Genomic DNA, 141,870 nt, shown 5'->3' on the forward strand with positions numbered 1-141,870 from the left:
GCCATGTGGGTCACTTCTGGGGTCAGGATCGAACTCACACAGCCAGCTTGTAGTGCTGTGTCCTAACCCGTTCCACCACCAGGGAGGCCCACGGTCTTATTTTGACCCATGCCTTCACATCTGTTGGAAGGTGGCTCCTGTTAGCAGTCACTGTAAACATCCAGGTATTATTCCAGACACCATTCAGGTGGTTTCTCGAAAAGTTCAGGCCAACACCATCTAGTAGCCCACATGACACAGCCTCTTGGCTGTCTGGAGTGCATCATGTTTCCTTTCTGCTCCACTCATCTTGGGTGTGACAGCCCTATGTCTCCAGATGCCCAGGACCACAACTGAGCCACCTTTGTCTGTTTTATTCACTGATGTTTTCCTGGTGCCTAGACTAACTAGCAAATTAAGGAAGGAAAGAGAAGGAGGGAGAAAGGAAGGAAAGACTGCAGCGCCTGCTCTGACCGACTCCATCGCTTCCCGCCTAACCTCCTCCCCACCAGTCGTCATCTCTGCACTTATGTGTGAGCCATAGTGAATGGCTTTCACTATGGAAATCATTTGACTTCTTCTCGATCCTTGTCAGATTTTCAAAGCTATGAAGCTCCAAGCAGGGCAAAGGAGATTAGACCTAACCTAAATAGAGATTGAGATAATCTCTTTCTTGGTAACTATATGTACCTGCTGTAAGTGTCCCCTGTAACCAAAGCCTTGTTGGGTTTTTTTTGTGGATTTGTCCCCATCACAGGTGGTTTGGGAGCAACTGCTGCCTGAGGTGAGGAGGCAGATCCATGAAGGATGTGGTTAGGCTGGAGGTGATCTTCTGCAGTAGCAGTCAGTGTAGTTTGGTGTTAAGGGTGGGGAATGTGGGGTGCATGACCCCATGGATTCCATGATTCACATGATTTCCATGTGTATGCAGTTTCCAAGCGCTCTGCAGCGTCAGCTTATCCAGCTGGTACCCTCAGTAACTCACCCTTTTGGATGGAGTCCAGGCAGACTCATGCTGTGCTGGTTGTTGGCCCTGTGGATTGAATTATTTAAAGTCTTCTTTGTGGTTCCAAAAGACAAGAGCTACATTTGAGGGTGAATTTCCTGGGTGAAAGTGTTGATAGGGTCTTCAAATGTGGTCATCTCTCAGGGTGCTGAGTAGGTTCTGACCACATGTACCAATAGAGGAAAGTGAAGCTATGTTATGTGACTTCCAGCCTAGGCTATTAGATGTCTGATTACCTGCAACTACCAGACTGGAGAAGGCATGTAGGGGTGCTCCAAATGACAGTCCCAGCTCAACAAACTTTAAGATTTCCTGATCAGGCATCCCCCCTGTAAGTTGAAGAATGTGGAAGAGAACTCTCACACATTTGGGAAAATGCTCCCTAAAAACTGTGTGCATTTTCAACATGCAGAGTTTTACAAATTAGGATAATCTTGGGGATTAGGCTACATGATGGGCAATGTCAAGGTCACCTTCCATTGTCAGCAGCATCCTCTTTGTCCTTCCTGGCCATCATCCGTGCTTCGGCGTTTCCCCTCTGCTCGCTTGCAGGTGAATATATACCTTGCCAGGTGGCTCCTGGCTTATTCCTGGGCCTGACCACTCTCTGCACTTCAACTGTGATTTATTGTCCAGTGCCTCTTCAGGTCAAATGAGATGGTATCATCTGCTGTATGCCGTGCAGTGGATGTCTACTTTCCATGACCAGAAGCACCCTTCATTTTCACATTATAAGCGCACCTGTAATTTAATCTCACACTAGGAAGCTATTAAAAAATGTATTCTGGGCCCTCCCTGGTAGCGCAGCGAGTTAAAGCACAACACTAAGAAGCTTAAGCCACGTCTACATGAGTTCGATCCCTGCCTGCCCCGGAGGTGACCACATGGCGTGGCAGACCTCTCCTGACCCGCCCGCTGCTCCCCTCAGCAGTGTACTTCAACGATCTGCCTGTTCTGCTCCCCCCTCTGTCTCTGGTGAATCCTCTCACCCTCCACATCTCTGGCCTGTACTCCAGTTCTGTATGAATAAATAAATCTTTTTAAAAAATGTATTCCTTGAACACCCTGTGCCACTCTTAGTCAAAAATAACCACCGTGGCCTATATGTGCACTAGCTTTCTTAGTAATACATATCGCTTTACGTGTATTACTTTGGAGACGTTTATTCAAATGGTTTCGGCATGAAGATAATCATTACTTGTAAAATTATTGCAAGCTGACTTCTCATTAAAATTTCATTAATGCCTTTCCTGAGTGTGTTAAATTGGATACTTTGAAAAACACATCACTATATTATATTTCCATTAATATTGTCCACTATTTCCATAGCCCTGGAATGCTTAATACTTTATGCAGTTTGTACAAGAAAAAACAATGTGGAATGACATAGAGTAAGCATCTGACATAGACCTGGTCCCATTTCCATTCTTCTCTAACAATATAGAAATTAACAATAAAAGCAGGACAATTTTAGAGAAGATTCCAGGGGAATATCAGTTAGGAAGTCACTGGGTTCTGTAGCAAAGGCCTATGGGCCCTGTGTTGCCATGTGACTAATCAGGCCCACCCAGGGCTAGGAATACAGTTTCTTTGACAGCTGGGTCTTCTCTAGCTGAAACAGGGAGAATATAGACTCTCTGGATCTTACAACCAGGTTGGGGCTGAGGAAGGCAACACACACTCTTGGTTGGAGCAGCTTCAGTCTCTCCCTGCCCCATGGACTCTGCCTCACCTCCTCTGCCCAGTGTACACCCCCTAGGCCATGGGAGATGCCAGATGTGAAATGCTTTGGAACAAAAAGGGTGGAAGAAGAAACAGCCTCACCAAGGCACCTGTGTTTCTGCTGCCTCCTCCCCCTACTGTGGTTTAATTATTCAGTTTTGGGCAAAGAAAGCTGCCTGTCTTTATGGCCCCAAAGGGAGTCATTCAAATTTGCAAAGCCTCCATCCCAGCCCATAGGAGCCCCGAGGTTTTCCAAACGAAATGATCTCCCCTAATACAGATGTTTTTATTTTAATATAATGAAAAATGCAGTGACATCAAGGGCTTACAATAGCCTCCATCATTCATCCTTTCAAATCATGCAAGTGTATTTAGTAAACGGATAGAATAATCAGGGAGCACAAGACAGGCTGCTCCATTATTCAGGCTATTACAGCACTGGCAATGTTTACTTTCTTATTACAGTTTTCCAATTAGCAGGAGAGCAGTGACTATTGCCCAGCTTGGGGTCTCCAGGGAGATGCCTGAAATTTTACATGCAACTTAAAGGGGTAGAAGGAGTTATCAGGGCTGCGACTTGTGCTAATCTCCCATTTTCACTAAGGGATTAGGTATAGAGTTGTGGATTTGCAGTTTTAATCAGAGGAGCTTCTGGAACTTTCATCACAGCCTCTGAATTGGGCCTGTGGCTCCTTCCACCTTTGATAGAGTAGGTCACTGGATGCTTTGTGCACCGGATCTAAGATTATCATGACTTTCTGTAATTGACAGCATTTCTGCTCTGAGTCCAGAAAACCTTTCCTCCCTAGTTCTGTGCCCCTGTCCCTCACAATGAGCGTGGTTAAAGCTGCCATACTTAGCCAGTATCTCTGCGATAGCCATTCTCTGTGCCCCACAGCTTGTGCCTGTCACCTTCCCTGGATTGCCCTCCTCACTTCTCTCTGATCTCTTCCACCCCAGCAAACAGCATTCTGAATGCATCCCCTTCCTCCCAGGCCTCTAGTAGTTTCTAAATAGATCACTATTTCTTAAAAAAAAAAAAAAGAATATGAGAATTCCTTTTTCTCCACATCCTCGCCAACATTTATTGTTGTTTTTAAAATATGTGCCATTCTCACTAGTGTGAGGTGGTATCTCATTGTGATTTTGATTTGCATTTCCTCTATTACAAGTGATACTGAACATTTTTGCATATGCCTGTTGACCATCTGCTCTCTAACACTGCTGGTGGGAATGCAAACTGGTGCAACCACTATGGAAAGCTGTGTGAAGGTTTCTCAAACTGCTAAAAATAGAGTTTCCATATGACCAGCAGTTCCACTCCTAGGACACAAAACAATAATTCAGAAGGACACCTGTATCCCTATGTTTATTGCTGCCCTATTTACAATGGGAAGATATGGAATAAACCCAAATGCCCAAAAATAGATGACTGGATCAAGAAGATGTGGTATATATACACAATGGAACATTACTCAGTAATCAACAAAAGATAAACTCATGCTATTTGCAGCAACATGGAAACTGCATGGAACTGCATGGAACAAGCATAGAAACAATGGAACTGGAAAAGATCATGCTTAATATAAGCCATGGTTTATACTAACCATTTATACTAAAAGGTTTCACTCATAGCAGGAATGTAAGGGATCAGGAAAAAATATATATAGTAACTGTAATAAAGTAAAAACGAACATCAACTAACAACTATAAACCAGAGACATTCTATGGGGGAGGTGAGGGGAACAAGATCAATACTGGGGTGGGAAGAGCACACGGGACTGTGGTGATGACGCACAGGTGAAGTGGTGGTGGAAAGTCCACGGGGATTACAACTGAGGTGAAAAAATGTATAAAATGCAGAGTAATGTAAAAAATGTATTTCTAAAATAAAAAATTGAGTATGCTAAGATCTGATTATAAGACCAAGTCATTTCAGAAACTATTGATAGTACAGAAGATATTATGGATCACCAAGCAATCCCACTGACTCTGAAGGTAATCATTGTTACTCTTTATGGTGATTTTTACATATTTAAGACTGTCGCTATTTATGATGCTTTTCCTTAAAAATTAGCGACTTTGTGGTGGTGTGAAAGCAATAGGCAGTCAGTAGAACCATACTTTTGTAGACATGATGTGATGCGATAACACAAAACACAGTATCTTAAAAACATTGGCAACACAGTACCCTGTAAGAATCTGTTGTTTACTCTTGTGGTCGTGTGGATGTTGGGGAACCATGGCTCATTGCTGCTGCTTAGCATCAAAAAGAGGATCATTCAGCGTATTGCTAACCCAGGAAAAACTGGGCTTTTGTAAGTGTTCTAGGCATCTTTGAAGTAAGCAAAGCTAAGCTGTGAGCTTCAGCAGGTTTAAGTGTATTAAATGTATTTTTGACTTAACAGTATTGTCAAATTATGATGGGATTATCATGATCCAAGAGTGATCTGTACTTACTTACTTTCTCCATGTGACTGTGCTTTTTTTCTTGTTTTCATGTCATAAAAGTTTTCTCAGGTGTAATTTTAAATGGTAGAATCATATTTAATATGCAAAAAATGTTTTTTTTTAAAACCAATTCCTATTCTTGGCTATTTAAGTATTTAAATAGCCTTAAGTATTTAAGACTTCCAAGATTTCTCTTATAAACAGCACAGTGATGAGTATCTTGCACATATCTTTTATTCCTTTAAGATAAATTTCCAGAAGCAAAATTGCTGAATTAAAGTGCGTGCATATTTTGAAGAGTTTTAACCAATCTTGACATTTCACCCTTGATAAATATTGCTCCAGGAGCCTCTGACAAGTAGTTATTGTATTGAGATGACTGCACATGGTTTCAGCAGGATTAATTTGCAAGTTCTGGAAAGTAGGAACCATTCCTCCTTTCTTGGACTTGGCCTGCTCTCAGGGCTGGGCCAGGGAAGGAACACTTTCCCAGGGTATATGAAGTACAGGGGTAGATATGCACACACACATGCACACATATGTGTGTACATACATACACATACATATATGTGTACATACATACACATGCGTGTGTGTGTGTGTATAACCATGAACTTTTGTCCCAGTTTTAATTTTAAAGTATTCTGTTAAACTATTATTTATCTTGATTACTGATTTTTTGGCATGTCCTTAAATTTTGCACCTGAAGTGACTATCTCCCTCTGCTCACCCCATCACTGGCCCTGTGCTTGTCTGTATGGTTTCTGTAATCCACGGCCTCCCCTGTGGTCCTCTAGGAGCTGACCGACTGTTAAGTAGTCAGCTGGGTCTCTCTGGTCTCCTTTCTGCAACAGTAAATCTGTCCCATCCCTTTTAGCAGTGTGTAATGAACATGAGAGCTCTGAGGTCGATCTCAACTTTTGCTCCTCCTGATGCTTTGATAGAGGAGGAATGACCAATTTAGGGCAAGCAAACGGGAGCCTTGCTTCTTGGTCAGATCTTTCCATAAGAAAGATCTGCTCTCTAAGTCTCTCAGGCATTTGGCCTTGTGTTTTCAATAGTTTAATTGTAATGATGATGATGATGATGATGACGATAGGTACAGTTATGATGCACTTGCTGTATGTTTCAGAGAACAGAGCCAGGAGGAGATGGACTCTTCACTTAAGCTCAAGTCACGGGGCTAAGGCAAAGTGATTACCAGCTGTGTCTCTGGGTTCAAACCTGAGGTGTTCAAAATCTAATTTGGTCACTTTCATGCTGGGTGACTTTGGGCAAGTTACTTAAGTATCCCTAAGTAAGCCTCAGCTCTAAAATGGGAATGACGATTGCCCACTTGCAATAGTACTTTGCAAATTAAATACCAAGCTTGGTACCCAGCAGCTAATAGTGTTAAGCTAATGTCACTATGGTAGAGACAGTAGCAATCCTCCAAGAGCTACCCTCTCCTCATATGATAGTAGAATCTTCCAGTTTTTTCTGGGTATCTGCCATAATGCATAGAAACTCCTCTTCCCAGCGCCTGCGGAGGTCAATGTGGTCACCTAGTTCTAGCCCTTGAGAGAATGAGAGGCTCAATCCCAGCATAGAAGACACCATAGAAGTCATGTCATTATTACACAGTGTGTGTTCTGAGACACAGTAGGTCAGTGTCACCTGGGGAGCTTGCCAGGCATGTAGAATTTAACTTTTCTCAGTCCAGTGAAATAAGAACCTACATTTTTAGAAGATGCACAGGTGAATCAGGTACCTCAAAACTTGAGAAGCCCTGACCTGGTCTAAATCATTTCTGTTTCTTCCTTCCCAATTTGTCACCTCTCTCATCTCTCATTGCCTTCCTACTCCCTTAGGGTTTATGGCTGGTCCACTCTCCCCATCCATCTTTTTCTCAGTAGAATAGTGGAATGACACAGAATTGCAACAGGGTCACAACGGTTAGTCCTCAAGTCTGTCTTCCAGAAAGGCCAAGAGGTGAAAATGCAGAATTACCTTCACAGAGTTTGCAAAAGTTAAATTGTTCTTTGTTCTGTTTCCTTTTGCATACTAGCCTTCAAATTCAGCTTTATCAAAAATAATATCTATTATTTGAGCCCCTGTGCTAACCTGGGCCTTGTGTAGGGTTGAACAATTGATGGTCCCTGACTTCCTGTTCACAAATAGAGACAAGACAGATTTGCGAGTGACTGGGCTTGGGAAATGAGCTGATATACACACAGGTGGCAGGAGGGATGAGTCCAGCATAGGGCCAGTGCAGACACCATGTCTGTTGACCCAAGGTCAGTCTTGCTTCTTGTCTACCACCACCCTCCTTTTGTTCAGGCATTGGGTGATCATGGGCTTCAAGGCAATTGGTTCTTATAACTTTGGCAACCACAAGTTTACAAAGAAAGGGAGGCCTCCTGGGATGCTACAGGAAGCGTGGGTAAGTCCAGATAAGGCAGTGGGTGGCAGGAGGAGCTGTTCTGGAAGAAGTGGCAGCAGGAATGTCCTGAGGTAGAGGGTACCCTGCCCGTCCAGCATCTGAAAGACGTCAGAGAAGCAAGAGAACAGCGGGCATGGGAAGATGGTGAAACGAGGATGGTGGAGAAGGCAGGATAAAGGTAGTCCAGGGGCAGAGCTGCAGACAGCAGTGTAGGCTCGTGTACTGCAGGGACCCCCATTGGGGTTAGTGACGAGGGTGTCCCACAAATGGGACACTAGCAGTGGTGCACGTTGGACGTGGCAGGTGCTGGTGCATTATTGACTACGGGGAGCATTTTACCCATGGGTGCCCCTGGCCCAAGCCCCTGCTGAATGGATAGTGTGGATTCCACTCGTAGCTGGAAGAACATTGGCTATGGTGTCACCCTGTCTTCAGCAGTTGTGTGGACTTCCGGGGAGCAGGAAGGATGATGATTGTGGGGAGGAGGATTGCTGTGGAGCTGAGCTCTGGAAGTTGTAGGGCTGATGCTGCATTCAGCTCTCATTGTTTTATTGATGGGTACTTTTCATTTTAGTGGAAATAATAGGATAGAAATGTCCGATGCCTTTCCTGGGAGAGCTCTAAGCACTGGATTTAATTCTGTTAATAGGGCTATCGAGACATCCCAGCACTCAGTTTTGCCCAACTGATCCTCCTCCAGAGGTACTTTGAGCTGAAGCAGAACTCACTGTCTTAATTCAGCATAATAAATCCACACCTTGTGGAAGCACTAGGTACTGAGGGAGATGTAAAGATAAAGGATAGTGCCGACCCCGAGGACACACACCTTCGGAGGTGAGAGGTGTGTAAACAGCTAAACATGCAACAACTGGTGTGCTGGGGCTCCTTAAGGCCTAAGTGAGGCTTTCAGGAAAAGCTGGGGTGGTACAGACCCCAGAAAATATGGATCTAGAGATGCCCTGTAGGAGAAAGAATTCACCAGAGTATTGAGTGAACCAGGGGAAGTTTGTTGAGGACTTGTGTAGAAGCACAGGGAAGCAGGGTGGGAAGAGGAAATTTCCAGTCTCATTTCCTGAGTGGAGCTCAGAGTTTTTGAGGGATGGGCAGAGCTGTGGGGAGCAGTGTCACAGCGCATTATGGGCTGAGCTAAAGCTTGCACAGATGGGTTACATGCATGCTCCTTCATTGCATGTTTTATTAGCACCTAAAGCCTCCACCCAAGGGTGGTAGGCTAGAGTGCCAGTGAGACTTCAGTCACTCTCTATCAGGATCTTCATAACTACCCACCTGAGATCTTCAGCTGTCCCATATCCAAAAATCGCGACACAATCATTCGTGCATCTGTAGCATCTTTCAGCTAGATATAGCACCTTTGGTCACCCTGAGGGCCAAGTTGTTTGAATAGGATGTTGAGACAGAGCAGTGTGTGATTCTATCTCCCTCTTCAAACAGGATGTCAGGCAGGTCATCCTAGCAGCTTGCAGTCTAGTTTACCCAGGCTGTCTCAGGGGTCTTGGGGAGAAGGCAAGGCTTACTGAAGTGACCCTTGCACTGAAACTTGTTGGCTAATATTGTCTTGATGGGAGGGGAAGTGAGTTCAAGTAGAGGAAAACAAAGGTCTGAAGGAGTCAATGCACATCAATTACTGAAGCATGGGGTATTGGTGGGACATGTGGAGGGACACAGCTTGAAAGGTGACAGGGACCCCGTTGTTGATTGCTTTATATAACTCACACTCAAGAGTGAGAGTTGCTAGTCAAATCATCAGGGAGCCACTGAAAACTCTGAAGGAGGAGGTGACACAGCCTGACGTGTGTTTGTGGTGATCTGTTCCTTGGCATGTGAAGGGGGGGATTGACGTTAGAGAGACAGAGAATGGGTTAGGGAACAGATGGTAATGTTATTATCTAGGTAAGAATTTGGAAAGAAGTTGTGAGCCTGGAAAGGAAAAATTAAAGACAAACTCTTGAGGTGGTGTTAATTATAAAACCACACCTGCAATGAACTTCTGAAGTGATAGAACCAATCTGTTTTCCTAATTTCAGAAATTAATGTAATACAAGGGAGAACCATAAAAGAAGCCATTTACAATCAACATTTCAATACATAGTGGAGAGAAATATCAGGGTGAGGCTGGAAGCATAGGGGTGAAAGAATTCACCAGAGAGAGAATGGAGACAAGAAAGGTGTATTTACTAGAATACATTGCTAAGAGTAGGGCAGGAGAGGTGAGATAAGTCTATTCCCAAAAGGGGATTTGAAGTTCTCTTTTATACTCTATTTTCATGGACCTTCAAACTTAGGGTGCCAGTTTGCACCACTGGGACCTTCCACCCAGAAGAGGCCTCTGCTTCTGCATTCCTGGAGCTGGCAGCTTTCTCTGGTCAGGCGGTCCTCTTATGGCCTGTCCCCAGGGCAGCCTTATCAAGCCTCCCAAACCTGCCTGCTGGGTGGAGAGTAGTTTTTAACCTTATTAAATTGTACCCTGACATTTAGATGTTTCCACTTATATTAAGATTATTGTGAAGTTGATGATGTTAATACACGTTAGGATGAGAGCACTTCATATAGCATTCAGATACCATCTTGTATGAGGTGATTTTCTGAAATGTGGGATGAGTTACTGAGAATCAATGACATAAGGGAGGAAACAAGAGAATGTCAAGGTGGACTCGAAAAGCCTGGGGGTTGTATGCATGCATGTGTGTATAGGGAAATAGAGGCAGGATAGATGCAGGTGAATTACAACTTATTGGAGATGAACTCTATTTAAACCTCAAAGAATGATACCCTAGCCAATATTTTACAAAATTTGTTGTATTAATAAAAAACAGTATTAAGATATTTTTTCCCCTTTAAGAAACCTAAAGTGCACTTAGACCAGTGTCCTTGGTACACATGTTTCTACTTTATTATTATTGTCAGTCGAATTTGGGTATTGGCTGGTTAAAGGGCGTGTTGGAAACTAAAGTATGGTTTCCTAATGACCAGGCAAGGGATTTGCTGGTCTCAGCGGAAGATTCTGTTGGGCTAGGGCTCCTGGATGAGGTAATGGGCAATCACAGCTCTCACCTCTCCATTTGAACAGGGACAAAGAAATAACATGATTTTTGAAAAATATCTGCCTGTCCTCAGGGTAGAAACCAGGTAGGGTTTAGTTGTGAGATGAATAGACATAGATACTGATCTTCCAAGCTCACTCTGGCCCCCAGTCCCTTCCTCCCAGCCCGCAATAGAAAAACTCATCTAATTCCATTTTACATGTCTGACCTGCTGGGCTTATTACCTTCCCTTTCTCCCATTTACCCAATTGTTTAGAACAACTGAATCAAGCTGACATTTTGATAATAAACTCCAGGATGAGGCGAGATCTCAAATGTGGCATCCTTTTCCCTAATAGGGTTTTCATTGATTTTGAGAGTTGTTAGAAGTGGTGGTTCTTTCACAATTCCCGCCCGGAATGGAAACATTCTTCTGCGTGGGTGTGCAAGAACACTCTCACTTTGTAGAAAGGTGGCTTAGATTTCTTCACAGCTTCCTGTCCCCCAAGGATTCAGGAAGCATAAATGGTGTGTTGGGGGGGGGGAAGAAGGATGGGGTTTATGTCCAATGGAAACATTCTTTTGTAATTTCAAAGCAGCCAAACAAAATAGATCCTTCAGAATGGTTTTATTTTCTGTGGCATCATAGTAGTGGGCACAAAAATCACCTGCTCTTCCTTTACCTACTTCTGTAGCCTTTTGCATTACCTCGTCACTAGCAGAAAATAGGATTTCTCACCTACAGATGGTGAAGAGAGAAGAGGCTAGCCTGCACATTAGGTAGAAATTACTTGTCAAGTTTGATCAATTCAGAGAAAAGCCAAATCCCCCTTGAAAAGGTACAGTTGATATAGGAAGATTAGTGGGGGTGTCCTTATTGATCCATTGTTTGGCTAAATTGTTTGCATATGCAGCGTGTTTGCTAAATGAGTGATACATTTGCATCTAAATGGTCCATAAATAATTTGATTCTGCCCTAGACAGGGTAATAAACAAGCCCCTCCGCACTGTTGGACTTGTGAGATGTCTGTGAGTGTAGACTCTGCTCTCATTGCTTTGTCTGTGCTATTATTTGACAAGGCACTGGGGAAGGAGTACATGAATCTATTAACGAGAAGCAATCTCCATTATGAACTGAAATTTGAGTGAGCTGCCAGAGAAATCTTTCATAATATGCAGCTTTTGGCCTCCAGCTCTCTGGGCAAAAATTTTAAAAAAGAATAAGAAATAAGAAATCAGAAATCAGAATTGCTGCCACTGTAGCAATTCTGTTTTGCACGTTGGGGAGTCTGAGGCATTAATTACCATCTGTGTGCTGCTTTTTATGAGACCATTAATACGTATGTTTCCCATCCAGCACCTCGGTGAGTATTTATAGCACACATGTGGATGCAAGACCCGAGTTCGAATTGATACTCCAAGGACTTGAGCAGCTAAGCGCACACAGCCAGGCATCAGGATCACACAGATCTTCCCCTCCATGTCCAAGCCGATGAGTTCCAGCTCTTAATTGGCAGACAGGGAGCTTAACGACGGTGCTGACAGTTGCCAGTTTCTATTTGCAGTTATGTCATGCCTGTTATGTCAAAACTGTGACTTTATGACTTCCTTGCATCAGATTTGTGATGTTCCATTCTTTTAAAAGGCTCCAAGGGGATGGTGTACCTTGGTTTAAGAAATTTCAATCTATTAAATCTAGTTTTACATGAAAGAAATATAGAAGGATGGTTATTCACTTTGCAAAAGCATTCACAATGGGATTCTTGAAGTAATAAATATTACATGTGGCACTTAGCATTTGATTTAGTTCACTGTTTCAGAATTTGGTCTATTGGCAAAATGCAGTCAACTTTTGGGTTTTGATGCTTCTTTCTTCAGATTATTCAACCCTTGTTCCCCAGCCCACATCAGCATGGATAGAGATAATCCACAACCTGGATAATCCAGTGGTAACTGCTTTAATACCCAGTTTTGCTTCTGGAACTCTAAGTCTCTCATTCTTTACTGTAACAGATCATGTATGTTGGCTTGCTTGGTGCAGAATCTAATCGCTTTTGGTCTGCCTTCCTGAGCTGTAGAGCCTGACTGCTAAAACCTGTGTTCCCAGTTTCCCTGGCATTTAGAACTACTCTTATGATTTAGAGGTTTGATGTTATGGCAAGTTTGGTGCAGGGACATCTGATTCTTGTAGGGAAGGAAACATACTTTTCCTTCTAGCCCTTTGAGCTCTTAGCTGAGACACTAGAATGAAAAAAGATTAATAATAAGAAAATAGAAGTTTATTACATTACCTAACTCATGTATATATGGAAACACACAAGAAAAATGAGCAACCCCTAGAGATGCCTTTCGCAGTCAGGATTAAATACCATTTTAATAGGGGAAGGGAGGAGGGGCATAGGCCCCTTAGGGGAGGTTGAATGATTTTTAGAAAGGATTGCTACCTTTGCTTTCTTTAAGAAAGAATTTAACAAAGAGACCAGAAGTCAAGCATTCAGATAAAGCTTGTTAAGCTTATGTTAAAGCATGAGGGAGGCAGTACTAGAAGGGAAGATTTCCATTTTGGCTTCCTTAAGGGAAATAAGGAAAAGGTTTTTTTTTTTCTTAAGAATGTGGTTTTTCTTTTTTAGAGGTTTATTTATTTATGCATACAGAACTGGGGTACAGGCCAGAAGTGCAGGGGCGGTGAGAGGCTTCACCAGAGACAGAGTGGGGAGCAGAACAGGCAGATTGACCAAGCACACTGCTGAGGGGAGCAGTGGGCGGGTCAGGAGAGATCTGCCACGCTATGTGGGTCACCTCTGGGGCTGGGGATCGAACTCGTACTGAAGCTGTTGTGGCTGGCTTGCAGTGCGTCCTAACTCGCTGCGCCACCAGGGGAGTTTTAAGGGGTGGGTATATCCAGGAAGGGCAGAGGGGAGCAGCACACGGTGTCATAGTGTGTTTTAGGTTGGGCTACACTAAGGCAGATGGGTTGTGTGCATCTTTGTAAGTCACAAGTCTCAAGTCTTCACCCAGGGGTGCATGCTTTAGCTTGAGAACAAGCCTTTAGTTACTCACGGTCAGGATTTTCACTCACTGTGTGCCAGGGGCTTATGGCCTCTTGGAAATCATGAAAGTCATTAGCCATGCTACAACACCTTTTGTCTAAGTGTAGCACCCTTGGTGAGTCTGGAGGGATGGATTGTTTAAACAATATGCTAGGTGGCAGCCTGCAATTTAAACAGGATGTCGGGCAGCTCTTTTCTGCAAGCTTGCAATTTAATTCACCTACGCTATCTCAGGATGAATGGGCTCTCAGAAGAGTAGATAGGAGCTATCATAGTTTGTGACAAAGTTTGTTTTGACTTGGTATTGATTTCTAGTCTCCTCTCTTATGATGAGTCAATCTTTTCTAGTTGATAAAATTCCCAGGAAAGGCATCTGTAACAATTACTTTCCTTTTGGAGGATCTGTATTTAAGTAGATAAAGGGAATTCAGAGAAAGCCTCCTGCCCCCACCTGCCTTTGCTGATTTCCAAATGCTTATGGCTCAAAATAATCAATACACCAAAGCAGCAAATTTTGGGGTTACAGATTCCTAATTCCTATGGCTGTATATTCTTGGTTTGGCATATTCTGCTACCCTTTGCTCTCTACAGCAGCTGTTACAGAGATTTTGGCCCCAGCACTTGGTCCCTAACATCAAGGTGTGGAGCAGTAGAAAGTAATAGCAATGGTGTTTCTGGCTGAAGTTTTCCTATGCTGTAGCTGTTATTTTTTTCTCTGTTGTGTGTGACTCTGTGATCCTCCTGTAACTTCCTAATATATTTTCTGCTTAGGCTAGCAAGGTAGATTTTATTTTTTGCAGTCAAACATCTTGACTGAGGGCCCTCCCTGGTGGCGCAGCGGGTTAAAGCACAGCACTGAGAAACTTAAGCCACTTCCTCATGAGTTTGATTCCCGCCTGCCCCGGAGGAGATCCACATGGCATGGCAGACCTCTCCTGGCCCGCCCGCTTCTCCCCTCAGCAGTGTACTTCGTTGATCTGTCTGTTCTGCTCCCCGCTCCGTCTCTGGTGAATCCTCTCACCCTCCGCGTCTCTGGCCTGTACCCCAGTTCTATATGAATAAATAAATAAATCTTAAAAAAAAAAAATCTTGACTGATACACTCCCCCTTTCCTGTGTGTCTTGAGATGTTCACTCAAGTCTTCTGTGTACAGCTGTGCAGGTGTGCACTGCACAACTCCAGTGGCCACCATTCGCAGGCAGAACAACTTTTCTATAGGAATTGCTGTCTTCGTGAAGGGCTGTTGTCTATCTCTAAGCTCTGCTGTTCCTTCCTGCCTTAGTTGGCTTTATTCCATAGCTTGTGCAGTCACCATCCTAGTGTGAAGGGTGCCACTCAAAGGGGAATTTTCTACAAAGATTGCAATTCTTTCATCCTAAATGACCATTTCTCAGAGGTTAAAAGTCCCTTAGGCTATCATTTCATCTGCTGGACACTTGGAACAATTTTCCAGGGTGAAAAATCATGTGTTTTATTTTCAGTATTTTATGATACTCTAACATATTGAGACCTCGAACACTCAGGGTGTTCCAAGTTAGCTAATTCCTAGAAATAATAAGCAATTTGCCTCTGAGCACACCACTGATATGGAAAACAGCTGATTTTGAACTCACATCCCAACTTCCCCTTTTAATGTCTCCTGCAATCAGAATACTGCCCTAAATCACCCAAGCACACCACATGTTAGAAACAAACCATTCTTATAGCCTAGGTCTCATGGAAATGATTCACGATATGCAACCAGCTCTTGGATAGTTAGTCTTGTCCTTTTTGTTGTTTCTTCATTCAACTTTTTTCCCCTTTGCTCATCCGATTGCCGTGCCCATCCCTCCCCTGCAATTTCTTCAGTGAAAACCACAATAAAGACTTTGCCCATGCTTCCCCCCCCCCCTTCTGCCTTCTGATCTACTCTGGTGCTTGTGTGTCCCTTATTACTCTAAGTAATAAACTTTTCTTTCAAAGGCAGTTGCCTCATGTATGTTATCTTACCATGTCTGATTAAAACAAATCCCTGGTAGATATTAAAACACTGTGAAGAAGATAGTTGAGCAGCAGCACGTAGTATCAGAGTCCTAAGTCTTCTCTTATGAAGAACTTGGTTTCCCAAGACAGATCCTTTGTATTTTGACTGTCTTCCCCTCTTAGGGAAGTTCCTTGCAGAAGTTCCCATCAATGGTACTATTCCTCATTTTTATAATAAAACCTTAGTCCTGGTACTAGGTAGAGGTTATTGACCATGGGGTTCAAAGTCCCTTTCATTCCTTGTTTCAGGGGATGTTCAAGGGAAGGTAAAGCTCTCTGTATCTACTAGAATCTTGGAGGTCAACAAATAGATCAAAATTCTAAGAGGACTCTAACTTCTTCCTTTTATTTATGAGACAAAATACCTATATCTGTAGATTGTGGTTGTTCTACCAAGTCCTTAAACAGTTGTGGAATTTTTGAATCATAAAGGACTCCAGGAGTTATCTAGTCTAGTCTCTTCCTCTATTAGTCTTTTCCCTTTTTTATTGTTTTTTCATCCAACTTTCTTTCCCATAGATATATCCCTCTACAGTCTCTTACACTAATTACCCAATGAAACTACTTGAATGCTAACTGTGTGTTCCACGGCCTAGGGGACCAAGCTTGCTATCTGTTTTGTACATAAAGTTTTATTGGCACACAACCACATACACTTGTTGAAGGCTGCTATGGCAGAATAAAATGGAAGGGATCTGGTCTGAAAAATCTAAAATATTTGTAACCTGGCCCTTTACAGAAAGCCTTTGCCAATCTCTGTCCACAGATAAAATGAGTTGGTAATCTTGGATGTTAGTTGCAAGTTCTTCATGGATAGCATCAAGTTGTTCTTCTATCCAACATTCTGTTAGATGCTATCAAGTTCCTTCTCAAACTAGACCAGTTAAAAATATTAATCATTTCAGTAAGTCTTCATAATATAAGACTATGTTGCTGTTGGGCAACAATTGTCTGTAAATCTCTTGTTTCTGCATGTCTAGGCTTCAATAGCCATATGCTCCAGAATTAGCTTTTCAGGAATGTTAATATGAACTTGGGGAAGAGACAGTGACTTGAAGAACACATTTATATTCCTGGATAGTACAAATAAAAGGCAATCTCTCCTCAGGGAGATATTCCAAGGCAATAGAAATAATTTCTCTCTCTCTCTCTGTATCCCCGGTACCCCCAGAGGGAGAGAAGGCAGGTTTGATAGCAACTGCATGTAAGATCAGAGATGCCTAACCCTAGGTTCCTCTCCTATAATGCACATCTACTCTCTGCAGGCAACACCTGGGGTCCAAGGAACATGGACCAAAGTGTTCTTCTTGCTGTAAATAATAAACTATCTAAATACATTTGGGCTCATTGACTCTGTAACAGCAGAATATGTGGGTATAAGCAAATAACCCAGTTGCTGCTACAGGATGACATCTTAGAAACTATTAGAGTGCTTGATAGTGCTTGAAATGGGTTTAAGTGCTTTTATTTCACTTCCTTGAGTGTACCGCGAAGTTCCTTGAAGGCAGGAGCCAAATCTTTTATCCTCTTTGTATCTTTCAAAGGGATTCTATGTACAGTAAATATTCAGTAATGTTTCGCTGCCCAAGCTAACGTCACCCAAACACCCTGTCCTGAAATGTTCTTCTTAATGATGCACAAAGATTTGGGACTATTTCAGAATTATGGTTTTCCTCTACCTGATTACCCTCAAGATTCTGGGAACTAAATCCACCATGGTCTTACTAAGAAGCAGGGGTAAATTTTGACTCATCAGGGTCCACCCAAAACACAGGCCCACTGTAGTGGCCAGGGCCTAAGGAAAATGACCCTCTCAGCCCTGTGGCTGGAAAGAATTGGCCATACACTTGGCTTCCAGATCAGGGGCAGAGGTTGCAACAGAGGGCCCTCCTTCCTGAGTGCTTGTTACAGAAAACAACGAATACAGGCCCTCTCTGGTGGTGCAGAGGGTTAAAGCACAGCACTATGAAGCAATCCACAGCCATTGTGGAGTAAGTTCAATCCCCGGCCAGGGAGGCGACCCACATGGTACAGCAGACCTTCCTGACCCAACATTCCTCCCCTCAGCTATGTATTTCAATACATTCACCTGTTCTGTTCCACACTCTATCTCTGTATTCCAGTTCTTGTATGTATAAATAATAAATGAGTCTTTTTTAAAAGATTTGAATTTCAGGTAAACATTTATATTTTTAATATAGCTATGTCCCAAATATTACATTACAGAAAAAAATGTCTAACTAAAATTCAGATTTAACTGGGTGCCCTGTATTACCTTAAGCAGACCTGTTCTTTGTCCTTCCTCCTCTGGAGCCCAGATTCCTCCCTCTAACTCAGCCTCACTCTCAAGATGTGGCCCCTTCTCTAAATCAGTCCCAGTGATAATGACTTTTCTGCTTCTGCTTTTTCTTCTCCTTAGAGCACCTCTCCTGATGGCAGGGATGTCTGGGGAATAGATAAAGCCTTCAGGAGACCTTCCTTGAGTTTCACTTCTCTTATGTTTGCAGGAGGCAAAATCATGTGATGAGCAGTGGGCTCACCTTTTGAATGATCTGGAAGTATTTTGATGCATTGGGATGCTTGATATTCTATTTGATTGCATTTTATTATTTAAAGCTGTCATTCTTAGAATTGTATATCGAGTCAGATCTAAAAATCCAGAAATATCTACCCCTGTGTATTAATGTAAGTGGAACTGGAAGCCAAGAGGAGGCAGAGGGTATGAAAGATTCAATTACCTCCTAGACGGGTGGTAATCCAAGCCCTCAACTTTAATCCTTAATAGATGCTTTTCCCATCGGCCTCCTTGCAGATGGTGTGCCAAATATATCTTGTCTACCTCTAGGGTAATGAGAAATTAGTTCAGTGATTTCTTTCTTTCTCACCCCATAGGCATGGCTTACATGGGGCTTAGTTCTGAGCTGCGGTGGAAAGTGGCCTGATAATTCAGTCCCCACAGAGGGCCCTGAAAGAGTGAACCCGGATCAGGCATCCCAGGTAGATTTGCAGGATAAATAAATGCCTCCCCAGGGATTTGCTAGATAACTCCCTGTCAGGGCTATCTGACAGAGATTTAAATGTAAATTATTGTCCTGACCTGGCAGGGATTTACAGGATGGGAACCCTCTGTGCTCACCTGAGAGATTTACACAGTCCCTCCATTTGCACCAGACTGTGGGGTTATCACTGTGTAACCCTCAGTACTGTGGACCGTGTTGGCCTCTGTCACCAGCCCTGGTCATAGGTCATGGCTATTAGCATCCTGCTGCCTGCACAACCTTCTTCCCTGCCCTTGACTTCCAACTCTGAGTGAGGGGAGACTAGAATCCCCCCTACAGCATAGTAACAGGGAAGTCCTGCCTTATTCCCCTTCTTCCTTTTTGCACTCCGCTTAGTGTTTCCTGCTTTTCCCTCAGAATATAACAGAGGCCATTTCTGTCACCTCCTTTCCTGCTTTTTCCCTCTCACAGATAGACTGACTGTCTTCTTCGGGTGCCTTTGTCCAGCCCTTTGTTTCCTGAGGCCCCTTTCTCCATAACAGGCTCAGGTCTGAATTTGAGATTCTGAAGGGAAGCCAGACACCCTCAGCAAAATCCTGTGGAGGAGAGTGTTAAAAATCAGAGTTCTGGATTATACGCCACAACTCCTGCATCAGAATCTCTATTTCTGGGGCCCCCAAACCATGTTCTCCCAATCATCCTTAAGCACATGAAGTGAGGGAAATAATACCCAGGATTAGTTGGGAGTGAGGTGGGCCTGCCTTCCCTCCTGGATTTCAGGGGGCTCAGTTTCTCCCTTGGTTTAATGGAGTCTCTCTCTAGAACCCTCATGTCTTTGAGGGTATTTTGAGGTTAAAAGTAAGAATCTGGGCTGCAATGGGACACAGATTTATCCCAAGAAAGGACATGGCCGGAAAAGTAACCCAGCTGATGAATATTCATTCTGGCCGTGTGGTCAGTTTTGATCACTCAGATCAACTCAAGGCATTCTGTTTAAACCTTTGTGAGAGCAAGAAGCAGGTTCTGGGAATAAGGAGGTGGGAAGAAGATAGAGGTTAAAACGAATTGACAGGCAATAGGATTAGAACTCTTGCTCAATCCTGATCTTGCAAGTAACTAACAGTGGCCTGAAATTAAAGAATTAAACCATGAAGCCTCCCTTGACAACTGATCTGATAGGCCCAGGCATGAATTCCAGGGACACTGTTGTCAGGCAGAGGCAGGGGAGAGCTGAGATAAGGGCCATTAGGATGAATGGCGTGGAGGAGGTGGTGAAGGCCTGACTCTTCCTTTGCCGTCCACTAAGAGGCCACACCATATGCTAACATAGTACTGGCTGCAGATCCATTGCCAGGACTTATATTCACCTCCAGTGGCACTTTCTTCCAACATCAAATTATGACTTTAAAATGGAACCAAAAAAATGAAAAAGGGAGGAAGATAATGAAACATAAGCCAACTGTGGCAGCTGGTGAATTTCTGATGATTATACTTTCTTATAGCATTTCATTCCTATTCCCTCATGTTACACAGTAGCTGGAGGAGGAAAAGAAAACAAAAACAGCAAGAAACAACTCCAAAGGGTTCAAGGAAACAATATCAAATACAATTTAATGACATTTTTCATGGGAGACAAGGTAGAGATAAAGTAGCATTCTGAGTTTACCTCTTGTTGCCTAGAACATCATAAGAAAGCCTAGAAAAGTACAATACATCAATGCAGGTTAAATAAAGTGATTCTCAGTTTCTTTTTTTTTTTCTTAGCTCAATACACTAAAAAAGGTTTAAAAAGGTGGGAAGAGGGGAGTATTTATATTACAGTACTCGAAGGTAAAATATTTTCATACAACATTGGAAAAGACAAACTCTCATCCACATGGCTAACCCAAGTGATAATCAGATTTGGGAGGAGAAAAAAAAATCAATGCTTATCTACAACAGTTTTCTTGGATCTCTTTTCAGTGAGGTTTTTCTTAGCTGGTCATTCTCAGGCTAAAACAATGGAGAACTCACCATCTCTTTAAGGAAAATTGCAGGACAAATAATCTGAAAGTCTTAACTGTGGGAGACTCTACTCTTGATTTTATTTGTTGCTGAACTTAAAGCAGCATTCTTTGATGTCCAGCCACAATTCCTTCCCCCTCCATCAGACATTGTATTCAAATGGAAGCTTCCAGAAGCTTCAAGTGTTCAAGTGCTGGGCTCTGAGTTATGGATTCACTGCTGACCTTGGAGACTGCCCATGTCTCGGCACTCAGCCTGGAGTTTCATGAGTTTGTTCTAGAGGGAACCATTTAGAATGTTGGTCCTGGTCAGGTATGGACTGTCAACACAGTCCTTATTTTGGGGTTGTGATGAAGTCAAGTAGGAAAGTAAGGCTCCGGGTTTCATTCTTCACGACCATCTCTTGACTCATTTCCTTCTATGTCCCACAGCTTTGAGCCATGTTGGGATCCCACTTTTGCAATCCCACTTTTTATGTGATATTTGAAACCACTGCTCATTATGCCTACTTAGGTGTTGGATAAACAAAGTAAAATGTTTCCGTAGATTAGGTTTTGGCCACTCTATGGAGCTAAGAACAATAACTCATAACAACAAGTGGCAGGAGAGGCCAGTTGTGTAGCATTGGTTAGACTTTTTGAATTGGCATTGCCAATGGCCTGGTTTTGTGCAGTCACAATTAACCATGAAAGCATTAGGTGGGACTAATTAACCATGAAAGCATTAGTTAGGACTTCTTGCAGTAATGGCAATAGAGGAGAGCCTGGATGCTCTCGAAGCTCTTTAGAGGCCCAGAGCTATTCTCCAAGCAGTTTGTGTTTTCCCAGTAATTTCTGGCTGGCATGGCTGTCGTCTATGCCCTGTCATTGTGGCCTCCAGCTCCTTCCAAAGTCCTCTCTCCTACCCTGCGTACACTAGCGATGATCAGACAGGGTGTGCTAACACATGTTCAACAACTAGCACCTTGAGAGGAAAAAGCCTGACCTAAAGTGTTTGCTAATTTCCACAGTATAAATACTACCACCACAGCTTATTTCAGGCTATTACCTTGCTGTCACTAAATGTGGGGTTGGGAGACATGCTGTGTAGCACCTCGTTATATAGTATGTTCATTACATACAGATGTGATGGATGCTAATAACCTTGAGAGCACATACATTGAAAAAAGTAGTGAAACAACTCAAAAGTGATATGTTTTGAGTATTATCTTATTTTCAATATAACTTATTTGTAACCATATGTAATGTAATTTTTAATAATGGGCTGTGCTTGGCAAAAATTCTTAAAAAAGACTGACCGGTAAGGAAATCAGCTCTAGCATATATGTCTGTCTTGGGCTGGGAAAGGAGGGGAAAAAGACAAACAAAAGAGAAATTTCAGTAATTAAATACTAAACGGCTTCTGTGTCATTTGGCTTTATGACTGGGTCTTTCTGAGCCTTGAGTCCCTGAATTCACAGAAATGACATAGTTCATATTGGTCACAAACCAGGACTTTGGATATGGCCCAGATCTACCATTTGTTAGCTGTGTGATTTTAAGCAAGTGTCTTAACCTTTCTTAGCTGTTTCTCATGTTTACAACAATAGTGCCTGCTTTATAACGTTGTTATGGGATTAATGGGATGATAGAATCAAGATGTGTGGTCCACTGGGTCACATAGTAAACCCTCAATGAATGCTAGCCATGAGTGCTGTGTTCGTTAACCTGATCCATGAAGCTAGAGGTAGTGGTGGGTTCTCTTCTATTTATAAGTCCATGCAGAGACTGGTTGTTAAAGAGGATCTCTTAGTGTAGTCCTTCATTTCAGCATGAAGTGTTCAGTCTTGAGGACAGCATTGGCCTTCTCTCCACAACTCCTAAAAAAAACATACTTATGGCTGAAGTTCAAATACTGTTAACTAACTCATCTATTGCTGTTAAGCTTTGCTGTCTCCCTAGGCCTACTTTTAAAATGCAAATAGTCCTTAGAGGTTGAGCTTAATCACCACCTAGGTGTGAAGGGAGCAAGTAGATCTCAGGCCTCTAGGTAGGTCCTGAAAATGAGATTTCTTATTCTGGTGGGAGTTGAGAATGGGGCCTGAGGGCATGGATGACTAAGTGTTGGGTCCCTCTCTCCCTCTCACAGTTCCTCTACTTTCAATCAAACCCACTTAGCCTCTCTCTGTTTCCCCAAGTATCCAGACCCACAGTCCTTTAATGAGATGGAAACTTTGAAGATTATTTTGGATTTCTCTTCCTGCTGCAAGAATACAAATTAGCCATGGTCCCAGCACCTGATGTGTGACCTTGGGATGTCATTTCATGTGTCTCAGCATCTACTTTTATGGACACTGAAACACTTGATGAGGATTAACCTGAGACCCAGCCCTTTGTGAACTAGGAGGCTCAACAGAGCACACTTTCTTGTTACCATCTTCTATCCCCTATAGAGTTTTTAGTTTGTTCCTTTTTCTTCAATTCTTCACATGTGTGAAGAGGAAGCACCATAGGTTGAAGAAAAAAAAATAAATAAAACCAACACATTTCTACCCTTTATTCTAAAGGTCTAGGAACCAAAAATACCATGTTTCATCTGGGATCACTTATTCCTGTTAATCTTCTATACAGTAATAAGAGCCTGACGTTATTCCTGGTTCATTCAGCTCAGGTAACTGGCACACCAAGAAAGCAGAGGTGATGTTTGCGTGCACTTTGTGGCCAGGAAAAGTAATTGTGTTCTTATTGTTTGTTTTGTTTTGTTTATTTGTTTACCTGGGGCCCCTGTTATGCTACAGAAATGTTTTCAGAGTGGCTGAGCATCAGGAACCTGGAAAGGAGCTGTGACTTTTCCCAGAGAGATAAGTCTGACAGCCAAAGAGGTCTGACATTCTGGGGGAGCTCCTGGGTGCCAAGGAAGGAGCTAAGTGATCCAGCATCTCTCGACACTGGCCAACCAGCCACAGCTGTGTCCCGGGTGGTCCATGTGAGTGCAGAAGGTAGCTGGTGCCCTGGTGGGATGTTCTGGCACAACAAGCAGGTTACAAGGCTGTGCGGGGTCTTCAGACCTGACATTTGTCTCAGTTGCTGACACAATGTTTACTGCCCCCTTAGGCCTTTAACAGAAGGAACCTTGGTAGGAGGTCCCAGCCACCACTGTGTGGCCAGAGGGGGCTGCCTAGTAAATCTCCTATCAACTAGCACCGACCTCCCTGTGCTGGGAGTGTGAGCTGACAGGATGGCGGCTGGAAGATCACTGGGTTGTTGGGGGAAGGGTACTTTATTTCAGCATTTTTCCCCCCTTTGGGTGGAGAAAAGATGGCTGATGGCCAGCCAGGGCAATCTGCCTGAAGCTAAGTACTCACTGGGAAGCTTGCCAGGATGCAGCTGAGATGACTGAGGTGAGGGAGCAGGACATAGAGAGGAATGTCTCGGTGTTGAAAGGCCTGCTCAGTTCTTGTGAACATTCTGTGGGGGTTGGGTGCCCTACTTGCAAGGACTGGAGAGTGATCAGGGAAAAACCAAAACCAACCAACAAAATGACAAAGAGGAGGAAGAGTTACAGGCATCCAATTTTGGACAATAAAGAGACAGTAGAGACTGAACTTGCTTCCTTTCTTTAAGCATTTGAGAGACTTCTACAAGAAGACCTTGAACTTTTTGACAGTCAAGTAAGAGAATGCAGTATGTAGAGGAGTGATGGGGATTTTCCCGGTTTTTCAAACATTTACACTGCAAACAGGATGCTGAGTATGTACTTGACCAGCGATAATGTTTATGTGCAGAATGGGACCCTGGGAGCATTTTAAGAAAGGAAAGGACTCCCAGGTTGCTGAGCACCGGGTCCAGGCTCTGGGTCACAGGTCCCAGGCACAGCCCCAGAGCTCCTTGAGTTTGACGTCGTCTCTTCTGTTTAGGAGCTTGATAGAACAAAGCAGGTTCTTTGCAGGATACTGAAGTGCTCCAGCCTGGTGAGAGGATTGCCATAACGTGATAAAAAGACTGAGGAGATAATGCCCTCTCAAAGGTGGGAGATTAGTTTCCTCCTTTGTTACTTCAGTTGCCTTTTTTGTCCATACCTGGCTTTTTTTTTTTTTTTTCTGCTACATGCTCAATGGAGGATAAAAAGGGTTTTCAGGAAAGCACCAAAAACTTGAGGATTTGATTCCAGAGCAGGGAAAGATGTCACAGGCAGCCTTCCAAAGAGGCGTCAACATCTGCCCACTTCCCCCAAGCCTGGGTTCAATCCGAGGACTCAGTGTGATGCAATGCCAGCCCAGCGTCCTGCCCTTCAGAAGAGTCCATCTCCTCGTGTCCCAGTGGCTTAGCTCTGGCCCTGAGGGTCCCAGGAAGGTGTCAGGGTTGTCTCTGGCTGGTCTGAAATATATTTCCAATCTGGCCAATATTTCCAATTCTCCAAATTGCTGTCCTCAGGGTCGCCTTGCTCTGAAATAGACTGAAAAGAGAAGGAAGAAAGGGTGTGGACACTAAGTCCCCTCCCACCTGCAACTGTCTACTTGATCTCAGGGGCTTTTGTCCCTGTTGGAAGCAGTGGAGAAGGGAAGTGAGAGTGGCGGGAAATACCCATTCTGATGGACTCTGATTTTAAAAGTTCTACAAAACTATACCAACAAATCAGGACAAACATCACACTGGGATCTTGAATCACAGGATGTTTACATAATACAATGTTCATGGCTGACACATACTAAATACCACAAAGTACCTGAGACAAAAAAAGAAAGGAGGGAAGTTGGGAGAATAAAAAGGAGTTTGAATCCTGGCATTCGGAGACCCGAGCAACACAGGCAGAGTGACTTGACGGAGAGGTGGCCGCATGAGTGTCCAGCGACCACTTGCTTCACATCTCAGCCTCGGAGGAGCAGACCTCCGTCGCGGTTATAGCGATTCCGATGGCAAGGCTGCCGTTGTCAGAGAAGAGCTGGGCCAGCGAGGTGTTGAGGACGAGGCAGTCCCCGTCAGTGATCACTGAGTCCACGCACTCAAGGACAGACCGGGGGGTGGCCTCCCACTTGAGGCGACGATGGTTTCTGTTGAGCTCCAGGCGATAGGTGAAGCAGTCAGCCTGGGTGGGGGTCCCGATCAGCATCATGGTGGCAAAGAACTGAGGGTGCCCTTCATGCCTCTCCTGTTTCCTAAGCACCAGCAGAAAGTGGTGGCCGAGGCAGGAGTGCATGATGATCCAGTCGGCCGGTGCAGGGAGGTGCATGTCCGTGGCCAGGAAGACTATCTCAGCTCCCTGGAGGATGTCAACCCTGTGCATCTGGCGCAGGTGGGGCACTACCACCTCCAGGTGGCCTTCCCACTGGCATGAGAACAAGGGACATAGGCAGGGTGTCACCTGGGAGGCATGCAGCCCCGCCTCCTGGTGGTGGAGGTGGTGGGGGTGGCCGTGGTGGTGGCGGTGGTGGGCGGGGCGCTGGTGGCGGTGGTGGTGTGTGAGGTGGTGAGGGGTGAAGCCCCCTTGCTCTGGTGCATTCTGAGTGACTGCTCGGCGGCTGGACACATACTGCAGGAGAAGAGAAGAATGTTAGTAGATAGGAGGCCAGTTTGAGACCAGCTGAGACTTCCCCTGTGTCCAGAATGTTATTTCCTATCAAAGTGACAGGACCATTTTATTTTCTCATCAGTATGAGGATTCCAGTTTCTCCACATCCTTGCCAACACTTGTTATTATCTGTTTTGACAAATATTTTTGAGACAAAATTCATGGTTGTGAATGTTTCACCAAATTTAGATGCTGAAACATAGTTAAGAATTCTGTCATTCTATTTCAGTATAGAATCTATGTGATTATAAATAGAAGCTCTTTTGAAAGGTTCTTCCTATTTGAAAAGAGATTTTCCAAATCTAATTTACATTAAAAGATAAAACAAGGGACACAGTTGGTGCCTTGAATAGTTGAGATTTTGAAAACTCAGTCCAGAAAATGCAATATTCATTGCCTTTCTGGTTCTTTAATAAGAATCTCAAATAGGCAATTTTGCCCTCAAATAGCATGCATTATGATGATCATTAGTCAGAGAACACAAAAAAAAATCAATTTTTTTTTGCCTTTTTAATATTGTTGATATCTTGTGTAGATGGTAGAGGTCAACAGATTTTAACCCCTCTTTTACCATTACTATTATTTTTAAAATAACATTTCAGTAAAATGCTTATTTGTCCTCCCAGTCCTTCTAAGGATTGTGGTGTTTGGGGTGCCTTTCTCCTAGGGCCGAAGGCATCTAGAGGGATGCAGAATTGAGTGTGTACAGCCTGTGGCACAGTCTCCAGGGATGAGCCTCAATTGTGACCCCTGGGAGTTTGCCCTGCCAGGCACTTTTGCCTTGTTTCACTCTCACTGCTCAGAAGCAGCTTCACAGGGCTCATCCCAGGAATCCTACACTCTGAGAATCTCCTGATCTTTCGTCCTTTAGTTCCTCATGACACTGTGCCCACACATGTCCTCAAAAGCACCAGCCGCCATGATAGCAACTTCTGATTGAACATTTATTGAGCAGCGGCAATAGCCAGAACCTGTGTGTGCTAGGGGTATAGCCTTGAGCAAAATAAACACATTTCTTAGTGTGGGTGGCACAGACATTGGTATGCTTATAATTAATTCTGGCTTTGACAAGGATCCTCTGTGTGACATGAAGACTATGATTTATATTTTTCAGTTGAAGAAACAGGCTTCTGTAGTAACATGCCTGAGGTTACAAAGCTGGTAAATAAAAGACAAGGATTCATTTTCATGCCTCCTGACTTAACACAGAAGGTATCCCCCACCCCCAAAGTTATCCCCACTCCAGCATCCTCCTCCATTTCTTCAGTTCTTTTTTTTTCTTTTCTTTTCTTTAATTAGTCTGTAGAATCTAGGCTGTGCGATGGAGAGAGCCACAATGCAGGGCGTTCTCTGTGACAGCCATTCTCCTCCTGCCCTAGCTTTCCAAGCCATATCACGTCTTAGATGCTTTTGGGCATCCTTTCTGCCATTGGGCTCATTCCTAGTATACAGAGGGTGAGGCCCAAGGTCTTTCTGATCACCACCTACCATTGCTCCCAGAGTTTCATCTTCTTGGACTCAGAGTGTGTTTACAGCAGATACCTGGCTAGACTCCTTTTTACTTTTATTTATTTATTTATTTTTTAAAGATTTATTTATTTATTCATACAGAACTGGGGTACAGGCCAGAGATGCAGAGGGTGAGAGGCTTCACCAGAGACAGAGTGGGGAGCAGAACAGGCAGATCGACGAAGTACACTGCTGAGGGGAGCAGTGGGCGGGTCAGGAGAGGTCTGCCGTGCCATGTGGTCACCTCCGGGGAAGGCGGGAATCGAACTCATGCAGAAGTGGCTTTAGCTTCCTAGTGCAGTGCTTTAACCCGCTGTGCCACCAGGGAGGGCCTTACTTTTATTTTTTTAAAGATTTATTTATTTATTCATACAGAACTGGGGTACAGGCCAGTGGTGCAGGGGTAGTGAGAAGCTTCACCAGAGAGAGAAAGGGGAGCAGAAAAGGCAGATTGATGAAGTACACTGCTGAGGGGAGCAGCGGGCAAGACAGGAGAGGTCTGCTGCGCCATGTGGGTCAACTCCTGGGTCGGGGATCAAACTTTCACTGAAGTGGCTACGACCAGCTTGCAATGCTGTGTCCTAACCCACTGCATCACTAGGGAGGGCCCTAGACTTCCTTCCTTTACAGCATGTGGGGTACACACTTGTACCCTGCATGCCCCCACGGAGTGAGCTGGGATTGTCACCTGTGGTGGAGGGGACTTCGAGGCAAGCTCAGCTCTCTATTGCTCCAGTTTCTGTTCTCCACCCAACCCCCAAGGAGGGATCTAGCCACAGACCTGGGGTGTGGGCTACTGGGACCCTTCCAGGAGTTTCTGCCTTCATCCTGGATGATAACTACAAGGCATCCCCACCAGAGCCACCTGCCCCAAGGGGAACAGTGTCTTCAATGCTGAAGAAGCAGGCTGTGTTTCAGAGTTGTGCTAGTGATCAGCCTGATTTCACAATCCTTGCATTAACAATGGGGAGGGAACTAACTTATGTAGCATTTGCATTGCATTGGGCACTGTGGGAAGTAGATCGTTCTTCCTCCTGCATCATTATTTCATTTAGTTTTTCACAATTTCCTTATTTGAAAGATAATATTAAATCTGACTATCTCCCCCTTTTCTGCTTGTGGCTTGTACTATTTAGGCAATGGATGTGCATTGGGGGAGAGGGTCCTCTCATCCCTTGGGTGACTCACAGACTTGGAATCATGATGGAGTCTGTGACTCCTGGGCTTATTGTACAACCTGACACTCAGAGAAGTTGAGTTATTTGCCCAGTGTCACGTAGCTCTTAGTGATGCAGCTGGGTATGGAGCCCAGCTCAGTCAGAAGTGACATAGCTCATAGGCTGGGAAGATGACAGGCTCACTGTCATCCTCCTCTGGTGTGTTTCATTGTTTGCTTGTCCGGCAACCTTGATTAAGTTTCCTCTTCAGCAAAATATCTCAAATCCAATTAAAATTCTGTTGAGCTGCTTTAATACTATATCAAGTATTGTATCAAAAGTGCATTGTTATTTAGATTTGATTTTGGGGTGAAGAGTTTTGCAGCCTTCTGCTGTAGTCTACCCTCCTCTGTCCTGGGCAGCTGACCTTCACCCCTGAGAGCACGCAGGATGCAGCATAGTCACCGCAGGAACCCGGAGACCCCAACACTCACTTGGCATTCTGTCCCAATGCTGGTTCACAATGACAGAGCATCCTCACATTCCCATCCAGAGATGTGAAATGAGAGTTAGACACACCTTGACCTACCTTCTTCCCCATACCAGTCTCCTGTCTGTGCCTTCTACTGGCTAATTCCAGTTAAAGACTAAAGAGAGAAGTGCCCAGAAAGGTACTCAGCATGGCGTGACTCCCTTTGAAAATGGTGCTGAATGGGACGAATATGTGATTAGGGAGTGTCCACGGGACACAGTTATCTTAATACCTTCTTCTGTAATGTTCACTGACCTGGCTGGATCTCTGAGGCTGAGCCCTGATGAAGTTGATGGGGGGAGAGGGATAAATACACCCATATTCATTGAGCCATCTGACAAAAATGTATATACCATCTAACGTGTGCAAGGGGTTGAGAATACTGAACGAAGTAAGATCTTTTCTCCGGCCTCAGTAACATACTATGACTACATACAAACTATAAAATGCAAAATGCAGGATGCTCTGGGGTTCTGAGCACAAAGTGGGGGAGGCAGCTATTCTAGCCCCTGTGAAGTTCTGTGATGAACACTAGGCAAAGCCTGAAGGATGAAAATTTTTTTGAAGGGTGAAATTTTTAACAAAACTTGCAAGACTTGCTGATGGTGTGAATAGCAGACTTGAAGGGGCTAGGTCTGAAAATACATGGGTGTTTAAGAAATGAAACATTCAAGTGGCTGGTGGATGCAGAAGCTGGTACATTGGAGAAGAGGTTGACCTTGCTGTTGTGGAGAGCAGCTGAGCCATACAGACCAAGTCTTGAAGCCAAACTAGGGTGCCAAGGTGGTACCTAATGCTCAGTGCAAGTCAGTAAGAGGGCCCAACGGACACTGGCTCCTGTTTTAGGGAGTTCCTACAGGCATCAGTATGACCCCAAACCCACCAGCCAAGTCTAAGCTGGCTTTCAAGATGGGGTCAGCAGCAAGAGTCCCCACCAGTGTCCAGTCACTGGGCTCTAGGTCCTTCCTCCTACACACTCTCAGTGCTTCCTTTTGTCTTCACTTTCCACCAGTCTTTTCACTTTTTCATTGCAGCGGGAGTAACACTGGTCAAGGCTGTATTATAATCTGAAGAGAATAAAGCACCATGTACTCATGAGACTGGTGTTCCCTGCTGTGTCCCGCCAAGGCCCTGAAAAGCACTGACTTAAGTCTTTATTTCTCTCTGTTCCATCTTCTCATGCAAAATACGTTTCAACTTTGGCTGAGGGAGGTCACAGGGCTGTTGGCAGGGAGAAGGGATACTTTTAATTGGCAGAATGCTAATCGTGTTAGAAAATGAATTCTGATCTTCCCATCTAATACAGTGGATGTGTGAGTAATTACTTTCCTTCCCTAAACTGTTAATGCAACATTAGTGATTACACTAATTAAAACTAATGAACTCTTACAGACTGATAAACCCTTCAGTCACTCAGCGGACGCCTTTCTTTCCACTGGCTGTATTTAACTTTCCATTTGGAAGAGAGATCTTGAGTTAACCTTTAGAATAATGCACAAAATCGGGTTTAGAAATGCTAGGCTTTATGGACTGGGTATAATTCCTTCTCCCACATTAGTGAGACCATTTCCACTGAGGGTGTAATTGAATTTAAAAACCGCCTGCCTTAATTCAATCATCCACTCTGCCATGGTTGGTAACGGCCACTTCTCCAAATCCTGGGGTCCAAAGATAGAACCTATCTTGGGAAAATCATCACTTAGAAGATGGCCTTATCCTTCTGCCTGCCATGCTGACATATTTCAGCTAAAGGAAGGTTTGCACCCAGTTTTTAAGCCTGCATTGAGCTTGTTCAGGCCCTTGTTTGTGAGTTAATTGACTGAGGTATTTAGTGCTGGCTGAGGCGAGAAAGGCAGTGATGCTATCAATGCTTTTCACACACAAGTGGGGGGTCTCAGCGTTTCTGGATAAAATCAAGGCCGGCACCACATTGGAAATCAGGTCTGCTGAGAAGGGAGAGTAATTGTAACTGCTCCCAGATCTCATTCTCGCTGTTTCTGGGAAGGACGGTCAAGGCTGCAGGCTGCCGGTAACCCATGCCATTTTACTGGAGTGTTCTGGCTCCCACCTGTCTTTGCTGAAGCCTAGCACAACTGTACATAGAGCACAAACCTCAGGAGGACTCTGGGTGCTTCCAGACAGTCATGAGATATGTTAATCAGATAGAAAGTTATTACAGAGGATAACACAGCATCTTTAGAAAATGACTCAGGCATGTCTCCCCAAACCAGATAAGAGTTCTTAGTCATGCCTGGTACCCAATGGATGAGATCTTCATGTGGACAGCATGCTAATGCCCATAATTGTCCTTACAATACTTTAATAAAGACAGTGTGGTATAAATGTGTACTTTTTAAACCTACACTCAAGAGACTATCAATTCCCTCATCAGGAATTCGCACTTAGAGGTGATCACCTCACATTTTCGCTGAAAGGCTGCACTCCAGAGATAATGAGTACAAGCCCTCAATTATTATCCACATTTCTGATCCATACCAGATGCTGCTAATTAACATTTCCACAGAGGTTTTCATTGGTGAAATCAGTAGTTTATTAATCAGCATAATAGAAGCTAGAAATGGATTCTTCTTGATAAAATTCATGCTTTTCAAGGTGTGAAGATTGGTGAAAATATTTTGGAGTGTTTCTTCACCTTAGGGATGGCTTCAGGAGTTTATTCACTGTATATTGCTATGCCCATTAATGAGTCAAGAGCAGATGGTGGCTGGTACCCTCTCTTAGAGTATCAGACCCTTGCCTCTGAACTAACATTGTATGCATGGTCTACTTCCTGGTGATGGGAAAATATGTGATGTGATCGAGGAGGCAGTGGTAGCAAACCACAGGAGTCTTGACTCTGCAGCTAGGCATGTCACTAGCAATTAGAACAGAGGGAGATGAGTACTGCTGTGGGAAGAGGAGAACAAACATTTTGGTGGAGAGAATTTTGAAACCAAGATCCATGGGGGAAAGATAAGAAAGGGCCCCTACAGATTTCTATGCAGATACTGATGAAGTTGGTTCTCTTATAAATACATCCCTTGCTACAGGGCTGGCTGGGAAGGAACATGTGGAAAGCAACAACTAGGACTTAGTCTTCAAGCTCCCAGGACCCTTTGTTAGTTTCTACATACTGGATTTTGACCACGCAGCATTAACTGTTGACACTCTATCTACCCCTGCTTGTTTAGCACCTTCAAGATGGAGACTCATTGTTCCCATATCGCCACGGTTAGCACAGTGTCCAACATGCAGTAGGCGCTGGACATATATTTGGAGCATTCATCAAGGCAGCCTCACATATGAGGATCACCCTGGTTCTTGGTGGTTCTTGGCCACAGCTGGTGTTGACCACTTAAGACCGCCACCCCTTGAGACGGGGCTACTACCTCCCTCCCTGTCCAGAAGTCAAGCAGCAGATAAATCTGTCCATAACAGTTCACTATTTCAACTCCTATTGAAAATCAATGTCCGTGGTCTCTCCTTAACGAGGATAGAAGTTATTGAGGGCAGGGGCTCTGTTAGTTTGCTCAGGGTGCTGATAGGCAAATCCTGCATTTTGCAACACGTGAGCTGTAGGAGACTCTCAGTAAGTGTTGTTTGAATGAATGTCCACAGAAGGACCATCTATTTCCATGGAATGGTCTACTCTTCCTTCTCAGCTGAGTACATGTTCACGCGAGTTCATAGCTGTGGGCTTAGCAGGTAGGCCTTCCTGTTGCAATTCACCCAGAACCCAGCAATAATTGGACAGAGAATATGCATAGGGCTCTGATCAGGACCTGCCATCATGAGGAGTGAAAGCTTTCAAGAAGAAATTGCTCATGTCAGACAAGGACCTTTTCTGCTTTTGCACTTTACAGAGATTTTGCAAAGCCTAACGTATTCCTTTTCTTCATAGCAGGTTGCTTTTTACAATTTGCTGGGAATGGCAGTCTCTGGGATCCACCCAGACATGTGCAGGTCTCTGAGGTTGCTTACCCACTTTCTTTTTGGGTACCTCCACATGACCACTATGTACCAAAAGGCTGGATGCACCCACACAGACTCATTCATCTTCTGTGAAAATCGCAGGAAGTAACTTCAGCTTAACCAAAAGTTATTGGTTCCACTCCAACTAGACCCCCATCAGAGATAAGATGCCTACCTAGGGTCTCTGAACCCAGATATCTGGGACACTTGGAATGCCTGACCCAGTGGCTCTCAGTTTAGCTGAGATCCATCTACGTGGGGTATGACATATGGTCAATACTGGGGGGGCTATGAACAGAACTTGGATATGTGGGCTGTAGTGTCTACTTGCCTTTGCCCATTACCATGCAAGGTTAAATTTTATTAGGAAAACAGTGAGACAGGATGCCGGTTGGGGCTGTGGCCTCCAGACTATTATGAAGGGATACTTACTATTACTAAAGTAAGAGGGTAGAACATATTGTAAGAGTCTCTTACATCTTGTTTTTTAATTTTAAGTATTTAGACCTGCAAAATATGTGGCTCTTCACTTACCCTTTTCCCTGAGCCCTGCAAATGCTAGGGGCGGGCCTGCAGTCTAGCTACAGTCAGAGGATGCTGCTCCTGCTTCATTTATTCTTATGCTCTGCCTTTCATCTGCAGTTTTGAGCACGCTAATGAGTTTTATGCATCTTGTAGATAAAAGGCTTTTTCTTAAAAGCAACTTTTTCATGGTCAGACTTATACTTAGAGTTGGCAAGTGCAACTCAGGGCCTGTCTGGGCAGTTTAAAGGTTATAATTTAATTGACCAAAGCCACATTAATTGTAAGTATTTCCTTAGGAAGATTCCAAGACCATGGGGGTGACTCATGGGAAGTGTCTGAGTGGCTGGGAGCACAATCTCACCCAATCTGGATACTGCAGGTAGTGGGCAACATCATTGCTCAGGAAACTGGGTCCGTTTGGACAAGGGGTGAGTGCCATAAACTTCAGATTGCTGAAAATGGATACATGTGCAAATGCAAAGATCAGAAGCAGATTTGTTAGGCTATGAGTAGGCAAGGTGTGCCACGGGTGAGACATTCTGGATGCTAGGCTGCCCCTAGGCCACATGCCATCCTTACTTGGTTTATTTAAGACACCTTAACAGCAACACAGCAAATTTAGCTCTCTGTTAGAACTCTCTACCCTCCTCATAACCTACTCAGATGTTCCTACTGTGAGTAGGTCAACTCTATCTTGCTGTTTTTTTAAAAACATGTTATCTACAAACATGCCACAGGGCCTTTGCACTGTTTATTCTGCTTAGCACACTACCAGATATATTGGTGATGGGAATTTTATGGGGACGACACCTTAAAGGAGAAAGCATACATTGTACACAAATGAAGAATGATGTAAAACACGCACATGCGCACATATAAAAGAACACCTCCAGATACTGATGTAGCTAATTCTCACACTTCATTCACATGTCTTTATTACCTCCACTCTGAAGCTGTCCTTGATCTTTTTACCCCACTCTATTTCCCTTCATAGTACTTATCAGTACTGTCTATAATATATATTATACTACATCCAGCACAGTACATTACAGACACAGTATAGATCATCTATTTATCTGTATACTGTCTTTCTTTCATACTGCAACAGTATTTTAGTCAGTGCAATGCTGTAGGAAAGTTCAGACTATTGGCCCTTCTATTTTATCTTTCCCTTCCCTTCAGGCCTCTCACTCATGATGGAAGGGACTGAACAGCATCGCAAAGTGCATATACACGCCAAACTTTCATACATGGCTAATGGCTTAACTTCCCCTAAGGCCAGCTCTCCCTGCTTAGAATCACTTCCTACTCTGTATGTTGAAATATGTTTTTGAGAGAGGTTTGCCCTGTTTCTTTTTGCTTCCCCAGAGCCTCAGACCTACTCTGTCTAGCACTCACTTGGCCTATGGCTATTGCTATATAGTTGACAAATGAAAATTCAGTGAAGGCAGTATTATAATTTGAACTGTTGTTATAAATAACATTTGAGCAGCCCTGCTCTGTGGGAGAGTTCCTGAAAAAATGTAGGCATGGTCAATCCAGGATGGCTTAAATGAAACCATTTAGCAACACCACGTGTTGGTAAGGATGTGGAGCAATAAAAACTCATAGATGGCTAATGGGAGTGTAAATTGGTACTGCCACTTAGGGAAACTTTTTTGGCACATCTATTAAGCTAAATATGTGAGCCCCTTTGACTTGTACTTCCAACCCTGGACATACTACACTGGTTGAAAAACAATTCCCCATTTATCTTTCACATTTTTGCTCATCTTACAAGCAAGGTGCTGAATGTCCTTTGTTCCAGACTGTGTTTTCAAGGCTGTTTTTATAGTGAACAGCCTTAAATATACAGACAGCATCTCGCACTGGAGGGAAGGGCAGGTTTGCTTACAGCCCTCTGACACAGAGACCATATTTCTCTCTGGAGCTAAAGGCGACATACTTACTGCCTATTATGGAAGATTTGAGTTTCCCAAGCTATTTTCAGGCAACCTTCTATGTTTTTAGGCATCATTTGACCCTCAAGGCATTATCCTGTGGGAACTGGGCCTCATGGGACTGGTGCGAAAATGTGAACATTCTTTCTACTACTATTGTAAGTAAAAAATGCCCAGGAGTCTTGTGGAGCCACCAGCATCCACAAGAGTGAGGTAGGCTAAATGGCAAACCCAGAAGCAGAGTAAAATCTCAGGCCTTTTGTTGTTACATTCAACACCTGACAGAAGTCAGCTTTAAGTTTTCAAAATACAGGATGATTTTTCACAGAAGGATTAGTTCATAATAGCCCAAATCTGGAAACCAGCTCATTACCCGTTAAGGGGATGCATAGTGGTGAATTCACACAGGGGGCTACCACACGGCAGAACAGGGCAATGACCAATGGCTACACAGAGCAGTGTCGATGCATTTCAAAAGCATGTTGAATAAAGAACAAATAGACACAGAAGATACATACTGAGTGATTCTATTTGTATGAAGTTCAGAAACATGCAGAACTGATCTGTGGTGCTAGATGCTAAAATGACGGTTCGCTTTGGGCATATTGACTGGGAAAGGGTGTGAGGGAGCCCCCAAGGAGCTGGAAATATTTTAGACCTTCATCTAAGTGGTGCTTTTTTTTTAAAAATATTTTATATTATTGTTCTTTTTTTTTTTTTAAGATGTATTTATTTATGCATACAGAACTGGGGTATAAGCCAGAGGTGCAGGAGTGGTGAGAGGATTCACCAGAGACAGAGAGGGGAACAGAACAGGCAGATTGACGAAGTACACTGCTGAGGGGAGCAGCGGGCCGGTCAGGAGAGGTCTGCCATGCCATGTGGTCACCTCCGGGGCAGGGGATCAAACTCGCACTAAAGAGGCTGCGGCTTGCTTGCAGTGCTTCGTCCTAACCCTTTGTAGCACCAGGAAGGGCCTAAGTGGTGGTTTAATGGATGTTTACATATATGTAAAACCTCACTGAGATGCATGGTAAATATAGGTATTCTTCACTACATGCCACACATGAAAAAGAAGAAGAAAGTGGGAGGTAGGTATGTGCGGCCCTGTCTCCATGTGACTGTTAAGTGGGTATATTTGACAGAACCCCAGGAAGAGCCTTAGAAAGCCTCCCTTCACCCTCCCCCCCCCCCATTGTCCTGTAAGGTTGCCTATAATGCTAATAGCTAAGGGACAGGAGAATGGAGATGAGACTCAGAGCAGGGACAAGCTCTAGGATCCAGGGAGACCCAGTTCCCACAGGATAATGCCCTGAGGGCCAAATGATGCCCAAATACACAGTAGGTTGCTTGACAAAAGCTTGGGGAACCCATATCTTTCATAAGAGTCCCATGGACATAGAAGGTGGAGTGGCTGACTCTCCAAGCAGGACCTAGATACTGGGGAAAGGCATGTAGATATTCCCAGGCCTGCCTGGGGCAGTGCAGGAGATGTCCTATGATCCTGAGACTAGATCAAGATTAAGGATGGCAGCTAGTCCACAGCGTGCAGAAGGGTCGGAGGAGGCTAACGCCTGGCTGAATAAATGGCTTCTCACCTGCGGTGAGGCTGTCCGCATCCCAAACTGAGAAACAACAGTGCCATGAATAGCTGCTGACGGCTCCAAGTCAATCCCCATCAGCGAGGAGGGGCAGGTGCTTTATTGACTCTAAAGCTTTCCCAGTAGCTGGGAACATATTTAATAAAATCTTAGACTTGCAGGGCAGGCATGGGAAGGCAGAAGGGAGAATTGCTGCCCCTGGGCTTGGGAGGTGAACAGATTGACCAGTCCCTAATAACTCATTCATCCAATATTCATCATTGAGTTATTACAGTCACCCTGCATCTCTAAGGAACTCTTTTATTAGTGTCCACTAAGCTCATTAGCCCCATGCACTTCAAGGCGATTGAAATTGTTCCCATAAATGTATTTCTTTCCAGAATTCACCATGGCCACATTTGAATGACTGTTCTATTTTGCTCACGTATCCTGCTGTTGGAGGGTGTTCACTTTCTGCAAGAGTCCCTAACTCCCCTGCTGTCCCCAGGGGAGGTGATTAAAGTCCCCAGGTTCTGGCTCAGCCAACTGCAGGCTAAAATTGTTGCAGCGGGAATATTGCTTGCTTGGGTCACCCCTGAGAACACTCCAGGGACAGGACTTGTTCCCTGTCTTTCTGCTCTTCTCTGTATCTGGGGGATGTTGTAGAAGGAAGCCTTATGCAAAGCTTTGACTACATACCCCGTGCTTTTATCAGTCTCCCACAGCGTCCCTGACAGTTTCACATGCAGTGAAATTTTCACTGTGACTCCTGGGGAAGCAGGCTGGGCCAGAGATTCTCAGCAACTGCAGGGTGTCTGAGATTCTCCTGGGCAACATGGAAAACTGCAGAGAGAGTCAGCAAGTCAGACCTTGGCTGGTATTATCTCTGACCAGCCCCCATCCACGGCTGCTCAGGCTGCTGGGCCACAGACCCCACTTTGAAATGCCAGGCCAGCAATACCCTGGCTACAGACTGGTATTGTCCCTTTCGGAATCAAATAGTTGGTTCTTAATGAACTCAGGCAGTCCTCTTAAATCTGAGTTTGGTGACATCAGTAACACAGACCATCTCCGTAGGCATCGTGGGGAGGGGGTTAAGGGGGCCGGGGTACAGTGGGGAGGGAATGTTTAAGCACAGACAGAAAGTTGGTTTACCTTCTTTCTTTTCACAGTATTTAAATGCATTCTTCTAAGGAGAAAGCTTGGCTTTAATTAATAAAGTCTCAATTTTTATGTCTGCCCATAATTTCCTATTTATTTTAATTGGGTTTTGATGTTCAGAATTTAGAAGCAGCTTCCTCCTCTTAATTTTAAGTAGCCATGCATAAACAAATATCAGGGCCCATTGATTTCCATGTCCTTCTGTCACATAGTGAATTCACTCACTCATTCACTCAACAGTTATGAAGCAGTTCCCAGGTGTTGTGGGAGGTGCTGAGAAAACTTGGTAAAGCAAACCCAGCTTCTCTCTTCACAGACCTGGCTGTGCCAGTAAGGAGCAAAGCTTCAGGGCCAGGAAGAGCCGGATGGTCACTGCCTAGCCTGCTCAGTTTCTTGCAGGGTCTGAATATAAATTTCCCTGTCCTTTCTATTCTCCCCCTTTCAATATCAAATACAGTGGGAGTGGAGGAACAGTAAGAGGAAAGAGAAGGTATCTGGGATGGGAGGTAAGGATAAGCTCAAATTCGTCCTCGGGGTCTTAGAAGCAATTGATTTCTATATCAATTATCTGTAAAGGAAAGGGGGCTTGAAATGATTGCATCTTCCTCATCTCTTTCCCCATTCCATCACTGCCAAAAGATTCTTTCTGAATCTAATATTAGAGAATATTTCAAAAGGAAGATAAGCTGATAATGGCACTAAGCCTTCCTCCATAAACTACAGAACTGACAAGTCGGCGGTGTGGCCCTGCTAATGCACCAGCTTCCAGACGAGGCGTGAGAGGGAACTGGAGGCGCTTCAATTTCTCCCCTTTACTAGAACTTGGCATCTCCATAGCTTCTGATCTTGGCTAAGCGCTTAGCAACAATTCCCTGGCAAATCTTTGCCAATCTGTATGAATAGGGTTTAGGATGAAATTCAAATTTCTCTGTGTTGGCTAAGAAAGGGAACTGAGGCGTGGGGACGAACCCAGGCGTGTGTGGCGGGAAATGGCAGGGCACTTGGCCAAGGTGCCCTGCGGGCAGGAGCTGTGCCCCCCACCCCCCACCCCCGGCTTTCATCACTGTAAAATGAGAATGAGGACACCCTCCACCCCCTAGCCCAGCAACCCTCCCCCCCCTTCCAGCGAATATGAAGGATATGTTCAAATGTGTTTTAAATGGTGAAATCCAGAAAGCTGTTTGGGAGAAGACGTTGGGTGGATGTGGGCGCTGGGAGGACGCGCCCGGGACGCACGTGTCCTGACACTGCAGCGGATCTGCGCCAAGCGCAAGGCACAATCCTCTCCTTTAATCCTCCTCCTGGCCGGATTAGACCAGCAGTTTGCACGCAGCGCAAGTAGAACGCAGAAAGAAGGGACTTCCTCGGGACCTTTGGACAAGCAATAGTGGAGCTGGGTTTTGATCCTGGGAGGTGAGGTGAAAGCACAGAAACTGAGCTCCCCAGGGTTTCCTACCCCATCTCTGTAAATGCAGCCAATGCTCAATTATCTGCCTGCGGATTATTTGTAGCTCATTTTTTTTTTTTTTAATTTCATTCCAAGCTGACTTTTCCCTGCCATTCAGTTCAGTTCATTAGTTGACAAGGGAGCTCAGGGACTTAAAACTAATCCTAATACTAAGTAAAGAGCAAAGCACAATTAGGAAGATAAATCTTCTGGGAGAAAAAAATGTATATCACATATTCCAAAGTCAAGCATGAGTGATTTTTCTTATCTTCGAGTTGATCTACACCCCTGTTCTCTTTTTCTAGCACAGAAAACTATGGGTTGATGGCAAGTTTTTTAAAATATTTTTTTTTTCTGATGAGAGGAAATGTATTATTGTCCCCCAAATTTAGAAAATTTTGTACAGCATAAAGAGGAGAGGAGAAAACTCCGACTGCCACCCTGCTGGCAGCACTGCTGTGAACATTTTGCTTTATTCTTTCTTCAATGCCTTTTAGTATAAATACCTAACTATCATATGTATAGTTTTGTAAGCCTCCCCCACCACCACCATGTAATAGCTTATGGAACAATGCATGTCAAAAACTGTAGACTAACCCCATTTTTATTGGTTCCATCGGCCTTTGGGAACTCATAATTGCTTTTATTCAGACCCGGTTAAGACACAATTGCTGTCTGCATTCAATCATTTATTTATTCATTCAGCAGACCTGCCAGGTATTGGGGACAAAAAGAAAAATAAAATTCAGTTCAGATCTTCAAAGAATTTTCTTATGGCTTCTGCATTCTTTTGTGAACCAGTCTCATTGTCTTCTGCTGCCCCTTCCTCCCTTCTTGGTACACACGGTCCAAGAAGTAGCTCTATCACTGCGAGCAGTCAGGCCTTATTTCCTGGCCCTCCCCCACTTCCATTCCCTTCCCCTTTTTGCCTCTGGGTTTAACAGTAGCATAAAACTAATTTATAGCTCTTGCCAGGAAGAGGACAAATTTTCATCTCAGCCCGTCATGCGAAAAGCACTAGTACAAATGAGTAATTGTTGACCCATGCTACCTATTAGAGATTGTGCTGGGGTCACCTCGTTTGTTGTTTTAACACAAGAAATTAAGGGTCCTGGCAGAGGTTTCCACAGGGACTGAATTAGTAATGAGATAGACATTGTCTTTGTGGGTGACCTACCATGGCGCCATGTTCAAGATGGAGAGGGGGGTGGTGCCTCACTTCTATGACTGTCTCATGGGAAGGCAGACTCAGCCTGTGCCCACTCTTGATTATAAGTCAGAGCCTTTTCCTTTCAGTTCCTTATCAGCATGTGGAATAACTAGAATAGGCTGGACATGGTGATGCATTGAGGGACATGTGGCTGTAGACATGGCTGTGTTGGCCACCAGGGAGCTCACCAAGGCCTGCCATATGTGAAGCCATATGTTTTTGCAGTGGGAGAGTGCATGGAGTGACACAGGCTGTGTGCCTTTCAGTACCAAATGGCTTGACTCGTAAGAAAAGGCTTATGCAAGGGATAACCCTTGAAAGGAGCTGGAAACAATGGATGGGAGCTGGGTGGCAGGGGGAAGAGAGGAGAACACTCCTGTAGGGTGGGGAACAGCGAAGCCAGGGGAGGAGCTAGTCTTTTCCTGGCCTGGTACTCAGCAGATTAATGAGAAATCCACTGGAAAGGGGCAACAGAGTGATCAGAGCTTGAAAGCAAGACATGGGAGGGAAAGATGGGAGGAATTTCATACTTTTGATGGGATATGGGACCATGATACATAGGTTGTACTGAATATGATATTCCTGCTACTGTTAGTGACTAAAAATTAACACAGATGTATGTACAGAGTTGTTCACAGGGCAGGGACTGAGCAGGTATTTAATAACACATTCCCTTATTTATTCTTGTACCATGCCTCCAATTAAGAACTATTACTTAAACCATAACGTTAGCATTTTTAGAAGTGTTTTTATACCTAATGACTCATGTAGTCCTGAATATAGTATGGTCAAGTGTATTTGTCACCGGTAGGTAACGTCCTGACTTGCTATTACTTACTTGCCAGGGGATGGTCCTGACCAGCTGGTGAAGACACTAAGGTGCAGTGACACTGAGCTTTGATGGAGAGTCTGTCTGTCCACACTGACTCTGGAAGCCTCAGGTAGCAGGAAGGGAAAGGGCTTTTCAGAGACTGGGACATTAGATGAGAAAATCAATCAGAATATTAGCATATGGAAGACAATTCAGTAGAGTGGCAGGTTGACAGGAGTCCAGTTTTTGCAGACATCAGATCCTGACCCAGTAATGTGGGTGGTGAAAATATAAAGCAAGATGGGGTGAGGCAGGGAAGGAGACTATTGAGTTAATCCCTCTTTTGTTCTTGGAGTATGGTCCCCAGGCAGAAAGAAGAGTGGAAAAGCTTCTGGGTCACTAGAATAACTCTTAGCCAAGGAATTCATACTCTGCATGAGGAACCACATTTGCTGTCAGAGGAGCCATAGCTCGTGACTGGGATAGGTGGTGGGAAAGCTCTGGGATAATATAAGATACTGACAGACATCAGAGACCTTGCGAGTCTCTCAGCTAGCTCCAGTTTTGCATTCAGCAAGCAAGTTGCATTCACAAATTAATATGCATAGAGTGAGCTACACAGAGTTTGGGACTGAAGCAGCACAAGATCATAAAATCTGCTCAGTAGAGTGTGGGCAACAGTCACTCTCCTAAAGTAGTTTGAAAATGAGAACTGCACTTTTTACAACTCTTGTTTTATTCATGTCACTGATGGGTATATAATAGATGATCTGGTAATCTTTGTTATTGATGTGCTTAAACCTGGAGTGTATGAATTTAGCTTTATATTATTGATGAATTTGTTTATCAAACTTTATCAACCATGTCCCAAGTATCAGGAACTGTGATAGATCCTGGTGATAAAATGATAAATAAGATCTAGTGTCTTCTCCCTAAAGAATGTACCGTCTAGGTGGGGGACAAGATGGAAGACAGACATCTACAGTACATATGCGGTCAGTGCTGTGATAGAGTTATGCTTAGATTGCTTTTTGGAGAGTCAGTGAGAGAAATCTGGCTAGGAAACTCTCATGGAGCTGAACCTTGAAGGACAAATGAAGGGTACCTTTGCAAAAAAGTGGGATGTAGGGAGAAGGAAAGGACATTTAAATGGAGAAAATGCAAAGACGTGCAACAGAGTTGAATGCTACACATAGTTCAGTAATCCTGGGAGGTCAAGATGGTCAAGGTCAAGGTGGGTGGAATGATGGCAAATGACATAGAAGGGACTTCTGAATCATGTATGCCTGGCTAAGGAGCTTGGGTCTTATCATGAAGGCTTTGGTAAGAGATCTTAAGGAGGGGTGGGGAAGAGGCTGACATAAGCAAATTTCTTATTACGAAATATCACAATGTAAGTGGAGTGGGATCTGGTGAGGGATATGAGGTTAGTAGCAGTTACAAAATGCTTATGATTATTTATTTTCAGTTATATACAACCCTTTTAAGAGATGTATGTAATTGTAAACTGGAACAGACTGATTCTAAAAAAGTAAGTTGTTGCTAGATCACTTACAAATAGAATGGTTCATATATTGCATTAAAAGAAAGTATAAACATGTTCGTTATTACTATTACTACTGTTACAATAAATGCAATTAATTCAAACAAGTTTATCTCTAAAAAGCAAAGATCCCTTCTATACTGTAAATATACTTTTTTTTAAGATTTATTTATTTATAAATAGATTTATTTATTTATTTATACAGAACTTGGCTACAAGCCAGAGGAGCATGGGTGGTGAGAGGCTTCACCAGAGAGAGAGTGGGGAGCAGAACAGACAGATCAATGAAGTACACTGCCGAGGGGAGCAGCTGGTGGGTCAGGAGAGGTCTGCCATGCCATATGGGTCACCTCCGGGACAGGGATTGAACTCATGCTGAAGTGGCGTTAGCTTCTTAGTGCTGTGCTTTAACCCACTGCGCCAGCAGGGAGGGCCCTGTAAATACACTCTTAAGCTGTGAAGTTTTACTTTCAAGTTTTGTATAAACCATTAGGCATTTTTAATTATGTTTTTTGTTTTGAGCTAACTTTAGACTGAGAGAAATACTGCAAAAATACTAGAGATCTCTCATTACTGTTAATTCAGCTGCATTTAATACCAATTAACATCTTGTAATTATCAAAATCAGGAAAATAGAATTGCTACAATACTCTTACCTAACTTTATACCTTCCTCAAATTTAGAAATAAGCTACTTACAAATTTTCATTATCATGTGTTTGTTCAGGGAATCACTTACAGCAAACATGATGAGAGGAAGGGAAATAGCTATGGATGAGGTAGACACCAAGAATCCTGCATGGAAAAACTATATTTAATGAGCAGGAGCTAACTTCTTGTTTCACATTTAAATTGTCCCACTGGGGAAAATGTGCAGAGGTGGGACACACAGTGGGGTCTTCTTCCCCCCAGAGAACAGATAAGTCATTATTAAAGGACAGTGTAGTAATATGAAATGAGAATCAGCTCAGAGAGAGAAGAAATCTGTAGAATTTACAAAACACTGATTTGCTTCAGCCTGTGCAAATACATGTATATGTTCTCTAGCAAAAACACATTAACAAAAGTAATCTCAAAAGAGATAGAAAATCTAAACATATCTATCAATTGCTAAGAAGCAATAGAGAAAATTGCTTCTTCTTTTCTACAACCATCCCCCAAAACAACCAGATGGTTTTACAGAACAGTTCTACCAGATCTTTACCAAACAGATGATCTTTATCCAATTTAAGCTGTGAAGCAGACCAAAGGGGAGCTTTATTTTCAGAAAAATCATCATAATACTAATAGTAAATTTTAATGAAGGCAACACAAAAAGGAAAATAAAGACTAAACTCACATGCATATTGATGTAAAATTCTAAATAGAATTGTAGCAGAGTACAGCAACCTATTGAAAGAATAATATTCCTTGGCTAAGGTAGGTGTCCTATTAGGAATGCAAGGGTTGATTCAATGTTTAGAAAGCTATTAATATGATTCACCACATAAATAGAGTAAAAAAATTACATCATTTCTTCCTTGATAGTAAAAAGACATTTGATAAGGTGAAAAATGAGAAAAAAATATGTTAATCATCTATTGGAGAGGATACTTGCATGTAGAATAAATAAAGAATTTTTACAATGCAACAACCAAAATAACCTAACTTTATATTGGCTAAAGAATTTTAATATGCATTTCTTGAAAGAATATATATAAATGACCAATAAGCACATAAAAATATGTTCAGTGTCATTAGCTTTTAGAGAAATGCAATTCACAACCAATGAGCTATCACTTCTAGGATAGCTAAAATAGAAAAGACAGAAACAAGTGTTGGTGAGGTTGTGGAAAGACTGGAATCCCCATCCACTGCTGCTTTGAAAGATATTCTGGCAGTTCCTCAGAAGGTCAAGCAAAGAGTCATCACAAAACACATTCCCAGGCACATCCCCAAGAGAAATAAAAACTATGTTCACACAAAACTTTGACACACATGTTCAAAGCAGTATTATTCATAACACTGCAAATCAAAGACTACAAATAAGCATAATGGTCATTGACTGACAAAATGTGGTATATCCAATCAACAGAGTTTTTGTCAACAAAGAGTAAAGTACGATGCTACAACGTGCATAAACCTGGAAAACAGGTGCTTAATGAAATAATCCGGTTACAAAAGATGCTATTGTATAATCCATCTATAAGGAATGCCCAGAATAGGCAAATCCACAAAAGACAGAAAGTAAATCAGTGCTTGCCAGTGGCTGGGGGAGAGGAGGATGGGAGAGCTTGCTAATGGATTTGGGGTTTCTTTGGGGGTGATAAAAGTGTTCTAAAATTAGATAGTAGTGATGGCTTCAAAAGTATGTGAAGATATAAAAATTATCAAATTATAGACTTTAAAAGAAGTGAATTTTATCTCAATAAAATTGCTATAAAAATAGGAGTAGATAGGAAATCTCTTAAGAAGTAGACCAATTCATTTTTAATGGGAAAACTCTGGAAGCATTACTGGAACAAGTAATGTACTGGAAAAAGTAATGGGGAACAAGTCAAAGATGTTCATTGTGCTATTATTATTTAACACTATAGGTAATAACCAAAGCAGTTTGACAGGAGAAAGATATAAGATGAAAAGGAGAGGATCAACTGAAAGATTATTACAAAAATTAAAGAATTTTAAAGCACAAATTTAATAAATATAAATTAATAACACATTCAAACATGACCTAGTTATACATATTAATGATAATATCTAGGTATAAGTAGTCCATGAAACATTCAATTGGTATAAGGGAAAAGTTTAAAACACTACTGAAGAATACAAAGAATTGAATAAAAGTCTAATCTATTCATAAATAGTATGGTTCAATACTATACATATGTTGATATTCAATAGTATCAGAATAAACATGCCAATAGGTGAAAAAATACAGTTAAACAAGTTGTGTTGGAAGTTTATATGAAAAAATAGACCTACAAGTACATTCAGAATATTACTGAAGAGTGACTAATAGTGAAAGAGATTATCAGACCAAATTGTAAAATATAGAATAAAGCTACAGTATTTAGAGCAGTGTGGCTTGAAATACGATATCACCAATCACATCAGTGAGACAGTACAAAGAATCCAAAAATAGAACTGAATAATATAGATCTATTTCATTGTATTTAGTAGAGCAGAAAGTCAATGCTGCATAATCATGGAGAAAAGAAACCCAACCCTCCTAACAAGATTTAATATCTGTATCTCATATATCAAGGTGAGCAGAGAAGTTGAGGGAGAGCTTTTTTGCCTGGAGAAGACTTAGTGTATGTGAAGGCATCAGGACACCTTGACCTGCCTGGACCAAGGGCCAGAGACCAGATATCAGCAAGAACTCTTAGGCTGTCAGTATGGATAAATGACAGTAGCAGGAGAGAATGTCCACCAAATCCAGCCACTGACAACGCATAGGCCCAGTGTGGATCTGCTTATAAAAATGCATTGTTAAAGCTTTAGGAATTTGTGAGCCTGCAGTTAACACAAATAGTATCAAAATTAAATTCAATAAAATTATAACTAGGCAAATTATATTAAAAGCAAAGCACTAAGTACTCAATACTCATCACTTCCTAATTATTTTAATATTGTATGTATTGTTGAAGTTATCTTCTTTTCTATAAATATGTATTTGTCACTCTGTATGATGGAAATACTAAATAGTGGTGAGCATCATATATAAAATCACATTAATAACCTGATACTAGCCATGCTGGGAGTAGTTACACTAAGAAAATTAACAGATGCTACAAATAATGACTTGATTTCCTTCTTAGTTGATTATCTTCTATAGACTGAAGAAAGTGATGGAGAAGATATAAATAAGACAAGTTACATTTATGTATATCAAGTATATGTAACCGCTACTTATGTTAAGTGGCAAAAAAATAGAGTAAATATTTGTTTTAGTATTCTGAAGTTACCTAATTCAGCTTAGAACTCATTCACATCATTGATGAGTGATATTCTGACATTTACCCTTGCTGTTTCACATTTATCTTAACCTAAAAACAACATTCATTTCCCAATCACCCACATTCATCAAAAGTCATTGTTACTCAATTTCGTTAGAATGTGGTTAATTTGCAATCTCAATTTGTCTGAACAAGAATCCAGCAAAGCCAATGAAGGCATTCTGTGTGACTATAAAAAATGTAATGTTAATAACATTACATTAGTAATGTAATGTATTAGTTTGAAATTGTTACATATCCTTTATAAAACTTATAACAAACTGTATGCATATACGTATATGCATACTTTTCCCCTGGAGAGCTCACTGTTGAACATCTACCAGAACATCCATTCACAGGCTTTTCAAAACTTAAGACATGACTCTAGGCAAAAGCAGACAATCTCTAACTTGGCTAAGATTATGTGTCCATTCTTGATAGCATAGGAACACTTGTATATATGTGTATGTGTGTGTTTGTAAAATTCAGTTATACAGAACAGAATGTTAAGATTTAATGTTGCAAGTATGGAAATATTTCTCATATGGAAGAGCAAGGAGCCCCTGAAGCCAGAGTGCCCTCTACTTATGCCTTCATTCTTACGTTCCACGTGGTGAACAAGTGGAACTTCCAATGCTGTTGTTAACAATATTAATGATCCTTGCCTGGTCCTGGCTCATAAAAGAAGTCGATGAGCATCAATGAGTCCTGAAGTAGACATAAATCCTGAGGCTGCCCAGCATAACCTCTGACCTTTCAGTGGCTGCTGCCTTAAGGTAATTGGCTCAGCAGCTGAAAGTTATGGTGGGGGTTGGGGGGGGCTGTGAGTATGGGGGTTGGGGGGCACCATAGAAATGAGACCTTTAAATGGACTCAATAATTTCTGCTTCACACTTAAGGCTACCCTGAAAATTTATACACTATGGTTTAGAAATCATTACAAGCTCTAGACATGTTGTTGTGCCCGCAGATCTGTGGAATGAGAATCTCTGGATAAATTGTAGATGCCCCCTGGAGATTGAGAGCTGGGTGTCATGGAGAAATTGTCAGGGCTCATGATCATGATAGAACCAGTGACTTCATGGCTGCAAGGAAAGTTCTAGCAATGAGGATTGGTAATCTGACCATCTTCTTCTGGCCTGGCTATAACTCAAATCAGGGAATATTGGGCTGAAAAGTCCCCAAAGCACTTAACTAAGAAGGCCCTATCTTCCTACTGACCTTATAAAATGTTTATATTAACTTAAAAAATGAAAGCAAAGTAAGATATATATATACCTAATGCTGTTTAATACTTTTTTATATAAAAAATGTATTAAAAATTTACTGTTAGCACAAACACCACAGAATATTAATTGTGGTAACCTCCATGTAGGATTATAGGCAACTTGTTCTTATTAATTTTCTATATCTGTACAGAGCATGTACGAGTTCTGTAAATTATTTTTAAAATAATGTAGAGGAGAGAAAGAGGCAGAGAAATGGGAAAAAGCAACAACAATACAAAAAATGATTCCTTTTAGGCCTTTTCTGTCAGCACTCCTGGCCGAGGACATTCACTCAACTGTGGGCTCCTTGTCTGAGCTAGTCTCCCCCCACAGCACCCAAATCCTAACCAGTGTCTGGAGCTAAGAGCTGAATGCATGGTGCAGCAAGGCTAGCTGAGAATCCTCCAGCTTGGACCACTGTGCCCAGCAGCCATTGCTCCGAACCCTCCTGGTAAACTAAGCTGTGTTCCCCCCTAAGAAGTGCCAGGGTCCCCCACTTTCTAATGGAATGAGAGACAAGCAGGTCTAGCCTTCTTCTTTCACACCCAGCAATGTTCCATAATGCTGAGTGGATGGATGAACTTCTGCTTCACACGAGAGTCCAGCTTTCAGGCCAGGCCTGGGTGAGGAATGGTTTGCACCAGGAGCTCATATATATCTCAACTCTTGGTGTGTTTTCGGGCTGATGTAGTGCTTGCTGCAAACCACTCTGGATACTTAAATCTAGGAGGCATTTTTCAACTGTGCTACCAGCTGCTGGTGTTTGGTGGCTTAGACATGGGTATTGATATCCTGGAATCAAGCAGATCAACCCCAGGAAATAAAAAAATGCCTGGACAGGGACCAGTGTAGGACTGAAATTTTAGCTCAGTGCATTTGCCTGGAGCTGGCTGGTTCTCCACTTCTGGGACTGGAGTCAGAGGCAAATGCTTCGAGAAACAATATGCTGCTAAACTCCTGTGACTGACGAGAATAACGAGAATCTAGGATTAATACTTCACACGAATAAGAACTTAGAACAAATTCCACTGCTAAAATTTGTGCATTACTAGTGCTAGATTAAGTTACAGGCAGCTCTGGAGATAGGAAGCAATTAACAGTGTCTGAAAGTCTGTCCAGTGCCTGGACAGACTTTCCAGAAATCCAGCACAAAGTCAGAAAGAGAGCATGCAGTTTGTAGCTATATCTTTTTGGTTAGCTTCTGTGGGAATAAACCCAAGCGAGGTAAAATAAGGAAGCAGTTAAAAGCATGACTTTGAAAAGCTGGGTTTTGTGTTCCAGTTCAGCTTCTCATTTGCTGTGCAACCTCAGGAAAGTTATTGAACCTCTCTGAACTTCATCTATAAAATGAGAAAAATAATATAACTTCTGTCTGAGAGTGATTTTAAGAGTTTAAAAAGAGATTCGTGTTCCTAAGCACATTGGCTGGTACATAGAGGCCAATCAGAGTTGGCAGTGTTGAGATACAATTTAGTAAGGTTAGAAACTAAGACCCCACTCCTGGCCCAGCAGGCAGGTTCTGGAGACTTGACCAGATAAGGGAATGGATAATGTTGCCTTGAGGGTAAAGCTGTAAGACTGACCACCATGACCAGAAAAATCAGCCCAGTTCCAGTCTTTTTGCAGAGGCAGAGGCCAGGATGTGTTTCTTTGTCAAAGGTCAGAACCTCACACACACCTCCCAGTAGAGAACTCATGCAAACTGGTGATCCCAGTTAGAAAGGCCAAGAGAAGTATAAAACGGAGCCTAAGATTCTCCTGGGGGCATTCACCTCTCCTGTTTCGTCTGCTACTTTTCTTAGTGCTCTCCACTCTCTCTGGTGAATTCTTTCACCCCTGTCCCTCCAGCTCCACCCCGAGATTTCTCCCCATAACAGTGGTTGAGATGATAATGATGATGATGTTATTCATCTGAATTTAGTGAGGCAGGATTTGTGGGGGAGAATAAAGACTAGTACTCTGTATATGATGGGGCATTGCCCCAGAGACAGGAATGTTTTCAGCCTAAGTAGACTCTGTAATTAGACTTTGTTGATAATAGGACATCTATGTAAAGCTCTTCTAAGAGTTTTATTGCCAAGATGACTTTATTTTCTCTCAGGATTTTAGGACTATGAAGTTATGTGTGTGGCAAGAGAGAATGCAGAATTGTCACCCACTCTGATTTCTCTGGGACTGTCCTCACCTGGAGTTTTCTGCTGTCATTAAACTTCTGCTACTCATATGTATCCCCATCTGTTGGCCTAAGTATTAGAGGTCATTTTGGAGAAAGTATTTCAAAGGGAAGGTGATTCTGTCTTTGGGGAACCAGAACACCTTAACTTGGTCCTGTTCTGAGAAGCACTCAAGGCCCCGTGTGACTCTGCCCTGGAAGCCTGTGGGATACTCCCTCTGAAAGGTGGCAACTCCTCGGCCATTGCCTGAGGAGGGCTGGAGCACCGAGATGCTGAGCACACGCTCTGTGCAATCCTTTTCAGGACCCCAAGCTGTTCGCTCAAAGGATATCCCCCTCCCCAGCACGGTGGAGAAGGGGATATCAGGTTGGAGCAGACACAGGGACTGTGGAGGAAGGTACCAGTGGACTCCCAAGCTGTTTGGCGCAAAAATTTGTCTTGAAGGTTAAGAATGTAAGGGCCAAGGCTGGGAACATGCTCCCGAGCTTGCCAGTTTACAGAGGCATTCACTTATATGAACTCATTTCTGTCTCACCCAAACCCCAGAGGAGGGGGATGAACCAGCCCTGTGAGCCTGTTTGATGGGCAAAGATAGAATCAGAGACTGACCCCAGGTCTGCCCAGACCCTGGTCACCTAAATATTGGGAAAGGGCATGGCAGGGCTGTGGCAAGGATAAGGTCCCGTTCCAAATTTAGACTTTCCCCCTCACCTGAAGGAGAGTAAAAATAGCGCCTACTAAAGAGCTTTCCCCAAGGACTCTTGGTACTTTGTTAACAGCATCCCATTAATCTTCTAGTCATTCTGGAGCAGCGGGTGGCTAATATTATAATGATAATAATGATCATTATCATGACAGAATCACTAGGAGCCCAGGGTATGGTTTCCTTAATGGCATCTTTTTCTGTGACACATACGGATATATCCATATGGATACATCCATATGGATACATACATATATATACATATGGATACATACCTATACATACATACATACATACATACATATGCATGCCTATACATAGATACCAGAGACCAGGTGAGGCAGCTTTCACTGAATGTGAGAACAAGGCCCCTGGACTGGTGAGCAGGAATTTCCCAGCATTTCTGGTGCTCTAGTGGCACATAGCCTTTGCAGCTGTTATACATAGGGAGTTACAGCATTAGAGAAAGTTGGGCTCCAGTTCAGGCAGCAAAGAAAGGTTCTGATCCCTCCTGGGTGGCAATTGCAGAACATAGTCTGTTCTCAGGAGGAGGAGGCGAGTGTCTGCCAGTCCAGCTAGGCCTCCTGGCACCTATCAGGCTGCTGGAAAGTGGGAAGGCATTGTGATCTTGAGGTCAGCACTGTCCAGTGGGAGCATGATGAATCTGCTCTGGACCGAGACCTGGCACCTGCTGCCCTCAGCTCGGTGCTATGTGTTGCTTCTCTGCAGTTGAGAAGGGAGAGGGGGGTGAAGAGACCAAGAGGAAAAGCCCCAGTCTTGGTGCTGTGGTATGAATGTCTGTCTTCTGTCTGAAATTCAAATACCCAGTGTGATGGCATTCATATGGGGCACCTTGGGGCAGTGCTTAAGGCATGAGAGTGAAGCCATTATGGGTGGGATTCGTGCTTTTCTAAAAGAGGCACCAGTGAGCTCCCTTACCCTGCCACTATGTGAAGATGCAAGAAGACTGTGATAGTGTAAGAGGGCCTATGCCTGACCATGTCGGCTCCTTGGTGTCAGATTTCCAGGCTTCAGATTTCCAGGCTCCAGAACTGTGAAAAATCCATTCCTGATGTTCACAGGACACCCAGCCTATGATATTTTGTTATAGCATAGCCTGATGGCTAAGACAAGGGACTGTTCTTCCTGGAGTCTTACATGCAAACCCCCTTTGCTCACCTCACAATCACTCATTCTTTCATCCATTCACGGTTTAGTACAGGCAGCTGTAATAGACTACCATAGAATGGGGGTGTGATTGTATTTCTCACAGTTCTGGATGTTGGGCAAGTCCAAAAGCAAGGTACCAGCAGTGCCCAGTGAGAGCCCTTCCCCTCTTTCCCTGATTTATAGAAGCTCATCTTGTATCTTTAGATGGTAGAGGGAACTCTGGTGTCTTTTTACAAGGACACTAATTCCAGCATAGGGGTTCAAAATCTTACTTAAATCTAATTATCCCCTTTGGGGGGGTACCTGCCCCCACCAAGGTTCTTCCTCCAAATATCCCAGGGTTTCAATATATGAATCTTAGAGGGATACTTGCAGTCCATAACACTCATCCTTCCATTTTGGAGAATAGTTGCCAAAACACTGACATTTCAGTGGGAGAAAGTGACAACTATATTAAGTAATTGCATTACAAGGGATAAGAGTCCTGTCAAAGGGGAAGCACTGAGTGCCAAATGATATTTAACAGGAAAAACAATACCAGATTTGGTAAAATGCCAATCCAGATATATATGTGATGGTATGCTTTGATGAGATTTACTAACAAATGAGTAGACCTGGCCAGAGCAGATTGCCCTCTATAACATGGGTGGGCCTCTTCTAACCAATTGAAAGCCTTAAGAAAAACCAAGATGAAATCTTTTGAAGAAGAGGGGGTTCTGGCTACACAGAACCTTCTGACTAGAGTTGCAATACCAACTCTTTCTTGGGTCTCTAGCCTGCTAGCCTGCTCTACAGAATTTGGACTTGCCCAGTTCCCACAATCATGTGAGCTAGGTGCTTAAAATAAACCTCATTCTTGATAGATAGATAATAGAACCCAGGAAAGCCTGGGCTTTCTGACTTGGTCTGCTATTTACAGGTGTTCACACTATTATCTCAGGGAGCTTGATAAGAAAAAAAAATCACCCCAGATTCCGTTTTTGTTCCAGCCTATAATGAGACTCCAGAGTCCAGATAATTCAGTTAAAATTCTGGGGTTTTGTTTTTTCATCTGTCACACAACCAACAGAGACTGTTAAAGTGACATAGAAATATTGGGACTGTTAAAATAAAAATGCCAATAAGTACTATTTGTGTAACATTTTTTCAGGAGCCAGGACTCACACTCACACTAAGTACTATCTCATTTAATCCTAATGGCAAACTGTGAGTTACTTTGGAATCATCATCATGCCTCTCCTAGACATGAGGAAACTGAGGCACTGAGAAATGAAGCTGATTTGTTAGGTCCACACAGGCGGTGGGAAGCAGGCTGGGCCCCAGGCAGCTGGTGGGCCCTCTGCTTCACTGCTTGCTAGATCTTGCCTGACACTGGAAGCAGCTGGAATAGAAGCTTCCTCTGAGTTGTGCTGTCTGTCCCTGCCCCTACATCAGGGCCTCCTTCACAAAGACTGGGCAGTGATGCCCACAGCCTGGCAACCTGGTGTCCCGTTAGTGCTGGCCTCTTTACCATAGTCTTCTGGTAGCTAGACTGGTCAGGCTCATCCAGTAAAAACTTTCATGTCCCAACAAAAGAGGAGAGTGCTTTTCAGCCACTTATTTCCACTAGCACGTGGCCTGGAAAATTATGTATATGCATCTATTTTTAAAAGGCCTGTGATAAATTAGAACCATTGAGTTATGAAACCCTTGAGGAATGGCATTCATCCGAATGTAAATGTCAACATAACCCTCCGGCAGCAGCCCTTCTGGGTGCACCCTGTGATTATGCTCGCTGCAGGCGGAGTGCTGACAGCATCCGCTCACCTCCATCGTTTCACCTCAGTGGGCTTTGAAGGCTCGCTCGGGCTGCTTCTGCTATCACTGCATCCAGCAAGGGGCTCTACTTCACTATGGGTGGCTTTAACTGCTTCTTACCCGCTGGGCACCCGGCTGGGGCAGCTGGGGAAGGAGGCGCAGAGAATGATGAGCCCGGGAGGGGGAAGGAGGGCTGTGGTAACTACACATGCAGTCAGCGCAGGAACGGCCATGAGAAACACCATAGTAACTACACCAGAGAAACTACACCAGAGCAACTACAACATAGCAGCTACACCAGAGCAACTACAACAGAGCAACTACAACAGAGCAACTACAACAGAGCAACTACAACAGAGCAACTACACCTGAGCAACTACACCTGAGCAACTACACCAGAGTAACCACCAGAGTAACTACACCATAGCGGCTAGTTTGCAGTGCTGCATCCTAACCTGTTGCGCCACCAGGGAGGGCCGTAATGACTTTTTTTTAAAAAAAGATTTGTTTATTTATACATTCAGAACTGGGGTACAGGCCAGAGGTGGGGGCAGTGAGAGGATTCACCAGAGACAGAGTGGGGAGCAGAACAGGCAATAGCTGAAGTATACTGCTGAGGGGAGCAGCGGGCGGGTCAGGAGAGGCCTGACACGCCATGTGGGTCAGCTTTCTGGCTGGGGATTGAACTCATGCTGAAGTGGTTGCGGCCAGCTTCACAGAGCTGTGATTTAGCCTGTTGTGCCACCAGGGAGGGCCCCATAATGACTTTTTAAGAGGTAAATAAGTGCTTTTTTATTTTCTGTGGCCGTTCTAACAACTGACCAAAAATTCGAGGGCTTCACCAATAGAAATTTCTCCCTCTCCATTTTACTGGAGACCAGAGATCTGAAATGAGTATCACTGGTTCAAATCCAGCTGCTGGGAGGACCATGGGCCTGGGGGTGCCACACCTCTCCCAGCTGCTGTGGCTGCCGCCATTCCTTAATTTACGATTATATCACTCTAGTCTTCAAAGCCAACACCTTCAGATCTCTCTCTGCCTTGTCTTCACATCGCCTTCTCTCTGTGTCAAATCTCCTTCTGCCTTTCTCTTCTCAGCATAGATGTGACTGCATTTAGTGCTCCCCCAATAATCCAGGATAATCTCCCCATCTCAAGAGCCTTAACTTAATCACATCTGCAAGATTTGCCATATAAGGTAGCATTTACAAGTTCTGGGGATTAGGGTATGACATCTTTGGGGTCCATTATCAGCCCATCACAATGAGATAGTCATTCAAGCAAAAAGCATTTTACACTTAGTCCCCGTCATGTGCTAGGATGCTGGGGACACAGATGAATGAAGTACAACCTTAGTTACTTAGGTGCTAATATTCTAAGGAGAGATGCACTAGAAAACCCTATTTACAAGGTGCTAACTAAATGCTGCACCAAAGCCATGAAGAGAGAATTGAGAAGCATGTAACTGGGTCTGGGCAAGGCATGGAGGTGTCTGTCAAGGCGTGGAGGTATCCCTTGATCGAAACCTGAAAATGGGCATTAGCAGATAGAGACTGCCAGTGACCCCCCAGCATCCATTTTATCTGTCTTCCTCCAGAAGAGAGCCTGAGTTTTGTTGAAGATCATAACATGCCTGTTATATAGTGCTTTTTTGTTTTTTCGCAGACTAATAGACATGGTTGACCATGGAGATCTAAATGAAAGATGTTGTTGGACTTGAAAGATCTTTAATGAGAAGCAGATTAGCCCATGAACCCTGTTCTTCCTCTCTGTCTCTGTGGATGTGATGGCTCGGAAACCAGGGCCAGCTGTCTCCCCAACACAATGTTTAGAAAGGAAGCCCTTTGTGTGGAACAGGGCAGAGGGGAGCTGGGTTCCCCACAGCTGGTTCTCCATGCCTGTCTCTGGACTGTGTGCCACAGGCTGGCTCTCCTCATGGCATGGGGCTCTGGTGAGGCCCTCCTCAGAACTCAGAGGCTGGGAGTGGAAGCTTGACCTTCCAGGTTGTCACAGGGCTATGTTTGTAAAGGTAGGCAAATAGAGCATCTTTTTCTTTCCTTTTTTTTTTTTTTAAGATTTCTTTATCTATGCATACAGAACTGGGGTATAGGCCAGGGGTGCAGGGGCGGTAAGAGGACTCACCAGAGACAGAGTGGGGAGCAGAACAGGCAGACTGGATGAAATACACTGCTGAGGGGAGCAGCAGGTGGGTCAGGAGAGGTCTGCTGCGCCATGTGGGTCAGCTTCTAGCAGGGGATCAAACTCATGCTGCAGTTGCTGTGAGAGCTTCATAGCGCTGTGCTTTAACCCCTTGTGCCACCGGGGAGGGCCCAGAACATCTTTTCCTAAGAGTGTTTAGCTTAATTTATAACTTTGAAATGTGCAGACATTTGGTATGGGGGTTTCCGTTTCCCTCCAGCCTCACCACTATCAGGGCTATGAGCTGCCTTGTAACCCCAGAGCACTTCGGAGCAGCAGGACCCTGTTCCCACCACCTCCTCCTCTGCGGGCATCCTAAACGCACTCCTGCAGACAACTGATTCTGCCTGGGCCACCTCTGCAAGAGCCTGTAGGTCCTTGATCCTCCCTGTGCTCTCCTTTCTTCCCCCAGAGCTGGCTGGTGTCCTTGGGGCAGCCTGACCAGGGAGCATCTCAGTTGTGGGGCTTGGTCCTGTCAGATGCTGCCTCCTGTGGTCTAGAGGGCAGGCCTGCCCTCAGGGCTTCCTCACACAGGGCAGCCCTCTTCCTAAAGTGTCCTCTTCCTCCTCCCAGATCTATTGCTCCTTCCCCTGGGTTGCCTCTGTGCTTAGTACATAAATATGTGTAACAAGAGGGGTTGACAGGGTCCCTCCAAAAAACGTTCAAGTCCTGACCCCCAGCATCTGTGGACGTGACCTATTTAGAAATAGGCTTTTTGCTGATGATCAAGTTAAAATGAGGCATTCAAGAAGTAGTGGTGTTCTTATCAAAAGGGGAATTGGGAGTGCAGAGACAGGTATATCCAGAGGAAAGACTCTGAAGCAACAGGGAGAATGGCATCTATAAGCCAGGGAACTCCTGAGTCTTCTGGAAACTGGGAGAGAGGCACGGAACAGATATTTTTTGTAGCCCTCAGAAGGAATGAACCCTGCTGACACCTTGATTTGGGACTTCTAGCCTCCAGAAATGTGAGACAGTCACTTTGGTGTTATTAAATCCACCTAATTTGTGGCATACTGTCACTGAAGCCCTAAGGAGTGAATATAGGTGCTAAGCACCCAATCACAGTGGATTCCATTTATTTGATTTCTTGTCTTCCCAACAAAACCATCAGCTCCTTGAGTGTCAGTGCCTGACATAGTAGTCTGCCAAAAATATTACTATAGTAATAATTAGACTTCAAGATGGAAACCCTCTGGAGAGAACTTTAACTGTCGTCCTAATTAACTGTAACAAAGATGCAAATTACTAGCAAGTGTTATTTAAATGACTTTGTGGCCCTCTTAATTATATCATCACCTAGATATGGCCCCCAGGAAATAACTGTTCTCATTTATGGGTTGATAATCAATGAGGGTGAGCAGAAAGTTAGGGAACTTGCTGTTCAGCAAGTTGAGTAGAGAGAGAGCAGCACAAACATTCACTGTGAAATACCTGGAGGTTCTTTTTTCATGTGCCAAGTTGATTTCTGCTTCTTATCTTCCAGCACCACCCTCCATGAAGCAGGGCTAAGGGCCTGGGGAAGAGCCAGGAGTGATTTATGAGGGCCATCAGCCACGGTTGCAGGAAATGCATCATTTCCGAGTGTTCCTAGCTTTGACTACACATGCTCTAGGGCCCTGTGTCCCCCACGGCAAGTCACACAGGGGACCCAGGACCTCTCAGAGAAATCTGACTCCTCAGTGTTAGTCAGGCTCAGCTGCTTTCTGAAGACACTTGTGGGGCGGGGTCTCCACTCAGACACATATAACATCCCACTCCCACAGTTTGTGAACAATAAGCAAAAAAGTTGCAGTCTCTCTGGAATGTGATTTGGGGACTTTTTTTTTTAAGGTTTATTTATGTATTCATACAGAACTGGGGTACAGACCAGAGGTACAGGGGCGGTGAGAGGATTTACCAGAGACAGAGTGGGGAGCAGAACAGGCCGACTGACAGGGGGGCAGTGGGCAGGTCAGGAGAGGTCTGCCGAGCCATGTGGGTCACCTCCGGGGCTGGGATCGAACTCATGCTGAAGTGGCTTTAGCTTCTTAGTGCTGTGCTTCAACCTGCAGAGCCACCAGGGGACTTTTTTTCTTTTTTTTTTTTTTTTTTAATGATTTGGGGATTTGTTCTTCAGTTCCATTATAAGTTTCTTAGAGGTAAAGCATTTCCCATTTGTTGTATCTTAAATCATTCATTATATTTTAAAAGGGTAGCTGGTGGTACATTGCGTCATGTGCAAACACATTGACTTAAAAAGACTTACCTAGTGGCCCTCCCTGGTGGCACAGCGGTTAAAGCACAGCACTGAGAAGCTAAAGCCACTTCCGCATGAGCATGAGTTCGATTCCCGCCTGCCCTGGAGGTGACCACATGGCGCGGCAGACCTCTCCTGACCCGCCCGCTGCCCCCCTCAGCAGTGTACTTCGACCATCTGCCTGTTCTGCTCCCCACTCTGTCTCTGGTGAGGTCTCTCGCCGCTCCTGAGCCTCTGGCCTGTACCCCAGCTCTGTCTGCATAAATAAATCTTTAAAAAAAAAAAAAAAGACTTACCTAGCAACTAAGTAAATGGCACTTGCATTTAAATCATGTCTGATATCTAAGCTTTGGTTCTGAATTATTACTTAGGAGTGATTAATGTCATGAAAAAATAAGCTAGTTGTCATTACCAAGTACATTTATGTACAGAATAGATATTTGATACATAGTACTTACAATATACCATATATAAGTGTATTCTATTTTAAATAGATATTATATAATATGTATTAACTCATACTATACACAGGTACCCCCTGCTTTGGGAAAATTTGCCCGTCACTTTTACCAAAGGCCTGGTTTTCCTGAAAGAGAAATGAAGAGCATTTTTGCTTTGAGGGCAAAGGTGAAAAGTGAAAATGGCATCCAGCACTTGTTTTGCAGCAGCCGTACCAAAGGCAGAGCGCACCCAAGCAGCAAGAGGGGCTCTGACCTCCGAGCCCCTTCCTGGGGAGCTACACTCAGCACCTCAACATCAAGCCTCCACAGACTTGAACTGTATCTGTGAACATTTGTGCTTAACCTTGATGTTAGTCACCTTCTGCTCTGATGGATTCAGATGAGAAAGTCATGGAGGACCTGCTTTCTCTCTCTCCTACACCCCAATCTCCTGTACCTTCACCACCCTGACTGCTGAGGACTCAGCCAAACACCCCCTCACCACCACCTCTCAGTACTCAGGCTGCCGGTCTGTCTTTCAGTTCTGGTAAGTGAAACTTTATCTGCATTGTCTCACCTTTACACAGGCTATATATTGATCATATGCTTTTATTGTGTACTAGTTTATTTTAGCTTTTGTGTGCTATTTGATCTGATTTGGTAGGTTATTTGGAACATCTGGGAACCCTCAAAAATTTTTCCAAATGAGGGCCTCCCTGGTGGTGCAGAGGTTAAAGTCTCAGCACTATCAAGCTGTTGCCAGCCATTGAGGCATGAGTTAGTTCCTGGGCCAGGGAGCTGACCCACAATGAAACAGCAGACCTCTCCTGTCTCACCCACTCCTCCCCTCAGCAGTGTATTTCAGTCAGTCTGTCTGTCCTACTCCCCACTCTGTCTCTGGTGAATCCTCTCACCCTCCCCCTCCAACCTCTGGCCTATGCGCTGCTCTTGTATGTATAACTACATAAATCTTTTTAAAAAATTTCCATATAAGTTAATGCTTCTTCATTTTATCTCATTTCAATTTATGAAAGGCTTCATCGGTATGTTTTATGTTTAATAGCAGAGGAAGCCTGCATTATATATAGTATATATATTTTTAATACATAATAAAATTGCTTAATTATATATAAATTGATTCAACATAGAAATGGAGAATTGTCTATAAATGTACTATATCCTTTTATATGTAGAGACTAGAAAAAAGACAAAATTAATAATGAAATTATAGGTGGTTTTAATCTTTTATATTTTAAAAATTTCCAAATTTTGAAAATGAACATGTGTTTTTGTTAATCAGAAAAATGTTACTTGTAAAAGTCATCGTCTTAGGACAGGTGATAAATAGTTATCGTGTGAGAGCTGAGGATAGAGTCAGCCTGCAAGATAGAAACTCATGCTTATTCTGAACTAGGAGTTGCTGGTTTCAAAATGGACTTGTTCTCACCTGGCACCCGGCCCCATGATTCTGGCCTCTTCCTTTAAATTATCTCTCTGTGTGGTTCTGTTTATAGATTTCCTTTATTAAGGAGCAAATGAAAATTGTAGGACGTGTGGGTCTCCATGGATGTCTGGGCGTAGGCTGCCTTAGTGTCCTGGACCACGGCATAATAGGGGCTCTTTGGCTCCCTGTCTGGACAGAGAGTGCTTCCTTAGTTTTAACTGGTCCCTTCTGCTCTAGATGAAAGCTGTTAGCACTTAAATGAATCTCAGTTGAAGGTAGGCACTCTAATTCATAATAGTTCTGGGTCTACTTGCATAATAACCTAATTACAATGTCTATTTGCATGGCCCTTCAGAGTATGGGTTTCTCAGCTCTAACTGCACAAGTGAATTGCCTGGGGAGCCTTTACTGCTGGCCACACCCTTGAGTGCTAACTTAATCAGAGTGGCACTATCTCTGCTGCCCCAACACTTCTCTGGAGTTTTGTGAAGGCTTCCCAGGCAATCCCCCAGCCCTGAGAACTGCTGCTTCCAAGTTTTTAAAGCAGGAGCCCACTATGCCAGTTGGTCCTCAGAACAGTCACAGGCAAGGCGAGTCTGCCCTAGTTTCTCAGTCAAGTCTTTTTATAGCCACTACTTTAGAAACATTCCACCTCTGGAGTTTTTCCAATTTTCCTTGCTTTCATGAAGCCTACAATTGACATGCCTTCCAGCTTCAAAATTCTCCAATTAGTTGAATGTAAACTCTTGGCACCAATGAGCTTATTCTGTGATTCCCCCAATACTGGAAACAGTTTGGTCCAAAACTGCACTAGCAAAAGATACCAGAAGCATTTCCTGTTTATCTCCAATCTGCACTATCCTGTACTGCCAATACCCCCATCCCAGCCCCCATTAAAGCAAAGGCCAGAAGACACAGACATCTTTAAAGCAAGCTGCAACTGAGAAGGTGTTCATTTGGGGGTTTGGTCCCATTGGTGCTCTGAAAAGGGTGTGCTGCTAATCTGCATCAAAAGAAGGGTGTCCATCTCACCCAGACCTGGGCCTGGCCTTAGGGAATTGCTTACTGACTCTGAATCTCTGGAGTCTCTGGGGGGATGTGTTCCCAAGGAGATGAGGTTTCTATAGCTTGTTAGTTAGCCCTACAAAGGTCAAAGATAGACCTCCTTGCATTTGAAATTCATCTGAGAATTTAAGGCAATTTTTTACATCCCATTTCACGAAGCAGGCAAATTGACATGAAGAGGTTTAAGTGACTTGTTCAAAATCTCACAAATAGGAACCAGCAGAAGTTGGTTTGGAAGTCAATTCTTATTAGTTCCAAACCCTTTATTTGTCTCACTGTGACACATTAAGTTCCCTAAAGGTGTCAATAATGTTTCCTTCCTCAAAGGGTTGTTACCAGAATTGAATGTGATCAGACCCAGAAGCAAGCAGGCGACCTGCTCTATGCTGTCAATAAAGCTTTGCTATCAGTAAAAAAGCCAGCTCTCCACAGCCCCTGGCGCTCCCACCTCTCTTAACATATTCTTCCTTCTCTCTCTACATTCTTTAAGCTCAAAGGCTCTGGCCTGGCCTCCTAATTAGAGCAGAATTTCTGGGTATCGGTCTCAGGTTTTGGCATTTTGTTTTCTCCTTTGAAGCATCCTAGATGATCCTGACTTGTAGGCAGATTGAGAACCATTGTGGGCAAAGAGACCATGTGCCCAGCTCATCTGGGCACCCAGGCCCCACCCCAGAAAGCCTGGCACACCAAGAAAGTGAAAATTCAGACTTGCAAGAAAGAACTGAAAATTCAGACTTAAACCCATCTCTGTTAGAGAAATGGCACCTTAGATTCCTCATTTATTAAACAACAAGAATGACAAAAAGCAGGACATCCTCCAGGCCTGAGCTGAGAGGGGAATGAAAGAACTAACATGTGTGCTGGTGCATTCACATTCGTGACGCCGAAGCATTACGTGAAGGAAAGGGGGTTTGACAGTATTATAGGTGCTTAATAAATATTTATTGATTTTCATGAGATTTTACCTACCCCTCTTTTCTTCACCCTTAAATATGAAGTCAAAGAAATAAATAAGAAATATAATTGCACCTCACACTTCAGGACTCCCCAGGCATCTCACATTAATAGGTCTCTTCAGCTGTCCTCTAAGTGCTAATAATTCCTGGGCGTTTTGATGGTAGCACTTTCTCCCAGAGATGAATTGACCTCAGCTAAGAGCCCAGCTCCTTCCCAAATCTCATTACAATCAGCCTTGATGGCAGACAGGATTCAAAATGGAACAAAATTAGAGCTTTTAAATCATTATCTCGACTCTGGGAGTATCGCATTAATAAATGGGAATGTAGGTGATGGGGAAAACGCAGCCAAGGGTTTGTAGCTGCTACCGCAAAGCTGTTCACTGCACTCCTCACCATACAACAGGGGCAGGGAAATGGATTTCACTGGGGCCAGGAGCCTCAGCGGGAGTGTGCTCAGCTCACAGTGGAAGGCATTAAATCGGAACTGACCTTTTTTATACCTTTGTAAGTCAGTGCTCCAGCTTACTTCCAGAGTTCACCCTCCCTGCTGAAGGGAATGTAAGGAACAGAAAAAGTCATTGTCTTTAATGAAATGTCTTGGGGAGCAAAAGTGACTCGGGAGGTAGCATTTTTTGTTACTGCAACTATTTTGCCCTCATGCTAGCCCGATTTCCGGGCATATTTACGATGTGTTCATTCAGTCATCATTCTGCACACCTGCAGTCGGTAAGGCAACAGGTAGGCCCTCATGTACACCCCAAAATGGAAATCCAATCGTGCTTCTACTTCTTACTGATCTCACTGATGGACTATGCTTCCCAAAACCCAGCCCTTTCTCTGGTGTGGGGTCCTCAGCATTCTCTTCTGGATACGTTGATGCTCCATCTATGCCTCCAGTAGACAATCCTCACCGCTAACATATAGGAGATCTGTCCCATTTCACCCCCTTCCTCATTCTGGAAGCTCTTAGGGGGCTAGGTAGGGTCCCCTTTGCATCTGGGTGCACTTTATCCTTCCTTTATGTCACAGCCTGTCTACTATGTCTCACCCTGCTTTGCCCACTGGTTAGCCTTCTTCCTGCTGGCTTCCTTTGTAAGATCTGGTTTTCCTCAGAAATGCCCAGGCCTGCAGGTAAAGCTCAGGACCCTCAGCAATTAGAGGTCCCTGCCTTTGTCCTTCTAGCCCTCCACACCCTTTTCTGCTTTGTTTCTTGTTTTTTTTTTTCCTTAGCCAGCTGCATTTTCCCTTAAACCATGCAGGGCTTCTCTCAGCAATGTTCTTTTCATTTAGATTCAAGTATCTGTGCCACATTTTTAGAGAAGGCTTTCTTGGAGGTCCCACTACATAGAAGCATGTTTTAATTCTCTGCAAAGTGTTTAACATAACCTGATATATTTACTTGGGTTTTCTTTTCTTCCGCCTTGAACTAGATTGTAAATCCTATCAGATCAGAGACCTGTTTATCTCAACTACTAGTACCTTCTCAGAACCCAGGACAATACTTCATATATGATAGGTGCTAAATAAATATTTGAATCAATGGGTGGATGGTTGTATGGACAGATGGATGTATGAATGGATAGATGGATAGATGGGTGGGTGGATGGATAGACAGGTGTATGGATGGACGGGTGGATGGATGGATGGGTGGACGGATGGACGGATGGACAGATGGACGGACGGATGGATGGATGGACAGGTGGATGGATGGATGGGTGGACGGATGGATGGATGGACAGGTGGATGGATGGATGGATGGGTGGATGGATGGGTGGATGGATGGACAGACTGACAGACAGGTGGACGGAGGTATGGATGTATGTTTGGACAGGTGGATGGATGGATGAATAGGTGGATGGATGGATGGACAGATGGATAGATGGGTGGATGGATGGATGGACAGATGGATGGGCAGATGCAGATGGGTAGATGGATGGGTAGATGGATGGATGTGTGAATAGCCTCTGCAAGCCCTCCTTATCCCCCAAACTGTTACTAGAGGCACTCTATGCTGTCTCTTATCAACCCCCCTCAAACTGTTTGGCAGGTTTTGTTACACACTAATGGATTGTAGTATAGTCAGAGCTCCTAACATACCTGACATTAAGCACACTTCTTCAAATTGAAGATGAATTTTCCCTCTAGGAGTTTGTGGTCCCACAGGGCAGAGAAGGCATGCTTGGAAAGACCCAAGCCCTCCATGTGTGTTTTAAGTACCCTAAAGGGAAGAGGTAAATGGCCCAGAGTGCAGGACATGGGCTGCAGAGATTCCTGCATTCCTGCACATTGCTGGGGTAAGAGACACCCCTGGTTGACACCCAGGCAACTTGTGACTTGGAGTCTGCTCAGATTCTCTGGGAGACATACACATGGAACTCGGGGCACTAGTTTAGTTCAGAGAGTGACCAACAGCTCTGGCATCTGTTTTCTCCCCGCACAACTAATCATACCTCCTTTTTGTTCATGGCACCTCAGTGTCTACTTCCAATTCTGAGCCAATCACTAGTTTTTGTTTCCTCCCCCTTTTTGGCAGGGTTGGAGAAAGAGCCATCAATTGGTTTCCAAGGACCCAACCCTGGTCAGTGAAACTTAAGGGCCATCATATGGAGATGGGGATTCTGAGAAAGTTCTTGCTTTTCCTTTTGGCAATGTGTGCTCCCCCCTTCCCCCCACTTCTGTTTGTCTCAAATATAGTCAAAAAGGCGGAGCTACAACAAGTAGTTTGCCTTGAGGAGGTGACATTTTAGGGGAAAGATCAAGAGAATCACAGAGAAGCCAGTGCCTAGATGCAGGCTTGAAACTCTCAGTCCCTAGACTTTGTTTTGAGAGGAAAAATAAACCTCCGTTCAAGACACTGAGACTTAATTGTTCTGGGATTTTTGTCTCCCACCCCCCCTCCTCCCAACTGATCTGATTCCTAAAAGATAAAGGACTATGCAGACTATTCTAATCCAGGCCTAGATATGATCCAGAAGGTCACCAACTTCAAAAGGACTGAGGAACTTCCAGACAGCGATGAATGAATCCAAGAGCTGTATTCTCTCTCAACTCCACAAGGCACTCTTGCTCCCAGGATAGACGTGCCAGTCTCATAGGCTTCGGTGTGGCTCCTGGTTATACCTTGTTCTAATTAAAAGCAGGGTAGTCTTACATTTGACTATACAAAAACCCAAAGTAACAATTCCTTTTCCAATTAACTTCTTTTTATCAATCATTCTAATGAAGATTACTCCTTCCCTCCTGCCTCTCTGCTTCCCTAATTCTCATAGCTTCTCCACACCAGGGTGGCTTCATGGGCTTCCAACTGGAGCAGCTACACAGGGCCCCAAGCCTAGCAGGCCCCCTGTGTGATTTTTACGCACAATGAAATTGTGCCATGAAATTCTGAATTCTTTCACATGGGGCCTCATATTTTCTCTTTGCAAGCTGCCCCACAAATTATGTAGGCCCCTGGCCTCTACTTACACATTTTCTTCATCTGTAGAATAGGAATGTAAGGTCGCAGGGTTGTTGGGAGGACTAAATGGGATTAAGCAAAGCCTCCCCTCTGTGCCCATCTTTGGGAGTCCTCTGTCAAGGACTTTCTCCTGCTTCTGAGCATTTGTTCTTGTCTGCATGTAGTCTCTGCAGTTCGGTTGAGCCTGTTCCATGCTGAAGTTCACAACCCAAGGCCACGATCCTTTTAATTTCCTCCCATGGTACCTGGGTGGTCCTGGTCCCTTTTGGGCACCAAGTGAAGACTTGATGAATGTATGAACACGACTCTAAAAGTTCCTAGGGGGCCCTCCCTCGTGGCGCAGCAGGTTAAAGCACAGCACTAAGAAGCAAAAGCCATTTCAGCATGAGTTTGATCCCCACCCCGGAGGTGACCCACATGGCGTGGCAGACCTCTCCTGACCCACCCGCTGCTCCCCTCAGCAGTGCACTTCGTCAGTTGGCCTGTTCTGCTCCCCACTCTGTCTCTAGTGAAGCATCTCACCACACCTGCACCTCTGGCCTATACCCAGCTCTATATACATAAATAAATAAATCATTTTTTAATTATATAATAGTTTATTTTTACATCATTTTGTACATTTTTTTCATCTCAATTGTAATCCCCATGGGTTTCCCATCACCAAGCAAATAAATAAATCTTTAAAAAAAAAAAGTTCCTAGAACTCAGTGTCAAAGGCTACTTTATCCTTTGAAATTGAGTTTAGAGAACAGCATAATTTAATGGCAGTATATGACAGAAGATATTGTGTTTTGTGAGACTCAAATACCACTATCCCAGCCGACTCAAAATCTCTTCATTCTGAATGAACTTCTGTTGGAATTAGAGAAGAGGCAGGATATCAAATAGGAGTCAAATGCAGCAGGCCCAGGCCTCTATCGGGCCAAAGTGAAGTCCACTATGAGAGCCATAGGGCCTTTTTCAATAAGCCATTTATAGCAGTGTGCTCTGGTTTCCCTTGGGGTTGAATTCCAGCCTCACAGAAATGCCTGACAGTGAAGGGAAACCTGCTTACGGTGCAGGAAAGTTGACACCCAGGTCCAAGTACAGTTTAAAAGAAGTCACTAAAAATGAGAAATCTGGAATAGGGGGAGCATATGGGACAGAAAGAACTCATTTGTTGCATTCAGAAAAACTGTTCCTTAAACAAAATCTATTTCAAAGTTGCAAAATTTTAATAAGCAACAGCTTGCATGCCTAATTTCATAGTGGCCAATGGAGCTAAGATAATGAAGAATCACTAATTTTTTCCACCTTCTCTACAGAGCTTGGAGACTCTTCCCTGCTATGCTTTGAGTAATTTGAGGTTTAAAAGGATAAGTAACTTGCTGGATGGTATAGAGCTGGCAAACCCAAGCTTACAGACTCCATTAACTGCTATGTGCAAAGTGTATTAATCTCGTGTGCAGCTTGGTGCATTTAACATATGCATGACCTAGTAACTATTCATATCAAGATACGAAACACTCCCAGCATCCTCAAGGTTTTACCAGGTCCCTTCCCAGTCAGGTGCTTGCTCCAGGCAACCCCTTTTCTGACCTCTTGCTCCATGTGTTAGTTGGAGGCAAAAGGTCTTGCTTTATTCTCTTCCTGTGTTTTTTCTTCTCAGAGAAGACCAAGGCCTCTCTCAAGCCTACTAATAAATTGTGTGTACATACTATATATGATTTATTTATGTCTACATAATTTATAATATAAATATTTTAAATTTTATATAAACATTCCATTTAAATTTCATATAAATTTATGTTATATAATTTAAACATATGACTATAAGCTATATATTTAAATAGAATTGAAATATCTAAATATAACTTTTGTTTACATATAACTATATACTAAATATATAAACATATTTATATTCAAATTATATATATATAATTTGAATATATATATATACACACATATAATCCCTATTTAGAGTAGCAATCTCTTGCATAGTTAGAGGCTTTGTGTTCAGGATGGAAAAACACACCCATGATAATCCCCTCTTCCTCTCTCCTTGAGGACTTTTTTTTTTTATAAAGATTTATTTTATTTGTTTATGCATATAGAAATGGGGTATAAGGTGCAGGAGCGGTGAGAAGATTCACCAGAGACAGAGAGGGGAGCAAAACAGGCAGACTGATGAAGTACACTGCTGAGGGGAGCAGTGGGTGGGTCAGGAGAGGTCTGTGGGTCACCTCTGGGGCGGGGACCAAACTATCACTGAGGCAGCTGCGCCAGCTTGCAGTGTTGCATCCTTACCCATTGTGCCACCAAGGAGGGCCCCCATGAGGACTTCTTTTCTGCCATTTTGGTATTTTTAAGTGTGCAATTCAGCGGCATTAATTACATTTACAATTTCATACAACCATCACTTCTGTTTTCAGAGTTTTTTTTTAAGATTTATTTATTTATTCATACAAAACTGGGGTACAGGCTAGAGATGCAGAGGGTGAGAGGACCCACCAGAGATGGAGTGGGGAGCAGAACAGGCAGATCGGGGAAGTACACTGCTAAGGGGAGCAGCCGGCCAGCCAGGAGAGGTCTGCCTCGCCATGTGGGTCACCTCAGGGTCAGGAATCAAAGCCATGCTGAAGTGGCTTTAGCTTCTTAGTGCCACCAGGGAGGACCTTGTTTTCAGAGCTTTTTAATCACCCCAAACAGAAACTTTGACCATTAAGCAATAGCTCCCCATTTCCTCTCTAATCCACTTTTCATCTTTAGGTCCTGGCTTACTTGAGATACTTCATGTAATTGCACCTCTGTACTATTTGTCTGCCTTACCTCCTTCGCAAATTTTCAAGATTCATCCATGTTGTAGCACGTGACAGAATTTAATCTTTTTTATGGCTGGATAATATTCTATTGTATGCTTATATCATTTTCTTTATTGATTCATTTTTTGATAGACACTATTGTTGTTTCCACCTTTTGGTTATTGTGAATAATGCTGCTCTGAACACTAATGTGCCAATGTCCGTTTGAGACTCTGTTCCCAGTTCTTTGTGGTATATCCAGCAGTGGGATGGCTGAGTCAGGTTGGACAATATTGTGACTCTATGAAATATACACTTGAGGCCCTCCCTGGTGGCGCTGCGGGTTAAAGCACAGCACTAAGAAGCTAGAGCCACTTCAGCTTGATCCCCACACCAGAGGTGATCCACATGGCACGGCAGATCTCTCCTGACCCACCCGCTGCTCCCCTCAGCAGTGTACTTCATCAATCAGCCTGTTCTGCTCCCCACTCTGTCTCTGTCTCACTGCCCCTGCACCTCTGGCCTGTACCCCAGTTCTGTATGCATAAATAAAGAAATCTTAAAAAGAAGGAAAGAAAGAAATATACACTTGGTCATTAGATGACTACAAAATAGCCTTGAAATTTCCTAAATATTGAGAGTGGAGGTTGTCTTTTGTTATGTGGAAACTTTCAGAAGGATGCAAAGATGGAAGCCAATGCCAGTAGAACCAACCGACTGATTAGGGAGATCGAACTTTAGTTGCATCTTTGAGGAGGGGAAAGTGACTGGAAACTGAGTTCACTCTGACAGGGATAATAAGTTAATCAGTCATGCCTATGTCCTGAAGTCGTCATAGAAACCCAAAGGACAGGCTTCAGAGAGTTCCCAGCTTGCTGAATTTGGGAAGGTTCTGAGAAAGTGGCACCCCTGGAGGGCATAGGCACTCTGCCTCTTGCCCCCTATCTTTCCTTCTGCATCTCTGCCCACTGACTGTTCCTGGATAATATCCTTTCTTAAATAAATCATTGTTCTATGGGTAAATAATATCCTGAGTTCTGTAAGCCTCTTTGGAAAATTAATCAAACCTGAGTCATGGGAGCCTCGATCAATAGCTCTGGTCGGTCAAGAGCACATTAAGACCTGAACTTGGACTGGCATCTGAGGAGGAGGGAAGTCTTGGGAGCCTTTCACCTGTGACGTTTGGGGTTGTATCTGGTAGGTCATATCACATTGATCGGAATGAAGTTGAATTCTTGGACACCAGCAGGTCCAAGTACGGTATGGTGAAGCCTCTTCGGACCCTATATTGTGACTGGGTCCAGAAACCCTTTTGTATGGTAATTCCAGATTTAATTTTTTTGAAGGACCTCCATACTGGCTTTCATAGTGACTGCACCATTTCATATTCTCACTAATATGAGCTAGCGGACAAGGTGTCCAATTTCACCATGTCCCTGACCAACCCTTGTGATTTTCTCTTTACTCTGGCTTTATCCTAAGAGCATCAGGTCAAACTCCTCCCTCAGAACTTTCTCTGATCATTTAAATCTGACAGGTAATCTAGAGAGTCCTTATTTCTTGGGGGGACTTGATGAACATGCCTTTTAGCTAGTTGAAAGAATTCAGGTGGCTCCTGTTCAGCACCTCTAATACCACTGCCAGCTGAAAGGCCAGATGAGAGGGGAGGCAGCTGAGAAAGGCCTGGGAAACTGAGGAGACACTTGGGACCTCTCCAATGAGGTGCCCATTAACTCGGATCTGAGAGAGCCCTTTTAATCTCTCCATTGGAACACAACTCCCTATATCAAGCCTCAATAAATAAATGTTCGTAGCAGGAGCTCAATAAATAGACACCAGAACAGAGAGCTCCTTCACTTTCTTCCCCTCACCCACCAGTTACCCACAGTATGTTCATGGGTATGAAAACCTGTCAAGGGTTCAACTCTCTCCCAGCTGCTTCCATGGACCCAACAAATGGTCCCGAGTCTGATACTGTTCTGCTACTGAGTCACCGCTTTCTAGGTCAGTTGTTCTCCATGGCACTTACAGCTCTGCAAGAAGTTAGAAGAAATGAGGCAGGTTGCCTTGCATCCTTTTTTTTTTTTTAAAGATTTATTTATTCATACAGAACTGGGGTACAGGCCAGAGATGCAGAGGGTGAGAGGATTCACCAAGGACAGAGTGGGGAGCAGAACAGGCAGATGGACGAAGTACACTGCTGAGGGGAGCAGCGGGCGGGTCAGGAGAGGTCTGCCACGCCATGTGGTCACCTCCGGGGCAGGCGGGAATCGAACTCATGCGGAAGTGGCTTTAGATTCTCAGTGCAGTGCTTTAACCCGCTGCGCCACCAGGGAGGGCCTGCCTTGCATCCTTTTAAGAACAAGGCAGGGTTCTTAAAAACCAAAGTAAATAAGCAAAGTAAAGAATAAGAAAGGGAGTAATTTATCCAAATAGTCTCCACCTACACTGATTTAAAGATTGCAGAGCAGCATACCAGCTATTTTCACATGTGATCTTCACCAGACGTCACCAGTTTTACAGGAGGTACAGAAATGGGAAGCGGGAGATTCACCAAAGGACAGAACTGAGCTGGGATGATTGTGACCCACTGCTTGACAGTGTGATTGACCCTGACCTGCTTAGGGCCTCTGGGAAAAGTTCAGCCAGACTTTTGATAATCAACAAAGAGTTTTCCCGGAGCTTCTGTACAGACTTTGGCTAGTCTTCTCAGAAGCTGTTCTTGCAGAATGTTTTGCTATTTTCTGCTCATCTAGTACTAAGGTTAAAAAAGAAGAAGAAGAAAAAGAAGCCTTACTCTCTTTTTCTGCATCAGCCAGCCTGGCAAAGCCTATTTCATGCCCGAATTTCAAATTGGAAACTGCCTTCTGTTCTCATTAGTTTGGGTTGTAGCAGTCATTACATTCTAAACAATTAATCCCAGAATGCCTATTTCTTACTAGAATTATCCTGGACTCAACAACCAGTTTTCTTAGTAGCAAGGCTGAAGCAATGATTCCTGGCTTTTGTAACTAAACATGCTGTGCTTGGCACTTTACAATGTTTTCATCATCATTGAGTTATCAACATTTATCTCTATCAGGGGAAAGAAAAGGCTGTCCAATTGTGAAGGCCCAGCAATCACACAGACCTGTTTACTGACATCCAGGGGCTCCCTGGGGCTTTCTCGGCTTGCCTGGAGAAGGGGGGGAGGAGAGGGGGGAGCAGGCCTGAGGCCTATGAGTTCTGAGACTGGGGACCATCTGAAAGGTGACAGAAAGCCAAGGGGAAGATGTAGTAGAGGAGCTCAGGCGACAGGGCCGTGCTCCCTGGGAGATCAGGGCTCAGATCTCAGGGCTCAGGGCTGGTAATTGGTGTCTGCATCCTCACAGGGCCTGCCCCTTGCATTCTCACCTCAGTGTCTGTGGGGCACTAAGCCTCTCTTCCAAAGAGGGGCTGCCTTGAACTGTAGTGGGGTCTGTGGGACTACTCTTTCCTTTCAATAGGGAAGGCTGGAAATTTCTGGGACTCGGCAGTTCAAACTACCCTGGGCTAGGAGAGGCTCTTTACCTTCCTTTGCACTGAGCCAAAATTAGGCCTTCTGGAGACATAACCATCACGACCTGCTGAGTGAGTGTGTGTGCCTCACCTGCAGTGATGGCAACACCAGCAGTAGCAGGAGGAACAGCTAACACCCGTGTAGCATGTACTTGGTGCCAAGTGCTGTTCCAAGCATTTAACTATTTTAACTCATTTAGTCTTCACAACACTAAGATGCAGGAACTATTATTCCCATTTTACAGCTGGGAAAACTGAAGCATAGAAAACTAAGTTTCATGTCCAGTGTCACAGGCCTGGCGTTTGAGGAGGCAGGAGTTGACTCCAGGTAGTGTGGCTTCACAATCCAACACTTCAAATCACACTTTCTTGTATCATTGGCCCTGATCCTGAACCCAGACCCACTCTAGACTCAGAAGCCCAGTACTAGCAGGAGGGGGCTGGGGGCTTGGGACCAAGTCCTGCTGCTTACCTGGCCTTCTGATCTACCATCTTCATATTGAGTTTGCAATGGAGGGCAGCCTTCCAGAAACAGGCTCTTCTTGAACCTCTACCTTGATGACCCATTACGTTCTTCTCCTTTGTTGCATTGTAACTTAACAGTCCTCTCATTGACCAATTAGACCTATAATTACTAAGCACCTATTAATTTCAAGTCACTTGTGCTAGCCCTGGGAATTCAGAGCCCCCATGGGGGATGTCTTATCTGGTTGGGACACAGATGTGCAAATGACCCCATACAGTGGCTGAGGGCTTGGGTGAGTCGATACAGGGACCAGGGAGGAAGAATGAGGGGGGTTTGATTTTCCCAAGAAAAAGGGGCTATCAGGAAGGGCTTCACAGAGGAGGCAGCTTGGGCTGCTGCCAGTGGGCACATATCCCTGACAGCAACTGTTTGCTTGGAATTCTTGCTGGCTGTCTCTACAGACTCCACTCCTGTATGCCTGGACGTATTCATATGACCTCAGAGCGTAAGAGAAAATTGTACTTGTCATCTTTATTTTCTGATTGATTAGGGAAATATGTGCAGACATCTGCTGTCCTCAAGTCTGGTAGATGGAGCAGCAGGTTCTAGTGCTCTTGGACTACCCAGTCCTGCTGGGTGAAGCTCCAGGTCTGGAATTGTCTTCCTGCCCCTGGTCTTCCAGCTCATGTGGGAAAAATAGCCTTCCAGCAGTCCCTTTTCTACCCCAGCCCCATGGGAGAATTGACATCTGTGAGGGAAACCCAGATAACAATCGCAAGATGCAGTGAGTGTAAAAGACATAATGGTGGCTTCGGGCGCTCGCATGGAATCATCCTCCACCTTCCTTCCCTGTGCACAAGGCTTTCATAATTCCAAACTTAGGCATTCCTGCAGGCTCCCTACTAAGCCACTAATCAGACCCTTCCAGAAGTGCTTTCTGGAAACTTCCTTATTGAACATGAAAGACAAGTTAAAGAGGGACAGAAGGCAGGACGGAAGGAGTGGAGGTAATGTGGTCCATTTATGAGGCACTACTGTGGGAAGGGCATGATCTAGGTGCTTTTGAGTGTATTTAGCACATGCACTCCTCATTAACTTCATACTGTGTGTGTCATTATTGCTGGGAAAAGAAGCTCAGAGTGGTTAAGTCATTTGTCAAGGATCACACAGTTGTGAATATTGGAACTAATGAAAGCACAGTTGAGTCTAGTGACATAAGAGGCATTTAAAATATACCCACGGAGTGTTACTTTTTGACTAAATGTGTCACCTATGATAAATAAGTTAAGGTCTAATTGTATTCTCCGCTATACTTATTCTGATTCACATTATCGCTACACCATTTGGTATAAACAGCCTTAAACCCCTTTGGAAAGGAGGCCACACCTAGATAAGGTCAGTGGGAAAGCCCCATCTCTGCAGACAGCAAGTGTCCCCCTCTTACGAGGTGGACCCCAGGAAAGGGGAGGGTCCAGGTTCCAGATGGGAACCTGAACAAGGAAGAGAAGCTAGAGAAGAATGAGAGAAGGAAAGAAGGGGATCAAGAAGGTGATCTGGAGGAGGCACATGAAGCAGAGACCTGTGAAGAAGCCGTATTTGCTTCTGGGCTTTGGACTTGTAACAGGCACTTGGGGGACATGGAAGGAGACACTTGAAAGAGACAGAGATGTGGGTGAGAGACCGACCCATGGGGAGGCTGACAATGGCAGCTTTTATCTTGATTTTGCTCTTTTTCTTCTACTTGCCTGGCTCCTCCGCCCTTTTCCGATGGGTCCCCACCAGGACCTGCCTTGGGTTTACTGCAGGCTTTCAGGCCTCAGTGGCCCTGCTTGAGTTCAACCTCTGTGTCTGGGCATTTATCCACCAGGAGATGGGTAATGTTGGTGTTTAACTGGAAACTATTTTAACTTTCTTCTTTCTCTCCTCTTCTCTTTTCCACACAGTCATTGTATTAAAGTTCCTTTGTGTTGGGGGTCTCACGTACTAGAGGATGGTTTTCTTTATGCAGTAGATGGCTGAACCTATTTAGAGCAGACAGGTAAGGGGGGTTCTGGAATACCCTTCACCCTGTCCTATAACAGATGGACAAGCCAAAGTCAAGTAACTCTCACAAAACCCTATGCAACCAAACCAATCTGCAGATAAAAGTGTAACCTTTCAGTCCAGAGGAAACCCCCAAGCACGTTCAAGGATGGGTGACAAGTGCCCTCCTTAGCAGGAGCTCTCCTTGCCACTGCTAATTTCTCACATATTCTTGGAGCCTTGTATATCTGGCACTTGATTCAGTAATACCCCGAGAAGGCCCAAGTGGTGTTTATTTAATTATCATAAGCAGATGTATCACTTTGGCTTCAATGAGGCAGTTTCATAATGTGCTCATCACACGGCTTGCTTCTGGGGAGACTGGGAGCGCACAGGCACCCAGTGCCAGTGCCTCCCCTGCCTGCTGGCCCATGGGTGGGGCTGAGGATGGTGATGCTTTACTTGTTTGGTGATTTGCCTCCACAGCTCCTGGCTAGTATAATCTTCCTGCTCCCCAAAGTCCTGGTCCCCATTTCTCCAGCTTCCACACTGGAAACAAAACTCACAAATATCTCCCTACTTTCCTCCTATAAACTCACCTCTCACATCAACCTTCCTCACTGGGGTCTTCCCACAGTGGTTTTGGAAAGAGGAATGTTTGAAGGATGTTCAGAGTGGGGCTTACCAAAATTAGAGGACAGGCTGGTTATATTAAGTAGAACAAAGTCATTAAAATTTTGTTCCTCTTTGAGTTTGGCATAAATAAATAAATTTAATAATAAAGTGTGGTTGCTAATGAGAAATTCCAAAAGCCTGTGGACCTATTAGTGAACAGGTGTGACATGGCACATCTGCTTTTGTATAAAAATATTTCTTCTTTCTTAGAGAAAAAGTGGCCTGTCTGAGCTGTCCCCAAACTTAGGGAGCATTTGCGATTTGGATGTGGTCAAATAGCTCCAGTCATTCAGTCATTGAGAAGCAGGTCAGGTGGAGAGAACATAATTGCATGTCCCAGATTTTGGGGGTCAGTGTTAGTTTTAGATGATCTGCCTACCTGTCAAACCATATAACCCATTTAAAAGAAATGGTCATGGGTCAAGAATTTCCCTTTCCATAAGATAATTTAGAATTGGGCATTAATTTAGAATTGGGCATTGCATAAACTGAGTTAGTTTATGCAAATCTTAATATGTGTGAATTCTGGACTTAGAAGACTGGGCTCTTTGTAGAAGCTTCTAGGCAACTACTTCTATGGTCCACAGGGAAAAAGCCCAACATGGAGCTTAAAAGCATAGGAAGTATCCTTGGATGAGCTACTTATTCTGTCAAGGCCTCAGCTTCTTCTTGTATAAACTGAGGACATACTGATGGCAGTGCTCTGAAGATTTAAGAAATGGCAATACAGGTGAATCACTTAGCACTTAACTAAGTGCTCAACAAAAGTTAGGTGATAGCTTTGAAAGTTAGCTAGTAGTTAACTGAGGTTCCACAAAGTAGAGCCTGAGACCAGTTCTTAGATGCAGTAGTTTACTGGGGAAGGTGATTCCAGGCAGCAGTTGGAAGTGAGCAAAGAAAATGCCATAGGCCACAGGGGCTGATTCCATGGCAGCACAGAGAAGCCCCAGGGCTCTAGAATGTCCCCCAGGATTGACCCAAGAGCTGGAGGATCTCTGGATGTGTTTGGTGTATAATACACAGTGTGAATATAACAGGACCCCAACTGAATCTTTTAAAATGAAATATAACACCCTCAATATTAGTCCTATGACCTGCCAAGCTGACTCGGTTGTGACAAGAACATTAAGGGATGCCATCCCAAGAAGTGCTTCAAAGCATAGGGTTTTCATTTAAAAGGGCTCTGCCACAAAGATCTGTGTGACATTGAGCAAGTCCTTCCACCTTCTTCTCCTGCTACAGTATTTCGTATAATAGACAATGATAAAATATACCACCTCCTGGTGAGAATTAAGTGCAGAACATTTAACACAGTCCCTGGACCTATGCCTTGGAGAAATGGTAGCCATTGTGACAGTTATTTGTATTGTTGTGTGCCTAAGGAGAAGGTAGAGAACTGTCTTGAGGCAGCTGGAGGGGTAGCCAGTTTGCAGTACAATGGGCCCAGTATAATAAGCCCATCCTAATTTAAAGGAAGGCCAGCCAGGGTCTGAGTGGTTACTGGCCTCAGACTTCCGGCACATTCTTGATGAGGGCTTAGGTCTTAGAGCCGAGGCCCCATGGTGTCTGACTACAAAGCTGGGCAGATGGCTAGACTTGCCGGCAAGTCTTTTGGAAAATCTGTTATTGATCTGGATTTGATCTCAGTGGGGCCTTCCTAATGCCAAACTGCCCCAGCTTCCCTCTGCAAACACAGCCTGCAGTGGCCTTTCTCCTCCATACAGGATACTCTCGGGGTATTTCCTGGGCACCTGGCTGGTGCCTTCCACAGGCTACTCCTTCCTTGCTGGAGCTCCCGGTGCCTCAGCTGGAGACAGCCCCATGGCACACCGCTCCTCCTGCTCATGGATTCGTGATTAAAAATACATTAAAGTACCAAGACATTATTAAGAGATACAGCTTCTTACAAGTCAAACTGACATTTCCAGTTAGGCTACCATTCTAGATTACCCACAAAGACCCTGTTCTTCAGCAAAACACATTAGGCCAGTTTCAGATCTATTTTCTGATGGCACTTTCATCCTGGACCCACAAGTCAAGATGAAAATGAGGCCTCTTGTAGCTGAACTTGATCCATCTGTTATTTGAAAGTCTGGAGTTAGGACTTTGTGGCTCTGGGCATGGCACTTGGAGGCTCAACCCCACCTTGCTGGATGTGCTGGCCCTGGAAGCACAGGGCACACATGCCTTTTTAATGCCCCAGTGTCACCCAGCTGCTTACACCCTGGCAGTCCTGAGGACAAGGGCCCTTGGAAGACATGCAGCCTGCCTTGGGCTCATGTTAGAGGGGGTATCCTTCACCACACTGCACCCCTACAGCTGGAATCCAGAACAGGCTTGCAGACCCACTCTGGCCTCCTCAGCTGTGACCTTGCACAAGCTTCTTCCATCACGCCACCTTGGGCCTAAGCTGGAGCAGGCCTAGAGCAGGGTTCTGGTTCTCTAAGTTTGAACAGATAGGTCTTTTACAGCTGCCTGTCCCTTCTCTCCCCACAAACATCCAGTTGAAGCAGATGTCTGGTCCCACCAGCCCAGTCTAAGAACCCCAGTCACCCCTGGTGTGCCAGGTAACCTCCCCAAGGGGCTCCACTTCATAGCCCCGCCCACTGCCAATGGAGCAGTGCTCCCATGCCAGCACCACCAGGACATCACGTTCTCTGTCATGACAGTCGTTTTATAGGCGAGGAACTGTAGGCCCCAGGAGGGCAGAGAGGTTACTCCAGGGAAGTGTTAGCACCGCAGTCAAACTGGTCATCTGCAAAGCCTCTTCTCCAGAGCTTACTCTCCGCTTTCCAGCACTAACTTCCTCCCACTCTTCATTCTGAAACAGGAGTGGGCAGTCTCAGAGGGGAGAGGAGTTCCAGTTTGTTTCATTCCTATTTTCCAAAGTGTTGGGGACCAGATACCACCTTCACTGGGCTCTGCATTCTGTGACTTTGCACTGCTATTCAGAGACCACACAGTGTCCAAATAGGTTGGCACCACAGAATCACCATCGTGTGTGTGTGCGTGTGTGTGTGAGTAAATATGAACACTCAGGTTGGCGTGCTGAGGACTCAGTTCTATCAACCTAGCTCAGTATATTTTACATTTCTCTGCTTACAGTGGGACCTAGGAGTTCTTTCTTGCTTAGAAAGATCTGAGAACCCCTGTATTCCCGAGGCTGCGGCATTGGTAGACCATCCACTCCCTCCATCCTTGTCCTGCTCAGAGGGATGCTCCTTCCTGGAGACAGAAGAGCTGAAAGAGGAAATGCCCAGCCTCCCCCCGGGAGCACCCAGTGTGCACCACCACCCTCAGTCCACCCTGCTGAATCTCTCAGTGTCACTCAGCCTCAGATCCACACCCCAAGCCCAGTGTCCCTCACAGAGCCACTTACCCTGTGCTTCCTCAGCTGCCACTAATGAAAAGCAGTCATGCATTAGTCATGAGGGCGAGTTTCAGGATGGGTGGAGAGGGGGACTTATCTGCACGGCGCCTGGCTCTGTGAGTGACAGGACCCCGATGCGTTCCGCTCCGGTCCCACTGCGGGCCCTGTGTCTTCCAGAGTCCTAGCCCTTCTCCCTTTGGACTTCTGGACTCAACCCCCGAGGTCAGTTCTTGCTTTGAAGCTAAGCATTAAGGACAAATCTGACTTTATATAAGGCAAGAAATTGTTCTATTCAAAATTCTCTCCAAGGCCAAGGGCAATTCACAAATTCCAGGAAACAGCAAGCACAGAGCTTGCAGAGGGGGAGGGAAGGCAGCGAAAGACAACCAGGTGGGGTGTGGGGAGCTGAAGGCAGCTTCCAAGGAGCCTCTTTCATTGTCATGAACATAATGACCGTGTTGACAGGAACTGCGGCTCCTCGCTCCTCTGTGGCAGGCATTTTTCTGTGTGAGAACATTCAGCATTCATCCCTGCAGCCACCCTAGGAGGTGGGCATTATTTTCTCCTTTTAATAGCAAAGGAAATAGAGTCTCTGAGGGGTTGAGTCATCAGTTCAAAGTCACACAGCAGCAAGTGGTAGTCTGCAATTGAACTCAGGCCTGTTTTCCCTCAAGCCTGTGCTGCCTGTCTGCACCCCTCTCCCCTCAACACTCGTTCTCTTCAGAATAATCGAGTGAATTTTTAAAATATGCACCAAGGGGAAAACATAAAGCTTTTAAGCTTTTTGACTTTGTACCTCTTTATCTCTTGATTTGAAACATATAATGGACATGCAATCATACAATTGTATTATTATCTTAATTTGAAAAAGGTTTAGGGAGGAGATGAGGGGATGAGGAGGAGGAGGAGGATGCAAAATTATCCATTTGCAAAGAAATGCAAGTCTGGGGCAGGAGTAGATGGCAGGGTCCATGGCACAGTACATGGGGTCAGATTGCTGGCCCCGAGGAAGGCTGACCCTGAGGAAGGCTGACAGGGTACAGGAAGGGGATCTTGCAATTTTCTGCTTCACAGTATGCACCCAAGCAAGGTTAGTTTGGGCTAACTTGAGGGCGACCTGGAACAGTGCAGGGGGTATAGTTCTGAGGTCATCAAGCCCACTTTTGGTTCCAGTTCTGTCACTAAATAAGCTACCTAACAAAAGTTCTCTAGTGATTTGAACGGTGCCCCCCCAAAGAGATGATCACATCCTATAACTCGGAGCTTGTTGAATATTACCTGACATGGCAAAAAAGACTGAATAGGAGCAAAGGTATGATTAAATGAAGGAACCTGGGGCAGGGGTACACTTATCCTGCATTACCCGGGGGCCCTAAATGCAGTCCCATCCACAAAGGAGGACAGAAGGAGGCAGTGTGATCGCAGGCAGTGTGGCCACATCCCAGGGACACAGGGAGACCTCAGAAGTTGGATGAGGCAAGGAACAGATTCTTCCCTGGAGCCTTGGAGGGAGCAAGGCTCTGCTTACCCCCTGATTTTGGACTGGTAGCCTCTTGAACTGTGAGAGAATACAACTCGCTGGTTTCAGCAGCCCAGTTAGTGGTGATTTGTATGGCAGCTCTAGGAAACAAATACCAGCCCCTTCCCATTCTGGCTTCAGTTTCCAGACTGTAAAGTAAGGTTTAACCTCCCAGTTCCGACACCTTCCCTTCATTCCTGGAGCCCCAAGAGAAGACAGGTCTCCATTCTCTCCGCTGACCCATTTCACATGACATTCAGTGTCTAAACAGGTCAGCTGTCCCCTTTGGGGAGCAGAGTCAGTGGAGTTGAGCTGATTTTGCTAAGGGTAAAATACCTTCACAGACAGTTAATTTTTTTCTTTATTGTTAATTGCTAGAAAAATATTCTGCCTTCCCTCAGGGAAGCCATCCAAATAACTCTGCCCTCTCTAGGGATTTCAAAGAAAGCTTTTAGTACCTGTTTTCTAATTTCTTCCAAACAGTCCCCTGAAGCTGGAGGGACAGGTCAAGGGAGCTCCACAGCATTGGCCTGGGGCTGCTGCTTAAATGCAATGCAATGTAATCGGCTCACCTTCTCTTAGAGCTGGCTTCAGCCTTCTCGCCAACTCCATCACTAGCACACAGCTAACCCAATGACTGCTGGGGCTTGGGGCTCCTGTTATGTGACTCGAGAGTCTCATTTGCAATCACCATTAACCAGAAAAGCCGCATGGCTGCTCCGAGCCAGCAGTGTCATGCAACATTCACGAGTGAGAAGGGCTGCAAGAGGCTGCAGGGAAAGCCTTTAGAATAGGCTTACAGAATGAACATCACCAGCTTCCCTGTCCCCCACCCTCACCCCAAGCCTTCCCTGGACCCTCTAAAGCACTATGAACTATGAAGAGAACCCTAGGCAGCAGAGGGAAGATGAGGAAATTTCCACAAGACTAGGAGTGAGACCTCAGAGGTGGTTGTGTCAATGAGTGGAGTAGCCCACACACTAGCTATTAAACAATTTTGTCAGAAGCCTTTAACTGCTTTCAAATAAGTATTCGGGCTGAACACTCCAAGGCCACCTCTAAATCTCTAAAAACAATGTTCAGGTCTTTAGCCCTCATTCAGCTGCCTGCTGTGTTGTGCCAGGCTGAGTTAGTGAAAGGCCCCCAGTGGCCTGATTTCAAAAGATTATCCCACAAATGGTAGAGGTGATGTTTGGGTTTGCCACACATCTCTCCCTCCTCCTTTGATGATGCCCCTCCTCCCCCTAGGCAATCCTCCCTTCTTCCCCCTCCCAAAGTCACTCATACCTCATCCACATTAATCAGGGCAGACTTAGAATGGAAGGCATGTGGACACTTCCTGTAGTGGTACTAAAGTGCCCTAATTTTAGATCAGTAGTTGTCAGGGACATAAATGAAAACCACCAGTGTCCCTTTTGCTTCTCCCATCGTGTGCCTATGTGTGTGCGTGTGTGTGTGTGTGTGTGTGTGTGTTTGTCTGTAAACCCAAGCCTGATCAGTTATGGAGTGGGGAGCTTACATATACCCTTATGCCTGGCTGCCAGGGAGGGTACTGAGGGTCTCAGCAAATGATAGTGGTACAGTGAGAGGCCTTAAGGAAGTTTGCCAGAAAGCATCTTGCGGATCTTCTTTCAGAAACTCATTTATCAAAGACTGTGGTTGAGAGGCGGAAGTGGCCCAGCCCGTCTCAGCTCAGCTCCAGCCAGCCTGGGAGGTGCTGAGAATGACCCCAGACAGTCTCTGACCAACCCTATAGACTCTTCCCGGGAGAGGCCTGGATGCCCAAACTGCTAGCCCACCTCTCGAAGGGCATCTCTCAAGACTGGGCAGAATGGAGGACTACCTAAGGCAGGCGTCAGAGAAGCAGTTAGGCCTTCGGGAGAGCAGTCAGGAGGGAAAGGCTTTCTTGATTTGGAAACAAGCAAAGAGCCCAAGGGAGAAGGGAGTGCTGCATCAGGACCAGGCGCTGGACCAGCAGTGCCAGGCGGATGCTTCCTGGCCACATTTCAGTAACCTCTGTGAATGAAGATGCAGAGGGCAGCCAGCCAGGAACACTGGCTCCTTTTTATGGGGTGGAAAGGAGAAATGGAGGCCATCATCTGGAGCCTTAGTCTGTGCAAGGAGCCATCCTTACAGACAGACAGATGGACACAGGGAATCACTTACACTTCATCAAGGGGCTCTGCGGCTCATCCTACCTGGCCTTTCTTAGACCTGAGGTCCCTCAAGTTCCAGGCCAGATACTCTAAATGTCCCTATTAATTATGGAGGGCTGAGGCTGGGGGGGGGGTGAGCGGTAATAGCTTTAACCAGGGTTTCTGCATTCCCTGGAAGGCTTCTATCTTCCATTTAGAAGGAAAGGCATCAGCTTGCTTGCAGGAACCCCACGCTACTGAATAATCACTATAATAAGATTGAGAATGAAGGTGACCTATAGAAGCATGGTAAATACACGATTTTCTCTGCTCAGTAAGTGAATTTTGATGACAACTCATTGCTTGCCTCAGGACCTTAAAGCCCCATGAACATTCTGGAGAAAGTCCAGAAAAGGACAAATTGCAAAAATGCTTCCACAAAGAAAAACACAGTCTTCCCAGCCTTCTTTGAGTTATGCACAACCTAGATAATTGGAGGCAAGGTTGCAGTCTCCTGTCCTTGGTCACCATTTCATGTACCAGCCTGTCATACACAGTGCAGGAAAGCACCACAGATCAATAGCTATTCTGGGTTAACATGGACACAGATTTTTTTTTTTTTGAAAGAATTTCCCCCCTACATGGATCATAGTGTATTACATCCAAAGGGTACTTCTGTGGTCTGTCTATGGAGATTAAGGCTTAGATGGAGCACTTTTCTTTTGAGGTTTTATGCACTTTTTAATGTAAGTGATGGGGCTAGCAGTGGTCTTAGGGAATTGCTGCTTTACAAGCACTGCAAATGGCTGCTAGCCCATAGATATTAGGAGCAGGTAAAGCTCACCCGATGGACCACCCGGACTCTGGAGTAGCAGGTGGTGTTTGTTGAGACCTCCGCAAAGGAGGCCTGGGCTACAGGGCTCCCCTGCCTGGCGCAGCCTTTGTGAGTCCTGTGTGCTCTGCCTGCCTCCCCCACCCCAACCCCCGTAGTATTAACAGCACTCTGCTCGCTTTGTTTACCTGTGGTGATGCTCCCCTGAGCAAAATCTCTAAGTGGGGTTTTATGGGAAATGAAAAGTCAAATGAGAATGTATGTGAAAATGTGAACTACGGAAAACAGCCTCTTAAAGCTATGTCACCTATTTTATTTTACTGCTTCTATGATTTCTAAGTTGGCTAAAGGTTTTATGTGACAACTTTGGAAGTTCCTAAATGTAACTTTTAAGAAATGATATGCAGTACATTTTCTTTTTTTCATTTGAGGAAAGTGTTAGAAAGCACCTCCACTTTTAATATCTCTCCTCAGTGTCACACAGTAGTGTGAGGAGGTAGGATAAATATTTCTATGTTCATTCTGAAAGTGAGGAAGGGAAAGCTCAGAGGTTGTCATTCGAGGTCACACAGTTGGCCAGAAAGGAACCAGGATCTGCAGCCCTGACTTTGGACCTGGACTTTGTTTCCAGAAAGCAGGACTTTTGGTCAATGTCCAGACAGACTCCACTGAGCAGTACACACACAGGCTTGTCACCCCCGTTCACTTCAAGATCTGAGCACCCCTTCCTTCATCATCAGCTGCAGTCAATGAACCATATAAATTCAAACTTTGGAACCACTAAGTCTCATAAAAAATGTTTAAAGGTATTAAAATGCAAAACAGGAGTAAGCAAAATTTCTTGCCACAGGGAACTAACTAATGTAAAGTGACAAAATAATGGGAGTTGAATATGGGCTCAAAAGTACCCATACAATGGAATTCAAAATCATATTTTAATATGTATACCATACATTCCCCTTGCTAAGGATGGCTGGTAGTGAATTTTCATTGATAGACATAAGCCATGAAGAAAAAAGAAAGAGTGGGATGAAGGAAGAGAGAGGAAGAGAGTGTGAGAAAAAAGGGAGCAATAGTGGCTGAGTGTGAAGGTGTTGGTCACCCCTTGGGTACAAGGAAAGCCAGTTCCTAGGACAGGCACCCCACGGGGGTTCCAAGGCAGTTCATCACCCCTCCACCCAGAACTCACCACAACAGCTGCCCCAGGAGCCCAGGCAGCTCTCCCACCTAAGGAGTTCTAGGAATGAGGGGCCAGGGGCACCCATCAGTACTGACCAGCAAGGATCGGGCTGAAAGAGGCTGACTACAGTTTATAAAGTGATGAGCACCCGGCAACACTCTTCCTGCCCCAAAACGAGAAGACAGATTTATCCTCAGATTGTTCCAGCACTTACACAGCAGAAGTGCCCTTCGCCGTCACTCAGCCCTGAGTAAAGTAAGGAAAGCAAGGTCCCAAGGAGTCCATCCTTTATTTTAGGACAGAGCTAAGCTGGTTCACTTCACCTCTGGGGAGTTCAGGGGGTCCTCCAGTCAACCCTTAACCTGCCACACTGCCCTCAGCCTCCCTGCCGCCCCCTAGAAGGTGACCATTCATTGCCTATCAGTCTTGGCTGTGCGTGTATCTATCCTCCCCCATGTCTCATGTTTGGCTATTTTCTTAAAAGGCATTGACCTGGAGGCACAAAAACAGAATCAGAGATGCCAGATGCGCAGTTCACCAGCCTCAGGCAACTCAGCACCCATAGCCACCTGCAGTGATTCAGGCAAAGCAGCTCGGGAAGGGTTTTATTATTATACAATTAAAACAAATCTACCTCTTCCTGTCTTCAGTGTGAGGGACACATCTAGCTAGCAAAAAGGAAAGAAGACAAACTCCTCACACCCTCTCACTCTTTGTCTGTGTCTCTCTGTCACACACACACACACACACACACACACACACACACACACACACACAAGGAAACACACTTTGCAGAAAGAGGCCCCTAGCTAGCTCCCAGATCTGGGTCTGGGCTACTCAAGGGTTAGCTGGGAGCTTCCAAAATCCCTGAGCTTGCCTGTTTTTCCAGACACTTGGGTAAGAATGCAAATTGGGTAACTTTTCAAATCTTGAGTGTTCCCTAACACTTGTCCACAAATATTTGGGAGGGGAAGGGGACACCCCCGCTGCCACCGACACCGCTCTCCTTTCTGACCCCCACCGGGCTGGGGCTGACAGGGGCGGGGGTGGGAGGGGAAGGGGGGAAGGGAATTAGACTATCACTCAGTTGTTGCTAGTCAGGGGCACCAGTCACCAAGAGCTAGAAGGAGCGCAGGCAACATCTCAGGGTGCAGACACCTTCCTAGCGGCAGCGAACGAGCTTTTGCCTGGAGCTGCTGGTGCGCGGGGGTGGGGGGGTCGCGGACGCGGCGGGGAAGGGCTTGAGCCCCAGCCGCCCGAATATCAAATGATAGAGAGCATTAAACTCACCTTTAGGTTGTGTGTGGGGTTTACGACGCAGACAAGTTGCCCGGCAGCGGAGAAAACCCGTTTAGCCTTGTAGTGCTGAAAGCGGAGGTGAATGAGATCTAACACAGCCCCAAAGCACTGGGTAAAGAAAAGCATCACAACTTTTGGGGGGTTGTGGGCACAAGAAGGCAGCCGAGGAAGCCAGAAGACCTTGGGCTGTGGCAAGAGCGCAGCCTCCGAGACACTCCGCTCCAGCCCGGCTTAGCGTGCCTTCATATTCATCATCAAAATAAGACGGTTAGAATCTTGCAGCAGTGAGGCGGCCAATCAAAAGGACAGAAATGTTATCCTTGAGATGCAGAGACAGCCAATAACAAATGCCTCCCCTACCGAAACTCCCTGATGAATTGAGCCTGGCGGAGAATGTATTATTGAACATTACCATAGATCAGCACATTGCATTTATCTTGTGATTACAGCCAACCATACATAATGCTGGGGAGATAGGCTGACAAAATTGATTGCTTAATGTGTCTCCATTTATTAATTGACTTAATTTAACATGAGAGCCTTTCTTAATGCGCTGGCGAAAACGTAAAGCGTTTAAACCGCCAAATAGTAAAACACCCTGCTCCAAAGTAGGCAGATGGATAACGCAGACCGTGGCTCGACTTGCAGGAGCTGTTTGGGAGAAAATCAAATATTACAAGACGACTCAGATTCCAGATAAGGATTTGGCAGCTGCAGAAATGTGCATCTTTCAATCTTGTGCTCTGATTCTCTCTCTCTCTCTGCAATTTGGATTTCAGCCCCTTGATAAATCTTACTCTCCCCTCTTCATCAAAAGAAAAGTATTCCAGAGAAATAAAATGCATTTGGAATTGAGAGGAAACATGTATATCCATACTACTGTAATTACTGAAGCCTGAAAATATTAAAGCATAAAACCTCGCAGAGTATGCTTCTAAAAATAATGAAATCCTTGATGCATGAATGCACACACAGAAAAACCTACAAAGAGAGGAAAGTGGCTTGTAAATCAGCAAAATAATTACAGATGCTAAAGGCCTTTGCTTGTCATTCATTTGCATATTGGTGGGCAGCAAATTGCTAATTAACCACTAAATTGTTGGAGACGATAAAATAGAGATTAAGAGCACACATACCACACCATTTGCTTGTCTCTGTGATTGCTAGAAGCACATTTCTGCGCAGGAGCAGGCAGAGGGCATTCCAGTCCTCAGACTGCACTCCCCCTGTCTCCAGAATGGGACAGGGGGGACCTCTAAACTCACCCACTGCTCAGGGAGAAAGGTTCCTGAGCTGTGCCAGAGATTTCTTAGCCTTCTGGCTATAGCAGAAATGAGCGAGTCTCCCACTTCTTTGTTTGTTTTATTTTTTTTTAATCGAGAAAAGAAGTCAGTCCAGGCCCCCTGTGTCTGGGAAAGTGCCTGTGTGAAGGGTGCACCCAGCGTCAGCCCATTGCTCCTTTTTGAAGGGCTCTTGCCCTGCTCTGCCTCTAGGGCTTGGGATGTAATGTATGCACAGCATAATCACTGCCGGGACCCTTGTGTCTGTGACCTGATCAGGCAAATAAACCAACAGATTTAAATATGGGGGGGAGTAGAAAGTACATGGGTTTATTGAAGTCAGAATGGAGCTCAACTTGAACTTAAAATCAAGCCAGTGTTTTAGGAGACAAATAAGCCAAGTATCCAATTAATGAAAACTTTGTACTTTCTAAAACCATTGCACTGGCACAAAAATAGAAGGTAATAATATTGGAATTAGCACGTCATCCATGGAATACTTGTATAGAAGAGCCCCCTGACCCAAGCATTATATGGTTCATAAATAAACGTGGTTGGCTCACAACACCAGAACGCACTTTCTAAAGTTTTCATGTTCCAGAACAAGCTTTTAGCAGTTCAAGCAGGAAAATACTTGGTTTCTCTTATTGTTTTACATTAAAAAAAAAAAGTGAGCATGTATCCCTCTACTCCCTCAGATCCTTAACAACACAATGCATAATTCAGGAAAGTCCAGATGTCCCTTTTTCCTACCCTTTTGTGTGATTGAAATGGTCACGTTGCTTGTTTCTCCCTTTGTGTCCTCAAACAGGTTTCCTAAACTTACTTGGGCACAGTCCCCACATATTACAATGAGACCACAGAAATTCATTTCTCTGTCAGGATCATTGTGAAAATAACATGTAGTATCTGGAGAGACTAGCTCAGTGCCTGTCCCAGAGCAGCCTCCCACTGCTGAGTCCACTGAGTATGTTGGGCAGCAGGATGGTCTGGCGACACGTTTTGCCTTTCTTGCTCCATACTGCCCTTTACCCTCCCTGCTAGTCGCTCTTCCCTCCAGGGCCATGCAGGAGAGTGGGTAATACAAGTGAGCTTGGCTCCTGCTATGTTCTTAAGGGTCCATGTTTCTTGTGTCACCCAGAGACAGGCCTGGGCATGCAGGCTGAAGGGCTTGGGGTGCCGGTGAGCATGAGGGTGAGAACAGTGCCAGGTGGGTGCTAGATGGGCAATTAGGGTGACTTTTCCTTGGTCCCAGACCTGACCCCTTCTTTTTTCACTTCAGAACCGGTTTCCATCTTCTTTAGAATATCAAGAACACCCATCTGTTCTCAAAGCCAGTCTTCAAAATAATCATTCCTTGGGCAGCATTTGGAGCAGAACCTCATAAGAAATGTTCCCGTTTAACGTTAAAGGGAGAACAGGGTAGAGCCAACCTCAGGATGAGATTTAGAGCTGTGCCCACCCCTTATCACTAAGTTGGTCACACAGTAGCCACACTAATCCCCCATGTTTTACCACCATCCAAGGGCTTCCCCTTCCCTTACACAGCTACCAAATTTATATCTATATGGGCTGGAAAGTTTCTGGTTTTGCTAATTATACAAAAAAAAAAAAAAAGTGGCTTAAACCCGACCTTATTGTTTCTTGGGACAAATTATTAAATCACACTGATAGTTAATTTTCTCATTTGTAAAAAGATGCTAATAACTCCCTTAGAGGGTATTTTAAAGTTTAAATGAGATTATATAACATAGGTAAGATTGCCAGCCCAATGTCTGGTTTTCATAGTAGCTTTAGTAAGAAGCATTCTTCTTCCTCTTCCTCCTTTCCTTTTCTCCCCCTGCTTCTTTCTCTTTCCTCCTTCCTTTTTTTTTGTTGTTCTTGTCATCAAAAATATTTTTGTTTAAGTCAACATGAAATGCTGGTGAGGACATGAAACAAGCAAAACACTCATACCCTGCTGTGTGGGAGCATCTTAAAGCTAAACACATATTCCCTTTGACAGTTCCATGTGCCCAGTGGAAATGTGAGTCTGTGTTCATCAAAAACTTGTCCTGGGATTTTCATAGCAACATATTCATAGTAGTTGCAAACTAGAAATAACCTAAGTATCAACAGTAAAATTATTTTTCCTTTTTTTGTTAAATCTACATAGAAATGAGAAGAATCAACTATTGCTAAGTACCACTGTAATGTGGGTGGATCTCACAGATAGGATGTTTAGGCAGAGCAATCAGACAGTGAAGGATCTACTGTGCGCCATCCCAGTGATAGGAAGTTAAGGTGCAGGGGAAAAGTCATCTATGGTGTGGGGAATCATGGGACTAGTGGCCTCAGCAAGGGTTAAGATGGAAGAGGAGGGGAGGTAGGTTTTAGAAAGCTAGATATATTCTGTTTCTTGATCTGGGTTTTAGTTTCATGAGTGTTGTGGGGTGCATCAGTTCCTCCCAAAGAGAGATACTGAAGTCCTAACACAGGTACCTGAGAATGTGACCTTATTTAGAAATTGGGTCAGCGCAGTAGTGATCAAGCAAAAACAAGGTCATTCATGTGAGCTCTGGTGTTGTTATAAAAGGGAGAATTCGGATACATTTACATATGAATGTCACATGAACATGAAGGCAGAGCTTGGGACAGTACTTCAACAGAAACACCAAAGATGGCCAGCACACCTGTTTAGGGGCAGGTGGGAGAAAGGCATGGAGCAAACTCCTCCCAAAGCTTTCAGAAGGAACCAACCTTCAGAAGTTGACCTAAGACTTCTGAAGTCTCTACAACTGTGAAACAAGATTTTTGTTGTTTAGACCACCCAGTTTGTGATGTTCTGTTATGGCAATCCTGGCAAACTAATACCACGAAATAACCATTTTGTAGAAATTCATCAGGTTGTGAACTTATGATCAGTATTCTTTATTAAGATATAGGCCCCGAATAATACTAACATAGTGTCAACGAGCACAGAGCTATATTTTGAAGCTTTGAAAAGTGAATCACTTCATTAGATTTCAAACATATTGAAGTAATCACAAGGGAAATACTTGATTTCATAAACTACTAAGCTTATGAATGAATTGAGAAAAAAATGTTGTGGATATGTTTGCTGCAATAATGACAAGAAAAAATTTGTATTAAAAATAAAGAACTTGGGTATATGTATTTTAGATAACTAAAATAATATAGAAAAATAGACATAGTATATAAGTTGAGTATATAGAAAAAGAAATAATGCTCAACAGAACTAGAAATGAAAGAAATGCAAATTAAAACATAGCATCTTTTGCCTGTCAAATGGACATTTTTTATTTTTAAACAATAATATCCCATGCTGCTGACTGTACTGTGAAACTGACATCTACATTTGTTGGTGATAGGAACAGTGATAACAAACATTTTAATGTTTAGTATATGGCAGGCACTATATTAAATATTGGCCTGTGTACTCAAGCTCATACTTGAGTACAAGTGAAATATCTGATTTTTCACTGCACAATAACCCCACAAGTTTTATTCTTCCCACTTCTAGAAGAGAAAACCATGGTTCAGGAAAATTAACTGGCCTAGAGTTGCTCAAATAGAAGATGGGAAAAATAGAACTTGAACACAGATCTCAATAGAGCCAGACATTGAGACTTGCTGCCTCTGGTAATGTAAACTTACTATCTTTTTCCTTTGAAAATAGTTTGATAATTTGTATCCACAGCCTAAAAAGGTTATTAGCTTAATTTGTAGGACTCTATTCTTCCGTATAACTAGAAATGTCAGAGATTTAAGTGCAACTGACATTCATTGTGGAATCATTCATACTACTGAAAAAACAGGGAAATCCTGTGTCCACAATAGAAATGAATTTCAATGACTTGAGGTACCTCTGTCCTCAACATGGATAAAATTATAGCTAGAAAAATATGTTTCTGGAAAAGAATTGGAAGGACACATGCATAAGGCTACTCCTTACAGCACTGTCCGTAATAGAAAGACTCTAAACCTCCACATTATCCATTCACAAGGAACTGATGAGACAAAATCTATACATCTATGTAATGGGGTGTATTAGCCATAAAAAGAATTCACAATTCTGGGGCCCTCCCTGGTGGCACAGAGAGTTAAAGCACAGCACTAAGAAGCCAAAGCCACTTCGGTATGAGTTCGATCCCTGCCCTAGAGGTGACCCACAAGGTGCAGGAGACCTCTCCTGACTCGCCCGCTGCTTCACTTAGCAGTGTACTTCGTCAGTCAGCCTGTTCTGCTCCCCACTTTGTCTCTGGTGAATCCTCTCACCACACCTGCACCTCTGGCCTGTACCCCAGTTCTGCATGCATAAATAAATAAATCTTTAAAAAACTTCACAATTCTCTTCAAATACTGACTTGGAATGAATTTCAAGTATATAAAAATGCTATGTGAAGAATAGTATACTTAACATGCCAATATTCAAATTAAGATGGAAGATATACATATATTTTCTATTTATGTTTAAATAAATTAAAGAATAAATAAAACTGAAAACAAAATTACTTACAGGGGATAGATGAGAAGAAGGTAAAGGGGACAGAAATGAAGCCAGGCTTCTCTGAACATATCTTGTCGCACAGTTCGACTGTGAAATCTTGAAAATATTTCATGATTATATAAAATAAAGCAAAAGAAATCTCCCAAAGTAAAAATTAAAATTTAACAAATCAACTATTTTGCAAGTTGGTTGCATATGTACAGAGAAAAGTTTATTCAAGTGACATTGGGACTTAGTAACTTGACTATAAACCTTCATTTAGTGAGACATACTTAAAGGACAAACAGAAGCTTAAAAAAAAAGTAACTGCATATAGTAGTTATCTTGTTGGTGGTAGTGTTTATGGTAGTTTAAAAATATGTGAGCCCCTTCAAGAAGAGGATCCTAATCCCATTTCCCTTGAATGTGTGCCAGGCTTAGTGACTTGTTTCCAGTGAAAAGTGTGGAAATGATGATGTGTATAAGCCAGATTTTCAAAGAAATGGCAGTTTCCCTATTGTTTTCTTGGCCCTCCTATTCTGGGACTAGCCTTCAACTAGCCTTCATGCCGTGAGGACATCCATCAAACCCTCTACGGGGCCATGGAGGGGACAGAACTCATGTCTCCTGCCAACAGCCAGCACCAACTTGCCTCTCAGATAAATGGACACCTTGGAAGTAGATCTCAGGCTTGATCCAATCTTCAGATAACTGCAGCCCCCGCCAAATTCCTTAGTATAATTTCATGAGAAACTACTCAACTGAACTATCAAACTGTAATAGAATAAATATTTAGTGTTGCTTTGGTAACTAATTTTTAGGGTAATCATTCATGCAACAGTAGACAACTAATACAGAAGTGTAGTTCAGGAGTCGGGTGTTGCTATTACAATGCCTAGAATTTAGAAGTGGCTTTGGAACTGGCAATGGCCAGAAGTTGAATGCCCTTGGAAAGACTATTGGTAGAAGCCAAAGGTCAAGGCCTTATCTTGGCAGCTCTCCTGCCTACTAATGACTATGCAAGTGTTTCTTTTCAGAAACATTTTCCCTTTGCAAAGCAGTAGCAGGTCTTTCTGCCCACTGGTGTATGTACAAGCATCTTCTTCTTTCCTTTTCCTAATAAACCTGTGCTGTTAAAATATTAAAAAATCATATTTTGGAAGAGTTCGTGGATGTAGTTTTGGCTGAGTGGAATCTTAGGAGATCTGTGAAGGTTTTAAGAGAACTAAATCAGCAAAAATAGCATCAGCTTAGATTGGAAGGTGCAGAATCAGTATAAAATAAGAGGCCTTTGGACTATGAAACTTGTCCAGGCAGAAAGCTAGCTGAGAAAATTATTCATCAGAACACATGGACTACTTCTCGTGAAAAAGCAAGGATGATTTAGAGAGTGGAAGCTCAAGAGCTACAGAGCTATAGAGACTTATTTTCAGACCTTGAGTTCTAATTAAGAAACATCCAAAATTTGCCCAGATAGATTTCAAAATTGCTCTGGGTCAGAGACTCCTGCAAGCTTCCTGTTTTTTCCAGCCTTGAATGGAGGTAGAGGGTGTGCATAGAATTATTCTCTGCTTGTTCCATGATTGTGTGTGTGTGTGTGTGTGTGTGTGTGTGTAGATGGCAAAAACCTTTTCAGATGACAGTCTTCAAATTGTGAGGAACTATTTTCAAGGGTTGCACTCAAGGATACCTGAGGAGTCTCCTCCACACCTGAATCTGAATCTGATATTAGGAAACAAGATTCTGGACTTTACGCTGATACTATAAAAGAATGAGAATGTGAGGAAGTCTTTTGGGAGGTGTGCATGTGTTTTACATTAGCAATGTAAATAAGTTGCATAATTCTTTGACATTCCTCTTTTAATGAGTTAAGACTTATTCTCGTTGACAATGAGCCAGACATACCGATTCACTTATATCAATAGAATGCGATAGATAAGACAATGTGTGATTTTTGAGGCTAGATCATCAAAGGCATTGCCATTTATACCTTGCTCTCTTGAATAACTCACTTTCAAGGAAGCTAGAAATCATGTAGTAAGGACCCCTGCCACCCCCAGAGTCCTCTGGAGAAGCTCATAAAGAGATCTGCTGAAGTCTTGGTCAACATCCAGCATCCACCCACCATCAGCTGCTAGCCATGGGCTAGATCTTCCAGCCCCAGTCAAGTCTTCAGATTACTGCAGCTCATCTAATATTTTGTCTGCAATCTCATGAGGGACCCAACCTGAACTGTGGCAAAACTGCTTCTGATTTGCTGATCTATACAAATGGTGATATCTTTAGAGTTTGTGGTTACTTTGAAACATTGTATTTTGTGATAATTAGTGGATGTGTATTGTGATGACACAAATAAGTCATTAGATAGGTGTTATTGGCACACAAGAACCCCTACTGTGGAAGATTGATGATATTAAAGAAAAATAATGTAGTTTAGAAATTAAATGGCAGTCATTGCAATAGTATATCATATATTAGGAAGCAAATGAGAAAAACAAGAATGAGAAGGAAAAGAAGGAAGAAAGAAAGTCATTGCAAAGTTTAGTTCTGATCACAGAAGACTTTGAAAAATGAGTAACATAAAACTCAGACTGTGCTTTCCATATAAATTCTCCCAATTATAAACAACTAAATCTCTTGGGAGAAATAGCTAGTTCTAGATCTGGAGCAGAAAATGCTTGAAATTACCCTGGAGTATCTCATTACACCATAAAGTGAGGAGGTAATTTAAAAAAAAAAAAAAAAAAAAAAACCTAGGAAAAAGTGCTGAAGTCTCTATCAGGACACAGAAGGCAATGTAGGGACTCCCACTGGTTGGATTTGGGACAGCTGGAGCTTGATTAAGAAGAATAACTGCAATGGATTAAAAAATATCTATGGTCCCTCGTTGGTGGTGCAGCATGCTAAAGCACAGCACTAAGAAGCTAAAGCCACTTCAGCATGAGTTCAACCCCCCGCCTGCCCCAGAGGTGACCCACATGGCACGGCAGACTTCTGACCTGCCTACTGCTCCCCTCAGCAGTGTACTTCATCAGTCTCTGGTGAATCTTCTCACCACCCCTGGCACCGCTGGCCTGTACCCCAGTTCTGTCTGCATAAATAAATATATCTTTTTAAAAAAAATCTACTATGCTGACATTCATGCATTCAAATGATACTGGAAAAAAAAACTAATTAGTGCCCCTTGGATCATACTTGGCATGTAACACATTATTTTGATAACTGGCAAATAAAGGGAATACATTAAGGCACCCATCCTGCCTTTATCTTATGAACTCTCTCAGTAATTGAGTAGTCAGTGAGAAGTCTCACTTGGGAGAAGTCCTCCAGTTAAACAATGGAGAAATAATGGGAACGAAAAAATTTCACCTTTCTGAAATTCCAAATGAACTAATGACCTGGATAGGGGTCGTCGGTGGCACTGACCTCACAAGAAGGACAATTCAAGGTCGTGTGTCTCCTGACATATCTACCACATGGCTCACAAAGTGTTCTCAAAAAAATCTATCTTGTCTCTCACGAAACATCCTTGGCACGGTAACAAAGGTGACACAGGTCAGATGTCTAGATTCAGAGACCAAGTTTTAAGAAATTGAGGTGCAGGAGAACATAAATGACAACATGGACATTCAACTAACAAAATCAGATTGTAGGAAACTCCACAGGAAAATGCAGGTTTTTTAAAAAAAAATAGTAACTATACCACAAAGGTACAGAGGGCTTGTATAGCTAGAGGGGATAGGAGAAAGAGAGAAATATATTTCAAATAATTTTTCTAACATGAGAAAAATGTCCATGATTTTGATTTAATTAGGAACATCAAGATATAACGTTGTTTTTATAAAACAAATCCATCTTGTTTCTGAAGGAAACATGCAGTACAAAGAAAAATATATTAAAAAATAGTAACAGTGTCTTTGGATAGCAGGAAATCGAGTAATTTTTCAATACCATTTTGTATTTTCCAAATCTCTTTTAAGATGTGCAGATATTGGTTTTAGAATAATGTTATTAAATCCCTTTTGGACTAAGGACAAATTGGTAAGTTAGTAAAAAGTCTACTGCTAGTAAATTAAAAAAAAAAAAGCATATTTACAAACATTGTTGTCTTTTCACATGGTGACATGGTGATTCTGTTGAGACTCTGTTTTCTGTAAGAAAACTGACTAATCCCATTGGGTAGCCATGTGTGGGTGAGCCCCATCTCCCTAGTAACACACACATATATTTTTCTCTTAAGGAAGAGACCGGAATCCTATAATGAACCGGGTCTGGCCTTCTAACTTTGAAATGGGGGTGCTAAGTTCTGCTGGTCCTCAAGTAACTCTTTGGTCGGAAACGTCAGCATCTGAATTACGAAGCCTCAGCTTTGGTAGATGACAGACGGGAAAAGGAAGCAAGCGGCACTGCAGAGCCCAGGTTGGGTACAGATGGTCCAAAAGCAACAAGTTTATTCTGTAATGTTGCCAAGGCAACTGCAGCTGCTTCTGGCTTGATGGAGAGTGAGGGGAGGGGAAAGTGGTAGGAATAAAGAAGCAGAATGATTCTATAAATCTCTCCCTGGGGAAGAGGAGAGAATATGTAAAATACTGAATGTTTTTCTGGGTGAACATACTTCCATAGCACTTGGCATGTCATCAATGAAAGGCAAATGGTGTTTTTCAATATTATAATCTGTCTTAAACCAAATAGGAGCCCAGTGCCTCTTGTCATATTGTCATTTTCCCTTCCATGATGCCAAACATCGGTGGACAGGGCTTTCTTACAGCTTTTTCTCCTCAGTGGTAAAACACATTGATGTCTTCTTGTGACAGTTACGGCAGCATTTATTCACATGATTGAAAGATGCTTATTATGTATTTACTGTGTCTGAACTTGTGAGGGGAGAAGAGAGGAAAGTAATAGCATCAGTGTTCCCCTCTCTCCTCTCTTCCCCTTGGCTCCTGCCCTTGGATCTTCTTTATCTGCAAAGGAAGAGAATAAAGGAAGTAGAATATGGTGGCAAAAAGGGTCTGAGACAGCCAGTTTGGGGAGAATGCTATAGAGATTTTCACCCAAGGGGCAAAGCAATCATCAGGCTATCTGGAAGGTGGCCCCCACAAGATACAGGGAACCCTGAGCTGAGTCAGGGCCTCACTAGGTGAATAGGGCTGGAGCCCAGCTCTATGTATATAGGGTCTAGAAAGGGACCCAAGCTGGAGATAAACACAGAAACAATCAGCAGGAGACGCTGAACATCTAGATCATTCTCAAACTGGAGAAACAGCTCTGACACACTGGCTCTCTTTCCCACTGAAACCTCACTTCAGGTGTTTGGAACCTGAAACAGGTGTGTGATTTTCACCTGCTCAGTAGAGAAGAGAATTTAGAGGATTTAGAGCCCAGTTGGATGAAGACCTTTTCAAATGTGAAACTACTTTTACACAAGGTGGGATGAGACAGAGGTCAAAGGCCTGAATTTGGGGTTTAGGCAAGTCGGGAATCTTTAAGTGAATCCCCAGCCTGCCACTTAGAGCTGCTTGTTCAGTCAGAGTCACGTTTCCAAAGCTAGTGGCTGCTGGTGCTGGAGCTGGGGAGCACCCCTCCCTCCCCCCCCCCCCATGAGCTACCAGGCATTAGCTGCTGCTTCTCTCAAGGGGGTTGTGAAGATAACATAGTCCCTGGAGCACTGTCATTACTATTCTCACTTCCATGTGTCTCTGAGGGGTGGGAAGGCTTGGAATTCACGGAGGCTTGCTTCTTAAAGTGGCACTTGATAAGGTAGAAGCTCTGTCACATGTTGGCTATGGGCCTCTAGTGGTCAAGGTTCTCTAACAGGATACAAGTTGTGTCTGCCTGGAGAACCCTGACTAATATACATCTACTTATACATATACATGTACAGTGTGTGTGTACACACATATAATGAAAGATCATAGATATTATATAATGTTATGGCATAATGAGAAGGATTCATTTATTCCTTCAAGATATCAGAGGCTAGCAATTGTAGACAGTGGCAAGTTCAAAATGTCCCAGCGTGAAAGCCTGGAAGAGTCACACTGGAGTTCAAGTCCACGGGCAGCCTGGAGGCAGAATTTCCTTTGCTTCAAGACCAGTCTTTCTCTGTTAGGGCCTCCAAAGGATTGGATGAGACCCGTCCATACTATGAAGGATTACTTGCTTTACCAAAGTCAGTTGACTTAAATTTTAACATCATTAAAAAAAGAAGTGTTCACAGATATATTTAAAGTAATGTTTGCTCAAAAATCTGAGTGCCATGGCCTGACCAAGTTGACAGGTAAAATTAATTATCACCAGGGCATTTGGAGTGCTGTGCAACATAGGTACCCCTCACAAGTCAGTAACCACATCCCCAAATTGTCACTCACACAGGTTCTGTTAATGCAATTAATGGTCTGGCATCCAGCACATTGCTGAGACCAGGCTTCATTGTGACTTTGTTTATGCCTCACTCTTATTTAGGAGAAAGTAAAACAAAGCACAACTACAGTTGATACCAGGAATTATGTCAAATTATGTCAAAGGCAATTTTTACTACAGATCCTGGCATTAATATGTATTTATTCCAATCTTTTAAATATTGAGAGGAAAATATTTCAAGCAAGCACTAGCCTGGGGACCAGAGGTTCAGCACTCTGTCATTTAGACAAGTGTCCTAATCCACAGTAAAGCAGATAAACATACCTGTGTGGCCTAAGGTATTAAGGAGGATTTGTTACAATAATCTATGTAAAAGCACACAGGTATCAATTATACTTAAATCTGGAAATGGGTTGAAAGTCAAAATCCTGCTGGGGTAATCAAACTTTCTCAGAAGTGCGATGCTGTATAAACAGAAGGCTTTGCCGTTTTTTAGAAGGAAGGGAAAAGAATCAAGTCGCTTATCATGGAGGCTGACATCTTGCTCTTTTCTTTCTCTTGAGCAAAACTTTACTATCTGTTGACAACCCAGCTCAGTTAGCCCGCCAGTTTATGGCTGTCTGCCCATCTTCCTTTGTTTGGTGAGCACGAGAAGTCCAAAGCATTTGCTGTAATGTAGTTGGGAGTGGCATGTGTCCTGGAGGGGAATCCAAGGGCCAAGGTAATATGGGCAATTTTGACAGGTGTCCCTCATGAGTTTAGAGAAAGAGCCCTTAGGCACTGTTGCCAGAAGTGTAACTTTGTCCAATATCCTGGAGTATAATTTGGAAACATCTATCAAATCCCTCAAAATTCTGCATGTACCTAGTGATTCTACTCTAAGGTAGCCTAAGGAAGTAGCAGACAAGTGTGCAAGGTGTAAGTTATTACGATACTCCTCTGTGTAGATTTTTAATAGTGCTACAGACAACCTTAAGTTCAAAGATTGAATAACTGAATTATAACTTGAGACTAGAGTATTATTTCATCATTAAAAATAAAAAGTGGCTCTCTCTGGTGGCACAATGGGTTAAAGCACCACATTCTGAAGCTTTCCAAAGCCACTGCAGCACAAGTTCCATCCCCTGCCAGGGAGCTGACCCACCTGGTGTGGCAGACCTCTCCTGACCAGCCCGCTGCTCCCCTCAGCAGTGTTTCAGTACATCTGCCTGTAATGCTCCCTACTCTGTCTCTGGTGAATCCTCTCACTCACCACACCTCTGGCTTGTGCCCCAGTTCTGTAAACATAAATAATAAATACATCTTAAAAAATTGTTTATAAATAGGTAAAGATAGCCTGATCTATTCAGGAGAAAAGCAGGCCACAAAATATTAAATTTAATCATTAATTTGATTAAAAAATAAGCACACACGAAAAGATTTTAATAGAAATTGTCTGGGCTGGTATAGTAGAACACTATAGACAAGGTAACTTATCAACAACAGAAATTAATTTCTCTTGTTCTGAGTCTGGGAAGTCCCAGATCAAGGCATCGGCACATTCAGTGTCTATGAGGATCCAGGTCTGGTTTATCGTGGGCAGCCCTCGCTGTGTCCACATGTGGTGAGGGAGGAGGGGACTCTCTTGGAGCTTCTTTTAGCAGAACACTAGTCCCACTCATGAGAATTCTGCCTCATGACTGTACCACCTCACAAGACCCTGCCGCCAAATGATATGACATTGGATGTTAGGATTTCAGCACAAAAATATGGGGGGTGGGTAGATAGAAACATCTTGTCTTTATCAGTGGATATAACCAAAACTTTTACAGTGATTTTTTCTGCATCATGGAGTTTGAGGTGGTGATTTTATCTTTTCACTCATCTATATTTTCTATACTGAGTACATGATTGCTTATAAATTTTCAAGAATAAGGGGGAAAGTACCTTTCCTAGATAATATTTACTACCCTATGATCTGTCCAGCTTCATTAGCAGGATGAGTGCTGTGTATTCGTGAGGCCAGGAGGACATCTAGAGAGGAAAATTGTTCTTAGCATTATCTCTGTTATTTTTCACCGTCCACTGGCATTTTAACATCAATGTTGATGGTAACCTCTCGGATTGATTTTCTCTCTGCTGTAGAAAAGAAAATGCTGGCAGACACCAATACTGGATAGCTCTTTTCTAAAGAGTCTAGACCACGAACTAAGGAAAACAGCCATTTTTATCCCATAAAACACAAAACAGCCATTTAATTCTGTAACAGGTAAAGCAGCCCTTTATTCTGTAAAAGACGCCTATTATCTGGGGTCCCTATGAGATTTGTTAACCTGAATTCATCAAGAAGGTTTTGGGGTTAATGGCAAAAACCAGAAGTCAGGTGTATAAACCAAGATAACTCTAGAAATCTTGCCAGGTTGTGAGTATGAGGGATTTTTCTTCCTCTTGGCAGACCAGGAGATCTGATATTTTTAGTGTATGTAATGGTAGGACTTGAAGTGATGCTATTTCCTGATAACACTGGGACATTTCACCCTGAGTGCTCATAGTGTGGATAACCCAGGGAACAGCAAGCACTTTTCAGATTGGAAATGGCGGAAATGTCAGCAAAGAATCGCGTAACCCTGTGCGTTCTTGGACTATTGACCTGTAATCAGAGGTTTAGTCTCCCGACCACACAGATGTTAACACCACTCCAAGTCATCTCAGGCTTCTAGATTCTGAAACACAATGTAGAAGGGCAAAAGTCACTCTGATTCTGACAGATGTAGCAAATAATCATGAAGAAGGGGGGTTTCACACACCCTGCCCATACATCTGCCACTTCAGAGGGTCCTCTGGGCGTGGGTGATAGTGTCCTGATGCCCCCTTCCCTCTCCCCATCTCCTGATTGGAGATGTTAGATTTTGCGCTGCTGCATCTTTGCCACCTCAGAGCAGCTGTCGCCTTGATGTGTAGTGCTCACAGGAGTGTACCTTAACCTGCCTTGTGTTGTAGTGACAAATACTTAGACTCTGACTAGATTGTAAGCTCCTTAAAATCCTAAACTGGGCCCTCCCCGGTGGCGCAGCAGGTTAAAGCACAGCACTAAGAAGCTAAAGCCACTCCCTCATGAGTTCAATCCCTGCCTGCCCCGGAGGTGACCCATATAGCACTGCAGACCCCTCCTGACCCGCCCGCCTTTCCCTTCAGCAGTGTACTTCATCAATCTGCCTGTTCTGCTCCCCACTCTGTCTCTGGTGTAGCCTCTCACTGCCCCTGCACCTCTTGCTTGTACCCCAGTTCTGTATGAATAAATTAATAAATCTTAAAACAAAACAAAAAACTTAAAAAAAAAAAAAGTGAGCCCTCCCTGGAGGCACAGCAAGTTAAAGCACAACACTGAGAAGGTAAAGCCACTTCAGCACGAATCCTATCCCAGCCCCGGAGGTGACCCACATGGCCTGACCCACCCACTGCTCCCCTCAGCAGTGTGCTTGGTCAATCTGCCTGTTCTGCACCCCGCTCTGTCTCTGGTGAAGCCTCTCAACGCCCCTGGATCTTTGGCTTGTACCCCAGCTCTGTATGCATAAATAGATAAATCTTTAAAACACACACACATCTTTACTTTTTCAAGCTCCTAATGGTTCAATAGACATGTGGTTCTTCCCTCTCAGGAAAGGAGTTGGCGCTGACGTCATTGCTGTGATGCTTTCTTACTCTGCCCCTCACCATGGAAAGGAGGACTTAGCTGTCTAGCAAGGACCTGTTCTCCATGTGGGATTCGGCTTAGTCAGCTTCTCCTTGGGCTCTGTTACTAACAAAGCAGCTGATGGTGGAACAGGCTTAGTTCTTTCCATTTACTATAAATGGATTCGTAAAACCAGTCTGTGTTCATGTATTACTCAGCCAGTGTGTGCACAACACAGAGAGGTAAAATAGTCATATTTATAAAATGGTCCCTCATAGACTGCAAGGAATAGTACAAATCATTTACTCGGTCCTTTGATAGCGAAGATGCATTAAATTATTACAAGGCAGCATATCTCCTCCTTTTCTCTCTCTTCCTCTTTTCTCTCCTTTCCAGTCATCAGTCCTCACCTTCACCAAAGGCCCTGAGTGAAGTGTGGAAAATTGATACAGAGAACTGTTAGATCAATATATGTGTATCCTCAGAAGTGCTTTCATGGTTTGGTTTTATATTGTGAACTGAAATAGAGACTGTATCTTCCGCACGAATGATAACCCTGCATGGTGTCTCTCCTTTGAAGGACATGTTAATGCCATTAATGGAAACCACAACGATTCGCTGGCTCCATGTTCTTTCCCCTCTCCTAGGGTCCAAAAGGTGTCCAGCAAGAGGCCTGATCCCACTGACCATTGCACCTCCGGTGGAAGACCCCTGGCAGGGCAGTGCTCCCCTTCCTGAGCTCCCCCCAAACGTGAGCATCTCATCACATGCACCAGCCATTCCTTCCCTACATGGGTCTCCCACAGGTCTGTCTTCAGTGAAGTCCCACTCTCCTTTACCTGAGATTTAAACAAAGCCTCAAACTTGCCCCTCAATGCTAGGCCAGATCCATCAGAAATCATAAAGCAGTAAGTGTTTCCAGAAGTGAATTATATATGGCAGTGAACCTGTACACTCTGTAGCTTCTCATTTCCTTCCATTATGTTAATTCTTCCAACTCAATAAACGAATTCCCTCCCCCCAGTGCCCTCCCCTACATTTTCCCCCTGGTGAAAAAGCTGATTGATGCTGAAGTCAGAATCCATCCAATTTTGTGATGGACTAAGTTCTCAGGCGACCTCCTTGCAGCTGCCGGGGACTGGCTTAATCTGCGCTGAGGCAGCCACATTTCAGCAGGTTCATTTGGAGCTGCAAGGAGGTCCATGGTGTGTGCTAGGTGTGCGGTGAGGGCTTTGTTTGCAGCCACTTGGCCTGGACAATTGCCAAGTTCATTATCTATAGGGGTTGTCCTAATAGTTCCGCTTTGATCTGCTTCAACCTGCCTTTGTGTGTCTCAGAGAGATGCTGCTGCAGCTTATTGGCATCGCTCCCTCACGCAGTCTGTCCTGACTCTGCTTATTTATTATTCAATTATTAGAGTTATTGGATGTGCTCATGGCTTATTACCCTTTGGGCACATTTACAAGTAGGAGAGAAACAACCCTCAGCAGCTTCATTTCAGTTATTATTAAGAAGTGCGTACTTACTGTGAAACATTGTCTTGGCTTCCTAAAGCTTTTTGGGCACTTTTCTCTTCTCCAGCCTGATTTTTCTTTTACGGGCTACCTAAGACACATAGATGAGTCCTCTGTATAAAGGCAGGCCAAAGCAGGCATTGCTGATCAAAAGATTGGGCTGATGACCAAGAGCTCTTGCTACTGGAGATTGGGTCCCCTGAGCAAAAACCTGCCTCCCCTGCAAGGGGGTTCCCGGCTCCTGAGCATACCTGCGTGTGCTTAGCAGATGATGTTTCCATTACTTTCTGGTCTTTCTCAGAAACTTGTTCTCCTCCTCAATTTTTGCACAAAAACATGATTGCCCATGTTCATGCTTACACACACACACCACAGCTGCAATATTGCCTCCTATTCACCAAACAAGAAGTCAGTTTCCTGGGTACAGTATCCCTGGGATCTTTCTTGTCATCTTGCAGATCTTCCTTCATGGGCTTTATGAGCAGCCAGAAGTTTCGTACTGGTCTGCATCACTGTTAACCCCGATGCATATGGAGGGTCTTGCAAACAGACAATTCCACCCGGCACCGGTCTTCTCCCCTGCATGTGGCATGATAAAAGGGTCGTGGAAATGCCAGTGATGTCACAAAACATTTCTTCTCCCTCCTTAGAAAGGGGAGTGTTGGAATGAAAGGGACCTGGGAGCCTAAGTTTTATTAGTCTGGTCGTAAATTTTCAGTGGGTGTCAATAAAAAAAGGAGGAACATAAAAACTGGGTCATTTCTTCCTTCTCGTTCTCTCTCACTCCTACCCGTGTCTGGCAGCGACCCGCCCCTGTGCCAGGACTTCAACTTCCCTAGCATCACTGCAGAGACCATATGGACCCCAGGTGATTTCCTTACTTCCCAGTCGCTCAGACCTAAGGTTCTGCCCTCATCCACCAGGCAGGTACCTATCTCAACTTTGCTCTTCTACCTTCATGTGGTTTGGCGCATGTAACTCTGACCTCTTTCCGCTATAGCACCTGGATGCTCCATCCACTCATCAAGCCATGAACACACTGTGCCCCCAAGGACTTATAGGCAGCCAGAACCTGCCCTGCTCTTGTCACTCTGGAGAAGGAACTGGGCCAGCCCCAGGCAGAGGACAGATAAAATGGTTCAGAGAAGGTTTGGGCTCCTGAAGACAGTGTCACTTAAGTGCCTGCTCTGGCCTCTCCCGGGTCGGGAGCTAGTGAGGGAGTCACCGTGTGGGAAGCCACAGGGCGACAAGGCTGCCAAGCAGGGGACCTGACGGTAGAGGCCATCCATGCAAGGGGCTCTAAGGACTTAGAGTGACTCACGTGGGATCTGGGTCATGGGAGCTAGCTGGGTGGTTCTTCCAAAGTTCATGATCAGCCCTAAAATTCCTGAGAGCTGAAGCCTTGGAGAAGAACATTCTGAGTATTCAGTGAATACCGAAGTGTGTTCACTGGTTGTTTATTGATTGTTCCTACTGCTGCTCAGTTACCTGGCCAACAAGACACTCTTTCATCCACAAGTTGTTCCTTCCACATAGTTTGCCAACCACAACAGGCTGGCACCGGAACAAAATGTGCTTCCTTGAATGTTTCATTTCCATCTTAGCCTTCCTGTTCTTTCAGATGAGCCTGCTGCATCTGTAAGTAGTTTCGATTGCTTCTATTCTGACAATTCACTTTGGGTCCTCTCTTGGAGACACTGCTGTTCCTCTCTAGAAACACACGCCCCAAACGGTTGCATCTGGGTATCTTTTTTGTCAGCCATTTGAGTCAGTTGGTGAGGGTGTCTGATTCTGCTGTACAACAACCAGTAATCACTTATTGGACAGGCTTCCCAGAGGAGAAGCTCTGCTGTTGAAATGCAAATAGCTGATCAAAAGAGGTAAATCTCTTCTGAGAACAAGGGCGGCATTTATCTCATTGAGCTTTGCCAGATACCTCAAATAGCCTTTCTGGTCTGGGCAAGGTGGTGTATTGGTATTTATCATTGTCTAAAGCAGTGATCTTAAACTACAGGTTGTCATCTGTTAGTGGGTTCTGAAATCAGTTTCGTAGCTTACAACTAGCATTAAAAAATAGAATGGAGCCAAATAGAAAAGAATAAACATATAAGAGTACCCCTCATGTAATAAAGTTATGTTGCTTTGTGGTTTTTGTTTGTTTTAGTGTATGCATACACTCAGAGAAATGTGTGCACTGGGGTGGGACATAAAATATATTTATATTTTTTAACGTATATTTTTATTGTGAAGTGTATGATAGTCCCAGCAGCTTATATACAATTTTTATATTTCAAAGAATAATAATCATAAAGCTAAAATCTGCAGCCACTGCAGTTGAGGACTTACTGCCATCTGAGAGATCCTACACCCCGCCCCCCCCCCGCCCCCCAGATATCCACTATCCTGTCTTGTGTGATAATCATTCTTGCTTTCTTTATGGTGCTACAACCCCTGCATACCTCAGGAAAAATGGAGTTTGCTTGGGCTTGCTCTTGAGCTCTCCATAATAGTTCTCCTGGAGTTTGCTGCTGCTTTTTCATGTTATGTTGTTGAGATTTATTCCCACTGGTGTGCACAGCTATAGTTCATTGTCTTCAGTGCTGCATAGTTTTCTTCCCCTGACTGCAGCATGATTTATGTGCTGCCCCGGACTGGTGAACAGGGAGAGGGTTCTGTCTGTATGTGCAGCTGCTATAAAGCTTTCCCTTCATTTCCTCTGTGCTCCTGTGAAGAAATTTCTCTAGACCCACAGGAGAAGGGAGTTGGGTGTGTGATCCTCCACATTCAGGCTCTGATGAGGTGAAGTCCAATCCTTGCCCTGGTTCCCCCACTTCTCTTGTCCACATGGGACATTTCAACCACTGCACTGCTGACTGGAAAGAGGTATTTATGACAATGAAACCCTGATCTGCCCTTGGCTACTTCGATGACTTAGCTACTTATTACTTAATTTGGCTACTTATTATCAGCATAGCACAGGGCTGGAATATTCAGATGGCAAAATCAGTGCCAACAGAAATTTGTTCGAACCCTATCTTAAATAGCCCTTAAAACATCCCTGAAAAAGTAGGTACTTATAGCCAAGGAACTATTCCCCTTTGATCAAAACAAAATTACGATTGAGGGGACATGAGAGAGAGGACATTTATTTTTTCATTCATCAAACATGTGCAGGACACCTTTGGGAATGATGGAGGTTTACTAGGTCAGGAGGCTACAAAGTGAGTAAGACATGGGTCTTGGGGAGCCTGGACTCTGGTGCCAGAGACGCATGTGAAAATTATTCGCCTTGGTGAGTTATCATGATCATTACGAAAATTATTCGCCTTGGTGAGTTATCATGATCATTGCTACACACTTTCTGAGGAAGGGAAGATTCTGGCCTGTAATTGACACGGGGCAGCATGACCTGTTCTGGCCGATAATTTTATAAGTGGAAGGCTGTATCCACTGCTGGGCTGAGCATTTGAATACCTATAAGTGACCCCAGAATGGAACCTCACAGCACTGGGAGATACACAGGGATCCCACTATCAGGATAATATGAGCAGAGCCGCTACAATAAGCTTCCTGAACAAGAACGAAACTGCTGTTTAAGCTATTGAGTTTAAAGCTTGTTGACGCAGTATAACCTGTCTAGTCGTCACAGATACAGAGGTGTAAGTACATTCATGCATTCTCAGTTTGAGGATCTTTGTTTTGTTGTGCCTAACACAGAAGGAGTTATTCCTTTGATCTGAGGCAGTCTCCTGGCCATGGAGAGGCCAGTCCTAGGGAGATGTTTCATTATCAATATGCTGAGAATGTTCTAAAGCTCTGACAATCCATGCAATAATTGGTGTATTAAAGCAGATTAGTCACTGAGCAGCAAAATCCTCAATTTCTATAGTAGTATGGGAGGCAGAAACTCATAGTTTAACAGATTCAAAGACTAGCTCAGGTTAGAAGTGAGGTCACTGATAAGGCCAGTGGGCAAGATAAGGTAGCAGGAAGGACTGATCACCACAAACGAGAAAATGTGGTTTCTAGGGAATCCAATGAAAGAGATAACACTTAATCAAGCAGGTTTCACCTTGAAAGGACAGTCCCTGTTGAATAAGGACTCATATTAAGGCAACTACCCTGGAGAACCAGTATTCCCCCCAGTTTCTCTCCTGTCCACCTCCACACCCTGTGTGTGCCCGGGTCCTCAGATCCTCAAGCTTCAGAACTGACAGCATGGGCCAGATGTGATGGAGGAGCCAGAAGATAGACATACAGAGCAGCTCTCTTGTCTGCAGCCCATGCCACGCCTGTGTTGCATTTACATCATGTGTTATATGCCACATACATGTGGTATATACAATGAGTTGAAGTAAAGAGCTGGTTGACATGACTGCAGGCTTGGGGGGTCTGAAATCTGCAGAGAAGGACAGAAGGCTGGAAACTCAGGCAGGACTTCTGTGTTACAGTCTTGACGCAAAATTCAATGTTTTCCAAGACACCTCTTTTTGCTCAGAAGGACTTCAGGTACCTGGATGAGACTGTTTTATTGTATGGACCAAACTTCCCTCCCCATGAGGTCACACCAGGGAGGGTGCACAGAGGAAAGGCCATGCGGAGACACAGTGAGGAAGGGTCATCAGCCCCCCAACAAAGCCTCCAGAGAAACCAACCCTGCTGCCACCTTGACCTTGGACTGCTAACCTCCAGAATTGTGAGAACAGTTGTTGATGATGTTACCCAGGCTGCAGGATTTTGTTACAGCAGCCCAAGTAGACTGATGCAGAGGTCACTCACATTTTCAAGGGTGATCATCCTTTATTTAAAACCAGGTGCTAATGGTATCTTAAAAATGCCCTCACTGCAACTTCTGGACTAGTGTTTGGCCATGCAACTAGGTACATAGCGAGTTGTCCCCCACACCACTGAAAGCACCACTGCTCCGCAGCATTAAGTGTGTCTTCTCTAAGATAGGGTCTGTCCCTAGCACGCTTGACTTCAGGTAAGGTTTGTGACCAAAAGGAGTAGTTGGAGCTTGTGGGTAGAGATGGAAGAGACCTAAGATTAATTTCATTTTTTTCAGGCTTTTGATTCTCATCATATCTGCTTGCCAGGGGTTTACTGAAAGAGCAAAGCACTTCTATACAGTCCTAGTGGTGATAGTAATGGCTGCCTTTCCTAGATATGTAAGACTGTGCAAGGTGTTAGGTAACTTTCTTCTGTGTCTTTCACAATAACTATAGTGTGTATTAGTATCCCCATTTTATAGAAAAGGAAACTAAGTTCAGAGAGGGAAAGCAATTTTCCCCCAGTCACACAGGCACAAAGAAACAGGACTTGGTAGAATGTATCATCAACTCAATATGCTGCCTTCTACTAGGAAGGGAAGTGTGCAGAAAGGGAGAAGGCTCAACTCCTCAGAAAACAGAGGAAGCCCAAACTTTGAGGTCCACGTCACCACCAAGCCACCAATGCTTTCTTGAGCTCCTTCCATTTGAGCCTGTCCCCCAGATCGCAGCTGGAGGAAATTCCTGAGAGATCTGGCATCAACGGGCTCCTCCTCTCGAATCCCCCATGGCGCCCTATTACTTACAGGCAGTAAGTCTTATGGTAGCCCTCAGACTCCCAGGACGTGGCCTGCATTGCTGGTTTTCTTAGCAGTGCTGCATTTCACCATGCTTTTCTGTCCCCTTTCGTTCTACACAAGCTGGAAAACTTTTCTTACCGCGCTGCTGTGTCTCTCCGTCCATGGAGCTTGCAGGAGCCCTGTGACCCATGTTACCATCTGGGTTAACTTCTGAGTGATGTTTACTTGCTCCAGGTCGTTTTGCACATGTGTGAGCTGGGCAGAGCTGTGTGAGGACTCAGAATGTTAAGGTGCAGGAAGCACTGATCATGTATAAGCCCCTTAAGGAGCCCCATTTCCTTCCCCTGCAAGGAAGCCAGTGAGTCAGGGGCAGAGACTCATCCTTCCCCCACAGGGTCCGTGTTTAATGTGCTTCTCTGCACAGAGTGAACTCACACCTCTGACCTTGTTCAATTCAGAATTCTGTGATTAACCGCCTTTTTTTCTTCAGTGAATTTTTTTTTTTAACATCATTCTTCATTTTGTGCATTTTTCCATCTCGGTTGTAATCCCCATGGACTTTCCACCATCAATTCATCCTGTGTCATCACCATAGTCCAGCGTGCTCATCCCACCCCAGTTTTGATCCTGTTTCCCTCTCCCCCCATTCTCCATAAAATGTTTCTGGTTTATAGTTATTCGTTGTTTTAGTTTTTACTTTATTGCAATTTTTTTTTCCTGATGCTTTATGCTCCTGCTATGAATGAAACCATTTGGTACTTTTCTTTTTCTTTCTGGCTTATTTCACTAAGCCTCATCCATCCAGCTCCATCCATGTTGCTGCAAAAGGCATGAGTTTATCTTTTTTGGTTGCTGAGTAATATCCCATTGTGTATATGTAACACATTTTCTTAATCCAGCAATCTATTTTTGGGCATTTGGGTTGATTCCATCTCTTCCCTATTGTGAATAGAGCAGAAGTAAACATGGGGATGCAGGTGTCCTTCTGAATCAATGTTTTTGTGTCCTTTGGATAGATACTTAGAAGTGGGATTGCTGAGTCACATAAAACTCCATTTTTAGTAGTTTGAGAAGCCTCCACACAGCTTTCCCTAGTAGTTGGACTAGTCTGCATTCCCAACAGCAGTGTAGGAGAGTTCCCTTTTCTCCACATCCTCGCCAACATGTGTTGTTGCTAGTTGTTTTAAGATGTGCCATTCTCAATAGTGTGATATGGTATCTCATTGTGGTTTTAATTTGCATTTCCCTTATTACCAGTGATGCTGAACATTTTTTTCATATGCCGAACAGGCTTTTTTTTCTGATCATTGAGCTGAGAATGAAACTCCACAGGCTTGAGAAGCATCAAGCCAGGTCTTCCTGAAAATCTTTTACTTTGCCTTTATTCTACATTTGAAGAAAACAAATGCCCAAACCCAACAATGAAAGGTTCATTAAATAATGTACTGCCTTTTCCTTCCTAAGGGGGAACTGAATACAGCCTCCTTTGAGCTACCTGTACAACAGAAATGCTCCTAGAACCCATCCCATAGGGGAAGAACAGCTTTCAGAGAGGTGGTATGCCCTGGAACAGGGCCTGAGTTGTCTAAGAGGCTAGAGCTCTGCAAGGTTTTCCAGCCCTAACAAAATCCAACTAAATCAGAGACATGGTTGGTTAATGATTGCCGATTCCACGCACACTAAGATGGAGACACATAGAACACAAACCAAATGCCAAACTATAAAGGTAGTTTTCCTAAAGACTCCCTTTTTTTTCTGTAAAGATTTATTTATTTATGCATACAGAACTGGGGTGCAGGCCAGAGGTGCAGGGGCGGTGAGACGATTCACCAGAGACTTAATGGGGAGCAGAGCAGGCCGAATGACGAAGTACACTACTGAGGGGAGCAGCGGGTAGGTCAGGAGAGGTCTGCCGCCCCATGTGGGTCACCTCCCGGGGTGGGAATTGAACTCATGCTGAAGTGGCTTTAGCTTTTTAGTGCTGCACTTTAACCCACTGTGCCACCAGGGAGGGCCCCCACCCCAAATCTTAGTTCAAGGATATTTGGAAAGAGATTTGTTCATCATTGGGATTTAACAACTCTTTATGGTTTCACTGGCTTTTCAAAATTACAGTCCCTTTTCTTCGCGGATGAAAAGGATGCTACTGTTGTTATTAATGAAAATCTAAATGAATTTATTCCTCAATTTAGTACAGCAATTGCATCATTTTTTTCCCATCTGAAATAAAATCCTAAGGAAATCACTATTGACACTGTAAAAAATGGCGTAAAATATACATAACATGAAATCTAGCTTCTTAACCATTTTTAGGTAGATAGTTGAGAGGGATTAGATACCTTCATATCACACTGTTGATGATACTTTTGCACATCTGCTTTTCCCAGCCGCCAGTAGTCCGGACCCACTAAAGGGGTGGGAGGGCATAGTGAGATTAGTTCACCGATTGGTACTTGTGCTTGTCCCATTCCAAATCTTTGGGCTATTGTACCTTTATCTTGCGGGAATCTCTCCATTTGAATAGTAACTACCATCAAATTCTTTTACTTTATCCAAACACCCGTGGAACCAGAGGGCTGACATTTCTCTTTAATTTATAGTCAGTCTTTTTTACACAAAGACTACAAGGGAAAAGTTATGAGGGGAAGGAGCCAAATTTATTGGATAGCTCTGTGCTCCTGTGCTCAGCCATTTACAGAGGCCTTCCCGAGACAGCTGAGGTGAATGAAACTGTGAGCTAGTAGGATAAGAGTTACTCAAGGTCTTGTTTGAACAGCTGGATGAAATCTTGAACTGGTGGGTCCCCTTAGCATCTTGTTCAAACATTTTGTTTGTTACAGGGCAGGGAGAGAGGGGCACCACCGAACCCCCAAACCTGCCTGCTCTAAATAGGTTCTGCCATCCACTGCATCAAGACAAAACATATAAGACTTTTATGAAAAGGAACTTTAATACAGTGAGTTCAAACACCTGAAATTACCATCCCCTCATGGGCAAAAGTCAACCCAAAAGGGACTGGTCCAAAGCAAGGCCTGAGAGCCTGCCACAAGACGAAAGCGCCTTCTGGCTGGGACCCATAGAAAAGGGTCAGAAATGGCCAGACAAGTCTGGGAGGGAAAAAAGCAAAATCAAAATCAAGATAAACACTGCCATAGTCAACCTCCCCATGGGTCTCTCACCCACATCTGTTTCAACCAGTCCAGGGCCAGGAAACAAGCACAGTTTCTTCATCTCATACTCACTGCTCCATGTGGCTTCCTCAGGTTTCCTTCTGGCTCTCCATCCTGCTTCCTTCTTCTAAGATTCCTTTTCTTTTTTCTTCTTTTCTCTCCTCAGCTCCAGCCTCCTCCTGGGTGGGTGAGGGAACCTGGAACTTCTCCTTTTCCTAGGGACCATCCCGTTACAGGCTGACCAAAGCCATGCTGCTATCTAGACAAGAGGTGCTATTTCCTGACTGGTGATTGTCTCACAGTTTCTGAAGAGGGGAAGTTCCCGCATGCTTAGTTAGTAAAACTCCTGACAGGGAGGGACAGGCGCCTTTCAGGTTGCTAGCAGGCACACCCCTGGATGGAGACTCTAGACAGATGTCAACGAGATGTGATGTGTGAAATACAAAGCAGTTCTGCACATGCCCACTTAAGGCTCAGCCCCAAACATGCCATGACATTTCTCCCCCTACCCTGCTCTGGTAGACTAATCCCTTCACACCCTTTACACACTTCCCCTCAGAGAGACAGGCTGAACATTTCCCCATCCAGTGCTGGCTCCCTTGTTCAGTACTGCCAAGCCTTTAATAAACCTTGTCTGGCTACTTGATACTCTCTGGTAAATTCTTCATCCTAGAGTTTCTCTGAACCCACTCTTTGGGGTTGTGATAGGAAGAACGCCATATGCCATTTTCACATATCTTCCTACAAGGAGATGCTCTCTTCATTTAGCAGATGGGGAAGTTGTGGACAGGTGAGATTGTTGTCCAAGAATGAAGGGAGCCTAATGGAAGCAAAATATAAGGGTTATTTTCCTGTTTTATTAGGACTGCAGTCTAGGAGACAGGATTCAAGAAAACTGGATGGGTGGAGGTTACAGCCACTTAGGAAATTCTCACTCTAAACATCTGTGCAGATCAGGGTCAGAAGCCCATTGAGTGACACAAATAGAGCTGTAACTAGTTGAGTCATCAGTTGAACTATCCCCAGCGGCCTACAGGTGGTGGTGCTTGTGGCCATTTCTTCCCAGAAGTGGATGTGTCTGAGAATTCCTGTCTGTTTTTGCCTCAGGCAGACCCTCAATAGCTCCCTGACTCTGTTTTAATTAATCAGACTCAAATGCCTCCAAAATGTTTGATCTTGTCAAGGTTAAGTAACAAAATCACATAGCTGAGACTAAACTCTGTGTTCAAATGAATCCAAAATCCAATATGGTAAATCCCCTAACAGTAAAAGATCCTGTTTACAGGAAGCTTCTAGGCAAGAAATGGGGAGGTTGAGTAAGAGAGTGTGTGCTGGTGTCTCCTTCCAGGAGCAATCAAAAAATCTCTGAGGTCTGCTCTTTATAGCACATGCAGGGTCTTTAACTAGCTGAAGAGACCTCCAGAAAAGGACTCCCGGGCCTTGTTCTCTCCTGCTGGAGTCTGATTGCGGACTTTATAGATTACTTTGATCACTTGCATTCTACTGCTCAAAGAGGCATCCTTGAGGCAGAGTTTGTGACTCTGCCTCAAATTAAAATGCTAACTATTTGTCAAGATAGATATTTTTTAACCAACTATCTCCTGTATTGGAGTTGCTCTGATTGAAAAATGCCCCTCCAGAGTTACCATGGCAACCATTGTCCATATCAGGCAGGATCGAATCCTAAAAAGATACTTCCAAATTGGTGTGGCCACTTTCAGACACAGGCCCAAACTGGGTTTTGCTGTTGGTGCTATCTGATGACTCTCACCAGGGGATGAAAGCCCAGAAGGAAAACTCAAAGGCTCCCAAACCTATGAAGCTTCTCCCCAGTCTCAGGAGTGGATTTGCTGTGTCTTTATCAGGCTGTTCTGGTTTTCCTCTCCTTCCTCTATCTTCCCAGCTCAAGGTCAAACACTTGAAAACAGATTTATTTCTTATAGAAAAGGTCTGCCATGCAAGTTAGGGGAGAGTTAGCTGGCTCAATAAAGGTGGATAAAAGAAGATAGAAATATCTGAAGATTTGAAAACTGGAATTGGGTTTTGATAAAGGATTAAGATAATTTTCAAGAGAGTTCCAGAATTGCATGTGTTCTCTCTCTCTCCTTTTTTTCTGTTTTGTTTAAGAATGGAATAGAAATGGAAATAGCCAGAAGACTTGGATTGCTATAATTTGACATATGTGAGCTTTTAAGTGATAAAACTCCAGGGCTAGTATTTAATTAGTTCCACGATTCATCCAAAGATAGCCAGATTTTAGTATTTAAAAGATGTACAAGCTCAGATACCTGTGGGTTTATGGATGTGCTCAGAAAAGATCTGAAAAATGTTACAGAAGCCAACCCTTTCTGTTTGTTGTAAAATCTGCTCACACTGCTATTTTTTAAAAAGATTTACTTATTTATGCATACAGAGCTGGGGTACAGGCCAGAGGTCCAGGGGCAGTGAGAGGATTCACCAAAGTCAGATTGGGGAGCAGAACAGGCAGATGGATGAAGTACACTGCTGAGGGGAGCAGTGGGCAGGTCAGGAGAGGCCTGCTGTGCCATGTGGGTCACCCCAGGGCGAGATCGAACTCATGCTGAGGTGGCTTTAGCTTCTTAGTGCTGTTCTTTAACCTGCTGCACCACCAGGGAGGGCCCTTACACTGCTATTTCGTGGACTGTAACCTACCCAGATGTGGCAGCAGGAGATAGCTACATGCAGGGACAGCAAGGACAGGACGGGCTGCTGAGTACAAGGGTGGGCTGCCAGCACTACCTGCTCTAACTTCAGGTAATGGATTGAGGTCTAGGATAGGAATTTTTTTTTTATTATTACAAAGTTTATTTTTACATCATTTTGCACATTTTTTTTTCCATCTCGATTGTAATCCCCGCGGGTTTCCCATCACCAAATCACCCCTGTGCCACCACCATAGTCCCGTGCATTTCCCTCCTCCCCCCCCCATTTTTGATCCCATTCCCCACTCCACCCCCACAGAATGTCTCTGGTCTATGGTTGTTCATTATTTTTGTTATTTTCTCGCCTGGTCCATTATACTCCTGCAATGAGTGAAACCATCCAGTATTTTTCTTTCTCTTTCTGGCTTATCTCACTAAGCATGAGATCCATAGGATCTCATTCCAGCTCCATAGGATAGGAATTTTTATTATAAATCACCTCAATTCTCTTTTGAACATTGACAGGTAACCATTGTGTAATGATTTACAACCAAAAAAAAAAATGCAGCCACAGTAAAGTCACTTTCTTTAAATATTGTCCAATTATAGACCATCTCATCCCAAATATTTTAGAATTGATATTTGCATTATTTGAGCTTAAAAACCTTTCCTCTAGTCCATAGCTTTCCATCTTTTAAGTCTGATTTGCAGTCTTGTGCCTTCCTCTCACCAGCCCAGACTCTGCTCGGTAAAGTCCCACTTAACCTTTAAGAGTCAGGTCCATCCTCCCCTTGTGAACTTCTCTCAGTCATCCCGTCCTCGTGTTTGCTGAGTGAATGAATGAATGTTGGTCTTGGTTATTTCTAGCTCTTTCTACCACACTGAGGGAGGGTGGCAATCTTAACAACTAAGCTGCAATTCATTATACTACAAAATGTAGCATATACAGGGACACACTTCATAGTCACACAAACACTTTGAGAATAGCTACTGACAATTTGTTCAAGTGTCACTGAAAAGGCCAACACAAGACTGACTTTTCTTCCCAACGTGATTATTAGGTGACCATATCGCTCTGGTCCTAACGCCTGTCAGCATTCTGTTCACAGCTTCTTCTCTGTGACTCCAGGTCAGCTTGGCGCCTTCCCTCACAGAGCCAGTCTGATGTTCATTGTTTGCTGCAGGCCTGTCTCTGTAGTGCTGGAGCCTCAGCATATCACTGCTCTGATCTCTGGGCAGTAGCTTCACTGTTCCTTGGTGCAGACCTGGGGCAAATGCTGAGTTCTCTCGCAGTCTTAGACTTTCTTTTCTTTTTCTGCATATCTGCAGGAGCTGAGGGACACTTACAACACAGTCCTTACATTATTTAATCTTGCCATCATAAGTTCATCTAGGGTTCCATGAAAACCAGTGCTAACTCAGAACTAGCTCTAGAATGAGCATCATCATCAGAGTCTTCTTCATTATTATTATCTTTATTATCTTCACCGTCAGCATCATCCCATGTGTCAAGCACTAAATACCATTGTAACAAGTACAGGTTTCGTGGACTCCGCCCCCACTCCAGAGACTGGCACTACTAATCCCATCAATAACAAGGAGAAGCACACTGGGACATGAAGGCAGAGCTGAGCAGCCAGGTTAGGAAAAAACAGGACATGTGGGCTCTGGAGGTCTCTAGGCCTGGTGGTTTCCAGCTGGTCATTTGGCTCTCGATCAGTTTTCAGCATGCTGGTGGAGTCCAAGTCAGCAGAACTGGTAGGACATACTAGTTAACTTGCATTTCTCTCCTTCTTATCCCTGGGTTGTTTCTTTACCTTTCTCCTTGTAAATAAATCCATTATTGAACCTTTTTGTGTGTGTCCATAGTACGATTGAATCTTAAGCATGTGGGTGAGGACCCACAGACAGGCAACCCACATTGGGGTGCCCTGTAACACCATGAACTGTTTCTTTGGAATTGGAGATGAGGTTATAGGACTCTATGACCTAACATGTAAAATATATTCCATTATATGCTTTTTCATAGACCTTTTTTAAATACCTTCTTAGCTATTTGCAAATATTTATTATAGGGCTACTGCAAGGAGTATGCAATAGTTAAGAAAAAGATGTAGTTCCTCAGAAATGTCCATAGTAGCGTTATTCATCATAGCCAAAAGCTAGAGACAACCCAGAAGTCCTTCAACAAATGAATGGATAAATAAAATGATGTATATGCAATAGAATATTACTCAGCTGTGAAAAGGAACAAAGTATAGATACATGCTACACTTGAGATGAACCTTGAAAACATTATGCTAAGCAGAAAAATCCAGACCCAAAAGACCACATATTCTACCATTCAATTTACATAAAATATCCAGAATAAATCAATCAATAAGAAACAGAACAGACTAGTGGCTGCCAGCGCTGGGGAAAAGCTGTATAATGATTACTTAATGGATACAGGACTCTTTTTTTTTTTTTTTTGGATGATGAAAATGTTTTGAAACTAAATACAGGTGGTGGTCACACTACAATGTGAATTGTTCTGAGTTGTTCACTTCAAAATGGTTAATCTTATGTTATCAATTTTGCCCCAAGGCAAAAATCTACCCCCACCCCCCACCCACCAGATCTAGTACCTACTCCTTACAGTCCTTCATTTCCAAAGTTTCATGTTTGAAGTTGTACAGACACCCAAAGAATCTATAATCTAATGGGAGAGACAGACAGCCATCTTGCAGGAATACATTAGTCTCTGTCACTGGGAGCATGAACGTGGAAAAGGACAAGAGACTAGCAGTGGGCAAGGCTAGAATGCTGTCGGTGAGAATCAGACTCTGTGCTGCTTGTGTTTCCTGTCCTGTCCTCCACTGGCAAGTGCTTTTGCTTTGCCTTTAGCCCGGTTTAGCAGCCACGGGCAAGTTGATGGAGGAGAAAGGAGACACAAGGGTAAGTGAGGCAAGACTCTGCCCACTGCCCACCCACCCACCTCCAGCTTGCTGTCTGCTAGGAAAGACACTCGGCCCACACACAGCTGAGAAAGGAGGTATGAGAATAAATGTCAGGGAGAGTCTCCTCTAGTTGTCTCGTCAGGTCCAGGGAGAGAAAGGAAAATAATATCCATCTGAGAGAAGGAGTCACTTTACGCTCTCACAGGTATGGTGGTACATGCTTAGGGCGCTCTAGGTCCCAAACTGGGTCCCACAGCTTATTTGACCCACCTGTAGAGGAGGCCTGATTCGTTATGGGACATATTCTTCCCCAGTTAGATCAAAATCTGCTAAGAATTAAGGCTATGCCTCAAACACTGGCTGATTCTGGCCTTCTTCATCCTCTCCCTAGGAATTTCCCATTTTCCCACATCATTTGGGGTGAGGTGTTGGAGCGGGAGGCCAGAGAACCCACAATCAGGGAGGGTGCATGCTGCTTTGCCTGCAGTAGCTCTTGAAGTCATCCTTTGGCATAGGGCTTCTGACCACAAGGGCCAGAAAGGCTCATCTCGCCCAAATCACACAGCATCCAAAAAAGCGATGGGACTGAGACCTACATGCTGGCACAGACGCCCCGAGTGTGGAGAGCCAGTGCCCTAGAGGCGATCCCTGGTTAGAGCAGGACCTCTGACAGAGACACTCAAGGAAAAATTAGGGAAAACTACAAAATGTTAAGAACTTAGAGTTTCAAATATCCAGCACAGCACAGACATTGGCTTCCCGGGGTACGCTTACAAAGTGCGCTTCCTGGAGACCTAGCTTTCCTGACCAGAGGGGCCAAAGCACTGCATCCCTCTGCAAGGCCACGCTGAGGTAAATCAGAAGCTCACTGGTGGGAGGGGTGGAGGAGTGTGGAGTCAGCCCACAAGTGAATCACTTTGGGCCTTCAAAACATTTTATTTTTTAATTTTTTAAAAGATTATTTATTTATTTGTGCATAGAGAACTGGGGTAAAGGCTAGAGGTGCGGGGGCAGTGAGAGACTTCACCAGAGACAGAGTGGGGAGCAGAACAGGCAGATTGACGAAGTACACTGCTGAGGGGAGCAGCGGGCAGTCAGTAATGGTCTGCCCCGCCATGTGGGTCACCTCTGGGGCAGGAATCGAACTCATGCTGAAGTGGCTTTAGCTTCTTAGGGCTGTGCTTTAACCTGCTGCACCAGCAGGGAGGGCCTACTTTTTTAATTTTTAAATTTGTGCTGGTATTTAAAACTCAGGAGATTTCATATAAAATTCATACTATGCCTACTCTTCACAAGCCACACTAGACCAATATTCCTAAACATTCCCAGATTTTGGGTGGATATTCTTTGATGGGGCAGCCCCAATACCCACAGGACCTCACAGGGTATCTGAGCATCTGCGGTCTTGACCACTGCCCAGAGGCATATGCTCTGCACAGAGCCTGCAAAGGTTGCTGATGAAGGAGGAGCAAAGTGTACAGAGACCTGAGTTACTCTCTGTCATGATGAAAAGACCAGAAATGGCATTTTAAAAATTCATCGTCTTCTAATAATAAAACTCCGTATTTGCAGAGAGCCTAGCTTTAGAGAGCATCAGGCTTGTGCAAACATTGCTTCTGGAATGCTTTCACAAGAGGCTTGGGGAGTGAGAAGGTGACTCAGCCTGAGGTGTCCATGGCTTAAAGAAACAGACGTAACAGGAGAATGACCTGCTCCCCGCAGGGCAGCGTGCACAGGGGGATTTGATGTGAATTCAATGAATAAAGATTTACAGAGTGCCCATGGGTGTCTGAAGGCACTGAAATAGACACACAAACAGAAGAGTCTTTGCCGTGTGGAGCTGCCCCAGAGCCGTGGGCTCCATTTCTGTTCTTTGACTGCCAAGGAGATGGAGATTAGGGCCTTGGGCCTCAGAGAGCCAGAGGACAGTATCACTCGGTCACTTCCTGCACGTCTCCCCCATCTTATGCTCAGTGTTGTGTCTGGCCGAGCTTTGGCACATCTGGCTCCTATTTCAGCTTGTCTAGCAGCAAAGCCCCTCTCATCCTCGGGCCTTAGCCCAGAGACCACCTGCTCTGTAAGGCGATCATGATATCCTTCTAGATTGCTGTGCCTGCTGGGCTGTCCTCTCCATGAGAGGAGAGTGTTTGCTAGGGACAGCTCGAGTTCTCCACACCTTGCTTCCATGTGGAGAGGCGTCAGCTGAAGCAGAGCAACATCCTGGCCGCTCCTGACCTACACCCCTTTTCCCAACCCCCCTACTTTCTCAACTTCCTTGCAGAGAAGTAAGGGGCCTAAGGAACCAGCGAGCTTGGAGAATAGCTGGTGCCTTGAGCCCTTCCTTTCTCTCTCGGGCCTAGAGACACAGCGTGGCCCCCTCTCCTCTGGGGGAAGGCTGAGTGGGTCAGTTCTACAGTAATGGGGAGGGCAGTGGTGGAGAGTAATAGGTTAGGTAACTAAGTCACATCGTGTAGTCCAGCTTTTACCAATAATAAGGCTGATCTCTCCATCTGTTTTTTTTTTTTAAAGATTTATTTACTTGTGCATACAGAACTGGGGTACAGGCCAGAGGCTCAGGGGCGGCGAGAGGCTTCACCAGAGACAGAGTGGGAAACAGAATAGGCAGATCGACGAAGTACACTGCTGAGGGGAGCAGCGGGCGGGTCAGGAGAGGTCTGCCACACCATGTGGTCACCTCCAGGGCAGGCGGGAATCGAACTCATGTGGAAGCGGCTTTAGATTCTCAGTGCTGTGCTTTAACCCGCTGCGCCACCAGGGAGGGCCTCCATCTGTTTTTTAAATGCATCTTTCCTTTAGTTCTGAACTCAGGCTGGAAACAGGAGTGTGATTTCTTCCTTTCCTGATCAATCTCAGCTGAATAATGCATTTACCGATGCATTATTGAGGTGGGAGTTTTTCTTCCTCCCCCACTAGAGGAAAAGTGCAAAACACAGCCATTGACATGCACCACTGGTAATGCAAGTCACCCCTGCTTCCCCAGCAGGAGAAGGATGAGGCAGGGATGGGTGAAGCCCTGAAATTTGACTGGGTGAGGGTCTTCGATTTTCAGGGAGCTTGTGTTTAAGTTGAATTAGCCTCAATTTGATGTGCCCAGGGCCAAAATTCTCAGAATCTTTTAATTGGAAGAATAAAAGCAGTGAGCATTTGATAAAGTTGAATTCTTTTTACAAGGCTGGAAATAACGGTCCGTGCTTTTGCTTAAAAGGCTCTCAGCTGTCTAACAAAAAGGCTTGCACATTGAACTCAATCAGCCAAGTTGCTACTCTACTGTGACCAACTTTCAAAGAATTGGGCCCCCCCACTTTTGTCTTCCTTCATCAGTGTAGCTGGAGAAATGGCAGAGAAAGTGCCTGCAGCCCTGGCTACAAGGAGATGAGAAGCCTCACAGCAGATGTCAGGTGAGGGCCGTTGCCCTCAGTGTAAATTTTAATGTTACTGTGCTGATTATTGAGGCTATAGGCCTTCATGCCCGCCCCAGGGGAGGGCAGAGTATAAAACGTTTTTTATTTTATTTTTCAGAGAAAACTGAAAATGGTTAAGAAGCTGTTGTGGCAAGCCTGCAGCTGGCAAAGAAGTGGGGCTGGGAGGCTCAGGAATCAGCCGTGCTCTGGGCTCTGGTTTCCTCCCCGGCTCGCCTCTTTGGTAGTCAAGCGGCTCAGCCTCCGGTAGCCCTCCTGCACCTCTGAGTTCCCGAGCCCCGCCTCTCAGCGCAGGCTCGCACACTTGCACATGCGCACACGCACCCATACGCCAGGTGTCCATCGTCGGGCACACGTGCCCCACACCCACGCTCCCAAGCGCCTTGTGCACCAACCTGCACGATCAAGGCCACAAGAGGTAGACACAGAGACTACCTGATGAACTCATTTACCCTGCAGAGGCACACGAGAGGAGGTCTCAGGCACGCCCTCTGCGGGGGAGAAAGAGCATGTAGAATTTCTTTCAAGAAAGTAAAGTTTAAAAATGAAACGGAAATGAAAAATCGGTTAATGAAATAATTACCCCCACCATCATTATGTATTCTGTTGTTTTGGTGCTGAAAGAAATTTGACTCTTAAATCTCTTTCAGGCCACACTAAGAATAGTTTTTTCTCTGTCCCTTGTCATAATTTTGTTGTGTGTGACTAGGAGAAAAAACAGAGTCCAGAGACAGGGGAGACCCCAGGTCTCGAGGACTGGTTGTGCCCTGGTTCCAGTCTCAGGGACTGGAAAAACAAGCAAAAAAAAAAAAAAAAAAAAAAAGGCACGTTGATTAACTGCAATTTCCACTAGGAGCAGGCCCAGTGCTCAGGGTGTTGAGAAATGAGGGAGTGGACCCCGTTCCCCTTTGGGATACTGACTCCTCCCCTCACCTGTCTTGACATTAGACATGTGGATTAGGCTGGCAGTGCCTAAGGTCACCCGTTTGGAAAGTGAGGATAAAAGCATGCTATCTCGAGTTGTTGTAGACATTAAATGAGCTGTATAAATAATAATATTATGTGCCACAACCTTAAGGACATTCTTTCTGCTTGTAGATTCAAAAGTCCCATTCTTAGAGAACTTCCCTCTTGGGCATGTCTTTGGAAATCAACCATTTCGATTTCTCCCTGGCACTACAGACAGCAGTAGAGGCAAGGCCCTCTTGGCATGGGCACTGCCATCTGAGGTGGAAGTGGGTCACATGATAGAAACACGGATAACTGCTGCCATAATTGAGCTGTTGTAGTCTAGGTGTGTGTAAACCCTCCTAGCAAACTTATGAGTTATTACTCACTTATGCGTGAGGAAACTGAGATACAGAGAGATTAAGTAACTTACTCCAAGTGATAAATTTAGTAAATTTTGTCAAGTTCTGTCCTGCCAGCCATGTGCCCTGGCTTTTTTTCCTGAGCACTCTGTTTCTCATCCCCAAATCCCAGCCCAGATTGAGAGGAGAGCATAGAAGCTGAGGGGCTCCTGCAGGGACAGGGAACTCTGGAAACTGGTGTGCCCGGATCATGTCCTCTTACCAGCGGTGACCTTTAATGACTCACTTAACTGCTCTCTGCTTCAGAAACTGCCTCTGAAAATAGAAAAGACACTGTAAATTAGCACTAGCGAAGGAGCCCAGCACATAGGGTTGTCACGAGGATTCAATGAGGCAATTACGGAACGTGCTTGCAAGGATGTCTGGTATATATTATGGATTCAATAGATGTTGGTTCTTATGATCACGATGGTATTCACCCCCTCAGCTAGAGCATTCATGAAGGGAGAAAGAGAAAGAAGCGCCAGAGGAGGGAGGAGAAGGGCAAGAGGCCAACTGTGATCATTAGCTCCCTGTAATCTGATCTTTGCAGACTCTTCTCAGAGCTACATGAGAGCAATTGCTCGAATCTGCTAAAAGAAATAACTAGAGCTTGTGGTCACCAGATTGAACAGCTCATCATGGCTCTCCAATCTGTGATTATAAAGTTGTGAGAGACGGGAGAGCTCATTAGGGAAGAATTGAAGGAGCATCCACCACTTCAAGGAGCAAAACTTGCAAGGAACACAAAATACCAGTGTGTCTTAGGCATTCATCAGATGACTTATTTTATTTTTTTACTATCAGAGCTAAAATTCAAATAACTTGAAAACGAAGGTGCAGACTAGAATGCAAGCCTAAAAGATAGGACCAAGTGAACTCTATTAAGGTTAGTTTATTCCCCAGTTCAGAAGATTGTCCTCAGGTTTTGACTGCTAAGGAGGGGGATGTTAAACATTTCATTGTTTCTTCTTTGTCTCTTGAGTGTGTTGTGTAGTTTGTTTTTTACAAAAGATTTATTTATGCATACAAAACTGGGGTACAGGCCAGAGGTGCAGGGATGGTGAGAGGATTCACCAGGGACAGAATGGGGAGCAGAACAGGCAGATCATCGAAGTACACTGCTGAGGGGATCAGCGGGCGGGTCAGGAGAGTCTGCCGTGCAGGAGATCGGACTATTGCTGAAGTGGCTTTAGCTTCTTAGTGCTGAGCTTTAACCTGCTGCGCCACCAGAGAAGGCCTGTGTAGTTTTTATTTCCCAACATACCTGAAATCAGTTGTTTCTTTGCTCCCCTTGGCTTATTTCAGTGTAGTGGAGCCCGGGCATTGGAATAAGTTAACTGCCGCATCTGACCACCGGCTGCCTCTTGTTGCTCGGATGAACAGCCTGCGCTCAGCACGAGGGTACCGTGGCGGGAGGGCGCTGATGCGCCACAGGTGTGTTGTGGCGCCTGCATAACCAATGGCTTCCCCCCGATGCTCACACCCATGGACTCATACCCCGCAGCCTAGCCTCTGAAGAGTGGCCACCAAGGAAGGGACATGACTCAAAGGGCCTTTCTCTGCAGGCTTTCAGACACAGGTGGCACCAATCAAATTCTTTTGCTCAGAGATCAAAACTAAGAAAGGAAAGGAAAATGCATTTATCTACTAGTTGCAAGATCTACCCAGTGAGGTCCTGTGGCAGGGATGGCTGTGGGGAGATCGAATCTAACTGGAGGAGCCTGTTGGCAAGTCAGCAGAAGGACCCAGTGTGAGGTGTGTGCCCACAAACAGCTGAGGCTCAGGATCAGAAGGCCCCTCTATCTAATCCTGGGTGCATCCCAGGGCCGGGCTAATTGAAGCGCACGTGGATCTTCAATCCTGAAGTTTTAACAGCACTGACTGAGAAGGAGCCTCTTTATTGCAGCCAGGTGAACCCAGTTGTGGCGTTAAGTCCCCACCCATGAGGCCACGGGAGTGCGGATCTCTGACGTCAGAGCAAACCAGCCTGGCTGTGGCTTGGGCTCAGGACCGACAGACTAGAGAGCCACGGGCCAGCTCCTGCAATTGCCAGGCCGGTTTTGGGGGATACGTGAGTAGCTGTGATTCTGGGAGCAGTCTGTAGAAGACGCCCAACAGGTATGTGACAAGTGCTTTTTGATTTTGAAATTGCTTGCTGGAGTTGGCATGTACATATCGCGGCATCAGGCATTTCCTGGGTTTTCCCAATGTTCAAGTCATTGTATTGGGTGCTGAGCATAATTTGAAGATAAAACATGTAGACAGCTGCTGCTCTGAACTTCGGGGGGGAGGGGGAAGCAAGTGCAAACGTGATAATTTTTCACAAAGAGATACAAATGCCATGGGCATTCAGAGCTGGAAATCAGCTCCTTGTTCCTGGAAAGATGACATGATATGTTGAGATTGAGATGATTTTTTGTCTTGGGCTTGATCGTTGGGTAGTATATGAGGAATGGTGAGTAGAAGGTGCTGGCAAGAACTAGTTAATGCTACTGGAAAGTGAGCAGCAAGAAAAGGCAAGAGCCTAAATCAAATTGTGGAGGCAGATTGAGGACAGATCGTGGATGAAAAACAACAGTACCTTTGTGCTTTATTCTGAAGCAAGGTGATGTTGTTGGAGGCTTTTGAGCAGAACTATGGTGGGTAGAGATAGCTTTTAGAAATATGAGCACACATCACAGGAGACAGGGAGGCCCTGGTGATATGTAAGGAACATTCCAGATCTAATGCAGTTTGGGGGGGACCCATGTCACTCCCACCCTCCACTGGGGTCTAAGCAACCAGACTCCAAGACCCCAGGAGATAGCACTTCATGGACAAATTCCTTTTCTTTCTGATGGATATCCCCTCCTCCCTCCACTGCAGAACACTGCCAAATGGATTTAATTCAAATTCTATGTAATAAAAACATAAAGTAAGGCAAAATAAATGGGAATGCTTTAAGTAACGTGCTCTGGCATCTCATAAAAGCCTCTTATATTGATTACAGCAGCGTGTGTGGTGTAGACGCCAAGAACAGGGTTTTATGGGAACTCTGGCAGAGGCCCAAAGTACAGTCCTAACTCTTCCTCATGTCACATTTTGTGCTTGAATGCTGGGCCTGGCAGGGGGAGCGCGCCTTCCCTAACCGGGGTGTATGTTTAAAACCAACACCGCAGTTGTTAGCAATTTTAGGCAGCTCTGAACAATCTTGTTGCACTGGGCATCTTAGCTGCTGAAGTCCTGAGGCCTGTGTCTCCCCAGGACAGCAAGGCCAGGAGTATGAGTCAACGCAGAAGTTAGGGAAAACATTTTTGTGCCAGTCTGGCAGGCCTGGGGGACTGACCTTGCATGGTGATTGATCCCCATCCAGGCCCTCATTGGAGGAAAATGGCGGCATGCCCCTGTGGCCGGAGAACTCCAGCAGGGAAAGTTTTCCTCCCAACCCCAGTCCTTTCTCCCTGTCGCGGCTCTCCTGCCACATGCCATGGAGGGCAGCTCTGATGCCACACACGAGCTGGGCTGTGGTTCTGGGCTGGGGCCGGCTGAGTATCAGCAATGTGACCAGGTTCTTGTGTTCTGAGAGTGGTAGAAGGACCATGGATTGCCAGAGCCTGGTGAGGAGAACGGGGCTCATGGCGAGGCTGGGTATCACCTGTGGCTCACTAAAGGGAAGGATCTTGTAAGCTGGATGTGGGACCAACAGAAGGGCCGTGCTGCAGGCTTAGGTCAAGAGGCAGATGCATGTGTTGTCAGTGGCCGGTTCAGACTGGCGCTTGTAGCCTGCTTGCAAGAACTCCTGCAGTTTCTTCTGTGCTCACACACTCACCAGAGACCAACACCGGTCTTGCTTTCCAAAGTATCTGCTTGGGAGATATACCACCTCCTTACCGCCAAATGGGGAGGCTTGTCAAAAAACAACCTGTATTGCAGTATTTCCTCCAGAGAGTACGATTCTCCCCTCCTTCTGTCGTTCTCTCTCTGGTTCTGTGTGTCTCTATCTCATTTTATGTTATCTGAGTCTACTAAGTGCCAGCTTGTCATGGGCGGGGGGTTCACAGATGAACAAGGCACGGTCCTGTCTGCGCAGAGCTTAGTTTCATGGGATTTTTAATCAGGGGTGCATGTCAGAATCACCTAGAGAACATTTTTCTAGGCCCAACCCAGACCCACCAAAAGCACGGCTGAATAACAAGTTAGTGGCGTCATTATGCTCTCAAGGAGAGACGCAGCGTTGGTGGAGAGTGGCTGTGCTGTGTGGCAAGTGCTGGAGGGAGGTGTGAACACCTGGGCGGCGAGGCGGGGACACTTCAACAGCTCAGTTGATGGAAAAGGGTTGGAGGTCAGGAGAACCTTCAGAGCGGTAAGGCTTGAACTGGTCTGGGAGAAAGGCCAGCAGCTTGTGAGGAGGCTACAAGGCTACCAGTGCGGGTCAAGGCTGGACAGCGAGCCCCTGCACATTGGTAGAGACATGTGTGTCTCTAGGGAAAATGCTCGGTGCAGACCTCACGCTGGAGCAGAGTCGGACAAATGGGGAATGCTTTGAAATGGGCCAGAGGTGTCCAGGGCCAGCCGGGGCCAGCTTCAGAGGTGTTGACTCAGTTGTGTGTTTTTCCTGTCAGCCAGAGGAAGACTTTGAGAGAGACATAAAAATCTTAAGAGGTGGCCATGGGGACAGTGGTATGAGACTGAGAGGATCAGCTAGGAGTGCTTATGTTAGTTCAGAAGACAGGCCCAGCACCTCTGAGGAAAGGGACTCGAAGACTTTGCTGGCCACATAGGCAGAGCTCATCAGGCCCTGAGTAGATGCAGCCTATGAAACTCAGCTGCTGCTTTTCTGTCACACATTTCTCTATAAACTACATACACCTGGTGTGAGAAAGGGGCGTGTTAGTCTCAGCCAGTACACTCACCCGCCTCCTCCATGAAGGGGGTGTGGGGGAAGAGGGGGCACAGGCCCCGGGCCAGCTTCCATTTTCCTTCCTGCTCAAGTAATTACCAAGTGTCCAAGTGTTTGTTGATCAACTCTGGCAGTTGGGAATGACAGAATCAGGGCCTTCCCTTCATGCAAATGAGGTTTTCAAGGAAGCACAAGCTTTCATTTCATGGTTAAATCAAAACCAGCTTGCTAAGTTTGATGTGAATACATCCCCTACCTTGTTCTATACTGAAAATAAAGAGAATTAAAAATGAAAGTACAAGCAAATGGGAAAAACAACAGACTTTCCATAGAATTACATACAGTGCTCATAAGTACAGTTATTACAGGTTTCCACCACTGAATGAAATTTGAACATTTCCATTTGGTTGACTTGATAAGCACTTTTTGAGGGTCTAGGAATGCTACTATTAATTTATATGGGAAACTTGAGCATTAACAAATTTAAAGAGTAATCTATCAAATCAGACCAAATAGGAATGTTCTGTTTTCAAATATTGGGGGACATGGCAAACAGGTGAAAGATAACTTTTAAATCACATGTTTACTTAGATCAAGAAATTTGCTTGCATATGCTTTAAAAATCTTTGTGACCGGGCCCTCCCTGGTGGCACAGTGGGTTAAAGTATAGCACTGCCAGCTGGCTGCAGCCACTTCAGCATGAGTTCGATCCCCTGCCTGGATGGTGACCCATATTGCCCTGTCACCTGTCTCTCCCACTGTTCCCCTCAGCAGTGTACTTCATTGATCTGCCTGTTCTGCTCCCCACTCTGTCTCTGGTGAATTCTCTCACCACCCCTGCATTTCTGTCCTGTACCCCAGTTCTGTATGCATAAATAAATCTTTAAATAAAAAATCTTTGTGACCTAAAAGGAAAATATAGAAAGAGCAAATTCAAAACTTCAAATGACTGAGGCTAAAGCAACCTCTAAGAAAAAGATGCTAAACTTGAAAAGTAGATTTAGAGTTTGGGACCCTGTGTTATAACTGTGTGAGAATACAATGGTGTTTGTAATGTGCACTGGGCTTAAAAATGGCTGTCTCCATTTTTTTTATGTTCAGGTAGCTTAAAAAGTAACTTGGCATGGAGAGTAATTAATAAGCTTCAATGAGTGCACACTCCTTTTCAACATTCCTCTTCCACCCCTATTCCTCTGTCCTGAAGAATATCAAAAAGCAGCAAAATGAACTGGAAAAAAAAACGCCTGGAGACTTACATTAGGCTCATGAGTCTAAATAGTGATTTTTAGATGCATAAACAATGATGAAATCAGCAAGAGGTCAGAACAAACCACAAAGCCCTAAAGAAGCTATTAACAATTTAGCATTTTCAGATCCTGTGGAAATTTTAATTTATTTACCAAAGATACATGCAGAAATGGTATTCATGTGGATTAAGCTCTCTAACTGTAAAAATGTGAAATTTATAGCCTCCTAAAATGGTTTGTATAAAATGCTAATACCCGGCTGGGCGGGTTGGTGTGGAGGTCCCTGCTGGGTCCCTGCCTGAGCTCATGATTCTAAGTTCAGGTCATCATGATTCTCATGATTCTGAGTTCAGGTTGGGCGTTTTTTTGTTTTGTTTTTTTTTTAAATGGCTGCCTGTTATCTTTAAGTAGCTCCTTTGCTTATCTTATGAATGGTGTAATGGCCTTTTCAAATGGTGAACAGCTGTGCAAAGCAAACACATAGCAAAAATATGGTAATTTGGGAGGGAGTGTTAATTAGGGTATTTTCCTATGTTTTTATGACTATCAAAGTTCACTCAAATTTCAGTAAATTCATGCTATATGTTCTGTAGGAGCAGTGAGAGCTACTAAGATCCCATGTTTATGGACATAAAAGGTTGGAGGAGGTATAGAAAACTGCAAAATAAGAGAAAATGGAAATAGATTCCAAAGGAGAAGGGAAAGAAAATGGATGACCTGTAGGTATTGATTCCAAAAGCATGGTGAGCTTCAGAGCACTGTAATTGGGGCCTCCTGAGCAAATGTAATTATGTCTGGGTTCTTTCCATTGGCCCCAATCCTTTAGTCAGTCTCAGATTAATTAGTCACAGTCCTTCTCTGGGAATTATCCCTGCCCTTATCTTCCATGGAAAGGGCAGGAGTTGGCAGCGTGGGTGTATCTTATGATTGGTCATACTTTCAGTCTTGGCTGAGTGAGCTGGGGGCCAATTTAAGGGACTTGCTGAAGGATCAATCCATTACTCTCCTGAGAATTTGAATGAAGAGACTGACAGGACGCTCGGTTGGAAGTCTGCATCTGCATGGCCACACGGGGGTGTTAGGAAATACACAGAGATATTTCAGCTTGTTAACAATGAGTAGGAGAGGAGATATTATTAGTGTTCACTAGGCAGGGGCAGGAAATGTTAAATATTCCAGGTATGAATACCACAGTCGGCTCCATAAAGAATTGTTCCACCAAGGTCTACCAATGATGACCCCACTAGAAAAAAAAATTAAGACTAAAAATTGCTTGGTTGTTGGGGGTCTGGGCATTTAGAGAAATTTGGTGCAAAGAAAGAAGACAGGATGCAGTGATATGCACATTTCGTGTGTCCCTGTAACCTGCCTCGAAGGCACTGTGTAACTTGCCCTCCTTTGAATTGTTTTGCTTCTTGCAACTAAATGATTCCAAACGGAAACAAAAAGTTAGGACTTGCTTCCTTCCTGATTCAGGGCAGTGTAGGTGAACAACAAAGCTGTACATAGAACCTTTATTAATGAAGATAGTGTGTTCTACTTGGACAGAGTCTTTGCATGACTGAAGGAAACACAATGTAGGTATCTCTTCTATAACATTTTGTTAAATATTAAGAAATCAAATGTATTCCCTTCAAAAAAAAAAACCACTGTGTGTGTGTGTACGTCCATATACACATATTTGGAGCTCATGACAGCAGAAAGGGAAAAGAAGTTTGGGGAAGGGTTGGTTTATTTTGAGACAGAGGCTGAACTTATGTTCAGGCAAGAGACAAAAGGGAAAACTGTATCCATACACTCCCAAGCCACCCCCACAACCCCACACTCTTGTACTTGCTACATCAGGACACACTCTTTCTGCACAAATACCAACTCTGGAAAAAAATGGTTTTAATTTTCCTCCTTTCAAATAAAAATGGCATAATTATATTCCATAGAAACAAAAATACATTTTTGCAATCTAGATGATCTACTTAATTTGATAGGTGTTATCAGTGAGAAAATTGGCACTATGTTGCCACAAAATATTAACATCAGAGTGTAGATGAGAAGAACTAACCGGAGGCAATTTTCTAATTCATCCTCCAGGAACTGAGTTGTAGATTTTAAGAGCAGGGTTCCCGGAAGTAGGTTCACTGCTTGAGAAAGTAACCCATCCCCCACCCCCACACCCCAAACCTGCTGTGCCAGACCGCTCAAAAGCATGGATGACAGTCGTGTTTGGATGACACAGTCGTGTTCCTTCCGAGGCATGCAGGCTCTAGCTTGTGCTTCACCAGCTCAGACCAAGGAGACTGGCTGAAGTCCTCACTAGGGAAGGGCCCTTTGGGGCCTGCAAGCAGCCAGCAATAAATCCTTGGATTGCACTCAGCCTCAGGCGGTGCCTCAGAAGCTCCCTGCCCTCGAGGAGCTCAAATTTATAAGGCTTGTGTTGAGTCAGTGAGCAAAGCAAAGATGTTCTTACGGGCTTACAGTCTATCATAGCGGTAGAGAGAGAACTATATATCCAGCAAATAAGTGTGCAGTAATCAGAGGTGATCCTGTCATGAAAACTAGAGCTTTGTGAGGAGATGAGGGTGGGTGTGTTGGGAGGCAGGTCACAGGAGTAAAGATGACAGCAGGGTAAGTCACATTTCCTGCCAGTTTTATGGAGATATAATTTTAATTTGACATGTAACATATGTAAGTTTAAAGGGATATGATAAAATGTTTTGACATATGTAGAGGGTAGGCTTTACAGGAAAAGTCTTAGATCATTATCTCATTTGATTTTCCAGTGGGGAAAAATATGATACAGGTTTTTGACTGAGGAGGTTTTCACTTTGTGGTGGTGTGATAGTGACACTCATTCATCATGAGTGAATGATCTTTTCTTTGGAGTGAAGATATGTGATTGGGTAGTCTGTGAGCAGGGCAGCGGCCTGAGGTGAAACTCCCACCAGCCATGTGGCTAGGAGGTTCAAACCAACCTTGCTTTAACGTGTACTGTGCTGCCGGCATTTTTGACTTCTGTATTTTCAGGTTATGAAGGGTTTATCAGGAAGGCGTTCTACATAAATTGATCACAATCTGGAGTGTGCCCAAAGAGCTTCTGAAACTTTAATAGACATTCGTCCATGAGGGATTTTGGTTACACTGGAGATTCTGACTCAGTACAGCAGGCCCTTGGATGTTGTTTATATTCCACATCTTGACAGCACTCGTGAGAAAAAACAACTTGGTGGATAGTGAATGAAGTAATTACGTCGCTTCAAGTCAAACTTTCCAAGCACCTATGTTAAGTGAAGACTGACTGGGGTGATGTCTGTGAGCCTGCCCTCCTAACAGACTCCCAGGGACTGCTGCTGTCTCTTTACTTAACAAAAGTTAATTTAACAAAGTCTTGGGTCCTGGTGATAAGATTCCCTAAAAGACCACAAGGGAAATTGAAATAGTTTCATTATTTGCTGCTCTTGGAATGCCTTGAGGGGCAATGTGGGAAGACGAGGCCGGGTGCAGGCAGAGATTGGCACCCTGGCAGGTTATCCAGAGGCATCAGGTTAAGGCTGGATGATTCAATGCAAGCCAGAAGGATGGGGTTTTTAGTAAGCTTGTTGAGAGGTTTTATCTAAGCAAGAAGCCGGGTCATAGGAAACAGGAGACTGTTCATATAGGGTCATAGGAGAAATTACATTAGGAATTAATGTCTCCTGGTGTCTTAGGGCTGCTATGTCGGGGCTGTGCCTGCATGAGGGCTTATGTCTTTAAAGTCACGGGAGGCCACTTGGCCACACAAAATGGATGCAGAGCAGGGTTGTCATGGAGTGGGTGAGCTAAGTTAACATGCTGTTCCTCACATCACACAAGTGCAGCAAAACCAAGACCATGCTGCCACCCATTTCTGCCATCCATTCCCAAGCACCCAGTCTCCTGTGTTTGAATAGTTGCTCCACAAATATGTGTTGAATAAATGAACAGAGAAGAGTGATGTAACATAGATGCCGGGTGGTGGTAAAGGATAGCTGGGTTGTGATGATTGACTATCTTAATGGATTGCTTTTCAGAAGCTGGGCCTCATCACAGTTATGTTCGTTTGCACTTTCCTATAATAACATTTAAACCATACAGAATTAATTTAGTTTTAAATGAGGGTGTCATTAGTGTTCCTGAAAGATTTCTTGCCCTGGAATTTTTAATGAATTCATCATGAATTTAAATTTGTTCTATCTACCGCCCCAGGGCTGGCCCTGTGCTTAGAAAATGACCCGTCTAGTATAATCTGATGGGTACTGGAATGGGCCATCTGCTCAAAAGTACGTCCTGCTCTGACTCCAGAAAATTCACTACCACAGTTTAGTTTAATAAATCAACAGATAATTTGATTGATACCCAAGTCAGTAAATATTTGTAAAATATCCTCAACTCACCAAGAACTGTAGGTTGCAGAAAAATGAGTATGTTCCTACTGCAAGAATTGTTCAGCCTGATATAAAGATAAGAAATGGGTATTTAAAGCTGCACAGATGACATAGGGTTATTTGTTAAAAGCTCTAAACCTCTGTAAAAGAGTAACTCCCTACTTCTCTGCACTTGGCGATGGCTGGGGCATTTAACTGGGGATGGAAAGTGTGTGATGACACACAATTATATCCATGACTACTGGGCTTTGTAGACAGTGGTGGGTAACTCCCATCTGACTCCCAGAAAACGGTTCCTCTCTTGAAACTGGTTTCCTCTTCTAAAAAATAGTGCTAACCTCCACCTCCCTGACTTCTCTGTGACTTACTGAACTAGAATATTCAAAGCACTCAGGATACTATACTAGGGATGACAACTAAGCAGAGGAGGCTCCATGTCAGCACCTGTCCCCTGGGCATTTAGCTTCAATAGAATAAGCTGTGAGTGTCACTCTGTTCTTAGGCAATTGCATCATCAAACATCTACTAAGCTTCACGAGGTGTTAGATGCTGGGTTAGGTGTTAGGAGAAGGTCATAACCAGGCCCATGTTCTGTCCTCACACAGCCTGCAGGTGACACCGACAAGCCTTCAGTCACAGTGCAGCCTGCTTGGGGCCTGAAACAGGCTGCCCAAGTGGGAGGGTCAGAGCTGGGTCTGCTGCATGACTAGGTTCCCATCAGGAAGCCATAAGGGCATTTGTCCAAGAGACAGCATAGGCAAATGCTGACAATCAAGGTGGGCAAAGCCCTGCAGGGGCAGAGAGGACAGGAAATAGGTGGGACAGGCAGACCAGCAGGCAGGTATTGTGCCATCCCCTTGCGTGATGAGAGTCTGAACCCAACAGTGAAAGAGAGAATTTTCCTGAGCTGGGTCCAGGAAACACCGCAGGGAAGAACCAAGTATCTCTGAGAAGAAAATTGTCAAAGATTGTTTAGGTTTGCAGCCCTGTGTCTGGAGGTTGGTGCTCTGAACAGAACAGAAATCTCTGAGGGGAGCTGGTGTGAATGGGTCGATGTGACACTTAGCTCTGGACTGGCTGAGTTTGCAGTGACTCTAGGGAGGAGACCCCCATTCCTGTGTTCCCTCAGGCCTCTCTAGGGTCACCTGCTGGGTGCAGTGTGCATGCAGCCTACATACAACAGTCATATGTTTTGTTGCAGCCAGACCCTATGTAAGGGACAAAACGAAGCACAGAGCAAGGTGCCTAGAATGTATTTTTTCCCACATTGATAATTTTTTTTAATAGTGGAGGTATTGGCTTTCAACACTGTATATGACTCAGAGGTATAGGATCACACCTCTTCAAGTGTCTGTTACCTACCGCACTTGCCACCAAGGTACCCATAGTCCTCCACCAGAGTCTGTTGGGTCCCTCCAAATCCTGCTCTCCTCTCTGTTGTCCTGTAAAACTGATAACCTCAGTCAGTTCTTCAGTCGGTCTCCTAAAGTATGTTACTGATTTGGTTCTGTCTGCCCCTTTTTCTTTTCTACATGTCTCATGTAAGTGAAAATATCTAGTCTTTGTCTGTCTCCTTCTGACTTATTTTGTTTAGCATCCCACCTCCTGCTCATCCATGTTGTTGCAAATGAGTTTACCTTTTTTATGGCTGAGTAGTAGTCCACCATTCCATTGTGTGCATATACCACATCTTCTTAATCCATTCATCTGTCCTTGGGCACTGAGGTTCTTTCCATGACTTGTAAATATTGCTGCAGTGAACAAAGGTAGCATATGCCCCTTTGAATTAAGTTTATCTCTGGCAGATATCACTGTTATACATACATTTTAACAAGTTAATATATTTTCATTCAGCTACAATGAAAATGCCTACCATGTGCAGCTCCCAGTTGCTGGGGGTGTACTGTGATGTAGACCGATGAGGCGCCTGGTCTCACATAGATTTAGAAGAGACAGAAAATCAACAAATTAGAAAGATATTTTAGACTGTAATATACAGAAAATAAGGCCAGAGAGTGATTAGGGTGAAAGGTGGCAAGGGCCTCTGAGGAAGTACCATTTGGGGTTAAGGAAGCTGTAATGCTACAGAGAAGACTCAACTCTCACCTCTAACCTGGTCCTTCCATCAGCTGAGGGCATTGGGTGGCGGCTCTCTGAGGTTCCTGCTAGTGGTAGGTGGTCAGGAGGTGAGTTCATTAAACCTCTTCAATGCAGAGACCTAACTCCTTTTTGGTGAATACTAGTAAGGTTTTCATAAGATTTATGTTACTGGTGGACAACTCTGAAGCCAAAAATTAAAATCAAAGTCTGTAGCAAACAGTACACTGGCACCTCAAGAAATTAAAGTTAAAAGTACCATATGTTCCAATAATCCCACTTCTAGACAGATGTCCCAAATAATTGAAAGCAGCACCCCAGTGTTCATAGCATCCTTGTTCATGGTGGCCAAAATGTTGTATGGCTGGGGAGACTGTTGCTGACAGATAAGTGAATAAGCACAATGTCCCCACAGTTGGTGGAATATTATACAACTGTAACAAATGATGAAGTTCTTACATTGCTGACAACATGGGTGGACATTTACTTAGTGAAACAAGCCTGTTACAAAAACACTAACACCATATGATTCTACTTACAGGCAGTGCCTAGAACAGGCAAATTCTTAAAGACAAAGTAAAATAGGGGTTATCAGATACTGGGGTGGGATGGAATGAACAGTGATGGAGTACACAACTACTTGTTTGGGATGATGAAAAAATTCTGGAAACAGTAGTGGTGATGGTCACACAGAAGTGTGGATGTAATTAGTGCTTCTGAATTGTATACTTTAGAATGGCTGAGCAACAGCAACTAAAAAAAAAATAAACACATGCCTTTTGCAGCAACATGGATGGAGCTGGAAGGGATCATGCTTAGTGAAATAAGCCAGAAAGAAAAGGAAAAATACCAAATGGTTTCACTCATAGCAGGAGTATAAAGGACCAGAGAAGGAAATAATGATAATAATGAACAACTATATACCAGAAACATTTTATGGGGGTGAAGTGGGGAATGGGATGAGAAACATTAGTGGGAGGGAAATGTACTGGACTACGGTGATGGCACACGGGATTACAACTGAGATGGAAAAAGGCACAAAATGATGTAAATTAAAGTATTATTTTTTTAAATGGGTGATCAAAATGGTTTTATCATATTGAAAATTTCCATGGGAAACAGGAAAAACAGATTAAGTAGTGACAACTTTGCTCTCAAAGAAGAATCCTGCCAGGGAGCCTCTTTGTCAACTGCTATCCCACACCCTGGCCATTCATTACCTCTGGGACAGACTTTGCAGCCTCTTGGTTTAGAAAAGAAAAAGGGCTAGAGCCCTTGATTTGGGGGATCTGAGGGTGCCTATGGGTGGGAGAGGGAGTGTGTGCTAAGTCCCTTGCTCACCAGGTGTGCTCAACCCCCTGCTGCCTCTGTGAGCACCTCCCACACTTCTGGTGACTGATGTGGTTCTGGGAAGTGGAAGTCCACACTGACACAGTGGTTCTCAAACTGTGGTCCCCTGGGGAACCTGTTAGAAATACAAATCCTTGAGCCTTAACCCAGATCTACTGATCCCAGCGTGAGAAATGGGGACCCTCCAGTGGATATTTTAACAAGTCATTCTGATGTTGGAACTGAAGTTTGGGAACCACTTCTCAGCCAATGTGGAAAGAATAGGGTGCTCTTCTAGACAGAAAACAAACTATTAGCTCCTCCTGAATGTAGAGCCTCAGACTGTACACAGCAGGCAGGCACAAGGCGCTCCTTCTCAGGGAGCAGGATCTCATGTACACTAGGACCCAAGGGCCTTGGGGAGCCTGACTGGCCATAGCCCATCTGGGACAGGGGCTGAATCACACCCCATCCCGGTGTGGGCTTGTCCAGTGTGGCCTGCCAGGCCCCCGAGACATGGGTGCTGTGGTGCTGCAATGTCAGAGGCAGCAGGGTAATAACAGCTGGAGGGGAAGGGACTTAGCACACACTTCCTCTCCCAGCTGTGGTGTCCCTAGACCCCCCATGTCAAGGGTCATGATCTCAAGTCAGCCAGCCAGCTACACACAGAAAGTAGATGTGCTTTTCCTCCCTTCACCCCAGCTGGACTTGGAGAGTGCCCACTGTATCCCTTCAAAGCATCTGAGCCAGATAACCAGCAGTTTGAGGCTATTTTAGATTCTAAAGTTCTTTTCAGTCCCATCTTATAAGCATTTCAAAGCTCATCTTGCCTCCGGCCCCTGCAGAGTGCCAGGATCTGTGGCAGGCCCTGTGGTATGATCTGCACTTGAGATGATGCCACCATCTCTTTTCTCAGGAGTTTGGGGTGCGGGTGAAAGGAAGATCGAGGAGGGAAGGGAGAGGGGCAGATTCTCTCCACTGTGCTTCCACTGTGCTGCTTCTCATCAGGATCTGACGTGACGACTGTCGGTGCCCTTGGTGAGGGACACGTTGCATGAACACCCCTCTCACAAGGCTCATGGAAGCTTCTGGGTTCCTGAGGAGCCTCAGGGCCGTCTGTGTCTGATGTGGGAGAGAGTACAAAGCTCAGCATCATTCCCTGTTCTACTTCAGCCTTCCTTGTCAGGAGGCGGCCCCTTGCTGCCAGGGTCCCTTGGATTGGGCTGGATTTTGTTAGACTTCTGGCGAGTCTAATTCCTCTGCATTCCCTTTGGGCCAGTGTGCCTATGTATGGGCACAGTCACATAAGCCCATGTTGCCCTTCGTGGCCTGAACGTGCTGGAGTCACTATTGTAGGAACACCGAACTGTGATGACAGGCACCACACAAGGCACATCTCCAGCTGTGGTTTCAAAGAGGAGCGAGATGCTCAACACTGGTCCTACTAATCAGCTTGACAGGAATCAGCATAATAATCAAAGGTGATCACTGCTGCTACAAGGAGTTGTCTAGCAGTGTCACTAAGACAGGTGATCTCACTGTCTTGGATTTATCTCCTTTGGCTTTTCTCCACATGCACAATCCCTCCCATCTTCCCTGTGCCGTCTCCAGGCAGTTCCTGCTGTTACCACCTCTATTTCAGGAACATGGAATTCTCATCCTGTCTCCAAACTCTCAGGAGGCTCAGGTACTCGGTTTGTTTTGTCCTTGAGCTGTGCTTCTAATACGTGGCTATTTAGCATTTGAAGTATGGCTCCTTCAACTGAGGTTCGGAAGTTTTAATTTATTTTAATATGAATTTAAACACTGAAGCAGCGGAAAAAGTATTTTTTCATTAAACACAACTTTATTGCTTCCTTAGGATCACATTTCACTTCATGCATTGAAAATGTAGCATCAGAACCAAGTTGTGCTCTAAGAGTGAAGACACTGCTTTTAAACACTTACTATAAAAATGTAAAAGAGCTCATGCATGGGTTTTCTATGGATTATATGTTGTGATAAAATTCTGAATGTAGTGGGTTAAAGATTTTAATTTCACCTGTTTCTGGCCTTGTTTATGTGGCCACTGGACTGTGTAAAAGCACCCCTGGGGCTGTGTGTGCTTCGGGTAGGCAGTGCCGGCCCCCCACTGGGGAGTGGGGTGGAGGTGGCCAGGTTTCACAGGGCCTTCCAGCAGCCAGGAAGCTGTAGGTAGCTTGGGTCTGTTTTTCATTTCTCACGTGGCTTCTGCTGCTATTTATTTTTCCTAAAGATTTATTTATTCATACAGAACTGGGGTACAGGTCAGAGATGTGGAGGGTGAGAGGACTCACCAGAGACAAGTGCGGGGAGCAGAACAGGCAGATAGATGAAGTACACTGCTGAGGGGAGCAGCGGGCGGGTCAGGAGGGGTCTGCCGCGCCATGTGGATCATCTTAAGCATCACACCACAGCCCTAGGGGAAGGGACTGAGCCCTTGCTCCGGGCAAGATTTACAACATGTGAAGCCTGCCCACTGCCTCTGTTGCCACCTGCTTACAAGGCCTCTCCCTGCACTGAGGACAGGGGTCGGTCTCTACCACCAGTATAGGCCTAAGAAGAGGCTCCTCTCCTGGCCCCCCACCCCCCACCTTTCCTGCAAGGGCATGTGAGACATTCTAACTCAGACTCCTGCCAGGGTGCCCTGATGGCAGAAGCTGTCACTGGGGTGCATGCAGCTGCTTTAGTCCCAGGTAGATGGTGTCTGTGGTTATATCCTGACACGTGAGGATCCTGGGGAAGCCTTCGCCTGGGGGTGGGGGTAGCTGAGGTTTCTAGGTATGGACTGTGAACATGGGCTCAGTGGGAGAAAGAACAGAAGTGTGACTGAAGGAAGACACCAGGATCTTACTGGGAAATAATGCGCACATCTTACATTTTTTAATTTTACAAAAGTATATTGTGAGCACATTTTACAGGCTTCCTCCAGGACTTTGGGGGGAACGTGTGTAAGAAGGGATCATTACTTCACATATGGCACAGAGATCCCCAGACCAGCTACATCTGAGAACTTGTTAAAAATGCTAATTCCAGGGGCCCTCCCTGTTGGCATAGCAGGTTAAAGCACAGCACGATGAAGCTGTCCAAAGCCACTGTGGCATTTTTGGAGGTGTCTGGAGGCAAGACACGCAGGATCCCAAGGTGGGAAGGCGTCAGCAAGCGGAGATTCCTAAAAAAGGGGGAAAGGAGAAAAAGGGGAAAAGGGAGCGTGGAAGACACGGGAGTTGGAGTTGGGTGCAAGCCTTCCTGCTCTGCCTTCAGCAGAGGTTTATTTTATACATTAGGAGCAAGCAGTGGGATGACATCAGCACAGGAACTGGGCTGAGAGATTACAATCATCTTTTTTTCTAAGAACAGTTTAGGGTCGTATTGCCCTTTAGCTGAGATACAACATTCTAAAATCAATCAAGGTTAAAAACAGGTACATAAGTGCACAAAGTTTATGACTAATATTACTATAGTGGAGAACAACTAAGATAGAAGTCCCTTAAACCTTATCCACTACCTAATGGGTTTTTGTTTGTCTGCCTGAGTCATCCTGGGAGGCAGAAGAGGAAATTCTTTGCTAATCAAATCTCTGAATAGGAGACATAGGTGAATTTCCTTATCTGAAGACTACATAGTAGAATCCTGAAAGACTAGCCAGAAGACTTTTGTGGACTCCTTTAAGGTGTAGCAGGTAGAAACCTTAACTAGTTTCAAAACAGGCAACCTGGATGAATTTCCACATCTAAAGGCCAAACAAAGGAAGTTTGAGTAATTCTTTAGAAGCTGAATAGAAGGCTAGGTGAGATAATGGAATGATAAGATTTGGGTTATCCTCCATCCGACAGTGAGAGAGACTTTGCAAAAACAGCCGTTTTTCTTTTATTTATCAGTCAGTAGTTAAGTCACTTGACTTCAGGGGAATTTTTCACCCTGGTGCAGTACTTGCTTGTCAGGGCAGGCAGGCCTTATGCGGCTGAGGCAGTTCAATTGAAAGCTGAAAGTTGCTCAGAATATTTTGATATTATGGTTATACAAAAAAGGGAGGTCATAACATAAGTTAGCAGTGGAAAGTCTGATTTTTCAGAGCTTTTCCCAATCTACCTGGAATCTGTCAGACGATAGACGTTGCATAGCTTGTGTCACAGCGTGAGTTGGATCCCCGGCCAGGGAGGTGACCCACATGGCCAGGGAGGTGACCCACATGGCCAGGGAGGTGACCCACATGGCCAGGGAGGTGACCCACATGGCGTGGCAGACCTCTTCTGACCAACCTGCTCTCCCCTCAGCAGTGTATTTCAGTCAGTCTGCCTGTTCTTCTCCCCACTCTCTCTGGTGAAGCCTCTCACTGACCCACATCTATGGTCTGTACCCCAGTTCTTGTATGCATAAATAAATATTTTTTAATGCTAATCCCAGGCCCCCCCTCCACCCCAGACATTCTATGGCTCATAAATCTGAATTACACAGGTAATTTCAATGCCCTTTCTTGCCCCAAAGCCCCTGATATCATGGTTAAATGCATAGGTTCTGGAGTAAGGCTACCTGAGCATGGCTTTGCTGTTCACTATCTGGAAGATCTTGGCAAGTCACTCAAACACTCTTAGTTTGGTGTCTGTGAAACAGGATGATGTTAGAATAGATATCCAAAGATTACTGTGTGGATTAAATGAGATGATGTAAGTGGTGCTAAGCTCATGTGTTGGGTTTTATGTGCTTGATTATGTTCTGAATATAGGCTGTCACAGATAGGTGAGCAAGAGAGGTAGCTGTAGAAGAGTCTCTTCAGTAGGTGTGTCACAAAGTAGGTCAGATGCGACCTTGGCCTTTTCCTGAGGGCCAGCTGTATGGTCCTTTGACCCTTTGCTATTCCCTTGGAAAGCGGCAGTGGGGAGAGTCCCCTCCTCCCAGGACGCCTGACCATCATCCCCCATACAGACTTGGACCAGCCTTCTAAATACTGCAAGGAATTTAGCAAATTTAGTGAGGCTGGGAAATACCGTGTATTTCATGAGTCTTACCCTTGGGGCATCACGGACTGCCTTAAAAATACAGTGGGATGCCTAAAAGTAGATGACTGGATTAGAAATATGTGGTACATATATACAATGGAATATTACTCAGCAACCAAAAAAGAGAAACACA

The 141,870-nt window shown here is 44.3% G+C and overlaps 1 protein-coding gene across 1 annotated transcript; it reads right to left on the reverse strand.

Moving 5' to 3' along the window:
- Window positions 1-20,318: 20,318 nt before the first annotated feature.
- SIAH3 (siah E3 ubiquitin protein ligase family member 3) lies at window positions 20,319-86,553 on the reverse strand. Its single transcript, XM_004680143.2, has 2 exons — window positions 86,331-86,553; window positions 20,319-26,204 (listed from the first exon to the last, which is right to left on the reverse strand). Exons 1-2 carry the CDS (start codon window positions 86,463-86,465, stop codon window positions 25,536-25,538), a joined length of 804 nt encoding a protein of 267 aa, XP_004680200.1. The 5' UTR covers window positions 86,466-86,553; the 3' UTR covers window positions 20,319-25,535.
- Between the last annotated feature and the right edge of the window lie 55,317 nt (window positions 86,554-141,870).

The sequence above is a fragment of the Condylura cristata genome, unplaced genomic scaffold (genome assembly GCF_000260355.1).
Source record: "Condylura cristata isolate star-nosed mole 26May11 unplaced genomic scaffold, ConCri1.0 scaffold00010, whole genome shotgun sequence".
Lineage (NCBI taxonomy): Eukaryota > Metazoa > Chordata > Mammalia > Eulipotyphla > Talpidae > Condylura > Condylura cristata.

Coding starts and splice junctions, on each gene's coding strand:
- SIAH3 (XM_004680143.2), bottom strand. CDS start 86,465: ATGCTTTTCTTTACCCAGTGCTTTGGGGCTGTGTTAGATCTCATTCAC. Junction 26,205..86,330: donor ACCCCACACACAACCTAAAG/GTGAGTTTAATG, acceptor CTTCTCCTGCAG/TATGTGTCCAGCCGCCGAGC.